General features: G+C 37.6%; 3 protein-coding genes across 4 annotated transcripts in view; 2 read left to right on the forward strand and 1 right to left on the reverse strand.

The window, feature by feature from the left end:
- The window catches only part of NMBR (neuromedin B receptor), an 8,212-nt gene extending 8,195 nt beyond the window's left edge, over nucleotides 1–17 (reverse strand). The window contains exon 1 of the mRNA XM_019966996.2: nucleotides 1–17. This exon is cut by the window's left edge and continues 405 nt beyond it. Coding sequence (XP_019822555.2) covers nucleotides 1–17 — 17 coding nt within the window.
- Nucleotides 18–29,527: 29,510 nt separating this feature from the next.
- GJE1 (gap junction protein epsilon 1) lies at nucleotides 29,528–31,340 on the forward strand. Its single transcript, XM_019967014.2, has 3 exons — nucleotides 29,528–29,566; nucleotides 30,217–30,399; nucleotides 30,945–31,340. Exons 1-3 carry the CDS (start codon nucleotides 29,528–29,530, stop codon nucleotides 31,338–31,340), a joined length of 618 nt encoding a protein of 205 aa, XP_019822573.1.
- A 12,765-nt stretch (nucleotides 31,341–44,105) lies between these two features.
- VTA1 (vesicle trafficking 1) lies at nucleotides 44,106–114,603 on the forward strand. 2 transcript variants are annotated; one of them, XM_019967513.2, is made up of 8 exons: nucleotides 44,106–44,276; nucleotides 64,149–64,243; nucleotides 67,201–67,328; nucleotides 67,999–68,074; nucleotides 93,936–94,044; nucleotides 98,898–99,071; nucleotides 106,791–106,871; nucleotides 113,286–114,603. In XM_019967513.2, the coding sequence occupies exons 1-8, from the start codon at nucleotides 44,165–44,167 to the stop codon at nucleotides 113,429–113,431; spliced, it is 921 nt and encodes a 306-aa protein (XP_019823072.2). In that variant the 5' UTR covers nucleotides 44,106–44,164; the 3' UTR covers nucleotides 113,432–114,603. The 2 variants fall into 2 exon arrangements, with proteins under 2 accessions (XP_019823072.2, XP_019823070.2); XM_019967511.2 differs by having other exon boundaries at nucleotides 44,108–44,276; nucleotides 98,895–99,071.
- The last annotated feature ends 29,576 nt before the right edge of the window (nucleotides 114,604–144,179 follow it).

Below are 144,179 nucleotides of genomic sequence, written 5' to 3' on the forward strand. Positions count from 1 at the left end.
AGAGACTCGGGTGGCATGGTCTCTTTTCCAGGAGAGTTCGTTGAAGTTTCCGTGGGGCCAGGTGCCCAGAAGAGTGCAACTCACTCTTAGGCTGAATGGATTTCCCTCCCGCCAGGACAAGCTTCCCGCCCGCGAGTATCGGGTCACACCGCCTGGTCCCCAGGAAGACCCGGCGGGTGAGAAGTGTCCACAGGCTCCAGCCCTTCACTTTTAGAAGGGGCGTGTTGGCTCCTGCTGGCTCCGAATTTAAAAAAGAAAAAAAAAAAAAGCAAAACAGTTGAGTCTTTGTTCCAGTCCTCAATGGATTGTCCTCGCTTCTAGCTAGCGGAGAATAACCCTTTTGTGAATAAAGAGTTATCGCTCTGGAATTAATTGAAGTACCTGTCAGACTTTTCGCGGGGAAGGCAGGAAGTCATCCTGCCGCTGTCCAGCCGCTGAAACACTAGGAACTAGCAGAGGGGCGGTTGGCACTTTGCGGGTCCCACAGCTTTGCTCTTGTTCCTGCAGTTCCTGCAGTGTTGTATGGGATTGGAGGGGCTCCGAGTCCTTTCTCTCGAGGGACCTCCCTCTATAGATGCATCCTTACCCGCCTCCAAGCAGAAAGCCCCCAGGCAGAAGTTTATGAACCTCTGAAGATTTGGGGGCTGAGCTGGTGAGTCCCTGATCCTCTCACACTGAATTTAGGAAAGAAAAAGAGTGACAAAGGAGGAAGTAAATGAATGGTAGTCCTCACTACTTTTCTTCCTTGATCCACTTTTCTCACTCCAAGGACAGAAACTCTTTCCTATAGTCAGCATACTGTTTTTTTAACTTACATTTCATTGAAATAAGATGACACCACCCTTATGGCAGAAAGTGAAGAGGAACTAAAAAGCCTCTTGATGAAAGTGAAAGAGGAGAGTGAAAAAGTTGGCTTAAAGCTCAACATTCAGAAAATGAAGATCATGGCATCTGTCCCATCACTTCATGGGAAATAGATGGGGAAACAGTGGAAACAGTGTCAGACTTTATTTTGGGGGAGGGGGGCTCCAAAATCACTGCAGATGGTAATTGCAGCCATGAAATTAAAAGACGCTTACTCCTTGGAAGGAAATTTATGACCAACCTAGATACCATATGAAAAAGCAGAAATATTACTTTGCCAACAAAGGTCCGTCTAGTCAAGGCTATGGTTTTTCCAGAGGTCATGTATGGGTGTGAGAGTTGGACTGTGAAGAAAGCTGAGCACCGAAGAATTGATGCTTTTGAACTGTGTGTTGGACAAGACTCTTGAGAGTCCCTTGGACTGCAAGGAGATCCAACCAGTCCATTCTAAAGGAGATCAGTCCTGGGTGTTCATTGGAAGGACTGATGCTAAAGCTGAAACTCCAGTACTTTGGCCACCTCATGTGAAGTTGACTCATTGGAAAAGACTCTGATGCTGGGAGGGATTGGGGGCAGGAGGAGAAGAGGACGACAGAGGATGAGATGGCTGGATGGCATCATTGACTTGATGGAAGTGAGTTTGAGTGAACTCCAGGAACTGGTGATGGACAGGGAGGCCTGGCATGCTGCAGTTCATGGGGTCACAAAGAGTCAGACATGACTGAGAGACTGAACTGAACTGAAGGTACACAATTCTTAAATGTACCGATCAGATATACACCATTCAGAACCTACAATCTAACCACTATCCCCCAATGTAATCACTGTTGTTCTGCCTTTTATCATCTGAAACAAGTTTACCTACTTTTGAGCATCATATAAGTGGAATTATAAAGTGTCTAACCATGTGTTAAACACTTCTTTGGGCTTCCCTTGTAGCTCAGCTGGTCAAGAACCTGCCTGCAATGCAGGAGATCCCAGTTTGATTCCTAGGTCGGGAAGATCCCCTGGAGAAGTGATAGGCTACCCCCTCCAGTATTCTTGGGCTTCCCTAGTGGCTCAGATAGTAAAGAATCTGCTTGTAATGCAGGAGGCCTGGGTTCGATCCCTGGGGAGGGAAGATCCCCTAGAGGGCATGGCAACCCACTCCAGTATTCTTGCCTGGAGAATTCCATGGAGAGAGGACACTGGCAGGCTCCTCTGCGATCATAGAGAGTCCACGGGGTCCCAGGGTAAGACACAACTGAGTGACCTTCTCCTACTTACTCTGAGCCAGCTTATTTTACTCAACATTATATCTGTGAGGTCCACCCGTGCTTTTGTGTACAGCAGTTTTCATTGCTGTATAGTATTCTAGTATAAATATACCATTGTCTGAATATCCCTTCTAATGTTGCTTGACGTTTGGATTCTTTCTAGCTTTAACTAACTTGAATAATGTTTCTGAAAATATTATTGTGCCTGTTTTCTGGTGTCTTCTTGGATTTCATTACTTAAAACAGTCTGTTATTGAAGTTAGCTAAATAGAATGTTTATATAATACATTTGAATATGTGTTAATGAACTTTATATATCATAGATAGCAAAGAAATTAATATTACATGTAAGTCGAAAATGTCTCTAGGAATTTTATCTTGTTATTTAAGTTTTTACTTAGCATCCAATCTCATTATGCAAGATAAATAAACTAAAACCAATCGTCTAAACTCTGAAATCTCTCCGCCTTTCAAATTGCAACTATCCATCTTAGCCTATTTTATATGAAAATATATTGTAGTTTAAATTGCTCTATGCATAGTTTTATTCTCTTCTGATTGTATTTGAATTCCAGATGTGGATTTGCTAGGTCACAGTGATTAAGAGTGTTCAACTTGAGCAGAAATTAACAATTTTTCAAAGTGAATTCCAAGGTTTTCTTCTTTTGCATGTCTATGACTGAGCAATTTCACCCCTGTGTATATACTCAATATATATCTGATACTGATACAGTGTTTTAAATAGAATGTCACAAAGAACAAAATAACTTCCCAAATTCACACCATTTGAGTCTAACGTAAACCTTTCAGAAGTGGCACAGTTCTGAAGTTAACTAAGTAACACTTTTCACATTAGGAAATAGACATTTGGCCAGTTCTTGATTAAAGGAGAAAATTGTATAATAACAAGAAAATTGGTCAAGGACTGCCTATAATGATCTAATGTGATGAAATGTGCCAAGCCATTTGTAAAATTTAAGTAATTTTTTTCAGATATTGCTGACCAAGAATAGCATTTAATTATCATAATTTAATTAGACAAGGTAAACATTTGCATTATAATCAATTTTATATTTTTCTAACTCAGTTACAAGTCCTAATTATACTCTTCTTGGATTTCATTACTTAAAACAGTCTGTTATTGAAGTTAGCTAAATAGAATGTTTATATAATACATTTGAATATGTGTTAATGAACTTTATACATCATAGATAGCAAAGCAATTAATATTACATGTAAGTCGAAAATGTCTCTAGGAATTTTATCTTGTTATTTAAGTTTTTACTTAGCATCCAATCTCATTATGCAAAATAAATAAACTAAAACCAATCGTCTAAACTCTGAAATCTCTCCGCCTTTCAAATTGCAACTATCCATCTTAGCCTATTTTATATGAAAATATATTGTAGTTTAAATTGCTCTATGCATAGTTTTATTCTCTTCTGATTGTATTTGGACAATATTAATGATTTAGACAAGAAAAATGTCTAGTCTAAAACTGGATTAAAAAATAGCCAATTGCCTAGAATTGCAGAAATAAGGCATCTGAATTATTGATCTTTTCCAGTCAAGTGAATCCTTATGCATTTACTCAAAGGCTTGGGTTGTGGAAGTAAAGAGGATAATAAATGTGTAAATAATGATGACTGTCCTAATATTTTATTAAAATATGTTACAAATCTATTACATTATGTATGAATTATTTTAATACATCACAAGTTACATATAGGTACATGAGTGTTGTCTCGTTTGTATAGAGTCAATATCATCAGAGATAAATACTACTGAAAGGACAGACGTTTTTATTGAAATCATTAGGTTCTTCAGCATCATATCTAATTTAATGTGTATAAATTTTGAATCTTAATTTTACATATGAAACAATCAAAATTCACACAGACAAAATAACTTGCTTAATTTCATAAATCACTAGTAAAACTATATGAAGTTTCTTTCAAAACTATTTTGAAGTTTATTATATTTGACTTCAAAGTCTATTGTATTGCATTGTTCCCAGAGAATAAAATCGCCTGGAAAAAAATGTGATTTCTATATAATTGAAGGGTGTATTTTTAATACTGACATTTTCAATGTTTTTAAAATGTATATATCACATATTTCATTGCCTTAAATTGAACAAATACTGTTCAGAACTATATATAAACATTTCTTGCTGTTTCAAACTCATGCAAATAAGTTGGAAATCACAACCAAAAATAAGGACAAAAATCAGTCAACTGAAACTACGCCAATGATGGCACAGACAACATATAAGTAGATAAGAATATTTAAAATGTTAGTAAAACCTTATTTTGTGAGTTTGAGGAGGAAGAGGGGAACTAAATTGTAAGGAGAGACATGGAGAGTATAAAAATACATATATGGAATTTATGTAAAAGAAAAAGCAATATTTGTGATGGAAAGCTTTATAGGATGAATGGCTGATCAAATAATATAGTACAGAAAGAAAAAGACTGAAAACAATGAATAAAGTATCAGAGCACTCTGGAAAAATTTCAGTGACCTAATATATCTGTAATTAGGTCATCGAAGGACAGGAAACAAAGGAAAAGGTTTCTAAATAGTTGAAGAAATAACAGCCCCAAATTTTTCAAATTTAGAGAAAGTAGATCCCAGGTAGAAGAAACGTGAAGAAAATTCTACCAAGATTGAAAACTAGAAGTTTTCCCACTAAGGTCAGGAACAAGGAAAGGATGTCCTCCTTCATCACTTTTATTCAACATTGTACTACAAGTTCTAGGACTGCAATAGAAAAAAAGAAAAGCAAAGAAAATGAAAGGCATGCTGATTTGGAAGGAAGAAATAGAACAGTCCATGTTAGAGAATGGCATGATTTTCTATGTAGAAAATCCAAAAATTCAACAACAAAAAACAGCTCCTCGCACTATTAATAATAAGCAATTACAGCAAGGTTGCAGAATACAAGGTTAATATATGTCAATTTATTTTTTATATACCAGCAATAAACAAGTGGAATTTTAACTAAAAATTAGAATTTCATTTACACTAGCACCCCCAAAATAAAATACTTAGGTATGAATCTGACAAAATCTGTACCAGATCTAAGATTATTAAAGCAGATGAATCCATGAGGAATGCAAAAGGGCCCAAATACTGGAGACCACATCACCTGTAACTATGGTTGCCCATGGGAGACCCACTGCTGCTACTGCTGCTACTGCTAAGTCACTTCAGTCGTGTCCGACTCTGTGCGACCCCAGAGACAGCAGCCCACCAGGCTCCCCCGTCCCTGGGATTCTCCAAGCAAGAATATTGGAGTGGGTTGCCATTTCCTTTTCCAGTGCATGAAAGTGAAAAAGTGAAAGTGAAGTCGCTCAGTCGTGTCCGACCGACTCTTAGCGACTCCATGGACTGCAGCGCACCGGGCTCCTCCATCCATGGGATTTTCCAGGCAAGAGTACTGGAGTGGGTTGCCATTGCCTTCTCCAGGGAGACCCATAGGCACACACAAATAAAAGTATATTTGGGGGTGATCACTACCACATGAGTTTGTCTTGTCTACATTTCTGTGTAAATGTGTTTCCTAATTTCACTCAGGCAGTTAGCATACAATGGATACGACATATATGGGAGATAAAACAAAACTGGACTACCCTGTCAAAGACACCATTACAGGAAATGAGACTAGGCATAGAGAAATCAGCACAAACAGAATTCACCTTTAATGCAAAGAGATGTTCAAAGGATAAAAGCTTCTTGCAAAAATATTCAGCCCCATGATATCTTATTTTAGGGAGAAGGCAAATGATAGCAAGCTTCTCAGTCTGGTAAAGAAGTTTTAACTAAATCTCTTCCAAAGGGAAGAACTGTTAAGAAAATGTGAGTGAACAAAATAGTGGGAAGGAGCTTGTGCTCCAAATCAAACAGGGATTTTAGATATATTATTACAAATAGAAGTTGAAGTAGCCCAGGATGGGAGGACTATGTCTGGAATGACATCACAGACATTCACCCTGTGAAACCCCTGTAATTGGTGAAAATTATAAACAAACATAAATAATCACCTAATGTCTCCAGAAATTTTTCAAGACACATACAGCAATTAAAAAAATATCATTCAATATTATCTACTAAATCAGTGAAAACATCCAAACTCTGACATTTGAGACTCAATCTTCTTTTCCTATCCCCACACTAAGCTCAGAATGACATTGCCCCTCTCCAAGTGGGAGCAGCCAAGAACACAGGGCTCCCTCTCGCCCCAGAAGAGGAACAGATCATTAAGTGCCACGAAGAACCATGGTAACGTGACAATCACACACAAAAAAAGACAATTCTTCAGAAACTAGATTTAAAGTCATAGACTATTATGATCTAACTGATAAAGAACTTAAGACAGCCACCATGAACAAACTCAATAAGCTATAAGAAAACTCAGATGTTCAGTAAGCTCAGGAATAAAGTTAATGAATATGAGGAATATTTTATTAAAGAGATTAAAATTCTAAAAGCAAATCAAACAGAAATTCCAGAGTTGAAGAACTCAATAAATGAGATGAAACATTAGAATGCACTGGAAAGAGAGACCATATGGTAGAGAATATTCACGAGTTCGAAGAAAGAAATCTAGAAATGATACAAGTAGAAGATTTAGAATTAAGATGTTAAAAAATGAAGAAATTCTGTGACAACTATCTGACTTCATTAGGAAGGGCAACGTTAAAACAATGGCTACCCTAGAAGGAGAAAAGAGGAGAGAGCAGAGAGCTTATATAAAGAAATAATAGCAGAGAACTTCCTAAACCTGGGGAAGAAACTGGAGATACAAGTCCATGAAACTAAGAGAACATCTAATTGCCTAAAATCAGAAATGTCTTCTTCAAGACACATTATATTAAAGCTCTCAAAAGTTAATGACAAAGAAATAATTTTAAAAGTGGTCAGGGAAAAAAAGAATATGAGGAACCTCCATTAGACTATCAGCAGAATTTTTTCAGCAGAATCTCTACAGGTCAGGAGAGACTTTGGAATGATACACTCAAAGTATTCAAAGTATTAGAAGAGAAAAAAAAAAAAAAAAAAAACTCTCAGCCAAGAATACACAGCAAAGTTATACTTCAGATATGAAGGAGAAATAAAGGTGTTCCCAAAGGAGCAAAAGCTGAGAGAGTTCATCGATGCTATTAATAGATCTGCCTTACAGGAAATAATGAAGGTAGCTCTTCTATCTGAAATGGAAAGGGAAAAAACTACACAAAACTTTGAGTAAGATGAGAGAGACAAACAGTAATAATCTGTATCAGAATAGGTTGTTTAAAACCTAATTGTAGTAAAAGGTTAAAGGGAAAAAAAGCAGTAAAAGTAACTATAATTACTTCAGTTTGCTAACAAACTCACAACATAAAAAGGGATAATTTAAGACCACAAAAATGGGGAAGAGGAAAAGGATGGAACCCACATAAGAAGATGAAGATAAGGTATTATTGGCAGAAAAGGGACTATATTATCTACAAGACACTTTACACAAAATTCATGGTAACCACAAAACACAAATCTAGAGCAGAGACACAAAACATAAAAACAGGAAACAGAAAACCACCAGATTAAAACGGCAGGCCAAAAAAGGAAGGAAAAAGAGACAAAAGAAATACATTACAATCACATAAAAAGATAAAATGGCAGTACTAAACCAAATTTATCATCCTTATATAATGTTATAAATCAACCTTACCTCAATTTTTTAAAAGTTGTTCTTCAAAGAGATAAAACTGAAAAACCTTTAGTTAGATTGACCAAGAAAAAAGAAAAAAATTACCAAAATCAGGTATGAAAAAGGGTCATCACTTTGGTACTTTGCAGAACACAATCAAGAAAGTAGTGAGATGATACACACAATGGAATTTATAAACCACGTGTTTAAAAAGGGACTTGTACCTTGAAAATATAAAGAGCCCTTATAATTCAATCATAAAAGGATAAATAGCTCAATTTAGAAATGCGCAAAGGATCTGAAGAGATGTTTCTCTAAAGAAGATATATAATTGACTGATCAGCACATGAAAGGATGCTCAACATCATTAATCATCAGCGAAATGCACATCAAAACCACAATGAAAAACTCACTAGGATCACTATGATTAAAAAATAAAGACATCAGGAAACTCTGGTGGTCTAGTGGCTAGGTCTCTGTGCTCCCACTGCTGAGGGTCCAGGTTCAACCACTGGTCTGGGAATTAATATCCCACAAGCTGAGTGATGCAGCAAAGAATAAAATGAAATTTAAAAACTAAAGACAAAATCAAGTGTTGACAAAGATGTGGAGAAATTCAAATCCTTAGAGAAATGAAAAATGGTGCATTCACTGTGGAAAACAGTCTGACTATTCCTCAAAAGATTACACAAATTACCATATTACCCAGCATTCTACTCCTAAGTATATGTACAAGAGAATTAAAAACACATACCTATACACAAATTACGGGCTTCCCTGGTGGTTCAGATGGTAAAGAATCAGCCTGCAATGCAGGAGACCCAGGTTCAGTCCCTTGAATGGGAAGATCCCCTGGAGAAGGAAATGGCAATCCACTCCAGTATTCTTGTCTGGAGAATTCTATGGACAGAGGATCCTGGCAAGCTTAATCCTTGGGATTGTAAACAGTCGAACACGACTGAGCAACTAACACACAATACACAAATTATCATAGCTTTATTCATAATAACCAAAAAGTAGCAACAACTCAAATGTCTATCAAGCAATGAATAAATAAAATGCAATCTATCCATACAATAATATTCCTATATTGCGTTAAGGAATCAAGTACTGACACCTGCCACAATGCCCATGAAGACTGAAAACACTATGCTAGTTAAAGAAGCTAACCATAAAAGACCAGATAATGTATGATTCCATTTATATAAAATGGATTATATGAAATTTATATGAAATGTTCAGAAAGGGCAAATCTATAGAGGTGAAAAGCTGCCTAGGACTGGAAAGCTGGGGGGAAATGGGAATAGGAAAAAATGCTAATGGGTATTGGTTTTGCTTCCCTGGTGGCTCAGAGGTTAAAGCATCTGCCTGCAATGCGGGAGACCTGGGTTTGATCCATGGGTGGGGAAGATCCCCTGGAGAAGGAAATGGCAACCCACTCCAGTATTCTTGCCTGGAGAATCCCATGGATGGAGGAGCTTGGTGGGCTACAGTCCACAGGTTCGCAAAGAGTCGGACACGACTGAGTGATTTCACTTTCACTTTCATGTTTGTGTGCACTCAGCCATTCAGTCATGTCCAACTCTGCGACCCCATGGACTTGTACCCTGAACTTACTATGTATGTTCTTTGATTTATATCAATATACACAACAAAATCTACTACCTAGGAAGAGGTTATTTCTGTTGGAAAGGAGAAATAAATACAACTGTTACAATTTCTGATTTGTTGATTAAAAACAAAAATATTAGTCATTTTCTTAATGAGAAAAAGTTTGTTTGGTGTTAAAATAATGTGATTTCTGTGAGTTTTCCAGCTAATAATGTTACTTGTAAAAAAAATTAGCTAGATTGCCATTTAGTCAAAGTGGTCCATATAGTCCAAGCTACGGTTTTTCCGATAGTCATGTATGGATGTGAGAGTTGGACTATAAAGAAAGCTGAGCGCCAAAGAATTGATGCTTTTAAAACTGTGGTGTTGGAGAAGACTCTTGAGAGTTCCTTGGACTGCAAGATCAAACCAGTCAATCCTAAAGGAAATCAACCCTGAATGTTCATTGGAAGGACAGATGCTGAAGCTGAAGCTTCAATACTTTGGCCACCTGATGTGAAGAGCTGACTCACTGGAAAAGACCCTGATGCTGGGAAAGATTGAAGGCAGGAGGAGAAGGGGATGACAGGGGATTTGATAGTTGGATGGCATGACCAACTCGATGGACATGAGTTTGAGTTAGTGGACAAAGAAGCCTGGCATGCTACAGTCCATAGGGTTGCAAAGACTTGGACATGACTGAGAGACTGAACTTAACTGAGACTGCCATTTATGTAGCAGTGTCTTCACCTTATTCAGAAGAAACTTCAGTGAAATAGTTTTATCCACCTGCTGGTTTCAAGTGGGATTCACAAAAATTTCATTTTATGCCAATTAAGACATAGAATTGGAATGAGATTGGATATGAAGGGAAAAAATGAAGACTGAAAAACTTGGGGTACCAGAAAATGTCAGGAACCTTGTAATCTGTGTAGAAATATGACTTCAAAGAAAATGCATTAGTATGTTCTTAGTAAACTCTACTGAAAGATAAACCTCAATGTCTCTTGGTGGGATATCTGTGAAATAATTTGCTCAGAAATCACCAAGGCACTACCTAACACACAAGGAATTTGTGAAAAATTATTATCTTGACAGAGCAAGTAAATATTTCAATTCCTGGTAATTAAATAGTATTTCTTATTCTACAAAGATAATTGAATTACTATAGTACATTAGGTTTTCATTCTAAATGTTTGGTAGAACCACAAAAGAAAACAAAATAATCCCAAATTGGAATTCTTGACCTGAATGTGAAACTGACAAATAATCTGCCAGATATCTCTCAAAAATAAGTAGGATTATAATTTCTTAGGAGTTAGTAGTTCCCAAGCATTTCACCTGAATTCATATTTTGTGCTTAAAGGAATAACCACAGTGTGATTTGATGTTTTCACCTCTTATGGCATATAAATGGGAAGTAGTTTATACAGGCAAACTACTTGGCTTAGTTTTCAGTAGAAGAAGGTGCTTACTTTTTTTCAAATGTCATGAAGTAAACAAAAAAATATTATCTTCAAATTCAACATCAAGTGGGGATTGAATAAATCTCTAAAATCATTTGATGTGGCATCAGTTCAGTTCAGTTCAGTTGCTCATTCGTGTCCGACTCTTTGCAACCCCATGAATCGCAGCACGCCAGGCCTCCCTGTCCATCACCAACTCCCGGAGTTCACTCAGACTCATGTCCATCGAGTCAGTGATGCCATCCAACCATCTCATACTCTGTCGTCCTCTTCGCCTCCTGCCCCCCAATCCCTCCCAGCATCAGAGTCTTTTCCAATGAGTCAACTCTTCGCATGAGGTGGCCAAAGTACTGGAGTTTCAGCTTTAGCATCATTCCTTCCAAAGAAATCCCAGGGCTGATCTCCTTCAGAATGGACTGGTTGGATCTCCTTGCAGTCCAAGGGACTCTCAAGAGTCTTCTCCAACACCACAGTTCAAAAGCATCAATTCTTCGGTGCTCAGCCTTCACAGTCCAACTCTCACATCCATACATGACCACAGGAAAAACCATAGCCTTGACTAGACGGACCTTTGTTGGCAAAGTGATGTCTCTGCTTTTGAATATGCTATCTAGGTTGGACATAACTTTCCTTCCAAGGAGTAAGTGTCTTTTAATTTCATGGCTGCAGTCACCATCTGCAGTGATTTTGGAGCCCCAAAAAATAAAGTCTGACACTGTTTCCACTGTTTCCCCATCTATTTGCCATGAAGTGATGGGACTGGATGCCATGATCTTCGTTTTCTGAATGTTGAGCTTTAAGCCAACTTTTTCACTCTCCACTTTTACTTTCATCAAGAGGCTGCACTCCTCAAATAAGACTCAGGACTGCTAGCATGTCTTTATCCCCTAAATACTCATCACTAACCTACACTATCCCTTGTGGCTCAGCTGGTAAGGAATCTGCCCGCAATGCAGGAGACCTGGGCTGGATCCCTGGGTTGGGAAGATCCCCTGGAGAAGGGAAAGGTGACCCACTCCAGTATTCTGGCCTGTAGAATTCCATGGACTGTATAGCCCATGGTGTCGCAAAGAGTCGGATACGACTGAGTGACTTTGGGAGCGTCCCTGTAGCTCAGACGGTAAAGAATCTGCCTGCAATGCAGGAGACCCAGGTTCAATCGCTGGGTGGGGAAGATCCCCTGGAGAAGGGAACCCACTCCAGCTTTCTTGCCTGGAGAATCCCATGGACAGAGGAGCCAGGCGGGCCACAGTCCATGTGGTCACAAACAGTTAGACACCACTGAGCAACTAACACTACAGAAAAAACAAAACAAAACACTATAACCTACAATGTATCTCAACTGGCAATTCAGTCAGTTCAGTTCAACCCAGTTACTCAGTTACGTCTGACTCTTTGCGACCCCATGGACTGCAGCACACCAGCCTTCCCTTTCCATTACCAACTCCTGAAGCTTGCTCAAACTCATGTCCATCCAGCCGGTGATGCCATCCAACTATCTCATGTCATCCCCTTTTCCTACTGTCTTCAATCTTTCCCAGCATCAGGGTCTTTCCCAGTGAGTCAGTTCTTCGCATCAGGTGGCCAAAGTATTGGAGTTTCACATTCAGCGTCAGTCCTTCCAATGAATATTCAGGACTGATTAGGATGGACTGGTTTGAGTTGACAATTCAATATTTTATGTCTCATTAGCGCCACCTACTGAGTTCTGGTCACATTTCAGAAATCTCAGTTACAAGCAAATGTAAATGAAACCAAAGTAACAAAAGGATAATAGAAGGATCAAATCTCCAGCATTTTCTTTTTATTAACGCTATTAGAATAGAGGTGAGGTAACCAGAGCAGTGGATGTCAAGTTAAAAAAGAATTAGCTTTAAATTTCATTTATATAACTGTGATACTTGATTAAGATATTTGACAAAAGCAAATATATATAAGCCATGCCTGTCATTAGGCTTATAGTAAAAATTATATAAAATAATGCATGTGAAAAATCCTCCCAAACCACAAGACAGTAAAATTTTTTTTTAATTATATACAATTTAACCCATAATGGAATGCCATTTTCAGTTTAACTTTTTTCAAAAAATTTCAAAATGCCACAATTAAGCATATGATCTAAGCTAGTCTACTACTTTAAATTAATTAATCAAAACATTTAGGAAAGCTTAAATATTTCATTTTACTGGAAAGATATTTCTATACTTGACATTTAAATCCCTGTCTTGGTATTTTTCCCATTCCTAAAAATAAAGGGCCTAAAGTCGCATTTTATTTTTCAGTTCTGAAAATGCTTTGAATCATATACACTGAACATGGCGTATAGAGACTCAACTGACAAAAATGAGGGGTAATTCAAACTTCTGACTTCACTGAAATTACTGAAATGAAGAACTTAATGTGGTTAAGTATCAAGTTTATAGTATTCATTGTTAGTAAGTTTTATACAAAACAGAATGATTCTGTTTAGAAAAAGTTCTCCTCACAAACTTTAACTCTTTCACCACCTTCCTATAGAGCTTGTCTGAAGTAATAAAATAACAATAAATAATTAAAAAATAATAATAAAATTAAAATTAAATAACTCCATAGATCTGATTAAGTACATTTATCACACTTATTTTTTTCTACCATATACAGAATGCAGGTACAACACCAGGACTGAGGAATCAAACAGTGACTGTGGATGAGTCACTGTGGATGTTTTCTCATCCACAGTCACAAATCATATAATAAGCAGCTAACTAAATTTGGAAGCCTCTAAATATCTGTAAACATTTCAATATTTGCCACTTTTTCCTGCACTTTCAGTTTTGTCTGAATGCTTCCTTTTCACATAGAGTCTTTGATGTTTGGAAAATATAAACATAGCCAAAATATTGAAGTCACTCATACTCTCCAAAGGCAAACATGAATGTTTAGCAGAAATCTTCCTGTGGCCCAATTCCTTCCTATATTCACATTTTCCTGGCTGTAAATCTCTGGTGATGCCCCTGAGGTTTCTCAGCATGAAGAGCCCAATTATAAAATAGGAAAAGCTCCACTCAAAGCCAGTGCATGCAGTTACAGAGTGCTCTGGAGAGGTTAAAAGAGGGATATGAATTCGGTCCACTGACTATAACCTGCAGCGATACTGCCAGAGAAGACAAGAATTTGAATGAGAGTAGGTTGGAAAATAAATTACCTTGTCGCCTTCCATCTCCTTGGGTCAAGGCTAAGGGTCTTTTCTTTGGTGTTATGTAGAGATATCATCTCCATCATTATTTTTTTCTCACACAACTAGTCTGTGGTCAGTAATCTGCTATTTTTTTGCACAAATTGTCTTTTAGAGAAGGGAAAGTGTTCTCATTCACTGAATGGGAATGATTAATCATGCTAACAAATGTCTTTCTCAAAATCCATCATAACTTTAAATCAAGGTGAGGGTATTAATAGGACTTTGTATTTATTTTCTCTTTCTAGGTGTGTACATCAATGTGTATCTAGCTAATGTCAACAGCAGAAGAAAATAATATCATGCTTCAAAAAATGCAGTCTTCTTAATATTTAGTTAAGAGGTACTGACCTGATAAGGACCATCAGTAAACATTTCAGTCAAAAAAAAAAAAAGCACTTGCATCTACAAATACTTTTAATTTCCATAGCAGAAACTTTAATTCAAGGTGAAATAGACTAGTCCTGAGACTAAGGATGGTGGCATAAAATATAACTATCATAAAGGTCAATACTTACTGATTAGGGTTTCTATGCCAAATATCCAGCTAGACAATTTACATTCATTATCTCATGTCATATTCTTACCGATGCTATGAACATATTATTATGACTGTTTCACAAGGAAGAAAACTAAATATAGAGCGGTAAACTAATATATATATATATATATATATCTCCCAGGTCATTCAGCTAGACAGTGACAGAAAAGAGAACTGAAATCTAGCGCATCTCCATTCACTAGGAAAAATGTGTCCTGGCAAGGAGCTACATAGGCTAGGATTAAGAGGCACTCTTTTCTAACTCACTTAGAATCAGAGTCGGCTCACCGGGCTCTGTGCCTGTGGGGCTGTCTACCCAAATTCAGTGTGTTCTTCCCATTCATACAAAGATGTCAAGTGATCTACCTGACATCCTGTGTGTTGCCAAATGTTCTAAAAATTCAGGGAGAGAAGTCTGCTGTTAGCTCAGTTGACCAGAAATGGGATCATAACACATATATTTAAATTTAGCCTGAAGAAAGTACAGAATTTGAACTAGGAGTATGAAAAGGAAAAGGGCAAACTAAGACATTTTTGGAAAATGCAAAGGATCCAGATGTAGAAAAAAATAAGGCATGTGCGAGGTACAGGAGACAGTCTGAGTAACAAAAGCACAGATTTTTTTCAGAACGATGGGAGATCAGACTGGAAAAAAAAACAACTTGTGGAATTCTCAAAATGTTAAAGTAAGATGTGGGATCTGTGGTCATAAAAATCTGGGGAACAGTAGAGGATTTAGGAGAGACACAGCAAAGACATAGAAAGATGATTGTTCTAGCATGGGGTATGGAGCGGCGGCTATGTGGCGCTGGAGCGACTGTGAGGAGATACCCCACATCCAAAGGCAAAGAAGAAGCCCCAGCAAGACAATAGGAAGGGAGAAATCACATGTAGAATCAAACCCCATACCCACCAGAGACGCTCAGAGGGCTCAAACAAACCTTGTGCACACCAGGACCCAGAGACCCCACAGAGACTTAGACAGAACTGTGTTTGGGTTCTCCTGAGGAGGTACAGGTCAGCAGCGGACTGCTATGAGGGCAGGGGCTCTGGACACAGTAGACCTGGGAATGGCACAAGCCTTCTTGGAGGAGGTTACCATTAACCCACCATAGAGCCACCAGAGCTTACACAAGACTGGGGAAAAAGACTCTGGGAGGGCTCAAAGAGAACCGTGTGCACACCAAGACCCAGAAGAAAGGAGCAATGACCCCACAAGACACTGACCCAGACTTGCCCATGAGTGTCCCAGAGGAGTGTCCGTGAGGAGTCTCTGGCAGAGGCGTGGGTCAGCGGTGGCCTGCTGCAGGGTTGGGGGCACTAAGTGTAGCAGTGCATGCAAGGGACCTTTTGAAGGAGGTCACCATTATCTTCATTGCCTCCACCATAGTTTGGCTTCAGGTCAAATAACAGGGAAGGAACAAAGCCCCAACCTTCAACAGATAGTTGGATTAAAGATTTACTGATCATGGCCCTGCCCATCAGAACAAGACCCAGTTTCCCCCTCAGTCAGTCTCCCCCATCAGGAAGCTTCCATAAGCCTCTTATCCTTCTTCATCAGAGGGCAGACAGAATGAAAACCACAATCACAGAAAACTAACCAATCTGATCACATGAACCACAGCCTTGTCTAACTCAATGAGACTATGAGCCATGCCATGTAGGGACACCCAAGATGGATGGGTCATGATGAAGAGTTTTAACAAAACGTGGTCCACTGGAGAAGGGAATGGCAAACCACTTCAGTATTCTTGCCTTGAGAACCTATGAACAGTATGAAAAGGCAAAAAGATAGGACACTGAAAGATGAACTCCCCAGGTCAGTAGGTACCCAATATGCTACTGGAGATCAGTGGAGAATTACTCCACAAAGAATTAAGAGATGGAGCCAAAGCAAAAACAACACCCAGTTGTGGATGTGATGGATGATGGATGTAAAGTCTGACGCTGTAAAGAGTAATATTGCATAGGAACCTAGAATGTTGGGTCCATGAATCAAGGCAAATTGGAAGTGGTCAAACAGGAGATGGCAAGACTGAACATCGACATTTTAGGAATCAGCGAACTAAAATGGACTGGAATGGGTGAATTTAACTCAGATGACCATTGTATCTACTACTGCGGCCAAGAATCCCTTAAAAGAAATGGAGTAGCCATTATAGTCAACAAGAGTCCAAAATGCAGTACTTGGATGTAGTCTCAAAAACACCACAATGATCTCTGTTCATTTCCAAGGCAAACCATTCAATATCATGGTAATCCAAGTCTATGCCCTGACCAATAATGCTGAAGAAGCTGAAGTTGAATGGTTCTATGAAGACCTACAAGACCTTCTAGAACTAATACCCAAAAAAAGACATCCTTTTCATTATAGGGGACTGGAATGCAAAAGTAGGAAGTCAAGAAATACCTGGAGTAACAGGCAAATTTGGCCTTGGAGTACAGAATGAAGCAGGGCAAAGGCTAACAGAGTTTTGCCAAGAGAACGCACTGCTAATAGCAAACACCCTCTTCCAACAACACAAGAGAAGACTCCACACATGGACATCACCAGATGGTCAACACCAAAATCAGATTGATTATATCTTTGCAGCCAAAGATGGAGAAGCTCTATACAGACAGCAAAAACATGACCAGGAGATGACTGTGGCTCAGATCATGAATTCCTTATTGCCAAATTCAGACTTAGATTGAAGAAAGTGGGGAAAATCACTAGACCATTCAGGTATGACCTAAATCAAATCCCTTATGACTATACAGTGGAAGTGACAAATAGATTCAAGGGAATAGATCTGATAGGCAGAGTGCCTGAAGAACTATGGATGGAGGTTCATGACATTCTGCAAGAGGCAGTGATCAAGACCATCTCCAAGAAAAAGAAATGCAAAAAGGCAAAATGGTTGCCTGAGGAGCCCTTACAAACAGCTATGAAATAAAGAGAAGCAAAAGGCAAAGGAGAAAAGGAAAGATAAACCTATTTGAATGCAGAGTTCCAACGAATAGCAAGGGGAGATAAGAAAGGCTTCCTCAGTGATCAGTGCAAAGAAATAGAGGAAAACAATAGAATGGGAAAGACTAGAGATCGCTTCAAGAAAATTAGAGATACCAAGGGAACATTTCATGCAAAGATGGGCTCAATAAAGGACAGAAATGGTAGGGACCTAATAGAAGCAAAAGATATTAAGAAGAGGTGGCAAGAATACACAGAAGAACTATACAAAAAAGATCTTCATGACCCAGATAATCATGATGGTGTGATCACTAACCTAGAGCCAGACATCCTGGAATGTGAAGTCAAGTGGGCCTTAGGAAGCATTACTACAAACAAAGCTAGTGAAGGTGACTGAATTCCAGTTGAATTATTTCAAATCCTAAATCCTGGATGATGCTGTGAAAGTGCTGCACTCAATATGCCAGCAAATTTGGAAAACTCAGCAGTGGCCACAGGACTGGAAAAGGTCAGTTTTCATTCCAATCCCAAAGAAAGGCAATGCCAAAGAATGCTCAAACTACCATACAATTGCACTCATCTCACATGCTAGTAAAGTAATGCTCAAAATTCTCCAAGCCAGGCTTCAACAGTATATGAACGGTGAACTTCCAGATGTTCAAGTTGGATTTAGAAAAGGCAGGGGAATCAGAGAACAAATTGCCAACATCTGTTGGATCAATGAAAAAGCAAGAGAGTTCCAGAAAAACATCTACTTCTTTATTGACTACGCCAAAGCCTTTGACTGTGTGGATCACAACAAACTGTGGAAAATTCTTAAAGAAATGGGAATACCAGACCACCTTACCTGCCTCCTGAGAAATCTGTATGCAGGTCAGGGAGAAGGTGATGGCACCCCTCTCCAGTACTCTTGCCTGAAAAATCCCATGGACGGAGGGGCCTGGTGGGCTGCAGTCCATGGGGTCGGTAGGAGTCGGACATGACTAAGCAACTTCACTTTATTTTTTCACTTTCATGCATTGGAGAAGGAAATGGCAACCCACTCCAGTGTTCTTGCCTGGAGAATCCCGGGGACGGGGGAGCCTGGTCGGCTGCCGTCTGTGGGGTCGCACAGAGTCAGACACGACTGAAGCAACTTAGCAGCAGCAGCAGGAAGCAACAGTTAGAACTGGTTATGCAAAAACAGACTGGGTCCAAATCGGGAAAGGAATACCTTAAGGCTATATATTGTTACCATGCTTATTTAACTTATATGCAGAGTACATCATGAGAAATGCTGGGCTGGATGAAGCACAAGCTGGAATCAAGATTGCCTACAGAAATATCAATAATCTCAGATATGCAGATGACACCACCCTTATGACAGAATGCGAAGAAGAACTAAAGAGCCTCTTAATGAAAGTGAAAGAGGAGAGTGAAAAAGTTGGCTTAAAACTCAACATCCAAAAAACTAAGATCATGGCATCTGGTTCCATCACTTCATGGCGAATAGATAGGGAAACTGTGGAACCAGTGACAGACTTTATTTTGGGGGGCTCCCAAATCACTGCAGGTGGTGACTGCAGCCATGAAATTCAAAGACGCTTGTTCCTTGGAAGAAAATTTATGACCAACCTAGACAGCATGTTAAAAAGCAGAGATATTACTTTGCCAACAAAGGTCTGTCTAGTCAAGGCTATGGTTTTTCCAGTAGTCATGTATTGATGTGAGAGTTGGACTATAAAGAAAGCTGAGGGCCAAAGAATTGATGCTTTTGAACCTGTGGTGTTGGAGAAGACTCTTGAGAGCCCCTTCAACTGCAAGGAGGTCCAACCAGTCCATCCTAAGGGAAATCAGTCCTGAATATTCATTGGAAGGACTGATGTTGATGCTGAAACTCCAATACTTTGGCCACCTGATGCGAAGAACTGACTCATAAGAAAAAACCCTGATGCAGGGAAAGATTGAAGGTGGGAGGAGAAAGGGATGAGAGGATGAGATGGTTGGATGGCATCACCAACTCAATGGACATGAGTTTGAGTAAACTCCAAGAGTTGGTGATGGACAGGGATGCCTGGCATGCTGCAGTCCATGGGGTCACAAAGAGTCAGACATGACTGAGTGACTGAACTGAACTGAATATGGCAACAAGAAGACAATTGATAAACTATTAATATCAGAACTGAACTACAGTAGAAGCAGAGAGGAGGGATAATCCGTCAGGATTATGGCAACACTGATCTTTCCTAACTATGAATGGTTGTTTTAAAAAGTTCCTAGATGTAATATTTGTCCATGTGGGCAAGTTAAAACACCAAGATCTTTTGGAATTGGACATAGGGATAATGGTCAAGAAAGATTGTACAATTATTAAGATCTCAAATAGTGATTTAATAGAAATACTAAAATCAAATAAAGAACTCCAACACCCATTGCTCTGAGTATTCTTTAACTCACAAAAACTTACACCAACCCAAACACATACTCCCACACCTACACAAAAAGATATCTTCAGCCTATAATTACTACAGGAAGTTGTGCATAGAATAGTTGGCTCAAAGGGAGAGTGTAGCATTATTAAAGTTCTGCTTGAACACAGATAAAGGTCTCCAAGTGGATCTATTTTTAGAAACTTTTATGAAGGACTTGTGCTCAAACCGTGCTTCCACTGTCTTGAAATCTGAGCAGCTTGCTCTTGTTTTGAGTTGCGACATACCCAGAATCGGGGGACAGTCTCTATCATATCTGTGATATCACTCAATTCCAATTGCCCCACCAACTCTGAGGTCTTGCTTTTTCACAGATCTCCTTGTGTCACTTGACAATAGATAAGCAATTTGCAGCCAGGTAGTACCTTAGGCATTCTTCTATTTTCTTATCCATCAAATGTCTATTCATAACTGTTACATATTTTTAACTGATCTATTGACATAAAGTCATCTTTTAGATTATCATTATTATAAATTTTATCCAGTTAACCAAAGAACCCCATAATTATCCTTGTTATTAACATAATTGCTTCTAACAAATTCACTTCTGATATCATCATTAGAAACATGCCATCTCACCCAAAGTAAGTCCTATATACATTTTAGAGATAAAAAGTGTTATTAGGAAGTTGCAGCACACAAACTCACCTTAAATTGTTTTATCTCAGTAACATAAATGCTGGGACTGGTTTCCATTTGCTGCCATGTACAAGTATGCTTGTGATGATAAGGACAGTAAAGGTCACTACACATTCAAAAACCTTTCACTACATCTTGAAAAGTATGTACCCTGAACATATAAAAGTGGAAGAATCATTCCTTCTAAAACTATCTGTGTGATGGTTTTAGTTCATCTGACTCATAAAACTTGAGTAATTATAGTCAGTAGCACATTTATATAATCATCTCACATATGGTTTCATATTTTACCAGCTCCAGTACATTTGCATCCTGAGATATATATTAACATTTTAAAGATAAATTAACATATCCTAATACTTAATAAGTAGTAATTCATAGAAAAATGGACATTAAAATTTGTTTCTAAAGGGGAGCAAAAGTGGTTTATATATCAGGTGTTCATAACAGGGAAAGGCATTAATCAGCTTTCAAAAGCTAAATTTGTCTCAAGCTCATTATTATTCAAAGCAATGAATTTTCCCTGGTAACATGTCACAAAGGGAATAAAGAAAGGAAGTTCTAATGATAGCCCAGCAATTTAGCACAGGGTTTTAATTCAGTAATCTGGAGTTTATGCACATAAGACTGATTACATGCATAAAAGTTTGATTCTACAAGCACTTCATAAATTAAAGGAAAGCCATGTATTTCAATAATACAAAATATGTTTCAATATATACTGGAATTAAGAGGCATTTGGAATATACTGCTTCACCAAACATAAAACAATTGTTAATTTTCTTCACACTAAAGCATGCAACAAAATCATTTACAATTTCTCATTATGTCCAACATTGGAAAATTACAAAGAATTGATCACTTGTAGAACCCATATTGGTGAACATTGGGGTGCAGTACGGATGCTGCTGCTGCTGCTAAGTTGCTTCAGTCGTGTTCAACTCTGTGCGACCCCATAGATGGCAGCCCACTAGGCTCCTCTGTCCCTGGGATTCCCCAGGCAAGAACACTGGAGTGGGTTGCCATTTTTAAGCATTAACAAAGGAATATTAAGATTGGGCTCCCGAATTTGACTTTGTAGCAAATAATTTCACAAAAATCATTGATTGTCAGATGCTTACATGCATGCTCAGTCACTTCAGTCATCTCCAACTCTTTGCTACAGTATGGATTGTAGCCCACCAGGCTCCTCTGTTCATGGGATTCTCCAGGCAAGAATACTGGAGTGGGTTGCATGCCCTCCTGCAGGGGAATCTTCCCGACCCAGGGATCAAACTCGCCTCCGCCTTCATCTCCTGCATTGCAGGCGGATTCTTTACCCGCTGAGCCACCTGGAAAGCCTGTCAGATGCTTAATTCCCTGCAAATACTTGGTACTCAGTTGACTTCTTAATTTTAAATATAAAGTTAGAACCACTGTGCTACAAAGATTGCAAAATTGACATTATACTTATTCAAGGGTCATATGATCTTAACTCTTTGGAACATTGTCAGCCAAGAAACAGTGTGAAGGGGCTTTATGCTCAGATAGAAATGGAATAAAGAGGATTAGGTGTTCTTTTCTGCTTTCTGCTTAACAACAACTAGAAAATTGGATCAAAAAAGGTAGCCATCACTGTAAAACAGGAGACAGCCAATGGAAAACAAGCAGCACAAGACCAATCACAGAGAGAGAAGTGAACCATGGGAGACTCGATTGTTAGAACTCATTACCTACAGGCAGTTTTCAGGCCACTGGTCAGGAAGTGAAAACCCTAACAGAGCCTAGTGGCTTCAGTGAATTGAGGAACCAGAGTCAGTGTTTGAGGAGGCAAAGATGACTAGAATTTGGAGAGCAGAGTACTATCAAGGCAGGAGCTAAATAGAGAGAACTTCGGAGATCTGCAGGGGGCTCCCCTTCAGGCTTTGACCAAGTTGTTGTTCAGTCGCTCAGTTGTGTCCAACTCTTTGTGACCCCATGGACTGCAGCACACCAGGCTTCCCTGTCCTTTATCATCTCCTGGAGTTTGTTCAAACTCATGTCCATTGAGTCAATGATGCCATCCAACCATCTCATCCTCTGTCATCCCCTTCTCCTCCTGTCTTCAATCTTTCCCAACAACAAGTTCTTTTCCAATGAGTTGGCTCTTCACATCAGGTGGCCAAAGTTGGAGCTTCAGGTTTAGCATCTGTCCTTCCAATGAATATTCAAGATTGATTTCCTTTAGGATTGACTGGTTGATGTCTTTGCTGTCCAAGGGACTCTCAAGAGTCTTCTCCAGCACCACAATTCAAAGGCATCAATTCTTTGGCACTCAGCCTCTTTTATTGTCCAGCTCTCACATCAGCACATGACTACTGGAAAAATCATAGCTTTGACTATACAGACGTTTACCTGCTTATACATAAGAATAAACTTCCCATGGCCAGAGAAAAGAATCACCCATTAAGATTTAAAGTACAAACCAGGCTGAAAGTACCTTGTGTCTCCATAGCCAGACCCAAATTAAACTTCCTGAGCAGGGTTGTCTCCACAAAGATTGGCAATTTTTTTCTTAAAGGCCTGGATAGTAAATATTTTAGGCTTATGGTCCATATAATGTTTGTTGTAAACATTAAATTCTCACAAAAGCAACCACAGACAGTACATAAGTGAATGAGCATGACTATGCTGCAATAAAACCTTATTTTACAAAAGGAGTAGCTGATCCATGGACAATAAATAGTTCACTGACCACTGTCCTAGAGATAAAAAATATCGGAAATGAAAAATGCTCTTAACAGGCTTAACTTCAGATGAGATTCTGTACAAGATCAGTGTTAACATAGTGACTATTCATGATGAAACACAATGAGAAAAAGGATTTATAGAGAGTCAGGTATGTCTGGCAACATATCAAGCATAAAGCATAATAATATCAAACATCAGATCAGATTAGTCGCTCAGTCGTGTCCGACTCTTTGCGACCCCATGAATCGCAGCATGCCAGGCCTCCCTGTACATCACCAACTCTTGGAGTTCACTAAGACTCATGTCCATCGAGTCAGTGATGCCATCCAGCCATCTCATCCTCTGTCGTCCCCTTCTCCTCTTGCCCCCAATCCCTCCCAGCATCAGAGTCTTTTCCAACGAGTCAACTCTTCGCATGAGGTGGCCAAAGTACTGGAGTTTCAGCTTTAGCATCAGTCCTTCCAAAGAAATCCCAGGGCTGATCTTCTTCAGAATGGACTGGTTGGATCTCTTTGCAGTCCAAGGGACTCTCAAGAGTCTTCTCCAACACCACAGTTCAAAAGCATCAATTCTTCGGTGCTCAGCCTTCTTCACAGTCCAACTCTCACATCCATACATGACCACAGGAAAAAACCATAGCCTTGACTAGACGAACTTTTGTTGGCAAATTAATGTCTCTGCTTTTGAATATGCTATCTAGGTTGGTCATAACTTTCCTTCCAAGGAGTAAGCATCTTTTAATTTCATGGCTGCAGTCACCATCTGCAGTCACCATCTGATTTTGGAGCCCAGAATAATAAAGTCTGACACTGTTTCCCCATCTATTTGCCATGAAGTGATGGGACCGGATGCCATGATCTTCATTTTCTGAATGTTGAGCTATAAGCCAACTTTTTCACTCTCCACTTTCAGTTTCAAGAGGCTTTTTAGTTCCTCTTCACTTTCTGCCATAAGGGTGGTGTCATCTGTGTATCTGAGGTTACTGATATTTCTCCCGGCAATCTTGATTCCAGCTTGTGCTTCTTCCAGTCCAGTGTTTCTCATGATGTACTCTGCATATAAGTTAAATAAACAGGGTGACAATATACAGCCTTGACATCCTCCCAGTCTGTTGTTCCATGTCCAGTTCTAACTGTTGCTTCCTGACCTGCATTCAAATTTCTCAAGAGGCAGATCAGGTGGTCTGGTATTCCCATCTCTTTCAGAATTTTCCACAGTTTATTGTGATCCACACAGTCAAAGGCTTTGGCATAGTCAATAAAGCAGAAATAGATGGTTTTCTGGAACTCTCTTGCTTTTTCCATGATCCAGCGGATGTTGGCAATTTGATCTCTGGTTCCTCTGCCTTTTCTAAAACCAGCTTGAACATCAGGAAGTTCACAGTTCACATATTGCTGAAGCCTGGCTTGGAGAATTTTGAGCATTACTTTACTAGCGTGTGAGATGAGTGCAATTGTGTGGTAGTTTGAACATTCTTTGGCATTGCCTTTCTTTGGGATTGGAATGAAAACTGACCTTTTCCAGTACTGTCGCCACTGCTGAGTTTGGCCTTGGAATTTGGCCTTGGAATACGGAATGAAGCGGGGCAAAGACTAATAGAGTTTTGCCAAGAAAATGCACTGGTCATAACAAACACCCTCTTCCAACAACACAAGAGAAGACTCTATACATGGACATCACCAGATGGTCAACACTGAAATCAGACTGATTACATTCTTTGCAGCCAAAGATGGAGAAGCTCTATACAGTCAGCAAAAACAAGACCAGGAGCTGACTGTGGCTCAGACCATGAACTCCTTATTGCCAAATTTAGACTTAAATTGAAGAAAGTAGGGAAAACCACTAGACCATTCAGGTATGACCTAAATATCAAACATATCACACATAAATTAATATGTATTTATTCTTAGTCCCAGAACAAGAGGTGAAGGAGAAGGCAAAAATACTTGAAGAAATAATAGCTTAATTTTTTCCAAATGTGTTGAAAACAAATCCATAGACCCAAAGCATTCAACAAATTTCAAGGAAATGAGGAAACCAAGGTTTAGACTTGTTAGGTGAAACTCAGCATTAACACGGAATGTTTAAACAACCAGTAATGGAAGAAAAAGATAGGAACTCAGATCTTCCGGATTTACAGGCTGTGTTCTCCTACAGAGCTTGGTTATATGGATGGAGTAGCTGAAGAAGAAATAAGAGATATGTATTGTATAACTAGAAACCATGCAGTTTAGGAATATTCAAAATATAAACTTGTTGATAAACAAGGAGAGCAATACCTTCGATTTAACCATTAGGTCAAGCAATTACTGGCATCACACAAATTATTGACAGTAAATCTCAGAACTAGTTCAATAACTCCAAGCATGGTTATAAAACTTAGAATCAAAAAGCCATACATAGAAATTATTTTCAAATCATAGAATTCACTCTTTTCATTTTGTTGAAATGGGAACACACCCCAGAAAGTTAAATAACTTGCCTAAAATCACACCATTGGTTATAGACCCTTTCTTTAAGCTATCCCCAACATCATTCCAGAAAATATGAATTATTCATACAGAAAGACAAACCCAATTTTGGCAGGTCAGAGATTTCAGTGAGATGTGAATTGGTTAAGGATTGTGATTTATGAATTGAGGCATCTATCCAGATTGCCTTCTCTCAGCTGTCCTTCTGTGAAGCACACTGTTGCGAGCACCTAAATTGACCTCTATTTCATCCCATTCAACAGTCATTCCATAGCTCCTGTGGAGGAGGGTAAATTACTGTAACAGTTCAAAACTTATATAGAGATCATTTCTCTTTGTTTGCCAGATATAAAATAAGCCAAGATAGATTGTGACTCTACTCTGAAGAAGTTAACAACGTAAGTCATGCCTCATTTTAAGCAAGTTCTCTGCAGTATGCAGTATAAGGCTTCCTAGGTGGCACTAGTGGTAAAGAACCCGAAACATGGGCTCAGTCCCACGATAGGGAAGATCCCCTGGAGGAGGGCATGGCAATCCACTCCAGTATTTTTTCCAGGCGGGCTGCAACACACAGGGTCACACAGAGTCGGACACGATGCACACATGCTGCAGTATACATGTCTGCATACATATGTACAAATATACATGCAACACAAGCACACACGCTCTTATGTAAGCCCCATGAAGGCAGGGGTCACATCGTTCTCACACATTCCCTGTACCTTACCTTACACAGCAGTTGATACTGTAGGTGTTCAATATTTACTGAATGAATGAAAAAAAAAAGGGTAAATAAGCACAAACAAAAAAGCATACCTCTGGAGCAATACATATAATTTGATTTTTAAGTACTGATTTGGAACAGATTATTTAATAATAATAATAACATCAATGGATCAATTTCCATGTGTAAGTTACCATGAATAGTGCTTTTCAGCACTTTTATTTTAGCCAGTGTTGTCTTGAGTTCTGCACAAATTAGAGGTTTATCCCCTTTCTGGGTTAGATCACAAAGGTCTTAAATGTTTTTAGTCTCAGAAATTTTTAGGACACCGAGAATATCTGTCAAAAGATTGTACATGACTTCTGGGGCTTAGATTAGTACTGGAACATAGCAGTGATTAATTAATGCCAGAAGTTTCTGTGTATGTGTGTGTAATAGCAACAGAAGTAATGGTAGTAGCAGTGCTAAATCTGGGCTTGCCTTCTATCCAAAGTTGAAAGCTTTAAGCAAGTTTGAGCAAGCAAGTTGATGTGGTTGCCTCAAATTTTAGGCTATTTACTCAGGAAATCCATTGAGGTGTCCTAATCATGTTTAAATTCTTTGAGGCTGGGAGAACAGCGAGAGTTTTAATAATTAAATTTACTCAAAGCCCACTGGGGTTCAGTCCCACTAATCCTTGGTGAGCGTAAGTCCATATCTCGGCGTCTGAGTAATAGACTCTGATGGAAAAGACATTCCTCCCACATAGATTAAATGGACATGAAGAGAGAGAGAGAGACACTGAAGATAGACATAACATGGCATTTGTATATATTTGGGCTTCTCAGGTGGGTCAGGTGGTAAAGAATCTGCCTGCAATGCAGGAGACTCAGGTTTGATCCCCAAGTCGGGAACATCCCCTGGAGAAGGGAATGGCAACCCACTCCAGTATTCTTGCCTGGGAAATCCCATGGACAGAAGAGCCTGGTGGGCCATAATTCATGGAGTCACAAAAGAGTCAGACACGACTTAGCAACTAAACAGTAACAAACAATAGCTATCATAACCTGCTTTACAATTTCTTAAATTTCCCAGAAGTCAGTTCTTTCTCAAACTTTTTATTTTGTATTGAGGTATCAGTTCAGTTCAGTTCAGTTCAGTCACTCAGTCGTGTCCGACTCTTTGCAACCCTATGAATCGCAGCACGCCAGGCCTCCATGTCCATCACCAACTCCCAGAGTTTACTCAAACTCATGTCCATCGAGTCAGTGATGCCATCCAGCCATCTCATCCTCTGTCGTCCCCTTCTCCTCCTGCCCCCAATCCCTCCCAGCATCAGGGTATTTTCCAATGAGTCAACTCTTCGCATAAGGTGGCCAAAGTATTGGAGTTTCAGCTTCAGCATCAGTCCTTCCAATGAACACTAAGGACTGGTCTCCTTTAGGATGGACTGGTTGGATCTCCTTGCAGTCCAAGGGACTCTCAAGAGTCTACTCCAACATCACAGTTCAAAAGCATCAATTCTTCGGCACTCAGCTTTTTTCATAGTCCAACTCTCACATCCATGCATGACCACTGGAAAATGTATTGAGGTATAGCTGATTATTAAAAGATGCTTACTCCTTGGAAGGAAAGTTATGACCAATCTAGACAGCATATTAAAAAGCAGACACATTACTTTGTCAACAAAGGTCTGTCTAGTCAAGGCTATGGTTTTTCCAGGAGTCATGTATGGATGTGAGAGTTGGACTCTAAAGAAAGCTGAGCACACAAGAATTGATGCTTTTGGACTGTGGAGTTGGAGAAGACTCTTGAGAGTCCCTTGAACTGCAAGGAGATCCAACCAGTCCATCCGAAAGGAGATCAGTCTTGGGTGTTCACTGGAAGGACTGATGTTGAAACTGAAACACCAATATTTTGGCTACCTGATGTGAAGAACTGACTCATTTGAAAAGACCCTGATGCTGGGAAAGATTGAGGGCAGGAGGAGAAGGGGACGACAGATGATGAGATGGTTGGATGACATCACAGACTCAATGGGCATGAGTTTGGGTAAACTCTGGTAGTTGGTGATAGACAGGGAGGCCTGGTGTGCTGCGGTTCATAGGATCACAAAGTGTCGGACATGACTGAGCAACTAAACTGAGCTGAACTGATAGCTGATTAACAATGTTGTGGCAGTTTCGGGTGAACAGTGAAGGAACTCAGCCATATATCCATATATATATATATATCCATATATATCCATATATCCATTCTTCCCCAAACCCCTCTCCCAACCAGGCTGCCACATACCATTGAATAGAGTTCCATGTACTATACAGTGGGTCCTTGTTGGTTATCCATCATTTTGAATACAGCAGTGTGTATATGACCTTTCCTAACTCCCTAACTATCCCTCCCAGAAGTCAGTTTTATTCCGTAGAAATGAACAAGAAAATGTGGAACTAGACAAGAAAGGATGAATACATGGGAAGTTTCCCACGTACTTATCTTTTCAGACTCACCTAACAGGAAGCCCCCCACCCCCCAAAAAGAGATCACTCAATATTTCAGAGAAAGCTCTAGGCTGGAATCCACTGATTTACACACAGGCAATTCTTAGGTAACTGAGAGGCAGTGAGTGTCAGAGCCCTTACTGGGCTGGCCTCCTGCTTTGCTGGCATGCCTGGGTGACCGGCTGGCTGTGCTGACAGTGTAGGTCAGGGGATTATTAGGTTGACTACATGCCCCAGGCTCTTTGTTTTTGTTTTGTTTTGGGAGGGAGAGAGGAAAGTTGACTGGGGCCCCAGAGATCTATGAAAAAAAAAAAGAAAAGGAGGAGGGGAGAGAAATGTGCAGTGATAAGTGCTTTCTGTTGTAAAAGTCATGACAGAAAATAAGAGTTTGATTCTGGCAGAAGCAAACTGGCAATGTGGGTCAAGGAATAACCCTCAGAGATGCCAGGATAACATCTCCTGAGACATGTCTCTAAATTACATCAAAAACTTCTATGAAGGATGTGTGAGTATTATACAAACAGTGACGATTGTATGAGTCCTCTCTGTGTATTTTAACCTGATTCTCATGAGTGCTGATGAATAGGGTTCTCTACGTGCATGGAGAGATCAACCATTTACTTCAAAATATTCTGAATCTAAATAACTGTAACTAGAATAATTCAGGAAGTACTTCTAGCTGTTGGTGCTTTAAAGCAGCTTGCTCTGTCAATCTGATAGTTGAAGAAGTAGGAAAGAAGATGTAATGACAACCAAATAAACACTTTGGTTAAGAAAGTGCATATACTAATGAGTCTAATGTTGAATTTGTTACCCAACTATTTTAATAGGTACTAGATATACTAAGATTATCTTGATTGTATTGCAAAAGGGATATTGATTGAATTCAAAGCTTTCTACAAATTTCCAAAATTATTTATTTCATTAGCAACAAGGTCCCATTTGACTGTTGCACTTCATATTTTCAGAGTGAAAAGCATTAAGAAATCTCATAACACATGATTTAAACTGGACTCGATAATCCTTAAGGTTCTTTCTTCAAAATTTCATAAATCTTAAATTTTTTTAAAAATGTGATGATGAAAACATCCTTTAAAATGTCCTCCTTTAATTTTTGTTTTCAAAAGATTCTTTTTTCTCCTAAAACTGTAACAGATGAAGCCTCCTACCGTGATTGGCCAATTTCACACCCTTTTCTTTGGATCGGTTCGAATGTTCTTCCTCGGGGTCTTAGGCTTTGCAGTCTACGGGAACGAGGCTCTGCACTTCAGTTGTGATCCGGACAAGAGAGAAGTAAACCTCTTCTGTTATAATCAGTTCAGACCAATCACTCCACAAGTAAGTTTTCCTGTGTGTACAAATATAAACCTTACTCTACACCAGATAAAACTGTTTCCTTTTAAAATGTAAAATAATATGTAGACTATGCTAATGAGTATTATTTCTGGAATAATGTTTTTAAAAATTAATCATATATTTCAGGTAAATTAATTTAAGTAGATCAAGAGTTTCTTCCAAGTCCAGCATTCTATTATCTACTGATGTTAGAATTATACTCCAGGCTTGTAATTAGAAAATGCAGATAGGGTAGCTACTAAAATAAAGTATATCATCATTGTTAGTAATTGATAAGTGATGATAGTAAAATACAACTACTTTTTCACAATTATGAAGACATCTAAAGTTTTAAACTTTAAACATCTTGAAAATTAAATGAGATATGTCCGGCATTGCTACTTTCATTATATTATTTTTATTCCTCATAAGACTTACAAAACTTAGAATTTTTAAGTTAGCCTCTTTTGAGGGTCAGTACATTTTGATAGTGTATATTTTCATGACATGCTGATGGATTTTACTAAGATATTTCTGACACACTTTAGGTGTTCTGGGCATTACAACTAGTGATTGTCCTGGTTCCTGGAGCTATTTTCCATCTATATGCTGCATGTAAAAGCATCAATCAAGAATGCATTCTTCAAAAACCCATCTACACTGTGATCTACATCCTCTCTGTTTTGTTAAGAATTAGCCTAGAAGTGGTAGCATTTTGGCTTCAGATTCACCTTTTTGGTTTCCAAGTAAAACCTCTCTACCTGTGTGATGCTGTGTCTCTCGGGAAAAAATTGACTATCATAAAATGCATGGTTCCAGAACACTTTGAGAAGACCATTTTCCTCATTGCAATGTATACATTTACTGCCATTACAATAGTATTATGTGTGGCTGAGATTTTTGAGATCATATGTAGAAGATTATGCTTTCTAATTAGTCAGTGACCGAAAGGATGATTAACTGATGTCATGCCACTATTAGTTACCAGCCGTTTTTACTTACTTTTATCAGTGAGCACCTCAACTCCAAACATAAACATCTGTTTTTTAAACTGACTTCACTGTGTCTGAAATTTATGTCTAGTATAAAATATAAGACTAAGTTCTAAGGCAGGGATTCTTGAACAAACCTTTCGTTCCATTTTAATTTTTTTCACACATTAAGAAATATACATGGAACTAATGATAACTCATTTTTTAAATAGTACTTTTACAGAGCCTTTTCATACACAACAACTTAATCAATCACAGTATTTTGGCCAGAGAAACTTTTATCAGCTCCTTTACCCCGGTGGAAAATTAGGCTCACGGAAGTTAATGTATGTATCCAAAGTCACATAACCAGACCAGGATTCAGCTTTCTTAACTAGAAAGTCATTTCCCTCTCCACTTAAGTAAGCAGCATACATTTTGAGGATGTAATTATTGTTGCACTCATGTAAAATATAACTTAATGAAGTACAACAGTTGTCAGTTAATTATTAAAAGAGTCATTTTATAATTTGATCACTAACTTGAAGAAATGGAGCATTTACATTTTTAATATTATACTCATACTGTTTTCTTGAAATTTTTAATATTAAAGTATATGGTAATATGGCCACTAAATAAATAAAAAATGCTATGGGAAATAATATGCATGGTCTCTTCGCTTCTTGTTAGATGAAAAAAAATCCCTCTGTGCTCATAGATATTCTATAACTGTAGTTTCTATATACAAGATTAATGAGGTAGAAAATTATATTTATATTGTTAGACTTGCTAAATCACTATGAAATGATTTCTAAGGTATGTTCATATTAATTCAGTGCATTTTGTTTTAACTGCCTGTTTTACCAATAATCATGTCCATATAATATCATTTAAAAACTTTATGTATGACTGCCTTATACTAGCAGTTTATTAAGGAAATAAGTATATTCAGTAAAAAACTGAGGTTTTCAATTTTTTTCTTAAGCATTATTCAACCCATAGTTGATATCATGAATTTTTACATTTAAGGATTTTTAAATCATTGAGGCTTTCTCCACATGATAGCTCAAGAGAAATTCAACGAATAGCTGCTTAGTATCTATTATTAAACACGTACCACATTAAAAGTTCAAATACAAAGATAAACAAGACTTAGCACCTTTATAAGACCAAGAATCCATCTGCTAATGCAGGAGACGAAAGATCCGAAGATTCCCTGGAGAAGGAAATGACAATCTACTCCAGTATTCTTGCCTAGAAAACCCCGTGGGTAGAGGAGCCTGGTGGGCTACAGTCCATGGGCTCACCAAGAGCCAGATACGACTGACTGACTAACACGCGCACACACACACACACACACACACACACACACACACACACAGATAATTGGTGCTTTAGTCGCTCAGTCATGTCCAATTCTTTGAAACCCCACAGACTGTAGCCTAACAGGCCCCTCTGTCCATGGGATTCTCCAGGCAAGAATACTGGAATGGCTTGCCATTCCCTTCTCCAAAGGATCTTCCTGACCTAGGGATTGAACCCTGATCTCTTGCATTACAGGCAGATTCTTTACCATTTGAGCTACAGAGAAGTTCTTACATAAATAATTCTTAAATTCTATTCTAGTGCACAGTGAAATGACTTGATCCTTGGTGCTTCCTTTTAAGCTCTGTGAGATGGGGGCAGGTTAACCCTCACCAAAGGCTCAATTTTGCCCCATTACTAAGCCAGAACCTTTCTGAGTACCCTATGAGCTACCCCTTTGATGCTTTGAAAATATTATTTTTCCACTGTTCTCAAATTCTTAAATTCCCTTCTCAGGCTGGTTGACTCACTGTCTTAGTCCAATTGGACTACTATTACAGAATATCTCAGCTGGATAGGTTATAAACAAAGGAAATTTATTTCTCATAGTTCTGGAAGATGGAAGTCTCAGATCAGGATGCAGGCATGTTCAGGTTCTGATGAGAATCTTCCTCTGCATTATAGTCTTGTCATCACAGCCTCACATTGCGGAAAGACAGAGGGCTCCCTAGGGTTCCTTTTACAAGCACACTAACCCCATTCATGAGGGTTCCATTCCCAAGACCTACTTACTTGACAAAGGTCCCACCTGCTAAAATCATCACACTGGAGGTTAGGATTTCCAAAATATGAATTTTGGGGGGAACACAAACATCTGGCCCATTGCACTCACAGTTGCCACAGAAATTACTGTAGCTACGTGAAGCAGGTCTTTGCTGTGCCCAAGGAAAGAAGGGAGAGGGGTAAAAAGACATTCTTCTTGATGGCTTCTTACAAATTTTCTAAGGGAAGATCATTTTTTAAAAAATAGAATTCCCTTAAATATCATTGCCCATTCAAAGATGAACACTTTGATTTATTCTTATTCTGACTCATCCTAGGACATTTTCAAAGTAATGCCTCTTTTAAAGAGAATTTCTACCCTAGCTGTTGGGAAAAGTAACTATTCTCACTTCTGTGTGACTCTTGGATATTGTTCCTTTTAATCCTTTCAGGTAGTTCTTTTCCTGCAAAGATGTTACATTGATCAGGCCTCAGTCAAAGACCCTTTACAGATCTCTGGGCTCCCATGCTTTGCAGCTTCTCCCCCTGAGGCACTCTGTCCTGTCAGTCTAGCCTCCTCAGCCCTGGACTCTCTCTCCCCAACTGACAAGAAGGAAAGATAGCATTTCTAAGCCACTAGAGAAGGCAATGGCACCCCACTCCAGTACTCTTGCCTGGAAAACCCTGTGGACGGAGGAGCCTGGTAGGCTGCAGTCCATGGGGTTGCACAAAGTCAGGCATGACTGAGTGACTTCGCTTTCACTTTTCACTTTCATGCATTGAAGAAGGAAATGGCAACCCACTCCAGTGTTCTTGCCTGGAGAATCCCAGGGACGGAGGAGCCTGGTGGGCTGCCGTCTATGGGGTTGCACAGAGTCGGACACAACTGAAGCGACTTAGCAGCAGCAGCAGCAGAGGAACTCTGGTCACCTCTGCTTCATTTAAGTGAATAGTACATATGTGTAAAGACGCAGATTCTGTGTGAGTTTGTTTGGAAAGTCTTTTTAATTCCTTAATGATCTATATTATTCTATGATTTCATTTTCTTAGTAAGTATATCAGGATTGTTAGCACACAGCTATATATACCTGGATAATAAATGTTACAAAAAATATAGCATTTATAACATATAAATATCAGATATTTAATTATATAAAATATAAAAACTGATTTTTCTAACTAAACTGCAAATGTATCAAAAATGAATAAGAATGTCAAAGCTAAACAACTAACTAGCCACTTGAAAATATATTTAAAGATATATTTAAAGTTATTGCATAAAAAGTTCTTGGGTCAAATAAGATAATTTAAATTGAAGTTTTTCAGTCTGTTTATAAATGAAAAATGGTCAGGATACTACATATTAAATCCTATTAGATGTTGCCAAAATTGTAGTGCCTGGCAAATTGACAGCAGAAAATACACTTCACATTTAAAAAAGAAACAATAAATGTAATTCAAGCAGCAAATATAAGAACTTCAAAATAAAACTAAGGAAAACAATAACAATTTAATAAGGATAAAGACAGAAAGTAACAAATTATAAAGTGAACAATATACGATCAGTTCAGTTCAGTTCAGTCGCTCAGTCGTGTCCGACTCTTTGCGACCCCATGAATCGCAGCACGCCAGGCCTCCCTGTCCATCACCAACTCCCGGAGTTTAGATAGATCCAAAATTCGTCTTGAAAATAACAATTAGAAAAATGTAGCATATCAAATCATGTGTGAAAGTATATCCTTGTAAGGTTTTATGATATATATGGAGTTATACATTGTCACCTGAAATACACTGATAATTTAAAGATGTATACTATAAAATACAAGACAACTAGGAAAATAAAAACAACAAAATTTTGGCTACTAAGCCAAAAAAGGAAATCAAAACATTCAGTGAATCCAAAAGATGGCCAAAAAGACAAAAAGGAACAAAAACAGAAGGGACAAACTGAAAACAATAACAAGGTAGTAGAATTAGACCTAAAAATATCAAGTTACAATAAATATAAAAGTCTAAGCATTCCAAAGCAAAACAGGGATTGCTGACTACATTTTAAAAAATATGAACAGATCAAATTATTAACAAGAAGCTCACTTTAAATATTTAAAGATTTAATATTTTTAAAATATTTTAATGAATATTAAATAGATAATAAAAAGTAGAAAAAGATATATCATGCAAACAGTAAGGATCAGAAAGCTGAATTAGCTGCATTAATAAATGAGAAAACGCAAGCAGATTTCAGGATAAGGAATAGTGACAAGGATAAAATAGACATTTCATAATGATTAAAGTATAATTTCATTAGGAAGCATAACAGTTATAAATGTGTATGCCACCAATTAAAAAGTGCCAAAATATAAGAAGCAAAGCCTGCTAGAGCTGAAAAGAGAAACAAATTCAATTATAATTAAATATTTCAACACCAGTAATCAACTGACAAAGTAGAATATCAGGAAGGAAATAGGACACACCAATGAATAACTGGAACTAATTCATATTTAGAGAGCACTCTGCCAAACAAAGCGCAGAGTATATCTATTTTTTCAAGTGCATGGGTACCATTCTTCAAGAGAGTACATTTTCTGAGTCATGATAGAGTCTCAAGGATTGAAATCACAATGGAATTGAACTAGAAATAAATATAAATAAGATATCTGAAATATGCTCAAATATTTTAGAAATGAGCAATACATTTTTATGAACCCATTGATCAAAGAAAAAATTACATGGAAAATTTTAAACATAATTTATTAAAATTTGTAGAAAGTAATTAAAACAGTTATTGGCAGTATATAAAAAGCTCTAAATATTATGTTAGGAAAAAAGAAAGTTCTAAAATGATTTTAGATTACACCTCAAGAAATTATTTTAAAAAACAGTTTAAATACTAATTAAATAGTAGGTAAATAAAAATAAGAGCACAAAACATTGAAATAGAAGACTGAAAGATAATAGAAAAATCAATGAAATGAAAAGATAGTCTTTGAAGAGACTAGAAAATTGATCAATTTCTAGTTAGCCAAACTGAGATACATTAGAGAAAGATATTCCTTCAGAATAAAAGAGAAAATGAAAATTACTCCTATCATAAATGAAAAAAAAAGCAAAAGGGACATCAAAACAGAACATTTAAATGATTATAAGGAAACGCCATGAACAATGTTGCACCAATGAGTTTGATGCTTATGTGAAATGGAAAAATTCCTTGAAAGACACATATTACTAAAAGCTGACTCAACAGTAACTAGAAAATATGAATATCTCTATACATATTAAAGAAATTAAATTTAAAAGTCAAGAGCTTTCTCAGAAATAAAATATCAGGCCCAGATAAAGCTATCTCAGAAAGAAAATATCAGGCCCAGATATCTTCAGTGGTGAATTCCATCAAATGTTTAAGGGAAAAAAAAATACAATCTCTTTTAGGAAGGACTATTTGCCATGTCATTAAATGAAGCCAGTATAACCTTGATATCAAAAATGCTTAGCAAAAACAGTCTAGCATATGTAATCCAGCAATATACATAAAAGATTAGACATCATGTTCAAATGGGATTTATCCCAGGAATGAAAGGTTGCTTTAACATTTGAAAACCACTTAATGCAATTCAACTAGATTAATGGAATAAAGGAAAAAACTCACCTAGTCATCTTAGATGCAGATAAAAGCACTGGATTACATAAACATTTATTAACATAATGAAATAAACAAAAACCCATATCTCTCACTGTAAGAGAATTAGCTAAGCTTGATAAAAAGCATCTAAAAATACCTACAGGAAATATCCCACTTAATAATAGTGGAAGAATAAATAATTTCCCCTTTAGTCAGGTAAAAAGATAAGGCTGTGTACTTTTACCACTTCCGTTTAGCACTGAACTAAAGCCAATAAGACTAAACAAAACAAAAAATACATACTTAAATATATACTTATTCATTAATGCAGTAAGACAAAAAATAGAAGATATACAGATTAGAAAAGAAGAAATATGGTCACAGACATAATCATGAAATAGAAAATTCTAAAGGACATACTGAAAGTTACTAGAATTTGTAATTAAGTTATCAAGGTTAAAATTTCTGTAGAGTAATAAAAATGAAATTGTAATTTTAAAATGTCATTTAACATTCATAAACATGAAACAGATAAGAGAGAAATTTTACAACAGATGTGCTAAAGCTGTACAATGAAAACTAAAAAATGTTGAAAGAAATTAAAACTGTTTTAAATAAGTGAGTTTTTGGTTTGGAAGCCTTAATCTTTTAAAACTCAGTCACTCGAAACTGATATGTTGATCCAACACAATTTCAGTTAAAATCCCAGCAAGCTTCTGTAGAAATTAAGAAGCTGCTTTTAACATTTACACGGAATACAAAAGACCTAGAATAGCCAACATAATTTTGAAAAAGTAAAATAAAAGTAGACAACTTACACTACGAGCTCTCAAGACTTGCTATACAATATGAATGAATGTGCATGAAAAATAGAGACAAACTCACAGGTATGGGGGCTTCACTGGAGGCTCACTGATGAAGAACCCACCTGCCAATGCAGGAGATGTGGCTTCAGTTCCTTGGTCAGGAAGATCCCCTGTAGGAGGAAATGTCAACTCACTCCAGTATTCTTGCCTGGAGTATTCCATGGACAGGGGAGACTGGTGGGTTACAGTCCCCGGAGTCACAAAGAGTCAGACACGATTTAGTAACTAAACGGCAACAACACGACTTCCTACAAAGGTACAATAATCAAAAGAGTGTAGGGCTGGCATGCAGATAGGCACAGTGATTACAGGAGTAATAGATCAAAAATAGTTTAACACATATATAGTTATGTATTTTTTAATTCTCCAATATAACTTAATGGTGCTAGGACAACCAGATATCCATGCTGAAAACATAAATAGCCTTTTTTTAAAAACCTTTATCCTTGTCTCAGCCATGGATGTGTAGATGGAACTGGCCAACTCACTGGTCTTCTCTTTTAATCTTCTGCTAGTAACTGTAAGGGGGGGGGGGAATCTATTTTAGGAGATGATAAACAATAAGAATGTGAGTCTCATGTATTGGAAGCCAAATTTCTACCATAGTGTACCCAAAAGAAACAGCTATAAGTATATACCATCCTTATTACTTTGGCTGAGCCCTGTCATTTCCCATAAAAGTATGTGTGGCCACAATCAGAACAGAAAGTTTTGCTGTGAGATGACCACACTGGAGTCCAGGAAATGGTGCAAAGCATTTAACTTTTTCCGTCAAAACACCCACAGGTCCAGTCTCTCTCCCTTTTCTTCTTCCTGTGGTTGCTCCTACCCCATATCTCTGCACTTCTCTAACTTGCCAAAATTCTACCCCAACCTGGAAGGGGATATCAGATCCTTCAGCAATTGATTAGAGTTGGATGGAGAAGAGTTTAGGTCTTTCTTCATAGTAAAATATCAGTAAATTCTTAATAGAAAATCATCAACCACAAAATTCAACCTCGTGTTTTTAATATTTATTTCACAGAATAATTTCCACGTGCTGTTATGTTAACAATGTCTGTTCAGTTCAGTTCAGTCACTCAGTTGTGTCCGACTCTTTGTGAACCCATGGACTGCAGCACGCCAGGCTTCCCTGTCCATCACCAACTCCCAGAACTTGCTCAAACTCATGTCCATCGAGTCAGTGATGCCATCCAACCATCTCATCCTCTGTCGTTCCCTTCTCCTCCTGCCCTCAATCTTTCCCAGCATCAGAGACTTTTCCAATGAGTCCATTCTTCGCACCAGGTGGCCAAAGTATTGGAGCTTCAGCTTCAACATCAGTCCTTCCAATGAATATTCAGGACTGATCTCCTTTAGGATGGACTGGTTGGATCTCCTTGCAGTTGAAGGGACTCTCAAGAGTCTCCTCTTGAGAAGAAGCATCAATTCTTCAGCGTTCAGCTTTCTTTATAGTCCAACTCTCACATCCATACATGACTACTGGAAAAACTACAGCTTTGACTGCTGCTGCTAAGTCGCTTCAGTCGTGTCCGACTCTGTGTGACCCCATAGACGGCAGCCCACCAGGCTCCCCCGTCCCTGGGATTCTCCAGGCAAGAACACCGGAGTGGGTTGCCATTTCCTTCTCCAATGTGTGAAAGTGAAGTCGCTCAGTCGTGTCCGACTCAGTGACCCCATGGACTGCAGCCCACCAGGCTCCTCTGTCCGTGGGATTTTCCAGGCAAGAGTACTGGACCTAAGTTCTCCAAAATATCAATTATCTTCTGGTGAAGGGAGTACAGTGCTTAGAAAGAAGACAGCATGTGTTGGCAGGTGGAGCAAAATCCCAAAACACTGATATTTAGGCTCCAACCCAGAACAATTATATCTGAAAGTCTGGGGGTGTGGGGGTAAGAAGGACACCTAGATATGAGCTTTTTAAGAACTTCTACAGTGAACTTTAAGGAAAATCACAGATGAGATTCAAGAAGTAATAGAAAAAGAGTACCTCCAAATTTGTAAGGACAGAGAGACCATTCTGCTTTGCTTCATTAATTCCTCTATGAATCTAGCAACTTCTGACTGGATAGTGTAAATAGAGGAGAAAGAAACTGTACTATCGTTGCATGATTGGCTGCTTTAACAAAATACCACAGACTGGGCAATTTATAAGCAACAGAAATCTATTTCCTACAGTTCTGAAAGTTGGATGGTCAAGTGCCAGCAAAATCAAGTTCTGGAAGGAGCCTTCTTTCAGGTTGTGGACTGCTGATTTCTTGTTGTATCTGCAAATAGTGGAAGAGCAAGCTAGTTCTCTAGGGTCTCTATTATAAGGGTATTAATCTCATTCACGAGGGCTCTGCCCACATGAGCTAATCATATGCCAAGGGCCCATCTCCTGAAATCACCTCAAGCATTACCTTTAAACATATGAATTTGAAAAGTGAAAGTGAAAATCACTGAGTTGTGCCTGACTATTTGCAACCCCATGGACTATATAGTCCATGGAATTCTCTAGGCCAGAATACTGGAGTGGGTAGCCTTTCTCTTCTCCGGGGGATCTTCCCAACCCAGGGATAGAACCCAGGTCTCTGGCATTGCAGGCGGATTCTTCACCAGCTGAACCACCAGGGAAGCCCAAGAACACCGGAGTGGGTAGCCTAGCCCTTCTCCAGGGGATCTTCCTGACCCAGGAATTGAACCAGGGTCTCCTGCATTGCAGGCAGATTCTTTACCAATTGAGCTATCAGGGAAGCCCATGAATTTGGGGGAGACACAAATATTCAGTACATAGTACATACATTCTTAAGAGGTAATAAATATGTTGCTCAAATTGGGGAGAACACAGAACTCAGTTCTTTGAAAAACAGGCAGCCCCCTGAGTAAGGTGATGTACTCTGCAAATAGCAGTGGAAAAAAGATAGATGTGCACTGGAGGTAATACAAGGACATTGAGCAGGTTCTGCTGAGGTTTGGGTGAGGGTAGGGGGGAGTGTTGATTACAAAATAGTAGGCAGAGGGAAATTTCAGAGTTTGAGATCTTGTTTCTTCAAGTGATGTGATTTCAATGAAAACAAGCTTTAAGATGAACTCTCAAAACTGGGAACTGAGATAAAATGAAGATGAAGGTTACTGGAGGAAGTAAATAAAGTGTCACATCCTGACAGTATGTGAGGAGAAAAAAGAAAAAGGATTAATGTCACTGATGACAGAAGGAAAAGTTGATGACTACCTACAATGGTATATACAATCGACATCACCAGATGCTCGACACTGAAATCAGACTGATTATATTCTTTGCAGCCAAAGATGGAGAACCTCTATACAGTCAGCAAAAATAAGACCAGGAGCTGACTGTGGCTTAGATCATGAATTCCTTATTGCCAAATTCAGACTGAAATTGAAGACAGTGGAGAAACCCACCAGACCATTCAGGTACAACCTAAATCAAATCCCTTATGATTATAGAGTGGAAGTGAGAAATAGATTTAAGGGACTAGATCTGATAGACAGAATGCCTGATGAACTATGGATAGAGGTTCATGACATTGTACAGGAGACAAGAATCAAGACCATCCCAAGAAAAAGAAATGCAAAAAAGCAAAATGGCTGTCTGAGGAGGCCTTACAAATAGCTGTGAAAAGAAGAGAAGTGAAAAGCAAAGAAGAAAAGGAAAGATATTCCCATTTGAATGCAGAGTTCCAAAGAATAGCAAGGAGAGATAAGAAAGCCTTCCTCAGGGATCAATGCAAAGAAATAGAGGAAAACAATAGAATGGGAAAGACTAGAGATCTCTTCAAGAAAATTAGAGATACCAAGGGAACATTTCATGCAGATGGGCTCAATAAAGGACAGAAATAGTAAGGACCTAACAGAAGCAGAAGATATTAAGAAGAGGTGGCAAGAATATACAGAAGAACTGTACAAAAAAGATCTTCACGACCCAGATAATCACGATGGTGTAGTCACTCACCTAGAGCCAGACATCCTGGAATGTGAAGTCAAGTGGGCCTGAGGAAGCATCACTATGAACAAAGCTAGTGGAGGTGATGGAATTCCAGTGGAGCTATTTCAAATCCTGAAAGATGATGCTGTGAAAGTGCTGCACTCACTATGCCAGCAAATTTGGAAAACTCAGTAGTGGCCACAGGACTGGAAAAGGTCAGTTTTCATTCCAATCCCAAAGAAAGGCAATGCCAAAGAATGCTCAAACTACCACACAATTGCACTCATCTCACACGCTAGTAAAGTAATGCTTAAAATTCTCCAAGCCAGGCTTCAGCAATACGTGAACCATGAACTTCCAAATGTTCAAGCTGGTTTTATAAGGGGCAGAGGAACAAGAGATCAAATTGCCAACATCTGCTGGATCATGGAAAAAGCAAGAGAGTTCCAGAAAAACATCTATTTCTGCTTTATTGACTATGCCAAAGCCTTTGACTGTGTGGATCACAAGAAACTGTGGAAAATTCTGAAAGAGATGGGCATACCAGACCACCTGACCTGCCTCTTGAGAAACCTGTATGCAGGTCAGGAAGCAACAGTTAGAACTGGATATGGAATAACAGACTGGTTCCAAATAGGAAAAGGAGTACGTCAAGGCTGTATATTGTCACCCTACTTATTTAACTTATATCCAGAGTACATCATGAGAAACGTTGGGCTGGAGGAAGCACAAGCTGGAATCAAGATTGCTGGAAGAAATATCAATAACCTCAGATATGCAGATGACACCACTCTTATGGTAGAAAGTGAAAGTGAAAGAGGAGAGTGAAAAAGTTGGCTTAAAGCTCAGTATTCAGAAAACTAAGATCATGGCATCTGGTCCCATCACTCCATGGCAAATAGATGGAGAAACAATGGAAACAGTGGCTGACTTTATTTTTGGGAGCTCCAAAATCACTGCAGATGGCTATGGCAGCCATGGAATTAAAGATGCTTACTCCCTGGAAGGAAAGCTATGACCAACCTAGACAGCATATTAAAAAGCAAAGACATTACTTTGCCAACAAAGGTCTATCTAGTCAAGGCTATGTTTTTTCCAGTGGTCATGTATGGATGTGAGAATTGGACTATAAAGAAAGCTGAGCACCGAAGAATTGATGTTTTTGAACTGTGGTTTTGGAGAAGACTCTTGAGAGTCCCTTGGACTGCAAGGAGATCCAACCAGTTCATCCTAAAGGAGATCAGTCCTGGGTGTTCATTGGAAGGACTGAAGTTGAAGCTGAAACTCCAGTACTTTGGCCACCTGATGCGAAGAGCTGACTCATTTGGAAGGACCCTGATCCTGGGAAAGATTGAGGGCAGGAGGAGAAGGGGAAGACAGGGGATAAGATGGTTGGATGGCATCACTGACTGGATGGACATGGGTTTGGGTAAACTCTGGTAGTTGGTGATGGACAGGGAGGCCTGGCGTGCTGCAGTTCATAGGGCCGCAAAGAGTCGGACACGACTGAGCAACTGAACTGAATTGAACTGAAATATGATATAAGTCGGCAGCATTGAGCAAGAACTATTACATGAATGCCTTATTTGTGCATTTACAAGATAGTAACTATCAAAGAACTTTGCAAATTGTTCATTACTCTCCAGAAACAAGCTATCTACAAATGTTTAATTCACTAGTGTATACACCCAGCTTAGAACAAAGGCCAAATATCTTTAAGTTTAATGGGTCACTATTCATGTTGAAAAAGCATCTGGTTATTTTATCCAATGTGTCCATATAGAAGCGTAATTTAAAATTTTAAACACATCTCTCCTCTTATGCAAGAATTAAATTCAAAGTTTCTAAAGTCAGAGAGGCTTCTCTGGACGCTATTAATATAATGTGAGGAACTGGAAACGATAATTCCTGAAGGATGCCAAAGGCAATTCATCTCTTTACCTTTTCTCCCAATTAATAAACATCATTTTATTCCTGTTTTTCCCTTTCTACCAGTCCTTAAGCCACAAAAGCGGGGGTCGATGGCGAAACAAAGAGAAGTAAAACAAAATCTCTGGTCCCTCCTGCCAGCAGCCAGCAGAGAGCGCTGGTTCCATAGGCAGCTGGATGGCCGAAGCGCTTAGCTCCTCTCGGCTCTAACCGCTACGTACCAGGCAAACTGAGGTTGTCCCTGCTGCCAACCCGTAGTTGCCTCGCTGTCGCTGAGCAACGGGGAAATGGGTGGGATTTGCCGTGCGCGTTCGTGCGGGCACCCTCCCAGGCGGAAGCGGAAGTGTCGGCGGCCGGCGAGTAGGAAGTGGTGATTCCTGAAGAGGAGATGGCTGCTCTTGCTACACTCCCCCCGCTGCCCCCACAGTTTAAGAGCATACAGCATCATCTGAGGACGGCTCAGGAGCATGACAAGCGAGACCCTGTGGTGGCATATTACTGTGAGTCCTTCCGAGTCTCCGCGGTCCTCCTTGGCCTCCCCTCCCCACCCCCGCCCCCTGGTTCTTAAGGCCGTCCCCGCCTCCCTAGCTTTAGACCTGAGCTTTGACCTCTGACCTGTCCCCGGGGTCCCGCCCTCCTTAGGGATCCCCAAGTTCCCTGCCCGCTCCAGGCCTCAGAAAGGCAAAACCTCGAAAGTACTTTAGCGTCCACCAACTAAATATTTTTAAACGGAATACATGGGCTCATGGACTCTGAAACAGTGTTCTAAAGTTTTCTCCCTGTGTGTACACACAGGAGCTTTCTGTCTCCACTAGGAAATCGTGAAATTAACCTGGGTAGTTAAGTAACTGAGTTGGGGCTGAAAGGAAGATAAGTGTTCCAAAGACAGTAGTGATGTGGGCAAAAGGAAGATTGACTAATTGAAAACATTGTAATGAGTGTGGGTTACTTATGACAACTTGCAGGCCCATTCATAAATAAAGAGTGGCTGCTACAGAACAAACACTTGTATTTACCGATTTGTCCTTCTGCATTTAAACTGCTGTCTTCTACCAGTGAGAACTTGTAGCCTTGATTTTGAGCAATAAATGAGGTTGAGACATTTGGTGACACACTCTCACTTGGGTTGTGATACAGTTGATGAAAAACACAGATCAGACTTGATCACACTTTTTCCTTTGTGCTAAAGACAGTAGTTCCATTATAGGTTATTTTATATTCCACATTCTAACTTTGCTGCAAATAAAACAAGTGACCAAGCAACCATAGTACGCTGAAAAGGATTTTTAACTTTGAGAAGCTCAGTGTAAGGTGTCCTCTTTCATAGACAGTATAAGGTTAGCCGAAATACGGTCCACTGCTATCCCGGCCATAAACCAGGAGTACCCCATTTTCACTCCTCAAATGTGCAAGGCCCTTTCAAACCTCCACATTCTTCCCTTTCTTGGAAATCTACCCTTTTTTCCACTTGGCGAACTCCTTAATTCAGATTCTAACTCAGTGTCACCTCTTCTGTGGGCAGTAAGATGATTACTCTCAAGGCTTTACCTCCTCAGTTTGTTCGGATCATAACAACATTTTTGCGTTATACTTGTTTTTCAGGTTCCTCAAGCAGGGACCATTAGTCATTCATTCAGCTTGTATTTATTGAGATTTTACCTGTATGAGTATTACCAGGCACAGTGCCTACAGCATTCATGAAGCTTACATATTGGGGGGTGGGGGAGGGGTTGGATTAAACAGTAAAATGAGTAAATTTATATAGAATATTATAAGATTGTGAAGAAAATTAAAGCTGGGAAAGAACAGGGAGTACCAGGAGTAGGGTGGTAGGAAGTGAGGGAGGGATTTCATTTTCAGAGTGGTCAGGGAAAGCTTCGCTGAGTTCACATCTGAACAAACTTAACAGGAGTGAAAAGCAAGCTTTGCATCACCTGGGCGAGAGTGCTCTCCATAGAGGGGATAGCAAGTGCAAAAGTCCTGAGGTAGGGGCTTGCTTAAAAGAGGATTAAAGTGACTATTGTAACTAGAGTGAATAGAGCAAGCAGAAAAGCAATGTGATTAAAGTCAGAGAGATTATTTCTTGTAACAATTAAGTGGGAACCCTTGATTCTGTCTAGAAGCAGTCCCTCCATGGGCGCTGTATTCTACACGTTTGTTACTCTCCTGGGACCCTTTATTTCCTGTGTCACTATCTTCCCTTTTTTGCTGTTTCTTCCTAAACTTGCCCCGGTTCCCTTTATTTAAAAAATAAAAGGAGCTCTCACTGTGACATTCCCCTGGAGTTGCAGTCCTGTCGGCCCAGCCTCAAAGCTAGGCTTGAAATAGTTGTCTGTAGTTGTCTTTAGATCCTTACCTCATAGATCTTTTTCAGCCCATTGCAGTCTGGTTTTCAATCCCATTATTTCACTGAAACTGCTCTCAGCAGGGTCAAGAACCATGATTTTTATTGCTAAAACCAGGTGTCACTTAAAAAATATTTTTGTTATGAAGCACTGGAGAAGGAAATGGCAACCCACTCCAGTACTTTTGCCTGGAAAATTCCATGGACAAAGGAGCCTGGTAGACTACAGTCCAGGGGGTCACAAAGAGTCGGACACGACTGAGCCACTTCTCTTTCTTTCTTATGTGCGTGTTAAAGAACATATATAATGTGTACATACAGTTCAAGGAATAGTAAAATGAATGCTAATATATCTACCATGCTTGCTGTGATTAGACTTTCAAATTTTTGCTGATCTGGTGAGTGTGAAATGATGTCTCACTGGAGTGAAATTTGCAATTCACTGAGTCTTAATAAGGTTGAGCATCTTTTCATATGTTAATTAACCATTTGTGATTTCCTATTGAAATACCTACTTATTACTTTTGACCATTTTCTATTTCATTGTTTTAATCTAGCTACTGATCTTTTGGTATTGCAAATGTCTTTTCAAAGTTTATTTGAGAAGTTTGATTTTTGATTTTTCATTCTATTTATGAAATCCTTTGATGTGCAAAAGTTCTTAATTTTAAAATATGACCAATTGAGTAATCTCTAATGATTTATGTTCCGATTTTCTAGGTCTTGATTTCTTTTTGTGTACCTTATTTGAGATTTTGGCTTCCTGAGTTTGTAGATGGGTGTCTTTCATCAAATCTAGAAAATTCTCTACTTTCAATTATTGTTTCTCTGCTATCTCTGTTCTTTCCTTCAATTTTAATTAGACGTGTTGCATTTTCCTCCTTTAGCTTCTTTATCTCTTAATGCTTTGATAGTTTGTGTCCATTTTCTTTCTATGCTGCATTCTGTGTATTTCTCTAGGTCAGTGTTCCCCTTCATATATTGTATAACCCATCTGTTACATTTCTATTAACATTTTCATTTTTTATTTCTAGATGTTCTCTTACTTTGTTTTTAAATCAGCCTCACCATTTCTGATAATCTTTTAACTGTTTCAGAAGCACTCATTTCTTTAAGTGCTTTAAAAATATTTGCATTTATATTTGCTGTCTGATAATTACTGTATAGGTTATATTTTAGATCTGATTCTGCTGTGTAACAAAAAATGGCTTATGACAGTTTTTTTCTTGTAACTTAGGCACTAGAACTACTAAACCAGTACTCTTCAATCTTCAATATGCAAATAATTCTACAGGAATCATTTTCACATTTCGCAACTTCTGTGTTTCTTTCCTGACAAAGTTCCTTTGGTCAGGGTGGCAAAGTAGTATGCTTCCCTTCATTTATTTATTTATTTTTTACTATATCTTGTTCTCAATTGCCCTTTTCCTACTTTAAAGAATAAAAGCAGGCTCTCCTGCATCATTAGTATTTTTATGGTGAATTGTTCTGGAGGAGAAAGTGGAAAATCCTCCAGGGTGTCCAGAAAAAAAGGACAGTTCTAACAAATTACTGCTGTTAGTGAAACCTCCATTTATTAAGCTATTAGATAGAGCTTCCTGTCTTTATGTGTCTTATTTGGAAGAAAATCAGTTAGAGCACAGAATAAGCCTTTATCTAAAAATGCTGGGCATGGGAAACAAAGGATGTGAAAGGAACATTCTAACGTACAGCTTTTTATAAGGGGAGTCACCTGGAGTCATCTCCTTTCAGGAATAATTGGTCAAGAATGAATCTCAGAAGAAGGAGGAATTTTTCTTAGCTATTAGCAGCCATTGTTCAATCATTTTGGATTTTATACAGAGGAGTGCAAAGGCGCAGTTTGCAACCAAGGTCAAGTGCAAGATGGTATGGAGCATGTTGTCCTTGTTCTTGGGGAACATGGTAAGGCCATGTTCAAAACTGGCCTGTGTTGAAATTTCAAAATGGTAAGAGTTTTCATTATATGATCTTAGCGTTTCGTTCTCTGTTCCTTATTAAAGTGTCATTCCTGAGGACAGTTTAGTTCAGTTCAGTCGCTCGGTCGTGTCCAACTCTTTGCGACCCCATGAACCGCAGCACGCCAGGCCTCCCTGTCCATCACCAACTCCTGGAGTCCACCCAAACCCATGTCCATCGAGTTGGTGATGCCATCCAACCATCTCATCCTCTGTCATCCCCTTCTCCTGCCCTCGATCTTTCCCAGCATCAGGGTCTTTTCCAGTGAGTCAGCTCTTTGCGTCAGGTGGCCAAAGTATTGGAGTTTCAGCTTCAACATCAGTCCTTCCAGTGAACACCCAGGACTGATCTCCTTTAGGATGGACTGAGGTAAAAGCAAAAGGGAAATGCTGAAGTGGGAGTAACTTATTTCATTCAGGTGACAAGCTCATATCAAGGTCTGTAGGTTATCAAAATTTTAGTCTTAGAATCCAGAAATGAGAAAGAGTGTGTGGGAACATGTGTTAATGTTTATTTGAATTAGAGAAGTCATATTTTTCTGAAAAAAGTAAGCCTCCAATGGCTGATTGGTTTGACTTGAGCAGTTTTGCCATTTATGTAGAATGGTGAACATTCTCCTCAAATGAGGTAAATTTTCAGCTCTGAAGTGTTTTGCTTTTTTCAGAAATACATTTAAAACAAGTGATAAGATTAAAATATTATGACTTTTTTTTCCTACCAGAGGATGTTGAAACAAACACTATTTCAGTTTTCCGAATCCTGTCTCATTCTTAGAATAAAAAGAAGCCTTTGAAAGCAAATGATGAGTCTTTATAAGGTCTTTTCTGTATACTTCAGAGGAATTGAGAAAATGAATACTCTGATGAAGGGGTGACACATTCTTTTCTAGTCTTAAAACAAATTTTGAGGCAAACCTAATTAAAATGTCAGCTAAGAAAGATTATTAAAAATGTTATTTGATGATAAGTCATGATGTGGTTTTTAGCCTATAACCCAGAAGGAATTTAAAGAATTTGGTAGTTTTGCTGTGACAAAGCTTCCATTCTCATCTGCTGCTTTATGTGAATGAATTTTCTCCCTTGTTAAATTCATAAAAGTGAAAGCAGGAATAGAACCAATACTCTGGTTCGTTATGAGGATAAATCATGTTCATTCATAGATAGGCGGTTTACCTCATGCACTTCCAAGGAAAGTTTACTTTTTATACTTAGCGATTATTAAGATAAATAAAATTCATATTGTTTTAAATGTTACGTCGTTATACATAACAATTGCAAAAACTCAATTCCAGAAGAAACATTTTAACACATAGCACCTTCTCTCAGGAAATTTAATAAAAATTTAAATTTAAATTTTTATATACTTTTGTTGCAGAGCAGTGTGATAGGATAATCAAGTAACACCTTTGAGCTTGCAGATACATTTTTATAATAAAATCCTGTAAAGTACATAGAAATATGGGTTAAAAGAAAATAAGACAGTGTATTCTGACTCTTGAAAAAAATAATTTTTTTATCTGAAAAGATTGTAATAGATACCAAATTGCTATGGTGTTTACAGTTGAAAGAGTGATAAAATTTTTAGATGTCAGTACTTGACATCTATAGTACAGAAATTGCATTTTTTACCTGTTTAAACTTCAGATAAAAAGTAGTAAATGTCAACCTAAAAATGTGTGAAGGGATACATTTCTGTAACCTTAGAGCAAACAAAAATTTTCTAAATTCCTAGAGCAAGGAAGAATTTTTTGTGAGAAGAAAAACTAAAGGTTATTTTGCTAAAGTACTCACTGATTTATAAAAGTTCGGTATTATCTTATATTTCCTCTCTGTATGTTGCGCTCTGCCTGGAATCCCCTATGACTTCCTCTTAATCAAATTTAACTCCTATTGACTCAGTACTTTTTACTTTTTTTCCTTTTGAACTGTGTGTAGCTGGAGTAAGCTATGCATTGGAGGCATTATTCAGACACATTGATAGACACTTAAATGTCTGTCAGTCTTAAATGAATAATCGGGGTTTTCCATCCTCTGGATCACTTTTCAGTATGCATTGTGTTTTGATTTTCAGATATTTGGTTGGTGTTTTTGTTTTCTAATATTTTGTTGATCTCTTAAGTTAGTGGTTTTTTGTGTCATTTTTTGGTCATGCCTCTTGGCTTATGGGATCTTAGTTCTCCAACCAGGAATTTAACCCAGGCCCTCGGCAGTGAGAGCTTGGAGTCTTAACCACTGGACTACCAGGAAATTCCCGACTCAGTATTTTTTGCAGATTGGTTTTCCTGAGCTCATATGATGTCTAGAAATGGTATCAAGTATATCCCTCCTCTTGATCCTCTTGATCCTCTTTACCTTTCAGTCTCCTGGATTCTCTTGAAAGACAGGGATTGATACCTTGTTTTCTCTCACCACCTGACACATAATTGGCATTCATAAATATTTAACGAATGCCATTGTTGTAAATGTTACAAATATTCCAGCCTTACTAGAATATTCACTTTGAGAGCAAGAAATATGTCTTAAATTGATGATCATTGAATCTCTTAACTCCTAATACAGTACCAAAGCCATGGTGGATAATTGGAAATTATGTAGTTTACATGTAATATGTGTTGATTGAATAAATATAGGGTAATTCATAGTTTTTTCACATGCTCTTACTGCAGTAAGGAAACATAATGAAAAGAATCTTGAAGCACAGTATTTCATAGCTTGTGGCTACTAGACTGTCATAGAGATGTCATAGGATGTGCCCTCTGTGCTTCCTCATTTCCAGTATTTTGTGATTTCCAGAAATGATTTAGATCTGGCCTTAATGGGAATACTCTAGTGTGTTATCATTTTTTGTTACCTTAGTATTCCTATATTTCTAAGTTGTTTGATCTTTTATTTTCTTTTTAAGTCAGGAATAAGTGTTGAAATATCATATATCAAATTACTTTTTGACTATATGCTTAGAGTTTACTTCTTCGACCTTTTTAATTAGTAGTAACAAATTATTGAATTTACTCTTACTTGGAACATCTCACTCCTGGAAAAAATTCTGTTAGATTTTTTTTTTCATTAAATTATTTTGAAATAATTATAGATCCACAGTTAGAAGAAATAATACAAAGAGATCTGTGTGACTTTTACTCATTGTGCCCAGTGGTAATATCTTGCAAAGTCATAGTACAGTATCACAGCCAGAATATTGATATTGACACAATCTACCCATCTCTTTTAGACTTACGTAGTTTTCCATGAATTCATTTGTGTATATATCTGTATTTAGCTCTAAATAGTTCTCTCAAGTGGAGGTTCATGTATCCAACACCACAGTGAAGATAGAAGTTGTCTAAGAAGAATCCTTAATGTTAATCCTGTTGCAGCCAGAAGTTTATGCTTTGGGGATGTTCTTTTGTATACTTGTCAATTTCTCACATTTAAAAAATTTAACTTGAGCTAATGTTGATGCGTCAAAGTTTTCTAGAATATCTTTCATATCTGTCAGATTTTCAGATTTATTAGTTAAGAAATTACAAACTTAACCTTCCCTTCCTTTCTTCATACCTGTCACAGTCAGCCCAGTCATCAAATGTTTAAATTTTTACTTACCTTCTTAGTTTCTTTGACATCATACCCTCATCTTACATCTAAGCTATTGAGATAGCTTCCTACCTTCTACTTCAAGCTAAGTGAAAGTTGCTCAGTCGTGTGCAACTCTTTGTGATCCCATGGACTATATAGCCTGCCAGGCTCCTCTGTCCATGGGGATTCTGCAGGCAAGAATACTGGAATGGGTAGCTGTTCTCTTCTCCAGGGGATCTTCCCAACCTAGGGATCAAACCCAGGTCTCATGCATTGCAGGCAGATTCTTTATCGTCTGAGCCACCAGGGAAGCCCCTACTTCAAGCAGGTAGTACCTGTTGCTACCTGAAAGTTCTACTTTAAATGCTCAGTGAAAATAAAATTTTATTCACAGAATAAAAGAAGGATAAAGTTAACTAAACATTTAGAAACCTGTGCTGCACAAGCAGTACAATTAATTTATAAAAGCATTGCATTAGGACAAGAATGTTTCCAATAGATGAAAGACAGAGGGCCAGTGTCCTTAATAGGGAAAACACTCATACAAATCCATTTTAAAAAATGAAAACTATGATCCACATAAATGGACAGAAATGTGTATGTACTACTAAAATAGAGCATACTAATTTTTAACGTTTAGCTGAATTAGTAGCAAGTGTAAATTAAGACGGCATACCATTTTTTGACTAAAGTTATAACTCATACAAAATGAGTATGTGATGAAATTCTCCTTGACATGGCTGTGTGAATTTTTAGAAAGCATTTTATCGGAGTATATAGAATTGTAAAAGTATCTGATGTACAGTAATTCCAGTTTTGAAAAGCTTCTGCCTAGGAAATAATCACTAATATATGAAGAACTTTAGGATTATCTGAACAATTATATACGTTTGTGGCAAGCTCAAAAACAGCCTAAACATATATCATGGTGGAAATGGTTAAGTTTTGGTATATCCATTGCACAGAAAATGATGTAATCATTTAGAAATTAGAAAGCATCTTTTGTAACATGGGGAAAGATTGATATAAAAATGCAGGATATAAAATTATATATATACTATTATTTGAACTTTTCACTGCAAATGGTGACTGCAGCCATGAAATTAAAAGATGCTTGCTCCTTGGAAGAAAAGCTATGAAAACCTAGACAGCATATTAAAAAGCAGAGACCTTACTTTGCCAACAAAAGTCCATCTAGTCAAGGCTATGGTTTTTCCAGTAGTCATGTATGGATGTGAGAGTTGGACCGTAAAGAAAGCTGAGTGCTGAAGAATTGATGCTTTTGAACTGTGGTGTTGGAGAAGACTCTTGAGAGTCCCATGGACTGCAAGGAGATCCAGCCAGTCCATTCTAAAGATCAGTTGGGTGTTCTTTGGAAGCACTGATGCTAAAGCTGAAACTCCAATACTGTGGCCACCTGATGTGAAGAGCTGACTCATTGGAAAAGACCCTGATGCTGGGAAAGATTGAAGGCATACATAATAAACTTAGAGGAAAAAATTGCATCTTTAGGTTTCTGGATAGTTTTCTTTTGTCTTTTTAAAAATTTTCCTATAAGTGGGCATGTTTCATACCATCATTACTAAACAACAAAAGCTTTACTAAAAGCAAAAATATTTTTTAAACACCAATAGTAGCTCCATCTGACTATCAGAAAAAATAAGTGCCTTTAGTGATAACTCATGATTTGAACATGGCATCATCTTCTGTAATTTTAATCAAGCTGAATTTCACTCCATTTCTAGAACCTGACTGACCTTCTGTTGTCTCCAGACCTTCCAACATTGTTCTCCAGCCCTTGACACCTCTTCCCCTCCTTACCAAATCCACTCCATTTTTACCCTTAAGATTCTAGCTTAAATGTCACTTTCTCTGGGAGGCTTTGTCTTAAACTCCCTGGTTTTAAGATGCATCATCTCTCGGTCCTCATTGTGCCTTGTATGGCTTTATCTTCATTGCTTTTCATATGCCTGCTGTCCCTTCTAGAGTGTAAACTTAAGGAGACTGTACCCTGCTAGGGCCTCTTGATTCATTCACTGTACCAGGTAGTGCTCGGCCACTAAAGATACTTACACAATAAGGAATAGATACTCCAAAAATGATGAATTGATCTGACTTTTGAGGCAGCCATGGTCCCCATAGCTACACCTTATAGTTGTCATGGAATAAAGAGGCCAGATAACTAACATTCATGGAGCTTTTGGCATTCGTAACGGTCCTTTTCTTCTGGGTATCTGATTTGAACCTTATAGTCATCCTGGTCCTTCTGTTACTAAGTGATGGAACCGGAACCTGAATGACAGATGCTAGATGAGAAGTGGGTACATGAAAAATTGTTGAGAGTAGGTAGTAATTAGAATAGCAGTTACAGAGTGAAGGTAAAGGGACTTGTTAAATCAGTGGGAAAACAAAGGGAACCAGTGCAGTAATCTGGAAGATCCCTGATAAGTGGAGAGTGGAAATGAGGACAGGCTTGATGTTACTGACATCAATTTCTGAGCTTTGTATGTCTCTCTTTTTTTTTTTTTTGCCTTAATGAAGCCAGAAAATATTTGAGTTCCTACTAAACATAGGCACCATATGATAAATATTTTGATTCTGTGACATTTGATGTTGTGGATAAAGCAAAAACTAGAAAGATTCCTTCCCTTTAAACTGTGTGTTGATATTTAGTATCAATATCAACTATCAACACATAAAGTTCATATTAAATATCAACATACAAAGTTTCAGATTTGGTTTTTAAAAGTTTCCTCTAGGGGGTGGTATTGTACAATTAATAGACATTCAGTGACCATGTATAAATGTTCTTTGAGAGTCATTTCTTTATATGACCATAGGAAAATCAGATGTGGTTGTTCAGGAAGTTGAAAATACATATGGTATATTTCATATACAAGATGTCATAGGACACCAGTGTAAATGTTTAAAGGCTAAATAATAATGAATTTTTATTGATGGTGATAAGCTACTTGGATATTAGGATTAATAATCAGTTGCCTGTTATTTGCTGTTAATCACATAAATTGATTTTAATGACTAATAAATTTGACTAAGCCAATTAAAGATAAGCAGTTTTTTTGTGCTGGTTTCTGAATCTGTAGCAACTAATTTGAGCTCATAGTCCTTTTGTCTAAGTATGTATCATTTCTTTTTTGTAAGCTGACTCCAGATACTTTACTGTAGCATGACAGGTTAATAATAAAAACCTCGGAAAGTTGGACTGCTGACTTATCCATTAACATTCCATTTCTTTTTTTATTTTGCAAACATATTTGCAGACATGAATTTTATATTGTAGAATAGTCATTTTAATAATTACTCCTGTTTTGAGTAAATCGTTTTGGTTTTAGACTCTTTAAGCTAACACACACATACACACACACACTAGCAGTACAGTAACTTGTCACAGGCTGTGTGTGTGTGCTCAGTTGCTTCGGTCGTGCCCGACTCTGTGACCCCATGGACTGTAGCCCTCCAGGCGCCTCTGTCCATGGAATTCTGTCAGCAAGATACTGGAGTGGGTTCCCATGCTCTCCTTCAGGGGATCTTCCTGACCCAGGGCTCGAACACGTTGGAGGCGAATTCTTTACCAACTGAGCCATCAGGGAACCCCTGTCACAGTCAGCTACTATATAAAATCGCATTTCACATATTAGTTTAGAACTTACTTTTCCCTTCTCTTGTCCTTTGGCTGTAGTTATCATATATTTCAATTATAAACCTGTAAACCCTAGAATGTAGTTATTTTTTAATTGTCCTTCTTAAAAAGAAATTTATAAAATGAGGAAATAAAATTTTTAGTATATTCCCGCATAATTACCATTTTCAGCATTCTTCATGCCTTTGTAGTTGGTTTTAAATATGGTGTCATTTTTTTGCCTGTTGAAAAGTTTATCATTTCCTTAATAGGATTGTCACCAATTCTATCAGCTTCTATGGTGTGAAACAAGCTTTTATTTTCATCCTTATTGAAAGATAATTTTGCTGGGCAAAGAATTCATCAATCATTTTTGCCACTCCTCCCCACCTTTAAGGGGGTGGACTCCAGTTACATATATGTTAGAGCATTTGATGGTTCCCCATACCTCACTGAAACTCTGGTTTTGTGTTTGTTTTCCTTTTCAGTCTTTTTACTCCCTGCTTTATTTTAGGTAGTTTCTACTGCTGTGTTCTGAAGTTCATTAGTTTTTTTCTTTTATGATATCTAAACTACTATTAATCCTGTCCAGTAAACTTTTCATTTTTATATTTCATTTCTGGATGGCCCTTTTGTGTTCCTTTGTGTATGTTCTATCTCCTCATTTTATTCATGGTTTCCATAAAATACTTCAAAATGATTTCCCAGTATTTTAATGTCATCATCTGCTATTTCCATTATTTTGTCATTGTTTTATTTTTTTATGTTCACATTCTTCCTCTGTTGCCATCATTAGTGATTTTTGATTGATTGAGGGACAAAGTGAATTTTAAGTTCTTGAATGTCTGTTCTTTGAAGGGATTAAATGCAACCAGCAATTAATTGCTGTTCAGTTTAATTCTTTGGTGCCTTGTTTTGTTTTTAGCTTTGGGGGGCAGTTCTAAAGTACTCCTTGCTTTAGGGACAGGTTAACCCTGTTTTATTTGGGGGCTGTCTACAGAATATCCTGGGTAAACCTCTGGGGCTCTCTGCTCCTTTTGGTTGGAACTTGAATGCATCCCAGCCCTGTGTGTGCCTTGGGAATAGTCCAGCTCACAGCTTCTGTTCGCTCTTTGGCCTGCGGCGTTTTCTCCTTCACATACACATGGCAGTGTTCACCTGAGCCTCAGGATAAACTCCTGTCTTTTCTGTGTAGCTCCAAACTCTTCAGAGCTCTGCCCCTCCATTTACAGCTGCCTCAGTCTCCCTGAACTCCAGTCCGTTTTCTCAACTCAGAGCACTGTGTTCTGTTTAGGATTCCCTTCCTACTCCTTAGACTGGGATGTACCTCCAGGCAGAATGCTAGGCTGATATTGGTGTCATCTCATATGTTTCCTTTCTTCAGATGTCCTAATCTTACCATGTCTGTTTCCATTGTCCAAAAAACTCTTTTATATATTTTGTCTAGTTTTCTTTGATTGTTCACAGTAGGATGGCAAATATTACTCCTTATGGCCAGAGTTAGACTCTGTGTTGTTATTTTAGTAATCAGATCATCACTATTATTTACTAAGTACCAGCACAGTCTTTTAGTAGGAATTCAGAAGGAGCTAACTTTTCTTAAAGCTATTATATTATGACAGAAGCTCTAAAAATACTTAATGAAGGAATGAGTGAAGTATATACCCTTTATTAGGATATATTCATTCATACTTTGTTTTTATTTTAATTTTGTCCCTTCACAAAGACAATACTAACCATAGAGCAGGTATTTATAATATACTTATGAGTAGAATAATATATTTGGTTCTATTTACTGGAATAAAATTTGGCTTTATTCCTACTTGAGTGCTATATTTATTTAACCGACTAGTACATCACTCTTAACAATTGCTTTTATGTGCCTTTTGTGTCTATATATCATGCATTTCATATTTTTAGATTTCTCATGTATAAATGAGGATGTCATAGAATGTTAATGTTTAGATTTAATGAAACTTTGAAGTATACATGCCTTGAGGATTAGTAAATATTTGTCTCCTAAATGCTTCACATTAAAGTTAGGTTGGAAAGTATTTAATCCTTTTGCAAATATGCCTCATTACTCATCTTTTAAAAATATTTATTCATAAAAATAAACACATTTCCTTGATGAAATAAATATATTTCCCTATAGGTGATTCTAGCTACATATTTATTCTGTTTTACTAGGTAATTTTCCATGTTGGACATCAATTTTTCTTCATACTGCTGCTTCTACAATGAATTACTTGTCCTGAACAGAGTTTTATATAAAAGTAGTCCTTTTTCCCATCTGTATGACTAAAAGATCTTTTGGTGTATAAATTTTCATAAGTAGATTTAACATTTTTTCACTGTATTAATATTAGAAAATGTGTCTTGTTGTACAACTACAAATTGTAAACCATGTAAGATACTCAGAAATATAGAAGCTAGGCAAATTTGTACTTAAATCTTTTCAATTTTGAGAAGATTCTTTCCAGTCCTTCAATTAAAGGTGTTACTTTGTAATAATGTCCTTGTAGTTGCAAAGACTGAATATGCATATAAGCCAAGAAGAAAATGCGTGTAAGTGAAACCATTAAACTGTGTTGTCATTGCACTGTATTTCAAGTGTCAGCCACTTGTATTAAGGTTAGCTTTTAGACGGTAAGAAGCTTATATTATATTTGTGTTGTGAAGAAAATTGATGATGGTTGTGGTGGTAGTGAATTGGGAATAAATCTGATTCTCACTTCAAAGGAGATACCGATAATCTCGATTTTTATTATGAGCAATGGTGGAAGTAGTTAAAAGTAACAAATCAGAAACAAAATTGAACTTTTTACATAGGAATAAATAACATTCTCTTGATAACAAGAAAATACTGATTAGTTTTCTGTGTGTTTGCTTAATGGACTTTTACCGTTGCTGGATAGCCATTTATTTCCACGGTTGCTCTATTAAATAGCTCACTATGCTCCATAGATGGTAGAGTTCATATACTGTCCACTTGGTAATAAAATAAGGAGAAAGACCTCCCAGGGAAATGAAGCTCACTCCTCTATTTCCTCACATTGTGTTACTATGTTGACTAATAGTATATATAGACAGTAAATAATTAACTGATGTCTATTTAATTTTCTGTGTGTATGTTTGGGTGAGGGTTTGCTTGAAATATGCTTGAAATGGTCATTTGAGAGGTTGAGAAAATAAGGAAATCAGTCTTTACACAATTAATATAAAATGTCTTCAGAGAATGCCAAAATAGGAAAGAAGATGAGACACAAAACAGAGAGCTTAAAGATTAGTTTCAAACCAGATGTTTCACACAGGACATAAAATGTTGGCATGTCATAAAAATATGTATGTTTAAAAAACTGTAGCTTGCTCAGTTTGTAGTGATGGAAAGTATATTTTACTTGCTCAAATAAATAATACTGGAATATTCAATATGAAAAAGTATTAAGCTAATTTGAGGTTGATAATTCTAATATTTATAGTGATGCTGATCTGTCTGTGGTCTGTGTTGCTGGTATGTAGATGCAGGGAGAGAGGATTGTTGGGCTTATGTATGAGTGTACGTTTGCCAAAGGAATGTAATAAAAAGATTCAGGGTTTAGAGATAGGGCAGTAAAGTCCTAGAAAAATCTGTCATAAAATCAAAGCTAGTTACAGAAGGAAGTTAAAGGAGAAAAGACTGATTGTAATGAAGAAGTAGGGAGACACCAATGAACTGGAAGCCTGTTGTAACAAACAGAGTTTAAAGTTGGAAGAAAAGCAGTTATGTTTAGAGTGAGTACATGGTATACTGATATTAGCAGTACAGCAGTTTGAAATGGTAATTTAGTTATGAGGTTACTGGCATATAAGGGAGAGTCCGTACAGTTATGGAAATCAGTATTGATAAGAACTGAGAGCACAGCACTGTATATGCATTAGAAATAGATTTGCTTTCTTATTGCAGAAAATTCAGAATTACAATGCATAAGTAAAGTAAGGATTTATTTCCTCATTTAAAAAAAAGTCTGATATTGGCAGTACCCAGTACCAATTCCATGAAATCATCAGGGACCCAGGCTTTTTCTGACTTCAAATCTATAAACCAGCACATGATTACCAAAGTCGCCTTGTGGTCCAAGCTACCTACTAGAGTTTCAGTCGTCCCATTTCTGTTCTAGGCAGGAGGGAGGAGAAAGGGGAATGAGTCATTTCCTTTCCCCTGCCATCATTCCCGTTTTACAGTCCTTCCAGAAGTCAGTCTCAACCACTTCTGGTTATATGATATTTGTCTTAGGTAACAGCATGGCCATATTTTGCTTTGAGGAATAGTGGAAAATGTACTGTTTTGGCTAGCTATATTACAACTCCCTAGTAATATAGGAGTCTTGTTAGTAAAGAAGACAGGGAGAAAGGATGCAAATAGGCTGCTAGCTGTCTCTGTCACAAGGCAGCAAAATTTTAAGATGGTGGAAAGATAAGGAAAGACCCTGAGATACATGAGCAATTACAAGCATAACAGTCCAGTGGAAGAGAATGGGTGAGCACTAGACCAGTGTATTTAGAAAGCCTTGAGAGAATACTGTAATAGTGGGATGCAAAAAGAAAACCAGTCATACTTGCCAACTCTTCTCTTAAATACTAGAAGGAATGTAAGAGAATTAAAACTCATTACTTGAGAGAACTGCAAAGAAAATGATTTCTTAAGTGACATTTAGGTTTTAATTAAGACAAAGAGGAAGAAGGAATCTGAGGAGAGGTAAGACAGTTTGCTGATTCTTCAGAATTGTTTCAACTGTTTTTTCAACAATAGTTCCAGGGAGTATGGTAGAAGGAATAGGGCTGTGTGGAGAAACATGGACTTGGTTGGGGCAAAAAGTATAGTTTACAGTTGAGAGGAGTAAGGATGCAATGAGCAGTGATGCTCAACCTTTTGCTTATCTACCCTCAAGTTTAAAATAATTAAACATGAATCTCCAATATTATGTAACTTTATAAATAATTTTTCTGTATTGATGTACTATACATACATACATACATACATACATACATATATGTGTGTGTGTGTGTGTGTGTGTATATATATATATATATATATAATAAAAATACTACATGTGCCTGACTCTGCAGCCCCATGAACTGCGGCCTGCCAGGCTCCTCTGTTGATGGGATTTTCCAAGCAAAGATACTGGAGTGGTTTGCCATTTCCTTCTCCAGGGGATCTTCCTGACCCAGGGATCAAACCCTGGACTCCTACACTGCAGGCAGATTCTTTACCTGCTGAGCTACCAGGGAAGCATATAAAAGAAAAGTACAAAGGATGAGATAAACATATCAATAAAAGGCTAATATTTTCTTCCCACACTCCAGCCATTCCCTGGACTCTTATGGGTCTCAAAGTCTGCAGCCTCAGTAGCTTAGGGTGAGAACTGTTAGGGGAAATAGAAGCAGCCTGGCACAGAATTTACCCCTACACTCAGCTAAAAGCCTTCCCCTTAAAAATAAGAGCAAGAACACTTAAAAGTCTTCAGAAAATTTTGGTAATACATTAAGACATAATAAGATTAAATTTCAAGGAAGAAAAAGCATATTATCAGTTATAGGTATTATCATGTGAGGAGATGACATTTGATCTGTAATCTCAGTAAAATCAAATAGCCAAGATATATAAAAAGTAAAAACATACTAAAGACGAATCATCAGACAAATCATTAGAGAAGGAAAGAATTTTTTACCACTTGCATTTGGGACAGATACCAGACTGAGGTAGATGCTAGTTATTAAATAGTTAGATTTGAAAAAGCAGAGGAAAAACTGGAAAAATTATGTAACTGAATTTCCAGTTTCTTGGAGATAAAGAGCTTTCCAAGCTTAGAGTTGATAGAAAAATCACTTTGGGTACATAAATATTTTAAGTTTCTGTATTTTAAAACAACATTCAAAAATTGAAAGATGGCATAATACTTGCATCCAAAATGTTTATTTTCCACAGAGCTCATGTGATGTACTTTTAATAAAAGAAATACAGCAAAAATGCTAGAAGAAAAGACCTGACAGCTCACTAAGAGGATGTGTTGGGGAGTTCTGTCACAGTTATAACAAAAGAAGAGCTGACTAAAACAGATATGAAGCTTGAACAACTCAAGAGATGACTGGTTTAAAAAGGGGAGGGTGATCAGCCATGCTTTTAAAAGGCATGGCATGGGGAGAGGTGATTCAAACCTAGTTCTCAAACGACCTGGGTATGTTATTAAATATGCCTGGTTAAAAGAAAGAGAAAAAGAAAATTTTGTCACATTGTGATCAAAGCAATGAATATAATAAGTGGGTTTCTATTTTTGCTTCCAGATTAGATTTTTTGTGTGTCATTAATACCCAGTGCTGGGTATTGTACAGTAAAAATGAAAGTATCATGCTTTTTACATTGTGAGTCAGTGTAAACCAGGACAGGTCTTTAAGAAACTCCATTTTTGCTTCTCATTGATAACTGGATGAATCAAAACCCTAAATTTGGTACAGAAATAAATACATTAATAAATTAAACTTCAAGCTCTGTGAGAGAACCCTAAAAGCCTAAGCCTTTAAAAGTAGTTCCTTCAGACACAGATATTGAATTTAAACACACTCAGAATACATGATTGTATTATTTGTATATTAACACATCTTTAAAGAAGGTGTGAATTGGAAATCATGAGAGTAACTAACAGCTTGCCATGTTCTAAAGCTGTAGCAAATAAAGCCACGATAGATAGTAGACTAACAAGTAACAAAGCAAGATAGACAGTATACAGAGTTGGGGCCTTTTGTCCCATGAAAATTTAATATATGATAATGAATGACAAAAGTGGCATTTAAAGCCATCAGGCAGAATGAGCTGTTCTTTCATTCATGTATTTTATCTATTCAGAAAATGTTTGTCGAAGGCCAAGGACTGTTGCAGATGCCGGGGATCCATCAGCAAACCAAGTAGACTACAATTGCCATTATCATGGAGTTTAAGTTGGAGTTGGAGAATCTTCGAAGAAATAGGTTGAATGATTCCCTGCTGAGGAGAAAAGACTAGAGCAGGAAAGGCGATAGTGTTCACAAGATTCCACTTGGGGGTGTGGGGGACAGGATAGCCCTCTTTCCTACTGTATAAGGAACTGCCGCAAGGCAGTTTGTTAAAAAGAAAGCGACCAAACAGAAAATTTGATGAAATTTTTGTTTTGATAGTTATTCTGCATTCATAAAAGAGGATATAGAGGTCTTCAGTACACCTCTAAGACCTTGAGTAGTGAAAATGCAAAATCAAAAGTGAGATAACACAGTCCTGAGACTGATAGGACGTTTAATACCAGTTTTTAATTTAATGTCAGTTTTTTGCGAGTTTGGGAGAAATGGCTGCTTGCATGTGTTGTTGTAGCTGTAACTGCATAGTGGTGATTTGTTTTGAAGGACAGTTGAAGAGTAGCTGTTCAAGTGAGAAAGGTACACATACTGCAAGCCAGCAGTTCTCCTTGATGTCTCCCAACGGGAACTCACGAATGTGCACTCAAGAAGGTCTGGTAGTGCAGCATGGCTTATAATGATGAAAATCTGAGAACTACCCCGTTGTGCTTTAGTTCAAATGTCGTGTCCATACTGTGGAGCCCTGTAGGGCTACGCAAATCTTCAGAGCATAGTGTTGAAACTGAGAGGAAAATTACAGGCAATATGTATACATACTGGTGGTAATAATTGCCACCGAACTTCACCGCTCTCATCACTGAGAACGCTGTTTAGGGTTGTGGTTTCAGAGAAGTTTTTAGCTTCACCCTTATCTGTAATATTTTTATTATTTTTTTTCAAGAGATGGTATTATTGTAGCCACACATTCCAGGAAACAAACTCCCTCAGAAGGACAATGCAGATAATGGAGTTCAGTTTATTACACCGATGGGCCCAAGGCAGAGTCTCCTCTTAGCCAAGGACCCCAACCAGTTTTTGTGAAAACCTTATATACCCTAAGTGTACGTGGTCAAACCCACCTCCCCGAAGTCTCTGAAATTAGTCTGAAGAAAGGAAAAGAAAGATGCAATCAAAGTTAACCCGTGATTCGTATGCCTTAAACCCATGATTCATATGCCTTAAGCCTAGGTAGTTAACAGTGGACAATTATCAATAGACCTGTGGTTATACCCCAATAAGCATAATAGAATTTATGATTCTATTTGGTTACACAGATAATTAGGGTATTCTTTTAGGCGACAGAGACTCTAGGTACGAGCCCTGGGGCTCTTCCATCCGGGGGTCTGGTTTTCCAGTTGATATGTCATTTCCATAGATACTGGGCATATAGCTCAAAGTCCACAGTCTGGCCCAAGATGGAGTCCTGCTTTTGAGATGGAGCCTGTTCTGTCTGTTTCCTCCTTCAATATGTTTATTTTTACGTGTATACATAAAAATGACCAAAACAATTCTCCCCATTAACCTCAGCTCAAGTGGCATTTCCCCTCTCCCAACGCATATTGTGTATTTTATCAGTTATCACGTATCTGGCCCTTGGCAAGTGCTCCTATACACAAGGTTGTTTTTCTGAATGCCCCCATTTATCCACTAAATTTAAATTGCAGGTTCTTTTGACAGCCTCAGACTGATCCTTTTATTTTAAATATAATGTAAAAAGAGAAGGCCTTCCTTCATAGAAATGTGTTATCATCATCATGAATCTTGTATTCTTTGGATAGTGTTTTTGTGTTTGTTATATTTGTGAATAAGATCCATAGTAAATTAAAGTTTTATTTCTAAATTCACTTAAATTTTAAATTATTTATTAGAGACAAAACATATTTTAAACATTCAGTCCTGGGAATTATTCATATCATTGTATTTTTCTTTATAGGTCGATTGTATGCGATGCAAACTGGAATGAAAATTGATAGTAAAACTCCTGAATGTCGTAAATTTCTGTCAAGGCTAATGGATCAGTTAGAAGCTGTAAGTTGAACACTGAACATTTTTCTGATTAATGTTTATAATGCCATTTTATTTGTGTGTGTGTGTTATTGTAGCTCTAACTGTTGGTAGCAATCAGCAGCGTCATTATAGCTGAGGAAAAAGTAGACAATTTTTTTTACATTTACATTATAGTGCTTAGGGAGTTGAAGGAAAAGTTGGTTTCAGTATCTTTCCCTATACATTATTTCTTGTTCCAGGTTATTGTAGACCTTTGAATCATTCTTTCATAAGTAATGAATCATTTCTAACCTTCCTTCATGCACTCACAAGGATGACTGATTAGAAATTCTTAAATAGCTCTTATAATAATAAAATGGGGGACCTCCCTGGCAGTCAGGTGGTTAAGACTCTGCTCTTCTACTGCATGAGGGGTGGGTTTGATCCTGGTGAGGGAACTGAGATCCCACATGCCACTGATACTGCTCCTGCTGCTGCTGAGTCGCATCAGTCGTGTCTGACTCTGCGACCCCAGAGACGGCAGCCCACCAGGCTCCACCGTCCTTGGGATTCTCCAGGAAAGAACACTGGAGTGGGTTGCCATTTCCTTCTCCAATGCATGAAAGTGAAAAGTGAAAGTGAAGTTGCTCAGTCGTGTCTGACTCTTCGCGACCCCATGGACTGCAGCCTACCAGGCTTCTCTGTCCATGGGATTTTCCAGGCAAGAGTACTGGAGTAGGGTGCCATTGCCTTCTCCGCCCACATGCCACAAGGCACAGCAAAAAAAAAGAAAAGAAGTGGGCTATTTATTTAGTGAAAAAGACAACAAGGCAAGTTTCCTATCGTCTCTTCCTCCCACTCTTAGTCCTGTGACAGGATACTCTTATGGTCCAAGCATTCTCCTCTGCCAGCAGAAATGTGGTAGGTGAACTATGATGTAACATCACAGATTGTGTAGAGGCACCAATCCAGGGAAAACTGAATGCATTTGATTGGGTATCAATATATCAGGAAGGCAATGCTATAGTAATTTCACTTAGCATTAAGGGCTCCACCCTGTGCCTCCCAGTCTCTTTTTTAACAGTGTCAAGGTCTACTCATTGCTTCATCTCCTCCCTGGGTTGGGAAGATCCCCTGGAGGAGGGCATGGCAACCTACTCCAGTATTCTTGCCTGGAGAGTCCCTTGGACAGGGGAGCCTGGTAGGCCACAATCCATGGGGTCACAGAGTCAGACACGACTGAGTGACTAACAAGAGAATTAGAAACCTAAATATTTATTTGACCAGTTGCATTATTTTGTTTAGAGAAACAAAACTTAAACATTAAAAATCAAAACACTTAAACCAGTCAGTCCAGAATCTTTCAGATCAAAGTCTTAGTTGTATGAAGCAGCCATGGATAAGAGTGTTCTTTCTACCCTGGTATGGGTGTCTGACCTTCTGAGGCTGTCATCTTCTGCTATTATCTACCCAAGGTAGGCCTGGTGGCATCACTGATGACCACTCAGCTGCCCTTGGAACCTGTCTGGCCTTCTGCTTCTAACACTGCTTCTGTGAATGCAGGAAAAGTTTGAGTACTCTTGGGAGTGAGGTTAGGAGGTGGACGAAAGAATGTGTCTGACAGGTAGCAGTACTTTGTAAAATACCATCTCTTACAGACATTAATATAGAATAAACCTCTATTAATTTTACAGCTTAACAATAATAGGTGAAATAACAACAGCTTATGGATAAGACAAAACTTAAATGGTTCTTTATAATACACAAAATGTAAAATCACATTTATAAAGGGACTTACCAGGAATTTTTTATTATCTACATTAAATAACAAGGAAGTTTATTCCATGGTGAGAACGTACCTGCTTGTATTATTATAATGTTTATAGTTGGTACACTTCAGGTATATTATGTTATTGCTGCCAGACATTTTATGTTGAGGATGAGATTAAATGGCATACTCCCACTAAATTTTTCTAGAAATAAATTGCCTCTCCAATTAAATTATTTCACAATGTGGATACAGTAAACTAGTGTTACATGTGGGACTTTTTTTTCCCTGTTTTTGTTGGGAGTAAGGATGCCCAGATGTCCTTAAATTCCAATATTCAGTCTCTTCCGGGCCTTAATTATGAGAATATTTACTTTGATGATTTTATGAAAAATTCTGTGGCTTTTTCTAAATTTAATTCTTTATAATGTTCTTTACAATAGTGTGATATTCAGATCTAATATTCTAGAAGGTCATTTTATTCCAATATGACAGTCTCAGTAAAATATAGGAATTAAATTTGTTGTTTTTAAATTACTTTTTCTGTGTGTAGGGAAGGGATGTACTGACTGGAAATTTACATGGGTGTAAATTGTGTTGATTTGAGGTGTATATTTGACTAAATTTAACAGTGTGCTCTGAGAGATACTTTTTAGGATATAATGATCCTTCTCATTGTATTTTTCTATATTTGATAGGAGATATTGAAATAGGAGTAAATTAAAAATTTAAATTATATGGCTAGGAAAGAATTTTTTAACTCCATTTTTCTTGTACATTTGAAATATTTGTCTGATGCTTTACATAGATAGTTGGGCATGTTATCTTTTTTTTTGCTCTTTTTTATTTTGATATTTTGGCTTCCCAGGTGGCTCAATGGTAAAGAATTCACCTGCCAATGCAGGAGACACAGGAGATGCGGGTTTGATCCCTCGGTCAGGAAGATTCCCCTGGAGGAGGAAGTAGCAACCCACTCTAGTATTCTTGCCTGGAGAATCCCATGGATAGAGGAGCCTGGTGGGCTGTAGTCCATAAGATGGCAAAGAGGCCAACACACCTGAGCATGCTCACACAAGTTTTGATATTTAGAACTAAATTATACTTTCAGGTTATCATGAGTATCTTTCTTCAACTTTTTATAAACATTGGATTTGATTATTAGGATTTCTTGTACTTGGTATATGCTTCTCTGAGTCCAGAATCATAAGTTCTATATCTCATTTCATTTTAGCTTAAGAAACAGTTGGGTGATAATGAAGCTATTACTCAAGAAATAGTTGGTTCTGCACATTTGGAGAATTACGCTTTGAAAATGTTTTTGTATGCAGATAATGAAGATCGTGCTGGGAGATTTCACAAGTAAGTATAGAAAGATCAAATAAAAATGACAAGTTTTATTACTGTATAACCAGACTTTATCCAGTTTTTTTCTTAATAAGTTCCAGGATTCCTGATTAATGATTTAGGTGTTTGTTTTGGGTTTTTTTTTTTTGAATCTTAGAATAAGTCTGGGTTACAAGAGTGATCCTGGCTTTTTAGATAACATGGCTGAAAGATAAGTACCCAGAGCAAATTCATTTTCTCAGTAAATACACTCTAACTAGCCATTCTTTAGCAGTTAATAAAATCTGTGTTACTATTAACCAAAACATCCTGGTTCAGTGATACTGATTTTAAAAATTTCCAATCCCACCGACTCAAATGATTTGTCATTATAGTAAAACTTAAATACAAAGAAATACACGTAGCATAATATCGATTCAGATAGTATTGCCACTACATTTTCTAAAATGAAAAGCGTATTGTAAAAACCTTATTGTACCATATGCACCTGTAATATGTGTTGTCACTTCCTGCTAATACAGATTACAGAAGGAGCTCCATTGTGTTCCTAAAATCTGATTTTATTGAAAACATGAACTTCAGAGTGCTTTTTAAAACATTGGAAGTTTTTTTCTTGTAGCTACAAGACTAATTATGCATCTTACATTTTTCATTTAAATTAGATGAACTCTCTTTTCTCTTCCAGAAACATGATCAAGTCCTTCTATACTGCAAGTCTTTTAATAGATGTCATAACAGTGTTTGGAGAACTCACTGATGAAGTGAGTGTATATTCTTTATTGCCTTATTAGCTAGAGATCAGTATTGGTTGCTTTTTATTAGTTTTGTCATTGCATTGTTTATTTAGAGCACTTGTCCATCAGAAATGTAGTAAAAGCAAAACGTGTAATTTTAAATTGTCTACTAGCTACATTTTAAAAAGTTAAAAACAAAAGGTGAAATTATTTTTTAACAATAAATGTTGTTTTTTTGTAGTAGGTTCTTTAAATCCAGCATGTATTTAACACTTAGTGAGTGCATGGCTACTAAATTGGTCTCTGAACCCCAGGTTCATTGTTTTATTTTATTGAGTTTTTAAATATTACTGATCCTTGATGCTGTTAAATTTATTTATTGTTATTTGGTAAACATTACTGGAGGCAGAAATTTTTTAGGACTGTTTTTTTTTCCCTATTTTGTTTCTTGCCAGAAATACTATTGTTAGAGATTTGTTTCTATTGTAAAATGCATATACAACTTGATATTTTACGAGGTACTTCCTATCCGTTTTATCAGTTTGTTTCTCAGAACCACTTTGAGATAAGTTGAGCACATATTCATTTTATGTATGAGCAAATGGAGGCTAAGTGATGAACTTATTGCCATTAGTTCAGTGTTGTTTTCACTGTAGTGGGCTTTACCATTCACATGGAAAAATTGTTTTCTGAGAGGAGAGAGATTAATTTAGAAAGAGAAAGAAGAAAAGGGAGTTATAAACGAGACTGATAGAGGAATGTCTTATTAGTGATTTGAAATCTCTGGAGAGATTGCTTTTTATGAAAAATGATTTTTTTTTCAAAATGGTTAGCTGTTCAGAGTAAAGTTCCAAACAAACGAATCTATGAGACAGTTTACATTTTCATAAAACAGTATATCAAAACTGTGCAAAATATTCTTTGTTTATATGTAAAATGAAGTGAAGCTCCAGGGTTGATGATCATAAGCTAAGTTTTTGAGTTGGCAGAAATGTGCAGTACAGTTCAAAACTGCTAAATGAGGGACACCTTGTACTGAGTGTGACTGTCCCTTATATTTCAAAGCATCCCTGACCCTTGCCCACGGAGCATTCCTCCATCAGTCAGATGACTGGAAACCACCAGCAGATATTTCCAAACACCCTCTAGGATATGGGGCAATGCCCACTGAGGGCCACTTCTGTCAGATTTTCTTGAAATAGAGAAGTACTGAATATAATAGAAAACTGAAACTTGGAGTGTGAAAACCAGAGATGCTTCTCACTTACTTATATTTTATAGGTTCTATAAATCCACTGCTTGGCTCCATTTCTGCTCCCGTCTCCTGTCACTATTTATCTAGATTTTTTCCTGTTTTACTAGTATGCATTGTTGTTGTTGTTTAGTTGCCCAGTCATGTCCGACTCTTTTGTGACCCCATGGACTGTAGACCACCAGGCTCCTCTGTCCATGGGATTTTTTTGGAGAGTACCAGGTGGGTGAAGGAGAAAAAGAGACCTGATTAGAAAAGTAAGTCATAAGCCAGATTAGACAGATGATAAAAAGACTGGCATCTTTAGTAAGGGGACCTTTTTGAATAAAGAGCTATACTTTGAGCAAAAGAACTAGTTAATGATTACTGTGGAACTTCATACAAAGTGGGCTGTCTTTGACCTGAGGAATAATAATATGTTTAAACTTAGATTTAAAATTTGAAGTGCAGGTATACCAACCAAAAATAAATTGCCACAAGACTCTTGGAATCAAAAGACAAGAAATATGCAAAAGAGAGGTGAAAATTTGAGTCAGGAGAGTAGACAAACTCTCAGGTTAAGAAGATAGTTTTGAAAGAGAATATGGTTAGATAAACATCCTGATAAACACCTGCATGTAAAAGGCTAGAGAAAGAAGTGAATAAAGAAATACAATTAGAGAAGAGGATGGAAATGTCAGATGTCAGAAGAGAACGTCATAATGAGGCAAAGTAGCAGATTGGTTTGCCATATCCTTCTGAGTGTCTCTTCCTTCTGAGAGGCGTCTCCTACTTCTTACTTGGAGGAGCTGCTTTTACCCACATATCTCAGAAGCACACACCCAGTTCCATGAAGTTATAACTGCCAACAATGGGGAACCCAGACAATAAAAGTGACAGATACAGGAAAAAGAACAAAATGTTCACAAATCTTAAGTGAGTAATTGAGATTTTGTTTTGTTTTTGCTTTAATTAACAGACATATAAATGTCTCTATTTAGCATGTAATTCATCTGTATTTCAAAAGAAAAAAGAATCTAAGTTTACATTTAGGTACTAGAGCCAGACATCCTGGAATGTGAGGTCAAGTGGGCCTTAGAAAGCTCACTACAAACAAAGCTAGTGAAGGTGATGGAATTACAGTTGAGCTCTTTCAAATCCTAAGAGATGATGCTGTGAAAGTGCTGCACTCAATATGCCAGCAAATTTGGAAAACTCAGCAGTGGCCACAGGACTGGAAAAGGTCAGTTTTCATTCCAATCCCAAAGAAAGGCAGTGCCAGAGAATGCTCAAACTACCGCACAATTGCACTCATTTCATATGCTAGCAAGGTAATGCTCAAAATTCTCCATGCCAGGCTTCAAAAATATATGAACCGTGAACTTCCAGATGTTCAGGCTGGATTTAGAAAAGGCAGAGGATGAGAGATCAAATTGCCATCATCCATTGGATCATCGAAAAAGCAAGGGAGTTCCAGAAAAACATCTACTACTGCTTTATTGACTATGCCAAAGCCTTTGACTGTGTGGATCACAACAAACTGTGGAAAATTTTTCAAGAGAAGGGAATACCAGACCACTTTACCTGCCTCTTGAGAAATCTGTATGACGGTCAAGAACCAACATTTAGAACCAGACATGGAACAGCGAACTGGTTCCAAATCAGGAAAAGAGTATGTCAAGGCTGTATATTGTTACTCTGCTTATTTAACTTATATGCAGATTACATCATGAGAAACGCCGGGCTGGATGAAGCAAAAGCTGGAATCAAGATTGCTGGGAGAGATATCAATAACCTCAGATACACAGATGACACGACCCTAATGGCAGAAAGTGAAGAAAAACTAAAGCGCCTCTTGATGAAAGTGAAAGAGGAGAGTGGAAAAGTTGGCTTAAAGCTCAACATTCAAAAAACTAAGATCATGGCATCCAGTCCTATCACTTCATGGCAAATAGATGGGGAAACAATGGAAACAGTAACATTTTTTTTGGAGGGGGCTCTAAAATCACTGCAAATGGTGACTGCAGCCATGAAATTAAAAGACACTTGCTCCTTGGAAGAAAAGTTATGACCAACCTAGACAGCATATTAAAAAGCAGAGACATTACTTTGCCAACAAAGGTCCGTCTAGTCAAAGCTATGGTTCTTCCCGTAGTAATGTATGGGTGTGAGAGTTGAACTCTAAAGAAAGCTGAGCACCGAAGAACTGATGCTTTGAACTGTGATTTTGGAGAAGACTCTTGAGAGTCCCTTGGACAGCAAGGAGATCTAACCTGCCCATCCTAAAGGAAATCAGTCCTGAATATTCTTTGGAAGGGCTGATACTGAAGCTGAAACTCCAATACTTTGGCCACCTGATGTGAAGAACTGACTTACTTGAAAAGACCCTGATGCTGGGAATGATTGAAGGCAAGAGGAGAAGGGGACAAAAGAGGATAAGATGGTTGGATCACATCACCGACTCAATAGACATGAATTTGAACAAGCTCTAGGAGTTGGTGATGGACAGGGAAGCATGGTGTACTGCAGTCCATGGGGTTGCAAAGAGTCGGACACGACTGAGCGACTGAACTGAAGAACCCTTAACAAGGAACAGCTTCCTTAGTTATTTGAACATAGTAGCTAAAGCTGGAGAAGGCAGTGGCAACCCACTCCAGTACTCCTTCCTGGAAAATCCCATGGGTGGAGGAGCTTGGTAGGCTGCAGTCCAGGGGGTCGCGAAGAGTCGGACACAACTGAGCGACTTCACTTGCACTTTCCACTTTCATGCATTGGAGAAGGAAATGGCGACCCACTCCAGTGTTCTTACCTGGAAAATCCCAGAAACGGGGGAGCCTGGTGGGCTGCCGTCTCTGGGGTCGCACAGAGTCGGACACGACTGAAGCAACTTAGCAGCAGCAGCAGTAGCGGCTAAAGACAGGACTATGTAATAGGACAAACGATAGGACTTCAAGAGGAGTTGGGGAAGATTTGTTTAGATACTGAGGATACTAAAGAATGAATGTAGTATAAGCATGAAAGGGACATTTTCCCAAAGTTTTTATGCTATTTTCTTTCCCTATCTCATCACATAACCTACTACATACTTCCTTTGCCTTGCATATACACTAAAGTAGGAAATCAACATCTGTTTTGGTGGTTAAAGGATCAAAAAATCAGGAGGGGTCTGAAATAGTATGGAGAAAATTAGGCTTATAGGGACGGCATGGAAAGGACGTTCCTGAAGTTATTTTATTGGGCTTAGATTTATTCTTTGTGTCTTCATGTAAATCCTGCATTTTAATTAGAAAAGGAATTGTACACACAATTAATGTGTACGTATAAGTAGGTACTTTTCACTGCCTTACATATGTTTGTTACAGCATGCAAAATTTGTATATCCAGTGAAAGTTGTATATATCAAAATTATAATTTCTTTGGCATACAGTACTGACATTTCTCATATCCATTATTAAACGATCTTATCCTTAACATGACTAGTGAGTGGGTTTTTGACCATGATTGAAGATTGACAAGGAAAGTAAAATACTGGCAAGATTGTCCATGCATCAGTAACATAATCCCCCAGCCAACCAGTTTGATCACCCTAGTTTCAAATTCTGTTTTCTCTTACTTTTAGTGTTGTTTTGTTCCATCATTTTCCATTTCTAGAAATGGCATCTCCATCATTATCACTGAGGTAATAGCTTTTTCAAAACAATGATTTAAAGTGTTACAATTGTAAACAGTGCTCCACTTTAGCAGCTGCTGCCAAAACAGATAAATTAGATGGTCACCGGCGTTAACTTTCAGTTGTAGGTTCTCGTTGTTGAAGAAATCTAAGGCTTGTATTTATTAATTTATGTTTTAAGCACTTGATGCCCAAATCAAGATGCAAACTATTGGAACATTGCTTATTTCAGAATAGCTATTAATCCCATGAGATGTTTTAACTTACAACAGTTATAACTGTTACTTATAACAGTTGTAACTCATTCCCTTCTTTCAACTTTCACTTCAGTTCATTCTGTACTTTAAAAACACTAGCAGAGACAAAGACAGGAAACAGAAAGGTGGGAAAAGAATGAGTTTAAGGATTTCAGGTAGGCAGATTTTTTTTTAATATATACTCCTGTGGGTAGCTTTCAGGACTTGCTATATCTTATTTGTTCATTTATAAAGGAAATGTAATGGTTATTAACTGCATAGTATCTCACAGTTTTTTGATAAAACTTAAACTCTTCAAAAAGATTGTTCCTCTTGCTTCTCAAAGAATGCTAGTTGAGAAACATTAAAGCCTACAATAACAAAAAATAGGGAAGGGAAAGTCATGATTATCTTATATTTTTATTTGTATATTTTAAAATAATCTTTTAATTTTGTCATCTTTATAATCAAGATAATGATTTAATTAGCATTAAATTTTTAATGCTGTCTTTAATCATTTTAATTATATTTTCTAAAGTTTAAAAAATAGTATTTTTTTTTGCTATCAGCTCTGAAAAATTTTAAAAGAACAGAAAGGTAGTTGTCAGAGCCAGGCCTTACTGAACTCCAAACCAAGAGGTCATTTTACCTCTCTGGAATTGGTTTTTCCTCTGTAAATAAAATGGGAAGCATGGTTGAGCAGATCTCTGAGGTCCTTTGCAGCTATCTAGATCTATGATTATACATGCCAAGCATGCAAGAAGAGATGGGAGAGGGCAAATAAAAAACAAAGATGAGAAAGGAAACAAAAAAGGAAAGGAGAGAAGCAAATATAGTTTTTGATTAAAAGCTCCAAAAGGAGAGATGAGAAATTACCCATATAAGTTGTATAAATGATAATGAAAAGTAGAGCCACCAGAAATGATGACAGCAAAAAACTAATCTCTAGTAATAAAAAAGGAGAAGAAACATGATATGGCATTGTGGGGGTTATCAGTGTAGGAGGTAACAGGGTGAACATCTAGGGCCATCTGTATGGCATTTATACATAAAGATGTGAAGTCTTCTAATTAAATTTATTTAACATTTCAGCCTTTTTTTAAAGGTCAGTCATTCACAAGCTATGTTACTACAGATAACCTAATGAATTTTCCTATTTTAGGCTCTTTTTCCATGCTCTCCTCCATCATTGTTTTAGTGAAGAACCTAACAGAGACTTTTCCTTTCCTGGTATTGCAAGTCCAGGCTCCTTCTTGGTACTTCTTACCAGTCCCTTTTTACATTTGTCAGACCTATCTGCTTACCGCCATCTCCACTTTCACCGTTGTAAACTGTTTTTTTTTTTTTTAGCTGCTTTGTCTGGGTCTTGCCTTCTCTACAAGTCTTAGCTACGTTATTCTAGCCCTTATGTGCATTTTTCCATTCTCTCAGATTTTCCATGATTGGGATTAACTATATGATTGTGAAACTATAAATGCATTAACTTAAGGTTTATATATTGTATTTTAGAATAATTATACTGCACATCCTCAAAGGAAGAACTTTGTCTCATTCTACTATTACATCATATTTGGCAGTAACTATAAATTTGGACATTGGTTAAAATCTCAGAGTGAAAACAGTAGCTATTCAGTAGCTGTTTAGCTATAGCTATTTCAAAAGTTGCTATAGTTTCATTTTTCTATCTATAAAAGAAGATAAGGTTCAGACTTGCTTACACAGAACTTCTTTTATAATTCTTATAAAATGCAATAGATATAATCTTTCTTGGTCTATTTTCTGACTTTTTTTCCTTTTAATTTCATGTCAGTATTCATAGTTGCCCCAAATTTTTAAAGTCTACATTTTCTTTAGTCTTTAGCTTTAAAAAAAAAATACTTTATCTGTTGCTATTCTGTTTCTAAGCTCTCCTATCTGTTTGGTAGACCCTGGTTCAATTACACGGTCAGGAAGATCCGCTGGAGAAGAAATAGGCAACCCACTCCAGTATTGTTGGGCTTCCCTGTGGCTCAGCTGGTAAAGAATCCACTTAGAATATGGGAGACCTGGGTTCAATCCCTGGGTTGGGAAGATCCCCTGGAGAAGGGAAAGGCTTCCCACTCCAGTATTCTGGCCTGGAGAATTCCACGGACTGTATAGTCCATGGTGTCCCGAAGAGTCAGACATGACTGAGCAACTTTCATTTAACTCTTTTAACTGTGCTTTATATAATTCCATCTCAGAATTTGATTAAATTTATAGTCATGTAAACTTTTACCATTCCTATAGCTGTCTTGGAATCAGTGACCCAGTTTTAGGTATAGAGTCACCAGAGTATATGTTAAATTTTTTACTTTTCTGTTGTGAAGCAAGCAATGTTCAAACCATAAATAGGTTATATTCCTACTTGAACATCTTGTGTTAACTACTTATGGCCGCGTTGATAGACTTCCTTTTATTGTATTTTAGGTTTATTTCACTTCTAGCATGTTTGAGGAGCAGATACCATTTTACCTTTATCTGTTGAATTTCTGCTAATTTGAGGGAATCAAATGGTATGTTTTCCTGCCCTCATGGGGGTAGTGTTCCAACTTGGAAAGAGAAGCAGAATAACTGATTGTGATGCTATACGGTGTGGTAAGGGCAAAATACAGTAAAGGGATATACTCCTGCCGTTTGTCTGGCACTGTACTTAGACACTTTTTTCACTTTCACAACCCTGAATTACAGTGAGAAAACAGACTCAGAAAATATAAGTTCCTTATGCCCAGATGCTATGCCCCAGTGCAGTATTCACAAACTCTCTGTGATAAAGGTCCAGCCTCTTTTTTTTTTTCCTTTTAATAGCCATTGTGTTGCAGACTGATTGTTTTGTAAAATACAAGTTATGATTATCTAGAAAAATAACACTTTAAAGAGACATATAAAATACAAGCCAGATTTGTTTTGTCTGCTAAATGCTCTCAATTTCTGTACTATCTTGTCACAAAACTGGTAAACAGTTTGCGAGCCAGCTCTGGTTCTCGGACCATATTTTGATTGGCGCTAACCTACATTCCTCTATTGGAGCTCCTAGAGAATCCTGTTTATATTTCAATCTGGAACTCTCCCTACTTAAAAAACAGAGCTGCAACATAACTAGGATGATCATGTACATGAATAGCTGGCTTCAAAGGAGATGATCTGTTTAAGGTATTCATTTGCAGTGGAAAGTTTGGAATTATTGCTAGCCTGGAAAACCATGGTAGATTAGAAGAAATGCATCTCCTTACAAAAATCATGAGTTTTTCTTTTTTTGTTTTTATTGGCTGTGTTGGGTCTTCATTGCTGCATGCAGGCTTTCTCTACTTGGGGAGGGAGGTAGGGTTACTCTTCATTGCCATGCTGGGCTTCTCATGGCACAGCCTTGTCTTGTTGCATAGCATGGGCTCTAGGCACTTGGGCTCAGTAGTTGTGGTACATGGGCTTAGTTGACCTGTGGCATATAGATCTTCATATGACAGATCTTTGTGGCATATGACAGACTTCATTTTTTTGAGCTCCAAAATCACTGCAGATGGTGACTGCAGCCATGAAATTAAAAGACACTTACTCCTTGGAAGAAAAGTTATGACCAACCTAGAGAGCATATTAAAAAGCAGAGACATTACTTTGCCAACAAAGGTCCGTCTAGTCAAAGCTATGGTTCTTCCAGTAGTCATGTATGGATCTGAGAGTTGGACTCTAAAGAAAGCTGAGCGCTGAAGAACTGATGCTTTTGAACTGTGGTGTTGGAGAAGACTCTTGAGAGTCCCTTCAACTGCAAGGAGATCCAACCAGTCCATCCTAAAGGAGATCAGTCCTGAGTGTTCATTAGAAGGACTGATGCTGAAGCTGAAGCTCCAATACTTTGGCTACCTAATGCAAAGAACTGACTCATTTGAAAAAACCCTGATGCTGGGAAAGATTGAAGGCAAGAGGAGAAGGGGACAACAGAGGATGAGATGGTTGGATTGCATAACCGACTCAGTGGACATGAGTTTGAGTAAACTCCTGGAGTTGGTGATGGACAAAGAGGCCTGGCGCGCGGCAGTCCATGGAGTCACAAAGAGTTTGACATGACTGAGCAACTGAACTGACACTGAACTAACATGGATCTTCCCAGGCCAAGGATCAAACCTGTGTCCCCTGCATTGACAGGCAGATTCTTAATCACTGGACCACCAGAGAAGTCCCCAAGTCATGTGTTTTGTACATATATCATACCTTAAGTTTTCATGCTCTCACTATATACTGAAAGTCTCATTCTTAGTAATTATAATAATAAATAGATCTATGAGGGTAGTATTGTCTCTCTTGCTAGATTAGAAATTTCTCTTTTATTCACCTCTGGATAATAATTGCCAAGAACAGTGGCTTGTATCTGCTCTTCAGTTAACTGTAAGTGAATGGAGTAGTTTTGCATGCAGTGTTAGTATAATGTGGTTAAGAGTACTGCAGGCATTGACCTCAAAATTCCATATGCCACTTTGTAACTGTGTGACTTTGGGTAATTTATTAGAGTTATGTAAACTTGTTCCCACGTCTGTAAAATGAGGAAAAGTATAAAGCCTGCTTCATGAAGGTGTCCTGGATTTTAAATGAGAAAATTCATGTAAAGCCTTTAACAAAGTACCTAGCATATAGTAAATGCTCAACAAACATTAGTTTTTGCTTTTCTTAGTTGGTGGATGATCTTCTAGTGTCCTGTGTTTAGAAAGGATATCCTTATCTACTCAATCTTACATATTAAGGTATATTTATTCAGAAATAAGCATTATGTATTATTACTTTATATTTGGATGTCCAGCATATATGGTTGGAGTTCCAAAACAGACTAGAAAGAAAGTGTTGAAAAAATAATGGCCATACACTTTCTAAACTGGGAGAAAAAATACTTGTGGATCCAAGAAGCTCAGTGAATCTCTACTAAAATAAACACAAAGAAACCATACCCAAGAGCATCATGGTCCAACCTGTAAAGATCACTGATGGAAGAAAGAAATCTTGAAGGAGCAGTCTTGGGAAATAACGCATTACACGCAAGGTAACAGTGCTTTGAAAGATGGTTGATTTCTCTTTTTCTTTTAAACATTCTGCCAAGAAGATAATGAAATTGGCATATTTAAAGTACTAAATATACTTTGGCCACCTGATGCAAACAGCTAACTTATTGGAAAAGACCTTGATGCTGGGAAAGATTGAAGGCAGGAGGAGAAGGGGACAACAAAGGATGAGATGGTTGGATGGCATCACCAACTCGATGGACATGAGTTTGGGTAAGCTCCGGGGGTTGGTGATGGACAGGGAAGCCTGGCGTGCTGCAGAGAGGGGTTGCAAAGAGTCAGACGTGACTGAGTGAACTGAACTGAAAGTACTGAAAAAAAAAAAAAATGAGCAAAAAACCCTGACAACTCAGAATTCTATGTAGAGCAAAGCAAATAATGAAGGTAATACTCCAAATAGGAAAAGGAGTACGTCAAGGCTGTATATTGTCACCCTGCTTATTTAACTCCTATGCAGAGTACATCTTGAGAAACGCTGGGCTGGGTGAAGCACAAGCCGGAATCTAGATTGCCAGGAGAAATATCAATAACCTCAGATATGTAGATGATACCACCCTTATGGTAGAAAGTGAAAAGGAACTAAAAAGCCTCTTGATGAAAGTGAAAGTGGAGAGTGAAAAAGTTGGCTTAAAGCTCAACATTCAGAAAACGAAGATCATGGCATCTGTTCCCATGACTTCATGGGAAATAGATGGGGAAACAGTGGAAACAGTGTCAGACTTTATTTTTATGGGCTCCAAAATCACTGCAGATGGTGATTGCAGCCATGAAATTAAAAGACGCTTACTCCTTGGAAGGAAAGTTATGACCAACCCAGATAGCATATTCAAAAGCAGAGACGTTACTTTGCCAACAAAGGTCCATCTAGTCAAGGCTATGGTTTTTCCAGTGGTCATGTATGGATGTGAGAGTTGGACTGTGAAGAAAGCTGAGCGCCGAAGAATTGATGCTTTTGAACTGTGGTGTTGGGGAAGACTCTTGAGAGTCCCTTCAGCTGCAAGGAGATCCAACCAGTCCATCCTAAAGGGGATCAGTCCTGGGTGTTCAATGAAAGGACTGATGCTGAAGCTGACACTCCAGTACTTTGGCCACCTCATGCAAAGAGTTAATTCATTGGAAAAGACCCTGATGCTAGGAAGGATTGGTTGCAGGAGGAGAAGGGGATGACAGAGGATGAGATGGCTAGATGGCATCACCGACTCGATGGATGTGAGTCTGGGTGAACTCCGGGAGTTGGTGATGGACAGGGAGGCCTGGCGTGCTGCGGTTCATGGGTGGCAGAGTCAGACACGACTGAGCGACTGAACTGAACTGAATACCTTCAAATAATGAAGGTAAAATAAAAGGCATTTTTAAATCAATTAATTCATGACTAGAAGTTCTGCAATAAAGAACTAAAGAACAGCAGAAAGGAAGCTTTTCAGGATGAAAGAAAATGATTCTAGATGACAACTTGAATTTATAGGAAGGAATAAAGTATAATGATATAGTGTATAATATTGATACATAAAACTATATATTTTTTCTTCATTTCTTTAAATAAATATATGCCTGTTTAAGTAAAAATCATTGTAACTATACATATATATATTTGGTAAACCCAAAAGAGAGCAGAGAAAGGGAATAGGGAGAAACAGGAATAGATAGGACTAATATAAAACAAATGGCAAATTTTAAGCCTACATACAGCTGTATGAGTACATACTATAAATGTAAATGAAATAACACTCCAAATTAAAAGTAGAGATTTATAAAAGAGCAAGCCTTAACTTTATACTATTTATAAGAGACATCCTTATTTTGAAAATGAAATGATGAAAAAATAATCAATGTAAATATACTAAGTTAGAAAGATTGGAAGTGGTCATATTAGATAAGGTAAATTTTAAGGTGTTTTACTAGAGGTAAAATGGGCCATTTTGTTCATCAGTTGTTACAGTTCATTAAGAAGATACCAGTTATAAATGTCTGTGTATCTCGTAAGACTTTAAAACTTTATGAAAAAAAAGTGATAGAAATAAAGAAAAAATATAAAAAATCCTAATTATAGTTGGAGATTTTAACATGCTCCTCTCAGTCATTGGTGGATAAATAGTTTAAAAACAGATTAACTAAAATGAATAAAGACTGGCCACATCTCAAATATTGACTAGAATGTGCAAACAAGAGCTTTCATATATTGCTTGGTGAAAATGTTAGATGTAATAACCACTTTGGGAAAAGATTTGGCTGATTTTTATAAAGTTAAACATCCACCTACCTTTTATCCAGCCATTCCTCAGTGTTTATCCAAGAGAAATGAAAACATATCCAGAAAAGACTTGTTCAAGAGTGCTCATAGGAACTTTATTCATAATAGCCTAAAGCTGGAAACAACCCAAATGTCCACCAACAGAGGAACTGATAAATAAATTGTGCTTCTATTAAGGTATGAAAAGGTGCTACTGACGTACCCTAAAACATGCTTCAATTTTGTAGACGTTATGCTGAGCAAAAAAAAAAAAACAGAAGAATACAAACTGTATGATTCGCTTCATATAAAGTATTACAATATTTAACTTTATTCTAGTGAAGAAAATTAGTATTTTGGTGTGTGTTGTATTTTGATAAGAATACATTATACACTTATGAATCTTTTTGTCAAAACTCAGCCAACTATATACACTTAAGATTTGTACATAGCAAGGTATATCAATTTTACCACACCAAAAAAATGCTGAATATTGAACTATTATTAGTAGGTTTGGTTTTTCTTGATAGTATTTGGTTGGCAGTTCTAAAACTGCATACTCTGTATTCAAGAATTGTGCAATTGAGTAAATATATTGAGGGAGCCGGGTTTCTAACTTCTGGGAAAGGAAGGTACATTAGGGGATGGGAGAAGACTAGATTGTGTTATAGTGTTGGATTCGAATTGGCGATGTCCATATTAACCCATGCTTTTAAATATATTATACAAATAAGGCAAACTAGAATATGTATTTAAATAGTTATATATATATAAATATGTGTATAGACAATAACTGTGTTTATGTACATGCAGTGTATATACATAGATTTGTGTATACATGCGCATAAAACATAATATCCATATCTCTGTACTGAAAGGACCTAGAAGCAATGATGCATCAATAACAGTGAGCACGTGTAGTGCCTGAGTTTGGATTCTAAATACCCTTCAGGGCTCACAGAACTGAATCTTGGGCTGGGTCAGGGAAAGTCCTAGATGAAGCTGGGCCTTCTTATTCTGCCAGAAAATAAAGAAGTGGTTCACATAATCACAAGCACATATCAGAAAGATCCAGAAGCCAACTTGAAAGTGTTCCTACTGTCTGTATCAGGGACAATTTGACTACCAAAATATGGTCTTAATAGGTAACCCATTGAAAAGTAAGAATTCATGGCTCCCTACTGAAGCATACAATGAAATAAATAAATAATGAAAGGATAGAGAAAGCTTCTTACAGTAAAGTTATGACTAATAAGTAGAGAAGTAGAGAAATAACAATAAAGTTAGAAATCATTCATGGGGTTTAAAACTAGTAGGTAGAAAATTTGGTGAAGAACAAGATGTTTATGTTAGTATCTAAATATCTCCCCCTCAAATTATTTATTAAGTTTAAAAGGAAAAATATTAAGCTAGTAATGGAGAAAGCTGTCTGATACCACCTTAACCAAGTCGTCAAACCTAATACAGCCAGTAACGGGACCAACTAATACTGTGTGCCTCCTAATGAGTTGAAATAAGAAAGACAAACATCTCACAACCTGAACCTAATCATAAGGAAACGTCAGACAAATCCAAACTGAAATGTCAGTGTCCAGAAACACTAATAACAAAGGCTGTCTGGATCAAAGGCTGAAAAGACCTGACAACTAAATCAGGTTTGCTTTTTAAGTTATTAAAAATAGACCCAAGGGAGGAACTACCAAGGACATCACTGGGCCATTTATAAAATTAATTGGGACTGTGTATCAGATAGTACTCTTGTGTAAGTGTTAAATTTCCTGATTTTAATAACCATTGTCTATGAGATTGTCCTTCATCTTGGAAAATGCTTAATGAAAGGGTAAGAGGGCAGAGTGACTTAAATTAGTACTGATAAAAATGCAGTTAACATTTTGCATACTAAGAAGTCAGGCATATGTAAGTAGATTGATAAAATGTAAACAATTGGGTGATCTGAGTGAAAGATTCTGTACTAGTCTTAAAAACTTTTCTCCCAGCTTAATGAAATTATATAAAATAAATTACTTCTGAAAACATATATATCTGTATATATAGAGAGAGAGAGGTTTTTTTTTCCCCAAAAAAAGATATTAGCTTCTTTTCTTGCCCTGGTGGACTAGGTTTTATATGATTAATGCTCATACCTTCTTTGGATGAAAGTAGAAAGTGAAAGTCATGTCAGATTATTTGCGACCCCATGGACTGTACAGTCCTTGGAAGTCTCCAGGGCAGAAAGAATACTGGTGTGGGTAGCCTTTCCCTTCCCCAAGGGATCTTCCCAACCCAGGGATCCAACCCAGGTCTCCCTCATTGTGGGCAGATTCCTCTGTCCCTGGGGATTCTCCAGGCAAGAATACTGGACTAGGTTGCCATGCCCTCCTCCAGGCTGTCTTCCCAACCCAGGGATCGAACCCAGATCTCCCTCATTGCGGGCAGATTCTTTATCAGCTGAGCTACCAGGGAAGCCCAAGAATACTGGAGTGAGCGGTATATCCCTTCTCCAGGGGACATTCTTGACCCAGGAATCGAACCAGGATCTCCTGTATTGCAGGCGGATTCTGTACTAGCAGAGCTACCAGGAAAGCCGACTTTGGATATCTTTTGGCTAATTGGAGTATACATTCCAAATATTGTAAAAAATAGAGTAAATTTAAATGTGCATTTTAGTTAAGATTTTTTGCTACAGTTTTACTCTCATTTTTGTTGTTTTTTTTTTGTAAAATTCTAGTTGCTTTGAAAAATAAAAAGGCGTAAAATTTTGAATAAATCTACATGAAATGTGTAATTTGTGATTATAAACTTCAATATTTGAATCATTGTGATAGTAAATTTGTTGAATATGTACTTTTAAAGTGATTCTCATTGTGCTATGTCCAATGTTAATAGGAGTTATATATAGCCCTAATTTTTTGTGTATAATATACTTGGAAGATCATGGCATCCAGTCCCATCACTTCATGGCAAATAGATGGAGAAACTGGAAAACAGTGGCTGACTTTATTTTTTGGGGCTCCAAAATCATTGCAGATGGTGACTGTAGCCATGAAATTAAGAGACGCTTACTCCTTAGAAGGAAAGTTATGACCAACCTAGAGACCATATTAAAGAGCAGAGACATTACTTTGGCAACAAAGGTCTGTCTAGTCAAGGCTATGGTTTTTTCAGTAGTCGTGTATGAATGTGAGAGTTGGACTATAAAGTAAGCTGAACGCTGAAGAATTGAGGCTTTTGAACTATGGTGTTGGAGAAGACTCTTCAACTGCAGAGATCCAACCAGTCCATCCTAAAGGAGATCAGTCCTGAGTATTCATTGTAAGGACTGATGTTGAAGCTGAAACTCTAATACTTTGGCCACCTCACGCAAAGAGCTGACTCATTTGAAAAAACTCTGATGCAGGGAAAGATTGAAGGCAGGAGGCGAAGGGGATGACAGAGGATGAGATGGTTGGATGGCATCACCAACTCAATGGACATGAGTTTGGGTAAACTCTGGGAGCTGGTTATGGACAGGGAGGCCTGGCATGCTGCGGTCCGTGGGGTTGCAAAGAGTCAGACATGACTGAGCGACTGAACTGACTGATACTTGGGAGAATTGTGGGCCTAAGGGTACAGATGTATTATCTGTGATGTTGTCACCAAGTTAGAGATTTTTACTTTCTTTCATGTCGCTAACTACTTCGAAATGTTATGAAAACTGTGACCAATCTTCCATCCATACGTGTATTGCTTTTTTGCATATAACTTAGGGAGTTTCAAGGATACCCTTAACCCTATCCCCTGACTTTTCCTTGGAAGCCCAAGTCAACCTGTGCACTCAAGTTTAATGTTCACATGTATTCATTAGCAAAATGCCATTCTAGGACAACCAGCTTCAGAATCATTTGCGGTACTTGATTTTAAAAAAACATGGATTCCAGAATCTGCTCTCCATTCATTCATTCACCAAATATTTGTTAATCTCTACTATATTCTAGACACCATTCTAGGCACTAGTAATACAGCAGTGGATTAAATCCCTGACATCATAGGAATCACATTTCTCTGGTAAGGATAGACATTAAACAAATAAATGTTTAGTGTGTCAGATAAACATCATGGGAAGTCTCTCATGGTGGGGATAGGAAGTTCAGTTTAAATAAGGTATTTGGGAAAGGTCTCACTAAGAAGACAACATGGAAACGAAGCTCTGAAGAAGATAATGAAATGAATCATACAGATGTTCCAGGAAGAGACAAAAAGTGCCAAGATTTGTGAACAGCAGAGTTACCCATTAAAGTTCAAGACATAACAAGAAAGACAATGTAGCTGAATCGAGAGTGAGAGGAATGGAGGGAGGTGAGGAGGTGGGCAGGGAGTTCAAACATAATTGATTGAATTTGACTGCTGTGTTTAAAGTATTATTACATTATAATGGACAGGGTGAAAATAGGGAGACCTATCAGTATATTATTAATGAAGTGAGGGCAGTGGTGGCTCAGACCAGAATTTGCGATAGAAAACATTATGAGTAGTGGTTAGACTCGAGATATATTTTGAATGTAGAGCTGACAGAATTTAAAAGATTCATTGGTAGAATATGAGAAATCAGGGGCTTAAAAATAACTTCAGAGTTTTGGGCCTGAACAACAAAAACAACAAGGCGTTTACTGACTTGTGGAGGAACAAATTTGGTAGAGGAAGATCTAAAATCAGTTTTGAACTTTGGGTGTTTTGAGCTATCAAATATACAAGTGAAGTGCTGAGCTGAATTATACATCCTGGCGTTCAAAAGAGAGGTCTGAGCAGAGGATATGAATTTGAGAGTTGTCACATCGTATTTAAAGCCGTTAGACAGGAAGAGATAGTCAAGGTCAAAGTTTTGAAAATTTGTCCAAGAACTGAATGCTGTGGCACTCCCCACCTGGAGATGAGAAAGAATCAAATCCATATGAAGGACTGAAAAGGAACACCTAGCAAGGCACAGAGCACCGAAAGACCTTAAGAACCAGGAAACCAATGTAAAGGAATTGCAAAGAGGTCAAAGTACTCCACTTTCCATGCTGGTGGGAACAAGTAAGATGAGATTTAAGCTTTGAATTTAGCAAGAGAGGAGTAATCCTCAACCTTGACAAAAGCAATTCCAGTGCATACTGGAGATAAAACTTGCATAGGATGGGTTCAAGAGGAACAATTGTAGACAGATAATATAAAGCATTTTCTTTCAAAGTGGCTTTTTGGTTTCCTGGTGGAGAATGATTTATATCAGATTTTCTATAGTTTAGACCAGGAGTTTATTTTTTATTATACCCTAATATGATTTTTGTGTGCACCAGATTTGAGAACCCCCCTTATAACATATGATTGGTGTTTGCTACCAATCATTCTTCAGTATAGCAAGTGCAAGTGATTTAAAAATAAATGAAAATTCTTGTTTAACCACTGCTGACTCCAGTGGCCAAAATTTACAGATATCAGCGACTCATCAGCCTAATCACAAAACAGGAACTTAAAGGCCAGGGACAAAAGTTTAAAAAAAAAGAAAAGAAATTTTTTTTTTTTTTTGGTAATTACTATTTCCCTGAAAGGATGTCTGTAGTCAGCCAAAAGAGTTAAAAGATTTCAAAAATATTAACATCTTGAAATTCTCCTTTTCAAATACTGTTTTATATTTAGCATCATTTATTTTAAAACAATTGAAAAGTGAATTAGCTTTGCATTACAACTGCCAAAATCTGCTCAAACTGTAAGCACCAGTTTCTAGAGGCATCTTGGAAATAGTGGGGATTAAAAATTAAACTATTGTATTGATTTATCTGCTTTGGAGGAGTTTTTTTTACTGTATTTATTAAAATGAACCCATTTCTGGTTAATATTTTTTAAATCTCACATACTAATGAAGGAACCCAAGATGGTTTAAATATCTCTATACTATTCATACTATGAAATTAGGAATGAAGGAACCTTCTAAAATCATTACAATACTACTTGCTTAACTAAGTCTTTAGACAATTTTAAATTATTTCAAGCCAAAGAAAATATGTCTCATTTTAAAAAGATTCCAAAAGAAAGTAATTTAATTCTCCTAAGCAATTTATTCATTTACTTTCAAAGTGATTCTATTTACCAAAATATGTCCCGTATAAACACACATTAAGTATCTAACCTTTGACTATTTAAAAGCCCATTTTTCTGTATTTTATATATTCCTGTCTAAATTGCAAATTGCATTTTGCTAATTGTAGCTAACCAGAGCACCTTGAAATGGGATAGCTGAGTTGACTGCTAGTGTGGCCTTGGGTAAGTCATTTTACTTTTGTAATGCCACTTTCTCATTTCTATGATGATGGAATTATAGATTCCTAAGAGAAAAACATGAAGAAAATATTATGGACTTTAGATAATTCAGGTATCACATTTAATGATGGGAGTTATTGCCTGATTTTCACATTGGACTCCAAAGCACATGGCTAACAGTTCATCTCATTATTGCTAGCACTTAGCATGGTAAGTGACTTGAGTAAATGCCAGATACCTGTGGACTTCCTGGGAATCAGGGTGTCATGGGAATATGAGCCTCAGAGAGGAGGAGACTTTTGACATCTTAAGAGGAAACCTCTCTCATGAGAGGAAGAATAGCATGAGAAAAGACTGAAAATGAGACAGAATCCCAATTGGAGTGAGGGTAAGGGTAGGAAATGAGACTTAAGCCATGTCCATAAAGTGGAAGGCTTTGAATGCTGGGTTAATCTGTATTTTACAATGATTCAGGCTTTAATGTCTCAGAGCCTTAGTGTGAGTAAAACGTAACCTGCTTAAATTTCATGGTTATGGTAAGGACTAGTTAAAGGGACAACATGTGAAAGTGCTTTATAACCTACAGTTAGTTCAGTAGCTCAGTCGTGTCAGACTCTTTGCGACCCCATGGACTGTAGCACTCCAGGCTCCCCTGTCTATCACCAACTCCCGGAGCTTTTTCAAACTCAGGTCCATTGAGTCGGTGATGCCATCCAACCATCTCATCCTCTGTCATCCCCTTCTCCTCCTGCCTTCAATCTTTCCCAGCATCAGGGTCTTTTCATATGAGTCAACTCTTCATATCAGATGGCCAAAGTACTGGAGTTTCACCTTGAACATCAGTCCTTCCAATGAATAATTAGAACTAATTTCCTTGAGGATTGACTGCTTGGATCTTCTTCCAATCCAAGGGACTCTCAAGAGTTTTCTCCAACACCGCACTTCAAAAGCATCAGTTCTTCGACACTCAGCTTTCTTTATAGTCCAACTCTCACATCCATACATGACTACTGGAAAAACCATAGCCTTGACTAGATGAACCTTTGTTGGCAAAGTTATGTCTCTGCTTTTTAATATGCTGTCTAGGTTGGTCATAGCTTTTCTTTCCAGGAGCAAGCATCTTTTAATTTCATGGCTGCAATCACCATCTGCAGTGATTTTGGAGCCCCCCAAAATAAAGTCTGTCACTGATTCCATTGTTTCCCCATCTAATTGCCATGAAGTGATGGGACCAGATGCCATGATCTTAGTTTTTTGAATGTTGAGTTTTAAGCCAGCTTTTTCACTGTCCTCTTTCACTTTCATCAAGAGGCTCTTTAGTTCTTCTTTGATTTCTGCCATAAGGGTGGCATTGTCTACATATCTGAGGTCATTGGTACTTCTCCCTGCAGTCTTGATTCCAGCTTGTGCTTCATCCAGCCCAGCATTTTGCATGATGTATTGTGCATAGAAGTTAAATAAGCAGGGTGACAATATACAGCCTTGATGTATTCCTTTCCCAATTTGGAACCGATCCGTTGTTCCATGTCTAGTTCTAACTGTTGCTTCTTGACCTGCATACAGATTTCTCAGGAGGCAGGTAAGGTGGTCTGATATCCCTTCTCTTGAATTTTCCACAGTTTGTTGTGATCCACACAAAGGCTTTGGCGTAGTCAATAAAGCAGAAGTAGATGTTTTTCTGGTATTCTCTTGCTTTTTCTGTCATCCAACGGATGTTCGCAGTTTGATCTCTGGTTCCTCTGCCTTTTCTAAATCCAGCTTGAATATCTGGAAGTTCACAGTTCACATACTGTTGAAGCCTAGCTTGGAAAATTTTGAGCATTACTCTGCTAGTGCGTGAAATGAGTGCAATTGTGTGGTGGTTTGAACATTCTTTGGCATTGCCTTTCTTTGGGATTGGAATGAAAGCTGATCTTTTCCAGTCCCATGGCCACTGCTGAGTTTTCCAAATTTGCTGGCATATTGAGTGCAGCACTTTCACAGCATCATCTTTTAGGATTTGAAATAGCTCAGCTGGAATTCCATCACCTCCACTAGCTTTGTTCATAGTGATGCTTCCTCAGGCACAGTTCACTTCGCATTCCAGGATGGCTAGCTGTAGGTGAGTGATCATACCATCATGATTATCTGGGTTGTGAAGATCTTTTTTGTACAGTTCTGTGTATTCTTGCCACATCTTCTTAATACCTTCTGCTTCTGTTAGGTCCCTACCATTTCTGTCCTTTGTTGTGCCTGTCTTTGCCTGAAATGTTCCCTTGGTATCTCTAATTTTCTTGAAGACATCTCTAGTCTTTCCCATTCTGTTGTTTTCCTCTATTTCTTTGCATTGATCACTGAGGAAACCTTTCTTATTTCTCCTTGTGATTCTTTGGAACTCTGCATTCGAATAGATATATCTTTTCTTTTCTCCTTTTCTTTTAGCTTCTCTTCTTTTCTCAGCTATTTGTAAGACCTCCTCAGACAACCATTTTGCCTTTTTGCATTTCTTTTTCTTGGGGATGGTCTTGATCACTCCCTCCTTTACAGTGTCATGAACCTCCATCCATAGTTCTTCAGGCACTCTGTCTGTCAGATCTGATTGCTTGAATCTCTTTGTCACTTCCACTGTATAATTGTAAGGGATTTGATTTAGGTCATACCTGAATGGTCTAGTGGATTTCCCTACTTATAACCTATAGACTAAACATTTTTGTCCAAGATTTTAATCCTATCTTGAATTTAGCTTACTTACTCCAGTAGTCTCTAATATATATCTTATACCCATGGCAAAATTTATTTCTTTTCCCTCATTCCCTGTCCACCTTGTATGTTTCTGCCTTTCTGACTTTGCTTATACTTCTCCATAGAATAGTCTTATTGCTTTCTACCATTTTTTCACATCATATCCGTCCTGCAAGACCAAACTGAAGTACTTTTTGCTTTACCATTTATCCTTTATTCCTGTTTTTTTCTTCATTCGGGGAACTCTTTGCTTTACTTACTCCAAGAAAATCTGTAGTACTCCCTCACTACTCTATTTTGTATAGTAATTCTCATTTATATTTTAATTCTATATCCATAACAAGATGATTAGTTCCCTAAAAACAGAAATAATATATTAACTTATTTGCTGAAGTATAGGTTAATAGTAAAAGTTTTAAAATAATGTTATTTTACAGATACTTAATTCAAGAAAACATGCAAACCTAGAGATTTTTAAGTGTGGGACGAATTCACTCTTTGCAGAGCTTCAGTCCCTATTGTTCAGGATTTTGAAACAGTGAAACTAATGAGGAAACTCCATGTTTTATTTAGCAGACATTGCTTATTCTGAAAGAATGGGAGTGGAGGGGGGGAAAAGTTGAACCAGATGATAATGCTATTTCTATATGTCAAAAATAGTCAAACACTGAATATTTCATAACATTCTACCTAAGTATATAGTAAATTTAACTGAACATCCTAAACTTAGTAGTCACTGCTGCTGCTGCGGACGAGTCGCTTCAGTCGTGTCCGACTCTGTGTGACCCCATAGATGGCAGCCCACCAGGCTCCCCTGTCCCTGGGATTCTCCAGGCAAGAACACTGGAGTGGGTTGCCATTTCCTTCTCCAGTGCATGAAAGTGAAAAGAGAAAGTGAAATTGCTCAGTCATGTCAGACCCTCAGCAACCCCATGGACTGCAGCCTACCAGGCTCCTCCATCCATGGGATTTTCCAGGCAAGAGTACTGGAGTGGGGTGCCATTGCCTTCTCCTTTGCCACCACAAATAATAAATCTGTATATTAAACAGAATAACTGCCATCCTAATCATTTAAGCTATCATATATCTGAGATGCATGTATTTGTTGGGCAGCTACTGTATGCTAGTCACCAAACTAAGTGCTTAATGTGTCATTAACAACAGACAGACATAGATCCTACCTTTGAAGAGCTTATATTTTAGAATATGCCTGTTGTGGTCTAGGGGGCTTCATAAACATACATATAAAATGCAACTAAATTGTGGTAAATAATGTTTTCTAAAATACGAGAAAATTTTGGGGAAATCAGGAGAAGATTTCAGAGGAAATGATGTTCATTCTGATATATGAAGAATGAGCTTAAGAGTTAGCTAGATGAGAAAAGGGGAAAAGGCAGAGGGAATACAGTGGGACCCATGTGTTTAGGAACAGAAAAAAAGCTGCCAGGGTAGCTTGTTTGTGGCAAGTGAATAGATAAGAACATTAGAGGAAATTGAACAGTCAGGAACCAAGTAAAGTAGGATCTGTAGCTAGAGTTAAAGTTTGTTTTGTATTTTAAGTACACTGGAAGCCATTAAAAAAACTGACATGAATCGATTTATATCTTGAAAGATCATTCTACTCTGAAGACTGAATGATAGAGGTGTACTGGGGATAAGGCAAGAATACAAGAAAGGAGGCAGATTAAGGGGCTGTTACAGAGAAAATGGGGAGATAAGACCAGTTCTAGATAGTTATCAGAAGCATAATCAACTGGGGTCCTGATAAATTAGATGAGGGAGTCAGTAGAGAGACACAGGGTAAGCGAAAGGTGCAAAACTTAATTCCCAAAGACTTCTGACCTGGGAGAATGAAATTCTGTGGAGGAAGGAGTTGGGGGGTGGGTCAAGAGAACAGTTGGGGACAAGTTACTTTGAGTTGTACATGAGACATCCAGGTGTAGTCTCTGGATATTTGTCAGAAGCAAATTCTAGCTAGATATATAAATTTAGGAATAAAGATGAAGGTAGTATTTAAAACCATGAGAATGAGTATGGAGAGGTAAGAAAATAAGCTGTAAGACATGAGTCCTGAGGCCTGCAGGAATCTGGCAGGAAGTACAATGGATGAAGACAGCCCACGGTGAGATAATAAATGACAACTGATAAGGGTATGTGAACTAGAGAGGGAGGTGAGGGAGCGGGGTGGTAGTATAGAGAGAACAGACAAATCTGAACATTAGTGCATCATCTGCAAGGGGTTGCCTCTACTGACTCATACAGTTTTAAATATGAAGTATATTTTCCACATAATTCAATACTAGAAAAGGCACAGAAAATCCAAATTCTTAACTTCTTGTTTGGTACTTTACTAGGATAATTAGTAGCAAATGAACTCTACTAGGATTATTAGTACCAAATAAATATGGCCCTAATGTTATTAGAGCTTCCATTTTTTAAACAAGAAGTTAAGAATTTGGATTTTCTGTGCCTTTTCTAGTATTGAATTATGTGGAAAATATAATTCATATTTAAAATTGTATGAGTCAGCATTGATTTAGCCCACCAAATTACAGTCTCTGCTTGGACAGGGTACTTAGGGTTATTTGGAGATCAGATAAAGGATTAGCAGCCAGAAAGATGTTAGGGAAAACAGAATATAGTGTCATAAAACCAGAAATAGAATGTTTCACAAAGTTTGGATGGTCTCATGTTTAATATGCTGCTGACAAGTTTGGTAAAATGATGCCTGAAAGTGTTGGTTGGATTTACTAGCGTGTGGAATAGGCTTTTGGTGACGTTAGCAAGAGCAATTCCTCAGTCGAACTGACTACTTAAAATTAAGTAAGGTAGAGACTGCCATGCGTGGGCACAGAACAGGAAAGATCCCCTGGAGTGAATTGAATGATAAAAAACTGAAGACTTTAAATATGGATGCTTCTGAAAAGCTTCTTTGTGAAGTGGAGCAAAATATAATTGTACCTGGAAGAAAATTAGAATCAAAGTATGGAACTTTTTAAGGAATTGAATATATGAGATAATTATTAAGAGAAGAAAAATTAAATATGCAAGTTCAGTCATTTGGAGGGTTACTTTTTTTTAGGTTTTTATATACTACTTACCTAGGGCTTCCCAAGTGGCACAGTGGTAAAGAATTTGCCTGCCAATGCAGGAGATGCCAGACAGGTTTGATCCCTGGCCAGGAAGATCCCCTGTAGCAGGAAATAGCAACCCACTTCAGTATTCCTGCCGGGAAATCCCATGGGCAGAGGGGCCTGGCGGACTACAGTCCATGGGGTCACAAAGAGTCTCTTCTGACTGAGCGACCGAGTACACAGACACCAATACTGCTAGTTGATGGTGTGGTGTAGTGTTAGTCACTCAGTCATGTTCGACTCTTTGCGACCCCACGGACTGTAGCCCGCCAGGCTCTTCTGTCCACGGAATCGTCCAGGCAAGAATACTGGAGTGGGTTGCCATTCCCTCTCCAGGGGATCTTTCCGACCCAGGGATCGAACCTGGGTCTCCTGCATCACAGGCAGATTCTTTACCGTTTTAGCTACAGAGACGCACTTATCTATAGCAATATGTAAAGAATCTCACATTACAGAATACTCAACTGAGTATCTGGACCGTATGCAGTACTTGTAGTTATTAATGACTTAATGGATCTTTACAACAGGCTAATTACAATTGTTTTCAACATGACAAAGTCATGTGCCTTCTCCAGCTTTCCTGTACATACAAATCACCAGAGGGGGGGAAGGGTCTCTTGATAGAGTATTTTGGTTCAGTGGGTCTCAGTTGGACTTGAAGAGTGCATTTCTAACAGGCTCCCAGGTGATAGCAATACCACTGATCCATGACTATAGAAAAAATATTAAGAAACAAGAGGTAACTAGCAGGTTTTTCACTGATTTCCAGTTCTCTTTCCAGCGACCCTGTGATGTATTATTTCCCCCTTTTTAGAACTGAGGTAAAAGATGTTTAGAGCTGTTAAATAACACAAGTTAAAAGGTAAAGTTTGCCTAGCTGTCAGTCAGTTGTTCATGTGTTTGCTTTGGCCACTATAGCATCTTAGTTTTTGTAGATTTGTACAGATAATTTTTCCCTCTTTAGTAAAAATTGTTGTTTTCTCTTATATTTAATTTTAAATTCCATTTGACCTCTCTCTCCTACGCATTAAGAGTTGCAAGTTCGTTGGAGGGACACTCCCATAGTTCCATTGTAGTCCTTTTCTGAAACATGAAACCTTAAAAGAGAACTAGTTATGTGTCTTGAGGAAGATGGCTTTTCACAAAGTTTGTCATGCCCTAGGCAGTTGGTAGAATCCAGTGATGAGGTGGGGAGATTGCCAGAATATTCCAGAGCTGTACCATGCAAAAATAGGTTTTATCTGGAAGTATGATATCGGTCATCATAATGTATAGTTTTATTTGACTTCTTTACTGCAGCCTAACATTGACATAAAAATATTTCTTTTAGAATGTGAAACACAGAAAGTATGCAAGGTGGAAGGCAACATATATTCATAATTGTTTAAAGAATGGAGAGACTCCTCAAGCAGGGCCTGTTGGGATTGAAGAAGATAATGGTATGTATTTATATAAGTGAAATGATTTAGTGGAATCATAACTGTTCAATATATTATTATTCAGAATTTTTGGAAACCATTTTATTTCCTTCATCAGGTCCAAAATCAGGTGTGAAATTATAAACTTAGGGACAAGTGAAAAATTAAGGCAAAACTGCTCAATATCTGTTTGTGTCAACAACAGAATGGCTTGGTTTTCTCCTGCATCTGATCAGATTTCACTGCTACATGGGACAGGTGGTCCTTTCGTAATCTATAAAATGTTTCCAATCCATAGAGAAAACTGAAAACTTATTTTTTAATAAGGTGAGTTTTGGAGGGGGAAGGGGGGGTAGGTAATACTTACACAAAATTTGTAATAGAGTATGTAAAAAATATTGAGTGAATTTCTCATTTCCACCATAGTCTTTATTATCCCAGATTCTACTGAAACCAAAAGAAGTAAATATTTTTTTAGTATTTTGTATATCTTTATGGAAATTATTTTTTAATAAATTACTAGTAAATAGGAATATATATCCTCACTTTGTTAACACAGTTGGTAATATACACACTGTTCTATTGATGCATCTGGGTGGTTGGCTTATTTATGCATTCACTTAAGAGGTCTATTTAGAATTTTATAATACCATTCAGTTAAAAAAAGCAGCACCATAGTTGTACATGTAGCTACTACGTGTAAACTCTTGCAACTCTTCTAGAATGCAAGCTTTCATATAGCATTTCAAGTGAATTTTTTGCTATTTCTGAAGAACACTTGTTTAATCTTTAGATAGCCTTTTATATATAGCACACCCTCAGAAATCTTTGACACTTGATGTTATTCTTGTTTGCAAAAGAGGAAACTGAGGTTTCAAGTTTTAGCTGTCCAGATTTCATAGACCCACAGAGAAGGGAACCAGAAATGGAGTTCTTACTCTTAAGTCCTATGCTCTTTTTACTAACACTACAGCGTGTATACTGTAATACTAAGTTGTTATTAAGTGTTTAAAGTTGACTGTTCTACAGCATGATTAAGTTTTGGGCTTATTTACATCACAACAGTGAAATTGGATTTTTTAAAGTTTATTGCCACAACTTTATTTCTCACTTTTTCATTTAATATTTTGGAATGTTTTGCATACTTTTCTCCCTGCTTTAATGCTGTCCATAGTCAGAATGTTTTATGTCAGTACTGCTTTGTACAGAACAACTAGTCATTTCCAGTTGTCCAAAAGAAAAGATCTGAGATCCTTAGCCTAACAGGCAAGACTCACCATGATATGGCACCGACCTACCTTACCGTCTTTATTTCCTCCTCCTGTCTCCTGTTGGCTTAGCCTGCTAGGGCTGCCGCAGCAAAGTACCATAGACTGAACGGCTTAAACAAAGGGTATTTATTTTCTCACAGTTATGGAGTCTGGAAAATCCAAGATCAAGGGCCAGCAGTTTGGTTTCTGGTGAGATGTTAATGTGATTACTCCTTGAAGAAGTTCAAGGGCAATTAGATATTCTACCCAAGATTTCAAAAGAAAGGTCTAGGCTAAAAGTGATATTTTGGAGTTGTCAGTTTAAAAGGAAGAAGGGAACCTAAATTAAATATTGGATAACCCAGGGAGAATGGATTGCTTAAGAATTAAAAGCAAAGATGGAACCAGCCTTTCTTCACCTTTACTAATCCTATTAGATTAGAAACTGAAGCAGAGGCACTTCTGTTATTTTAAGTAAGGTACATACACATACGTGTAGTAAATGTAAAAAGACATGTAATATTCATAATTTCAGACATTTGATTTATGTCTCAATTCTTAAATACACATTGAAAATGAAAATATCTTTAAAAAAAGAAAATGAAAAAATCTTTGTTGTTTTAAACATATCATTATACTCTTCAGTAGTATTTCAGAGGTGTCATTCTAGACACATTGAAATACCTAATGATCAATTTGTTTTTCATGTACTCTGAGGATCAATGACTTCTCTCATCTTAAAAATTTTATTTTCTCTTGAAAGTAGGAAGTGTTACATTTTGATCATTATCATGGTCTCTTTTGTTCTGAAATGGTTATTTTAGGTCCTCTATAATATTGTAGATTATTAAGTACATACTATATAATTTTTGTTTTAATTTCCCAAAATTAGCTTAAACTGAGTTTGTAGTTTTTATTCATTATTTTCATTCCATTTTATAGAGCTTCTGGGTAGTACAAAATTGTTAGCTATAGAATACTAATAATCCTTTAAAATATAAAAGAGAATATTTTCACTATATACTTTTCAACCTATTAAATAATTTAAAATGTGGCCTGGTGTCATAATTAGGTGTTAATGTCGTAACATCTAACAGTGTCTGCTTAGAAATGGCTTATGGGTCTAAAAGAGGATGTCATGAAATCTGAATACGTATTCAAAACCTTTTCTTTAAAACTGATTTTTCTTTTTCTCAATGTAGCATTGTATTCCTTGTATTATTAAATTTTACAAGATATTCTAGGTATAAAAGATACTATGTTTAATAAAAGTCTAATTTTCTGTTGTTCTATAAGTCTAGTAAAGCTAGTAAAAAATAATAGATACTAGGAACTCCCCTCATGGTCCAGTAGAAGCTTCCACTGAGCTTCCAATGCAGGGGACATGTGTTCAGTCCCCGGTTGGGAAACTAAAATTGTATATGCTGTGCAGTGCAGCCAAAAAATAAATACTGTACCTTTGTTAGTTTAGAGGAAAAGAAAAAAAAATATTCTTATTTTTGAACAGTACTGTATTACCATATTGTCTAAAAGTACAGAAGGAAGTCATACAATTGATACAAAAAAGCATTCTAGGAAAAATTTAGGCTTAGCTGAAGGGGAATCTGTTAACATTCAAACCCTTGAGTTTCCACATCCACTTGCTTTCAGTATCTGCAAAATGGTATTCTTTTTAAATGGTCAACATTAACCTATACTTCAGCAATAAAAACTAATGAAGGTAATTTTGAGGTTTTCTTCTTTTTTTTTTTTTTTCATTATGACTACATTTTTCTCCATGGCCTTGAACTTATTTATAGTATTTGCTTTAGAGTTATTTTCCACTAATTTCAATATCTGGGTCACATCAGGGTCTTTTCCTGTGTCTCTTTTTCACCTGCATCTGGTCACATTTTCATCCTCTCCCCTCCCCCTGTATCTCTGATTTTTGTTATTGATAACCTTTGTAGCTCCTCTGCATTCAATTATCTTCCTTTGCAAAGTCTTGATTCTTGTTCTAGCAGACAATTAACTTGCCTAAACTGCCCCTCTTTTGTTTCAGCTTTAAGGCTGTTGCTTTCTTCAGGGCTCCTTAGACCCTTCCCTGAGTCTGCCTGCATAATTTAAGGGCCATATAGGTATTTAGTTGAGGTTCATACAAGCATTTCAAGGCTCACTTCTCTGCAACTCCTTTTTTTGCATAGACTTTTGGGTGCCCTCAGGTGAAAAGTGACATGAAAGCAAACCTTCCCTGGTGAGATTTCTTCTGTCAGGGCTCATCTTCATTCTAATTTCTACCAACTTTTTTTTTTTTTTTTGGTAACATTTTATTTTGTATTGGGGTGGAGCTCATTAACAATGTTGTGATAATTTCATGTGAACAAGGAAGAGTCTCAGCCATGTATGTACATGTGTCCCTTCTCCGCCATACTCCCCTCGCATCTTGGCTGCCACGTAACATTGAGCAGAGTTCCATGTGCTACACAGTAGGTCCTTGTTAGTTATCCATTTTAAATATAGCAGAGTGTGCATGTCTGTCCAAACTCTCTAAGTGTCCTTTGTTCACTCTCCAGTGTCTTTATGTTTGTTTGTTTTTTTCCTTCCCAGGATGTTTGTGTTAGAGTTCTCTAATATGGGAACAAATTATGTTAATATATATAACATCTACAAGTTCACTTAGTAAAATTCCCAAAAGTGGCTAACTCTTTATTACTCCTTTCTACATAGACAGCTCAATGTGAAATTTCATTCCTTTGTTTTTGTTGATTAATTTGTTGAATGACAAACACACAGGTAATCATTTAATAGCTAGTAAACAATAAATCTTGAGTAAAAGGCAGCTGTCAGAAAATAGAGCTCTTAGGGAAAGCATAAATGTGGTATGTTTTGCTGAAAAGTCCTTTTTTTCCCATAAATTTTAAGAATGAGTTTAAAGAATTTACTTTTAAGAAAAATATAATATATGCATAGATCTTACAGAGTTGGAAAGTATTAATTTAAAGAAATGTTATTCATATTGCCAGGGACAACTAAGTATTGTAAGAAAAGGAAAAAGTTAAAACAATTATTTTAAGAGAAGCTGCATATCAACTGTATTAAATAGAATTGCACTTGAAGGTCTGTCATGTTCATATATCAGAAGAATATTTGGCATTCTTATTTCAAAATACAGATTTCCTCAACTTACAATGGGGTAATATCCTGATAAACCCATCATAAATTTGAAATAACTATGATTTGAAATGCATTTTATAACGTACCTTACTGAACATCATCGCTTAGCCCAGCCCACCTTAACCTACAGCTGGGCAGAATCATCTAGCACAAAGTCTATTTTGTAATACAGTGTTGAGTATCTCATGTAATTTATTGACTAGTATACTGAAAGTGAAAAAGAGAATGGTTGTGAGTGTATCAGTTATTTACTTTTGTGATCTCGTGGCTGACTGGGAGCTGTGGCTCCCACTGCCCAGCATCAAAGAGAATACTATACCACTTACCGCTGCCTGGGAAAAGATAAAAATTTAAAGTATAGTTTCTACCAAAACCATATCACTTTTACACTACCGTTTTAAAAAAAAGACAAAACCATAAATCAAGAACTGTCTGGACCTCGTTTAACATTTCATGTATATCATATAGTAGATGTTGAGGAAAATGAAGATGCTGGAGCCACCTCTCTGCCCACTCAGCCACTTCAGCCGTCATCTTCCACATATGACCCAAGCAACATGCCATCGAGCGGCTATACTGGAATCCAGATTCCCCCCGGTGCCCACGCTCCAGCTAATACCCCAGCAGAAGTGCCTCACAGCACAGGTAGGAAGTTGAAACTTAACAGGTTTGAACTCTTCCTTTCATAAATAACAACTGCTCCTCTTATCTTATTTTTGCCTCATAATGATGGTCCTAAAGCACAAAGTGGTCTTTAAATTCCACTTGAACCCACAAAAAGAATCCTTTTCACTGAAGTGTTTTTAATTTATGTATTTTTTAAATTGAAAGATATTTGCTTTACAATATTGTGTTCATTGAAATTTTAATACTAGTTGTATTTTAATTTTTTTTTAAATGACAGAATATTTATGTGTAATTGATTACTATTTACTATATATTTTATTAATAAGTATAGTGTCTATGTCTATAGTGTCTGTATGTCTATAGTGTCCCTGGTGGCTCAGTGGTAAAAAATCTGCCCGCCAAGCTGGAGACCCAGGTTCCATTCCTGGCTTGGGATATCCCGTGGAGAAATGGCAACCCACTCCAGTATAGGAAATCCCATGGACAGAGGAGCCTGGTGAGCTAAGTCCATGGGGTTGCAAAAGAGTCAGATACAACTTGTACCACCACCACCGGGCCTCATAGTGTCTGTACTTTTCGTGTGTGTTTCCCTTTTCTTTTTCTTCCCCTCCCTTTCTTTCCTTTTCACTGCTGTTCAAGAATAGCACTGAAGTGAGTGGGTCTTATTTATAGGAGTGTCAGTCAGACTCCTACTATGATCACAAGATCCATTTTTCTCTTGACTCATTTCCCTAAGACCCTGCCTCTACCCTCAATATGGGTATTATTGGTGAAGGAGCCGGCTTTGAGGCACAGAATCTCAGTAGCACAGACAAGTGAAAGGAGGGGTTTCAGGTTTGTTTGTTTAATATTACAAACATGTCTAAAAATAAACCACCAAAGTGATATCTACTCTTTGGATAAATTAGTACTGCTGCTGCTAAGTCGCTTCAGTCGTGTCCGACTCTGTGCGACCCCATAGACGGCGGCCCACCAGACTCCCCCGTCCCTGGGATTCTCCAGGCAAGAACACTGGAGTGGGTTGCCATTTCCTTCTCCAATGCATGAAAGGGAAAAGTGAAAGTGAAGTCACTCAGTCGTGTGCAACTCTTCGCGACCCCATGGTCTGAAGCCTACCAGGCTCCTCCATCCATGGGATTTTCCAGGCAAGAGTACTGGAGTGGGGTGCCATTGCCTTCTCCAAAATTAGTACTATATACCTTGTTTTCATAGAAAAAAATAATCTGACAAAACTAGTTTCCAAGAATAAGTCAGTGTCAGTAGATAAATTGTTTAAAGTTGCAGACAGCTACTCCTTTGTTTTCTTGTATTGTTGACAGAGAATCACCTGTACTTCCAAATAGAAGGGCGTTTAAAACCGTAATTTAAATAAAGCTTAACTTTAATAAAATTTTTTTCCAAAAATTGTTTTTAAACTTTTACTTTTATCTCAGTCTATGAGTAATCTATGGTAGTAAAATATATATTTCAAAATGTTTAATAGAATAAAAGTTGCCTTTGAGCCTTGCTTTCTACTATTTCTGTTATTCACCGTTACTTCATTGACTTCCAGATTTTCAGCTTCTGTTTACCCAAACCGTTTAGGTTATTTTGCATGAGTTGAACAACATTTAAGTTTTCTATTTTGACCACTGTAGGTGTGTGATTAGTCTCTTCCCTCCTATTTTTCTCTTCCCTTCTATTTTAAAACTTTCAACTTCATATCATCTATAAATACCACAAACATTTTTGTCTTAAGCATATTGATGAACATGGTTGTTTTAATGCTGATCTCTTTTGTATCATCATTCTCTAAATTTTACCCTGCCTGACTTTTCATTGCGTTATGGTCTATGTAATGGCATTAATAGACCAATTTGCATTAGTTTTGTAAGTAAAATTTCATGGAACATTGTTTTAAATATTTTATTATCTCTCAGGAATGTTCAGTATTTCCGTTGTAGAATGAACTAAGCAAAACCAGCTACATACTTAGATGTATTTGCCTTCGATAAATACTGCTCGAATATACTAGTAAGTTTAAACACTGACCTAGAGCCTCCAACAGTCATCCTCACAGAAGGACAAAGTGAAAATAAAATGCACTTGGGAATCACATAGTATTTGTTACTAGTTTCTACTCCTTGTTAGACCACAAACTCTGCTGTTACCATCTTTTCTCTCTCTAGGTTTTTCCTCTTTCAAAATGAAATTAATCATACTTCTTATAGTTGTTTCAATTATTAAAGAGGAAAAAGTAACATAAAATCAGTGTTCAGCAAATTAGCTTCCTTTTTTTATAACCTTCCTTCCTATTTGTGTGCCAAAGAAAGGATATTTAATAGCAAGTTAATGAACACTTAAAATTATTTTGTGAATCAGGACAAGTGTCAGAGTTGTGGATAAGGCATTGACCTTACAAAAAGATTGACTAAGGGTATTGTTGCTCAGTGTGTCTTAGGGCAGAGTTATGGTAGAGGCATATATGCATATATTTACATTGTGTGCTCCGCTGCTAAGTCTTGTCCGACTCTTTGCGACCCCATGGACTGTCACCCACCAGGCTCAGACTTTGTCCATGGGGTTTCCTAGGCAAGAATACTGGAGTGGGTTGCCATTTTTACATATTTACAGGATGTCTATAATCAAACATATGAGATGGAAAGTATACTTCTAGTAGGAGGGTTGTAACAGGTTGAACCATATGACAATGGTTCATAGGACAGAACAGACACAAACTTTGTGTCTGTTTTTGTACAACGGAGGTGATAGAACATGAATTTCATATATTCAAACTAACAGACTCCTGCTTAGAATATCCAGACATAAAGATAGATATCAAGAAGTAGTCTTCTATTTATTTTAGGAAGTTTTCTGGCATAAATAGTTCATTTCGATCCATTTAAATGTGGCATTAGCCTTATTTTTTTTTCCCCACTTATGTTCTTTAGCATGAGGCATAAAATTGAAAATCTTAGAATTGCTTTAAGGCATCAGGTATATGTTCTTACAGACTTAAATAGTTATTGTGGCTATTTCATAAACTTACGCTAACAGAACTATAACAGAACTATATTAGATAGTGGTATCCCTAATTTTCAAACTAAAGAAAAGCCATTATCCTGAAAAAATATACATACTAGCATAGCTAATAAGTGACAGTCCTAGAATTGGAACCCAAGTCTTTCGGATTTCATGTTTTTGTCACCTCCCTTCTATTTCCCTTCCTCTGAAAAACTAAAGTTCTATCAGATTAAAACCTACATTTCTCATAATATTTTTCTCCTTAAGATTGGCTTAGATATGGAAATAACCTGTTTGCTGGCAAATTTTTCTATTACATTTAAAACAGTTTTAAAAAATTAGTTCATGGTTACCCAATAGAAAATGAAATAACATTGTCAGTTTATAAATATAGCAGATGTTTCCCTTCTTACTCACTTCAAGAATGATTTACTTTCTCTCATATAAAGGTCCAGGATGTACTTTTATCAAAGGGAAATCCTTAAGATAGCTGCAAAGAATAGTATGTACTAATATACAGTGTTTAGTTCTTCCACAGAAAAGCAAAGAGGGTGCAAGGAGGGCGGGTTTAGTGATTAAACAGCCAAGTGTTTGGCTCTTTGTGCTTTTACCGCTGTGTTCTATCAGATAGAGGTCATACAGCCTACCGTTTTTTCCTTCTCTTGAAATACGCTTTCTACAGTCTGTAAATATCGAGGAAGAACATCTCAGTAGTAAGTCTAAATAGATGAAAAATTAATTTAGAATTAATGCAAACCTTATAATTATAAAGGCAGCTCACCTCATATCTAGATCAAAAACCTAGCTCTTTTATTGTTGTTCTTTTAAGTGACAGAAGGACTGCATTTGAGCTCTGCTGTCCAGCCTTCACAGTGTTTTGTATTCTGGCCTGACTGTTTCTGTCAGCACTATTTTCCATGATTATTCTGAAGTTTACTCAACCCACTGTTCCTACATTTGCTTACAGTGTTCCTCGTAGTTACCATGTCTTTCTCTTTCACTGCCTCTTCAAATGTTAATGCCATTCAGAGTTTTGTTTAATTATACTTCTTGCATCATCTTCTCGAGTTTTCTTACCAACACTCATTTCTCTTTTTCTAGAATTCCTACACCATGCAGTCAGGAGAACAATTTAGTACTTAATTAGAAGTCATAAAGTATTTAATTTTTAAGTGTATATAAACTCATCAAATAGGCTGTGTAAAAACCATCTGCTAAAAAAAATTAGCCAGAAGTTACTTGTTAACATTTCCTTTTTGTCAGTGATAGAAATTTCCAACACACTTCTGCCTTCCCTAGGATTGTTTTTATGGTGACATCACTCCAACATATTGTAGTATAACAGGCTACAACCAGTTTGCAAAATAACAAGTGAAACCTTTACAAATTGAGGTAAGAAGGAAAAATAAGTAGCTTAGGGCATTAAAAAAAAATAAATTAACATAAACTAAAAACCATTCTTACTAATTTAACTGGTGTTTATACACTTAGTTGAGCCTCTGCTAGGCCCCCACAGGAACATGTCATGGTAACTGCCAAGAACATAGGCCTTGGTCCCTATACATGGAGACAGATGAGAAGCTGTGTTTTCTCACTGCTGCGTAAGACTTGTTGAGCAGCCTATACTGTCAGTTCAAGCTTTGGTTGAATGACTCTGATCAGAGTTCTTAATAAATGCAGACTATTTGTGGGGTTTTCTTTTTTTCGTATCACTCAAATAAAATTTTATTATAATACATAATGGTCTTCCCAGGTGACGCTAGTGGTATAAAACCCACATGCCAATGCAGGAGACATAAGAGACGCAGGTTCGATCCCAGCGTCCAGAAGATCCCCTGGAGGAGGAAATGGCAACCAACTCCAGTGTTCTTATCTGGAGAATCCCACGGACAGACAAGCCTGGCAGTCTACAGTCCATGGAGTCACAAAGAGTCGGATATGACTGAAGCAGCTTAACACACACACACACATAATACATAATAGATTATCTCTGTAAATTCTCTTTTGTTCTTGTTAAGTAATATTGCCTACTTAATAATCTGGAGATGTGCAAGGAAGCATTTAAAAATTAATGCAGGATGCTGACCAAGGAAACTTTGCCTTCTCCATAGAGAAAGAGGTTTGTTAGGAGGATTAATATGCTCAGAAACACAAATTACTTAGTAAGAAGTGACATTGATATCCAGATTATATGTGAAGAGTTGTCAACTTACTCTTTTTTTCTTAAAATCTGTGTGAAAAATATATGTAGTCACCTACCTTTGTTTTTATGCTCAGCTGCTTCAACTGCCTGGACTTCACTAGGTAGTTTCTAAAGAGCCCTGTCGAATCTTGCATTCTAAGTTTAAAAAAAAAATTATTTTGTGTAATTATTTGCCTTCGAAAGTTCAAGTCTAATGGGAGAATTATGTCATAAGTTTATAACTTAATAAATTTTGTTAGGCCTTCCCAGGTGGCACAGTGGTAAGAATCACCCTGTCAGTGCAGGAGACCCAGGAGACATGGGTTTGATCCCTGGGTCAGGAAGATCCCATGGAGGAGGAAGTGGCAACCCACTCCAGTATTCTTGCCTGGAAAATTCCATGGACAGAGGAGCCTGGTGGGCTAGAGTCCCTGGGGCTGAAAAGAGTTGGACAGGACTGAGCTACTATGCACACACACATATACATATTTTGTTAGCATTTTTTAAATCAAGCAAAACATAGTTGTTGAATTGGTCAATTTAAATTTGTATGTCTCTTGACTTTGCAGTTATATAATTTTTCCTATAAATAAATTCATACATATATATGTATACACTGTATAAGATTATTTGCTGGTATTAGCTATAGCAGAAGATTGGAAACAACCTAAATGTCCTCAGTGATGGATAGCATTATAAAATGTGTGTTCATGTATGTAATAGAACACCATTATATATACCCATTAAAAAGAACAAGGCAGATTTATATATTTTAATCTGGAATTATTGCTAAGGCATATTACGTGAAAAATGCACAGAACAGTACAGTATGCAGACATATTACCATTAGCAAAATCTTAATATATTAACAACACATATGCTGAAGTATGCCTTCTCCACAGAGTGAGGAGTTTGACCAGAGATTTTGATTTAGGCAAGAACACAGATTTCTTAGCAAAGTACATTTCTTTATTATTACATACATACACTGATCTGAAAACATGCATATTTTTGTGTGACTAGAAGGGTGCCCTAGAAACTAGTGATAGCCCTCAAGTGGACTAGAATGAGAGGTAAGCGTTTCACTTTTTTCCACCCTTTTTTCGGGGTTTATTTGTTTGTTTTTTGGCTACTTAAAATTTGTACTTTTCATCCATACCCCTTTGGAAATTTTTGTTCCGTTTTTAATTTAAAAGCAGGATTGGTATGACTTAATAAAAATAGCACCAAGGCTGTGAAAGTGAAACTAGTTTGCCAAAACAAAATTGAATGATATAAAATAGTATATATTTAAACTGTTTTTCCTTTGGGTGGGAAATAATCAGATCAGATCAGTCGCTCAGTCGTGTTTGCGTGGGAAATAATAAGGTCCTTCAAAGTCAAGAAGTCCTTCAAGTAAAATTCGTACCTGCAGAATATATTTGAGAACTTAAGTCAAACCATAGCTCTAGACTCTCATTGCCCCTAAAAACTCCCCAGTTGGTTTTCGCTCTCTCTCCCGCTCTTTCTTGTTGTCCTCGTGTCTTACCTACTTCATGCTACTGCTGTTTAGTCACTAAGTTACAGTCTGACTGTTTGCAACCCCGTGGATTATAGCAAGCCAGGCTCCTCCGTCCATGGAATTTCCCAGGCAAGAATACTGGAGTGGGTTGTCATTTCCTTCTCCCGGGGATCTTCCCAACCCAGGGATCGAACTCTCATCTGCTGCTTGGCAGTCAGAGTCTTTACTACTGAGCCACCTGGGAAGCCCCTACTACACATTGCCTATTCAGATTGAACCTCTTGGCCTGGGGCAGAAGAGTCCTGCTTTTCCTTTGAGTCTGTTGATTGAGAGTAATCAGCTTTTCTTCTTCATTTGCTTTCTTGTTGATTGAATCATCTTGTTAATTGAAACTCCGGAAGTTTCAACAGTTTATGTTAATTTTTTAGATGATTAATAGTCTTTAGTATATTACTTAGCATTAATCAAGAATGCTAGTTATCCACTGAATATGATAGTCATGACAAGTTCTAATAGGAAGTCATAACTAATTGCTTCTTCGGTGTGTAAAATACTGTCTTAAAAACATATAAACTGGAAAATTGGAATATATAATTTTTAAATTTCATTGACAGAGATGAAATGGGACTCATTCCATAAGTTAAACTAAATCATAATTATATCCTATCTTGTCCTCAAAATTATTCAACTATTTAAGAAATTAAAAGGTAGGAATAGAATCTGTTACTTCTACAGATATATGGTAAGCTTTATTGAGAAGCACCTTTAAGAAGTAGATGTGATAGAAAATGCAAAATATATAATAAGAATATATATTGCCTCATAACACATCTATGTAAATGCTCAAAATATATTTTTCTGCATATTTCCTATACCAGCCTCCAACATCAAATAAGATGTATATCAAATTACAGTTCATTGAGATTTCAGGAAAGTAATTAAGTGAAGTAATGAGATTCTTCCATGATCCTCTGAGTGCTTTCCTAGTATATAATTAAGAGGATTGAGGGTGTAACACTTCTGTACTCATTTGTGGTTTTCTGATTTGCAGGTGTAACAAGTAACACTATCCAGCCTACTCCACAGACTATTCCGGCCATTGATCCTGCACTCTTCAGTACAGTTTCCCAGGGTAAGTCAGCTATTTTATGAGGTATAGTGTATCTCCTATTTCCGGTCATTGTTTTGTGCTTTTATCTTGGGATGACTATATTTGAATGTCTGGGTAATTTGAAATACACTTCTTTAAATGTCTTTATTCACCAAATTCTCCAATAAACCAAGATTATTTCTTAGATCAAAAATATTTAAATCCAGAGGCATTCCCCACCGCCTTTTTTTTTTTAAACAATTCCTTTTTTTATGTACTGCTGGATATAGTGGTATAAACATGTAACCAAAGCTATCGTGGAAGCTTCTGTTAGTTTAGTTCAAGATTACCTCGTGATTTGATTATAATCTTCTTTACCTGCACTGAGTTAGTAGATTATCTAAGAAGAGAGAAACTAACTATAGTTGAAGATAGAAGTCTCTGAGGATTGTTATTTTGACTGATTGGTTCATAGGCTAAGTGATGAGTTTATTAATTCCAATCTTTCTAGCTTTTCTGGAAAGAAACAAAACAACTCGGGTGTTCTCTTTGTTTAATTTAGTCTTTTTCAGAATTTTCTTCATATGTCTGATGAGATTAGTCCTTTTATATGTAAGATGAAGACCTTGATTGGTTACTTTCAGTAGCTGTCATTGAATTTCCCCTGATGTTATGTCTGCAGGTCTGTTTTCCCACTTGATTTTTCTGTTCTCGCTTGTGAAAACAGGCTATTCAGCTTCCTCCTGCATCTCAGCCATGGATGAAAAGATTTTTTTCTTGGAGGGGAATGGCAAGGGGTGTACCGCACATACCTGGTCAGTCCTCGCTCCATCTAGGAGGTCAATTCCATGATTTTAGAGAGACATTCTCTATGTTTTTAACCTAGAGTGTCATGTGAGAGATGGGAATGCAGTAGGGCTAAGGATGCGCACGTATGCAGAGGCTGATAGAGTGAGGAAGGTGAGACTGATGGAGTAAAGACCCCTAACCCCACTCCTCATATAGCTAGACCATCTCTGAAGTTTCTCTGGGTAAGCTCCACATAAAGGCCTCCTATAAACATATTTTGAGTTGGAATGTTTTTCCACTCTTATTTAACAGCATGTGTGTTAGCCACTCAGTTGTGTGTGACTGTTTGCAACTCCATGGACTGTAGCCCACCAGTCCCCTCTGTCCATGGAATTCTCCAGGCGAGGGTACTGAAATGGGTTGTCATTCCCTTCTCCAGGACATCTTCCTGACGTAAGGATCAAACCCAAGTCTTCTGCATTACAGGCAGATTCTTTACTGTCTGAACCATCAGGGAAGGCCATCTAACGGCATACCTCCTTTAATTTCTAGTTTTCTAGAAATTTCTTTAAATCTCGTCAGTTACCTGTTCCAGTTTTTACACTCTTTGACTTCACTGCTTTTCCTTCCATTTTAGGATTTATTTCCTTTTGTTTTACCTTATCATTTTAATATGGTTTCAGAAGAAAAAATTACATATGCTAAGTCTGCCATCTTACCCAACCAAACTGTCAGGTATGAATGCAGAATAAATATTGTTAAATATGTAAGGATTCTGAAGTTTCACCTACCACATACCATTTCTAAAGAAGTTACCAGAGGACATACTCCATCAAGAGAAGAGTGATAACCAAGAAAAGAAATATGAGATAGAAGAAATGGTGGAATTAATCTTACGTCACCTAACAGGAAAAATTCCATTCACAGCTTTTCCATAGGCTTGAAAAGCAGTTGCTCTAAAATTAGAAAACCAAATCCCCCCCTCTTTTAAGAAAACTGAAGTGGATTCCATGCAACATATACAATAAAAAGCTATAGAATGTGAAAGAAATGGATAAGAAGCCATAGAATTTGTCTGCCAAGAAGAACGAAAATATCCAAGAAAACATTTTAAATTGTACAAGAAATTTCAAGTAAGAAGCAAACTGAAATATGCCATGATTTTGAACAATAATAGAATTATGAAATATAAGAAAAGGGATTTTGTTTGACTTGGACACAAAGAACATTCTCCTTGAAATGGCATAGGCTTATCACAAACAGTATTTTATTCAAGACAGAATATGAATCAACACTGACAAGTTGAAGGTAAAGAGAGGTATTTCAAGAGGTTGAAAGGTGGAATAAAAGAAGGCTCTGTTTAGGGGGAGTGTCCAAAAGTAAAATGTTGAAATTTTTTCTAGAGTTGATGAAATGAGAAGACAGAAGTAAGCAACTAAGCAATTTGAAAAAAAAATAATAAATTTAGGAGGAGACAGGGTAAGAAAGAAGGAAAGAGTGTAAGTGGCTAAATCCTTTACCTTTTATAGCAGAGAGGAGGCCTTACAAATAGCTGAGAAAAGAAGAGAGGCAAAAGGCAAAGGAGAAAAGGAAAGATACACATCTGAATCCAGAGTTCCAAAGAATAACAAGGAGAGATAAGAAAACCTTCCTAAGTGATCAATGAAAAGAAAACAAAAGAATGGGAAAGACTAGAGATCTCTTCAAGAAAAAGTAAAGATACCAGGGGAACATTTCATGCAAAGATGGGCACAATAAAGGACAGAAACGATGTGGCCCTAACAGAAGCAGAAGATAGTAAGACGTGGCAAGAATACATGAAAGAACTACGCAAAAAAAGATCTTCATGACCAAGATAACCACAGTGGTATCATCACTCACTAGAACTAGACATCCTGGAATGTGAAGTCAAGTGGGCCTGAGCAAGCATCACTATGAACAAAGCTAGTGGAGATGATGGAATTCCAGCTGAGCTATTTCAAATCCTAAAGGATGATGCTGTGAAAGTGCTGCACTCAATATGCCAGCAAATTTGGAAAATTCAGCAGTGGCCACAGGACTGGAAAAGGTCAGTTTTCATTCCAATCCCAAAGAAAGGCAATGCCAAAGAATGCTCAAACTGCCACACAGTTGCACTCATGTCACACGCTAGCAAGGTAATGCTCTAAATTCTCCAAGCTAGGTTTCAACAGTTCATGAACCAAGAACTTCCAGATGTTCAAGCTGGATTTAGAAAAGGCAGAGGAACCAGAAATCAAATTGCCAACATCCACTAGATCATAGAAGAAGCAAGAGAATTCCAGAAAAACATCTACTTCTGCTTCATTGACTACCAAAGCCTTTGACTGTTTGGATCACAACAAACTGGAAAATTCTTTAAGAGATGGGAATAGCAGACCACCTTTCCTGCCTCCTGAGAAGTCTGTATGCAGATCAAGAAGCAATAGGAAAAACTGGACACAGAACAACAAACTGGTTCCAAATTGGGAAAGGAATACATCAAGGCTGTATGTTGTCACTCTGTTTATATAACTTATATGCAGAGTATATCATAGGATGTGCCAGGGTGGATGAAGCTCAGGCTGGAATCAAGATTGCCTACAGAAATATCAATAACCTCAGATATGCAGATGACCTCAACCTTATGGCAGAATGCAAAGAGGAACTAAAGAGCCTCTTGATGAAAGTGAAAGAGGAGAGTGAAAAAACTGGCTCAGTACTCAACATTCAAAAAACTAAGATCATGACATCTGGTCCCATCACTTCATTGCAATAGATAGGGAAACAATGGAAGCAGTGAGAGACTTTATTTTCTTAGGCTCCAAAAAATCACTGCAGATGGTGACTGCAGCCATGAAATTAAAAGACACTTGCCCCTTGGAAGAAAAGCTGTGACCAACCTAGACAGCTTATTAAAAAGTAGAGACATTACTTTGCCAACAAAGGTCCAAAGAATTGGTGCTTTTGAACTATGGTTTTGGAGAAGACTTGAGAGTCCCTTGGACTGCAAGGAGATCAAACCAGTCAATCCTAAAGGAAGTCAGTCCTGAATATTCATTGGAAGGACTGATGCTGAAGTTCCAATACTTTGGCCACCTAATGCAAAGAACTGACTCATTGGAAAAGACCCTGATGCTGGGCAAGATAGAAGGCTGGAGGAGAAAGGAAGGACAGAGGATGAGATGGTTGGATGGCATCACCGACTCAGTGGACATGAGTTTGAGTCAACTCCAGGAGTTGGTGATGTACAAGGAAGCCTGGTGTGCTGCAGTCCATGTGCTTACAAAGAGTCAAACACGACTGAGTGACTGAACTGAAGTGAAAAACTTATAAATCAAGAAACAATGGTATAAGATTATCATTTGGAGTTAGGGAAATAACCTAGAGAAAACAAAATCATTATTTGGTTTAAAGAGAAATCCCTGTATCCCCAATTGATAAAACTATGCCTTTCCAAGGTTGACTTATCTGATCTTGACAGAGGACTGTTGTTCACTCATTAAGTCATGTTTGACTGTTTTCAGCCCCGTGGACTGCAGCACGCCAGGTTTCCCGGTCCTTCACTGTCTCCCAGCGTTTGCTCAAAATCATGTCTATTCATCAGTGATGATATCTAACCATCTCTTCCTCTGCCAACCCCTTCTCCTTTGCCTTCAATCTTTCCCAGCATCAAGGTCCTTTCCAGTGAGTCAGCTCTTCTCATCCAGTGGCCAAAGGATTGGAGCATCACCTATAGCGTCAGTCCTTCCAGTGAATATTCAGAGTTGATTTCCTTTAGAATTGATTGGTTTGATCTCCTTGCAGTCCAAGGGACACTCAAGAGTCTTCTCCAGCACCACAGTTTGAAAGCATCAATTCTTCAGCACTCAACCTTTATGGACCAACTCTCACATCCATACATAACTACTGGAAAAACCATAGTTTTGACTATATGGACCTTTGTTCACAAACTGATGGCTCTGCTTTTTTTTTTTGGTCTGCTTTTTTAATACACTGTCTAGGTTGATCATAGCTTTCCTTCCAAGGAGCAAGCATTTTTTAGTTTTATGGCTGCAGTCCCTATCCACAGTGATTTTGAGGTACAGATGCAAGAGTTAGATTATAAAAGAGGCTAATCTCCAAAGAATTAACACTTTCCAATTGTTGTGCTGGAGAAGACTCCTGAGAGTCCACTGGACTGCAAGGAGATCTAACCAGTCAGTCCTAAAGGAAATCAATCCTGAATATTCATTGGAAGGACTGAAGCTGAAGCTCCAGTATTTTGGTCACCTGATGCGAAGAGCTGACTCATTGAAAAAGACCCTAATGCTGGGAAAGATTGAGGGCAGGAAGAGAAGCAGGTGACAGAGATGAGATGGACGGCATCATTGACTCAATGGACATGAGTTTGAGCAAACTCCCGAAGGTATTGAAGGACAGGAAGCCTGGCATGTTGCAGTTCATGGAGTTGCAAAGAGTCAGACACGACTTAGCGACTGAGCAACAACAACAATCTGTGATTCACAACAGTGAGGATCAACTATGATTGTAATCTTTAATACTCAACAAGTATTTGGAGGCTTTGTATATGTAGCACACTGGTCTAATTACTGTATGTAGATATATAAGTACATTATTTTAAAATCTTAAATTTAATGTTTAATTCTATGTGAACTTAATATTTTTTTAAGTGGGAAATAAAGTAAATATGGCTTTTTTATAGTCATTCATTGAAGTTATTCAACACTTACAAGTGCCTGAAAACTGGGTTAGAAACTTTAGGATACATTACTTTAGCATTCTTTTTTGAAAATTTTAGAAAATATTAATTTGGATAAGAATTTAGTATCAGAGTACCTAGAATTGCTACATACTTTGAAGTAGGACTTCAAATGCCAAAGTTTTCATTTTATGCTTTATTTTCTGGCAAAATTAAAAGCAACTAAAAGAAAAGCAATTATATTTATATATGTTCATTTAGAAAGGGAATCAAAATATATTATCTTTTCTTTATTCTGTACCCCCAACCTTCTGATCAGTTCTTAAGAGTCCTCATAAAAATTTCTAAATAGAATGCTATTTATTTCCAAAGATAAGACACAAAGTCAGTTTTTAATTTCACTTTTAGAAATATATATTCAAATCTAAATCTTAGATTAAATATTTTCAGTATGATTTTTTTTTCACCCAAATTGTTTGGCTGGGTCTATCCATGTTAAACATATGTGTAGATAGAAAGCCTGATGAGAATCAGTTTTAAACAAAGAACTAATAAGGATTGTTGAAGTTTGATTGTGTAGTTTAATGGTATGTTTTAGTTAATCCTTAACCCTTTACATGCTTTAAAAAATTTAGATAATGTATGTAATATTTGCATAAAGTTTGTTGCTTAATTTTTTATTCATATGTATATTCTAGTTCAAATGAGGTTTGAATGTCTTAGACTGTGTGTATTGTTCCAGAAAAAGAGAGTCTCAGCAATTCTGACGTAAATACCAAAGCTGCTTTCCTTGTTTTTAAAAGCATAAAGAAAATTTATTCAGATACAACTAAGGGTTGGGGAAAGACCTTCATATTTTTATATAAACTTAAACATTTTCTGTAATCTTGAGTATAAGCATTTACCTAACCTAAATAACACTTTTTATATTCTTTACAAATATTTTCATTACTCTGTTTTTCTCTTAGGAGATATCCGACTAACACCAGAGGACTTTGCTAGGGCTCAGAAATACTGCAAGTATGCTGGCAGTGCTTTGCAGTATGAAGATGTCAGCACTGCAGTGCAGAATCTGCAGAAGGCCCTCAAGTTACTGACTACAGGCAGAGAATGAAGCCTTTGTACAACATCCATGCATTTTTGGCTTAAAGAACTAACAGTCCACTACTCTATCTTCAGCCTATCAGGAGCACAGTTTTAAGGAAGACTTCAGTTCCATTGACTTTAACAATGAAATCTGTGTCTGTGTATCAGATTCCTATTGAAGTATTCATCAGCAGCCTCAACCAGTTTTCATTGTCCATTTAGTGGATCCAATAGTCTCTGAGTGTATAGCTCTCTAATGTGAGCAAGGTCCTATAAATGCCCACTGAACCCTGCTTGTTCAAAACATGAAAACACTTCTATAAAATGTATTGGGAATTAGCTTTGTATCTTAATCTAAATAAATGAAGGAATCTTATAATCTATAATTTGAACAAACCGACCATAATCACTTTGCTATAAAATTCTGAACTTAACTTTTAATAAAGACTGCCAGAATATTCTAGATTAGAGATCATGTTTCTGTTTTCCTCAGGATTAATTAAACATATGGATGTTCTAAACTGTTAGATGAATCTGAAAGAGATTATATTCAAATTTCAATTTATACTCAAATGGAGCTATGCTAAAAAGTAAAATGTTCATGAAAGGAAAAAATAATGAAGTAAAGAGGTAGCATCAGTTCTAGATGTAAGAATAATGTTGGTTGCTTAACTGTTTTCCCTTACCCATTGACATTTAAGGTGAATTGGTATTTGCTTCCTAGGCAGTTTGACTGCATGTATTAGAGAATGAAAACAAGATGTTTGTAGTAATGCCTGGAAACTTGGTGCTTTTGAGTTAAGGTTCTCTGCTGCTATGGAATGGATTCCATAGAGTGTATAGCTATAAATGATGCAGGTTATAAGAACATGATTCTCAATTGTTGAGTTTATAAGTTTTTTGTGGGGAATTATGAACTTACTGTGTCACCTACATTTGTGCTGTGTAAAAAATAAATACAAGGTTTCTTTTAACTAGTTTGGCTTATTGCAGAGCCAGGTATCATTTTTGCATGCTGAAATTGTCACTTTTTTAAAGTCAGACCATTTTTAAAATGAGAGAAATTTGGCAGATTTACCTGAAATTTATCTGATATATTTCATTCATTACACTAATATTTGGAATCTTTTAACATAGGGGTCAGCAAACTGTGGTCTGTGGGCTGGCCACTTGTATAAATAAAGTTTTATTGAAACTGAATTATATCTATTTATGTTTTGTGCTTGGTTTCTTTCCATGACTGCAGAATTATACGTCCTGCCAGTCTAAAATACATACTACTTGCTCCTTTATGGAAACGTTTGCTGACCCCTGTTCTAACAGTCTATTTGGAAGAAAATGAATCATTAACTCATAATGTCTTTCTGTTTTTCTTTGCATAAGTATAGTGCTATTGTATAGAGTTTGATAGAATGAATATGCTGAATATACAGTTTTAAATTATTATAAAAGCAACAAGCCCCCAAAAACAAGCCTCCTGAAAACTATTTTCATATCTTTCACAGCTAAATTCTTATAACATTTGTAGAGTTCAACATTTGCATCTGCAATTCCAGGGTTCTGATATAGATCTTTGGAACTTTATTGAAATAGAAAAATAACTTGGATGATCTTTTATGTTGTAAAAGGTAAATGTAAAATATGGCTCAGCAAATTTTAGTTCCGATCCTAACATGTCTGGCCACTGGGAAGAAAACTGTCACCTCCCATTTCACACACTCCCTGTTGCTCCCAGTTGGGAGAGCACATGGAGAGGAGAAGATGTATGAAAACCACAGAGAAGTGGGCTTTGTCATAGCAACTCCTGTCTGTAAAATGGAGGTGATACCACTAGCCACCTTAGAGTTCAATATGAAAAGTGAAATACTACACATGAAATACTCAGCAAATAGTAGCATTCCATAAATGTTTATTGTTACTAACATTAATGTTGCAATGATAATGTAAATTAATCATTAATTTCCTGAATATCAGGAAATTCCAGTTGTCTCTGCAGCCCATTACTTTAAAATCCTTTCTTGCAGGAAGAGATTGATCTATAAAGGTTTTTTAACTTTGTGATTCTGCATATAAAACCTGACAGGAGAAAGAAATTTTCTGACTTATCACTAGGGTTAAGTAGTTTTCATTTGGTCAATCAGCATGTATTTATTGAGCAGCTACTATGTGCCTGGTATTCTTTGCGTGAGGAAACAGCAGAAAACAAGAAAAAAAAAAAAAATCCCTGCCTCAAAGTTGTATTCTAATAGGGAAGAAATAGATACACTTAATAAAAAAAAAATACCATATATTCTATTCAACCAGTCGCATTTGAAAGAAGCACTTTAGGTAATCTGGTGGCTCCTCAAGTTTGAGTAGTCTACCCCTACTCCCATCAGAAAGATTGAGTCTAGGAGGAAGATTCCCCTAAAGTGTGGTCACTGGGCCCCATCAGCATCACAATAGGAATTTGAAAGTGGTAGAATCACATTTTAGGAACTTCCATATTAGTCAGTGATAAACCCTCTAGAGAACACCAGAGTATGGAATGGGAAATGCTTGGGTGTGTGTGTGGGCCTGTGCACAATTGAATAAGATAGGCTAGGCCTCACTGAGGTGACCATTGAGTGAAAAAGGGAAGGAAGAGCATTCGTGGCACAGAGAGGTCACAAGAGGTAAGAGGAGAAAAGTGAGGATGGCTGGTGGAGGAGTGAGAAACTCAGGATCACACAGGATTTTTGTGAAAGACTTGGCTTTTCCTCTGAGCAAGATACGGAGCCAAAGGATTTGGACAGAAGAGTAGCCTGTTAAGACTTTTAAAAAGGATCATATTGCCAGCTGTGTTGAGACAAAGACCATAATGTGGACAAGGGTGGAAGCTGCAAGATGAGTTAAAAGTATTGTGGGACTTCCTGGAGATCCACTACTCAAGAATCTGCCTACTAATGCAGGAGACACGGGTTCAATCCCTGATCTGGAAAGATTCCTCATGCCACAGGCAGCTAAGGCAGTACACCAGCTACTGAGCCCATGCTCTAGAGCCTATGCTCCACAACAGCAACAGCCACCACAGTGAGAAGCCCATGCAGCACAACCAAGAGTAGCCCCGACTCACCACAACTAAGACCCAGCACAGCCATAGATAAATGAGTATTGTAATAATTAAGGGGAGATGTCACAATGGCTTAGATCAAGGATAGAAGTGGAGGTTATAGGATGTAATAGGTTTCTGGCTATTTTTTTTAAAGGTGAGCCACAGTATTTCTGGTAAATCAAATCTGACACATAGGCATAGGGAGTGAAGGTTGATCGCAAGATTTTAACTTAAGTGCTTGGAAGGAGTGAGTAGTCGTTAATAGCAGTGGGGAAAGTGGCCGAATTCTGCTGACATTTAAGGCTGAAGTGCAGTGTTCCCGAGTTCTTGTGACCATCCCAAGTAAAACTATTTGATAACATTGTTTTGTCAATACAGACAGAGGAGGAAGGAAAAATAAGATAAGTTCTGTCTACATTGATTGTCACAGACATCTCACCAAATCACTGCTGAACTGGAGCTAGAAGCCAAGAACAGTTCCCAAGCCTATGGTCAAGGAAATTTGCAGGCTTCAAGATTACACCAAGCAAAAGACCCTGGTTGCAGATCTAGTGTTCATATAATTTATTTATATATGATTTCTAGAAATCTGATGTTACTGTGTGTTGGTTCAGAAAAGGTTATATACTATTCTTTCTAAAGAAATGTAAATCCTAATAGCAGTGTTAACATCTGCAACTCTGAAAGAACAGTAACGGTGTTGAACGACTCGGGGTTGAACAGTTATCTGCAGAGCTTTCTCCCTACCCCGTTCCCATGTTTTTTAACTTGACTCATTTTATATTCCAAAGCAATTGGATCAGATATCTAGTTTGGATTGTACATAAACCTCCAGCAGTAGAGGAGTTTTTTCTTAGATCACAAAATTTTAAGGCATCCTTCATAAGGAGGGTAAGCATACCTGGTTGGTTGTAATCTTTGATGTCTGTGTGGGATTCTGAGACTAACAGCTCATTTAATGGAGTATTCTTATGGAGGACTAATTTCAACCGAGTGACACTTTAATAATAGTGAATATAATAACTAGCATTTGAGTATTTACTAAATGCCAGGCACTGATTTGAGTATTTTACATGTATTTATTTAATTTTGCCAGTGATCCTGAGAGGTGAGTCCCTGCTTTACAGGTAAGAAAACAACCACAGGATAATAAATTTGCCTCCCAGGTGGCACTAGTGGTAAAGAACCCACCTGCCAATGCAGGAGACGTAAGAGTCACAGGTTCAGTCCCTGAGTCGGGAAGATACCCTGGAGTAGGAAATAGCAACCCGCTCCAAAGTTCTTGCCAGGAAAATTCCATAGATGGGAGCCTGGCGGTCTACAGTCTAGGGGGCTGCAAAGAGTTGGACATAGCTAAGCTCACACACACACACACAGCTAGTATGGAAATTTTCTAAGCTCAGACTGCCTATTCAGACAATAATATTATCACCCATGGAGGTACAGGATCAGTTAAATTATTATGAGAAAAGCGAGATGTTATCAAGTTCACTGGACAATTCCTTTTATTAGTGGGAAGCATAGCAACTAGACTTTTCTATTATTGGACGTATTGGACAATATGTTCCAATTATTAGTAACTGTGGTTGAGCCCGTGGCTTGAAAGCAAATGGACTTTGAGTCCAGGGAGAAAACAGGCAGATTTGATGACTGGTCCTATGAATTTATATGTCATCCTGGAGAGAGTCCCACATCACTTAGGGAGTCCTGGGTTTCCCAGACATGCCAGTTTTTCTTAATTTTAAACAAAATATTTTTCCTCACTATGTAGCCATCACTTTTACAGATTTCAAATATATGGACTTCAAAATAAAATTAATGTTTAATTATCAGTTGGTTCTTCAAATTAAATTTCTGTCTGAAAGTCTGAGACAGGAACACCTATCCCTTACTTTAGGTAATCCCTTAAAGTTGGGAGGAAAGACTCGATTGCATAACAATAATCCATGAATACAACTTTCTAGAGAACTATCTTCATATTGATGCTGAAGGCTCAGCCTCTCTGCAGTGGAGCTGAACTGAATCTCAGAGACAGAACTTTGGGTGAAGTAGAAAAGGATAGCTTTATTGCTTTATTGCCAGGTGAAGGGGGAAAGCAAGTTCTTGCCTTGATAATTTATGTGTCTCAACCGGGGAGCATTTGATGAGGAATTTTACAACAATGGTTCAAAGATGGGGTTGCTGACAAGATAGGTTGTGTGCAGGGCTGGGATGATCAGTCTCCTAATCTCGATGTGCCATCTTGCCTCAGGTGGTTTCTTGTGTACTCCTCATTTTATTAGCAACTGTTCGAATCCACCCTTTGGAACTCACAGAAGGTCATGGAGTCTGGAGTCTTGAGTCTTGCCTACTAGAGTAGTAGCTGTAGAATAAAGAAATCCATCCCAGGACCTCCCCCTGCCCCCTCCAGGTTTCAATAGCTCAGCAATATTGAGAGATCTTATAAAAATGTTAGAATCATTCATTGTTCAAAAATATTAATACATATTGAGCATCTCCCATCAATTATAGTTTAATGTTATAATGCTATATTGGAGGTTATGTATGAGACTACACTCATTCTTCCTGAAGAAAGAAAAGTCCTCGGAAAAGAGATTGGCCTGCAGGTTTGCCAGATAGAGAAGCAGGAAGAACTTAGCAAAACTAAAACATGAGTGTCTGCATGGAGGAAAAAATGTTAGAAATTCAGGGAATTTGAGTAATTTAGTGTTGCCATGGCAGATGGCCTATCAACACCAAAAATAACAAATGTGAGATTGCGCATGTGGGAAGATGTTCAGTTCAGTTCAGTCGCTCAGTCGTGTCCAACTCTTTGCCCCATGGACTGCAGCACGCCAGGCTTCCCTGTCCATCACCAACTCCCAGAGCTTACTCAAACTCATGTCCAGAGTCAGTGATGCCATTCAACCATCTCATCCTCTGTCGTCCCCTTCTCCTCTTGCCTTCAATCTTTCCCAGCAGCAGGATCTTTTCTTGAGATGAGTCAGTTCTTTGGATCATCTCATCCTCTGTCATCCCCTTCTCCTCTTGCCTTCAATCTTTCCCAGCAGCAGGATCTTTTCTTGAGTGAGTCAGTTCTTCGGATCAGGTGGCCAAAGTATTGGAGTTTCAACTTCAACATCAGTCCTTCCAATGAAGGACTGATTTCCTTTAGGATAGACTGGTTCGATCTCCTTGCAGTCCAAGGGACTCTCAAGAGTCTTCTCCAACACCATAGTTCAAAGGCATCAATTCTTCAGTGCTCAGATGTCTTTACAGTCCAACTTTCACATCTATTCATGACTACTGGAAAAAACCATAGGTTTGCCTAGACGTTTGTTGGCAATGGACTGAACAGTCCTACCCTACCCCAACTAAAACTTCACAGGATGAAGCCCTGCCTCCTAATGTGACTATATTTGAAGATATGACCTTTGGGGAGGTAATTAAGGTTAAATGAAGCCCTGAGGGTGGGGCCCTAGGTCCACAGGGTTGGTGTTCTTAGAGAAAAGAGACACCAGAATTCTCTCCATGCAACCCCTGTGGCTCAGCTGATAAAGAATCTGCCTGCAATGTGGGAGACCTGCATTCAATCCCTGGATTGGGAAGATCCCCTGGAGAAGGGAAAGGCTATGCATTCCAGTATTATGGCCTGGAGAATTCCTTGGACTGTATAGTCCATAGGGTCACAAACAGTCAGACATAACTGAGCAACTTTCACTTTCACACACAGAGAAGCTATGTGAGGGCACAATGAAAAGGCAGCTATCTACAAGCCGGGGGGGCGGGCGGGGGGGAAGATTACTGGAATATTGCTGTTCCTCTGGGCAGGGAATTTTCTGCTGCCATTGCAAAGATTGCCAGTGAGCAAAAATCCGATGAAGAATATTAACAGGGACAATGAAAAAGTGCTCAATCAAGAGGACATAACATCTTCAAAATAATGAAGCAAAAACTAACATAATTTCAAGGAGAAATAGACAAATTCAAAATTATAATTGGAGATTTTAATTCCCATCTTGTTAATTGATGGAATAATAAGAAAATATGACCCTTAAAATTGGTCTATGACCCTAAATAAAATCAATATATCTTTTTTCTTTCTGCATTGGGTTCTGTTTGCTTTTCTTCTTTTGGAGTGACACTTACATAGGATGATATGAAAATGAATTTCTGACTCTTTTTCTCATAACTGGAAATTTTATTTCTACAAGTGTGAAGATTGCAAGCAATCCATCTGCCTTCTTTGATGCTGAATTTAAAGGGACATATGTGGTGTGTTACGTTATTTACAAATGGATATACATACATATATATATATATTATTTTTTTAATATTTTCTTGAGACACTGAAGACTGGCTTCCTTGGTTGCTTAGTGGTAAAGAATCTACCTGCCAGTGCTAGAGACTCAGGTTTGATCCCTGGGTCAAGAAGATCCCCTAGAGAAGGAAATGACAACCCACTCCAGTATTCTCTCCTGGGAAATTCCATGGACAAAGGAGCCGGGGAGGCTACAGTCCATGGGGTCGCAAAGAGTCATACGCAACTTAGTGATGAAACAACAACAATTTATGTAATATGTAGTTATATAAAATACATATATAATTACATATATTACATATGTATACAAAATTAATCTGAGAGTTTCTACTAAAGTGATTCAGAATACATTTTTTTCCAAATTATTTAGTTGACAGACTTGAAAATAGAAAGTCAAGGGATCTTTATAAACAGTGTTTCAAGACAATGTTAGAAAACAAATGAGATTGTTTATTGAATGACAGTAATCCTTTTGAAAATTATTTTTGGAATTATGTGGATCTAGAAAGCAAAGAAAATCATAATTTTACTATTAAAATTATCCTCATCTGCTAAGACTGGAGATGAGTTTTTGTTCCTACCCTAGAGAGTAGTTACTTCACCTCAAAATGGACTGAAAAAGAAAATCCAAACATTTCTGATGAATGATGTTTGAGCTGATGAACAGATATTGCAGGTTTCCAGACTACTTCTGTTCAACAAGCTCTTTTTCAGTTCAGTTCAGTCACTCAGTCATGTCCGACTCTTTGCAACCCCATGGACTACAGCGCACCAGGCTTCCCTGTCTATCAGCAACTCCCAGAGACTGCTCAAACTCAGGTCCATTGAGTTGGTGATGGCATCCAACCATCTCATCCTCTGTCATCCGCTTCTCCTCCTGCCTTCAATTTTTCCCATCATCAGGGTCTTTTCCAATGAGTCAGTTCTTCGCATCAGGTGGCCAAAGTATTGGAGCTTCTTCGGCTTTGCTTAAGAAGTTGCAAAGTACTGAGTTGTGCAATCAGAAGGCACAAAATTTCTTCAGAAGTCTCAGAATCCCAGAACCCTAGAAGCTCAAAATCTACTTAGTGATGCAGATGTGCCCAAATAAAGATAATTGGAAGCATAAAGTGCCAGAAAGAAAACATTCATGAATTGCTATTGAAGTTAATTTTTTTTCTCTAGACTAAGGGAGCTGGAGCTGACATTTCGTTGCATGATGACCTTATTCCAATAGAGAAAATAAGGTGAGTAATTAAGATAAAAGGGAAGCATCCCAGGGGAGAAATAATTGTAGGAAAGCACATGATAACTTTTTTCAATATAGCAAAATATTAATAGCCACATATAAGTCCTAAGGAGAAACTGCTTAACAGGGTAAATGTAGTCACTTGATCCCTGTGAGATAACAATTTCTTACAGATGGAAAAGTAATTACCAATAGAAATCTTCGTATTCTTTCTGAAGCTGAATATGTACCTACTTGTAAATCCCAGCATTGTAAACTCTAGCTCTCCTTATAATCCTCACACACCCTGCCCTAATCCAGACACTGTCTGTCTCTCAGACACTTAGAGATCAAAGTGAGAGAAAGGTTTGCCAAGTAGAGCAGAAAGGGCCAGACAGGGCTAGAAGAAGAATAAAGCGGACGAAGAAAATGGGAAACAGCTTAAGGAGTGGACTATTCTACCCAGAACTTTAAAAGGCAAAAGTAAGGGTGTAGCTCTTATAAGTCCCAGCAATTGACATGAAATGTTGCTAAAGTCCTGCTCAAAGGATCACTGGCCATTTTGTTGCCGTGGCTGTCTGTGTGACAAATGCTTAAGTCATTAGGACGCTACAGTTTTCTTAAGAAAATTGTTGAAAAGTTTACAAAAATGCTTTCATAAAAAAGTTTCCAAGGACCTCACCAACGAGCCCCTCTTTCATCTACATGTGAAAGAATTAACTAGACTGGGAAATAGTGTGTCAATCCAAATAAGTCTTTTGACAAGAAGGAACTAATGTTATTAGGCATGTGTTTGATACTGTTCACTTTCTTTTTAAAAAATATTTATTTTTGGCTGCTCTGAGTGTTTGTTGCTGCATGCAGGACTACTTTTTAAGTTCTCAAAATTCCTCTGAGGGGGAAAAAAAAGTGTATTACTTCTATTTCCAGAGATCCAGGGCTTCCCAGGTGGCTCACATGGTAAAGAATCTGCCTGCAATGCAGGAGACCCTGGTTTGATCCCTGGGTCAGAAAATCCCCTGGAGAAGGGAATGGTTTCCACTCCAGTGTTCTTGCCTGGAGAATTTCATGGACAGAGGGGAGATCAAACCAGTCAATCCTAAAGGAAATCAACCCTGAATATTCACTGGAAGGATGATGCTGAAGCTCCAATACTTTGGCCACTTGATGCAAAGAGCAGACTCATTGGAAAAAACCCTGATGCTGGGAAAGATTGGAGTCAGGAGGAGAAGGGAGCAACAGAGGATGAGATGGTTAGATAGCATCACCGACTCAATGAACATGAGTTTGAGCAAACTCTAGGAGATAGTAAAGGATAGGGAAGCCTGGCATGCTGCAGTCCATGGGTAAGTCCAACATGACTTAGTGACTGAACAGTTACAGCAGAGATCCAAGTTCATCAAGATGGTAAGAAACATACACAAGAAAGATAGCTAGAATCTCAAGGCAACGTATGATAAAATGTCAGATTAATGAGAGAGGGAAGGGTCTCTTGGATGAGGAAAAAAACACCTTGTTTACTGTTTAACCTCTAGGTGAAATTTACCATTCCCTATAATTATAAATATTAACAACAAAAAACAGTAGTATGAGCATTTTCAGTGACTCTGTTACCAATAAAAATTAGATATTTTCATACCTAATCACAGATATTGCAGTTGTTACTGATATACTGAAAAGTCATTTATATTCACCAGTATTTTAAATTTATGGACATTGTTAGACTTGCTCTAAATCTCATTATTAAATATATATTATTATAGCACAAGTTTGGCTTTTTAATATATTTAATATATTTATATTACTGATTTCCACACAATTATCTTATCCATAATCTTAATTAGGTAGAATAATTGTTTCCAAAGATACCCAAGCCCTAATCCCCAGAACTGGTGAACATGTAAGTTTAAGGACCTTGAGGTAAGGGGAAGATCCTGGGTTTTCTTCGTGGACTCAGTCTACTCACATGCATTCTTTAAAAGTGGAGAACGTTTCCCAGTTGTGATGAGAAAGGGTGATGTGAAAGAACTTGATTTGCCTTGCAGACTTTGAAGATGAGAAAGGAAGCCATGAGCCAAGGATGTGGGTGGCCTCTAGAAACTGGAAAAGACAAGGGAAACAGATTCTCCCCTAGATCCTCCACAAAGGGAACTCAGTCCTGTCAACAACTTAATTTTAGCCCAGTGACACTTCTATCAGACTCTGATCTTCAGACCTGTTGTATAATAAACGTATGCTTTTGTGCTGTGTAAGACACTAAGTTTGTGGTAAGTTGCTATGCCAACAATAGAAAACTAGTATATTGTTTATATTATTCATTTAAAATATTATTCTGAGAATTTCACTGAAAATGGGCATGTGCAAATATAGGTTAAAAGTCTTGCCAAGTAGTAGTGTCTGTTGCTATAGTTAAAAGGAAAATCTTAGTTAACGCTGACACCAGTCAATGTCTACAGGACCCCAAAGGTGAATCTGTGTTATATATGTTTTTTGATAATTGTTCAAATTTTCCAATAAAAATGTTTGTAGCAAAATCACAAGTCCAGATGTTCAAAGTTGGCTTTTTTCTTCATACTTTTCTTTCTCAGCAACTCCTATTTTTCCTGGATTCCACCATTTCCGTATCTGGATTCCATTCATATACCAAACTCATCCCTGAGAGCCAGGGGAAGAGTGATCTTAATCCATTTAATCGACATTGTTGCTTTACGAGCTTCCAAATAAACCCAGCAGCTACTAAAACATCATTCTAGGGAAATGTTGTAAAAAAAATATATAAACCCAATAAAGAGGATATATGCCAGCATGTGATATATGAGATGTGTTTCCCATTCCCAGAGGTGATCGGGTCTCTGGTAATTCCTTTGTTGGAATTCTTGGGGTCAGTTTCTAACCTTGGCATAAAGTGTTGATGCGAGAATGACTTTTAAAAGTTTCCATTTTTCCTACTGGTTAAGTGTAAATACCTTTTGAGATATCTTATTAATTAAAATTGATAATGATATTTGTTCTAGGGAAATGCCTGACACAATTTTACTACTGCATTCTTATTTGTTGTTTTGGAATTAAAAAAAAGAAAGAACAATCCTTTACAATTTCGAAAGAGATGCTTCCGTTATGGAAAACCACACCTTGAAAAAACCAATAAGCAGACCTTTGTCCACAGCAGCCTGGTTTGTCTGCTGTTGGCTAAGACTTACAAGGAAGGGAGGGACAGTGCCGGCTTGATATCTGTTCAGAAGCTAACATGCCACAAGCCGCGAGGCCACATAAATAAATATACAGAAAAAAAATCTTAAAACACACTTATCAACACAACCTCCACATGGCTCTTGTAACAGTTTTTTTAAATGTGTACGTTTGGGTATTTAAGAAAATCTTAAAAAATTAAAACTGCCAATGCAAACATTATAAAATTACAAATCATTAATCAATTTACTTTAAAAAATATGCATAAAATAATCTAATCACTATTTCCCAGGACTGCCTTCTAGGGGTAATGAAGGACAGACATGCTAGTATTGTTGAGATCAAGAAAATACGGTGTATAGTAAAGCAAGATATCTGTATCTTGGACAAAATGGAATGCGAAAACTATCATGCTGCCGGCTTTCCACTGCCCAAGGTCTAAGTTAAGCGATACATCTGCTTTCCATATTTTATGAACCCCAATACATTTTCAGGAATTCAAAACTAATATTTCTCGTTATTAGAGATGCACAGTCACTCTGCCTCAGGTACAGAAAATTGTATTGCTGCTGCTGCTAAGTCGCTTCAGTCGTGTCCGACTCTGTGCGACCCCATGGACAGCAGCCCACCAGGCTCCTCTGTCCACGGGATTCTCTAAGCAAGAATACTGGAGTGGGTTGCCATGTCCTTCTCCACAGAAAATTGTATTAAATGACATCTATTATCACATAAGAGATTTTCAGAATGCCTTGCAGGGATTGTTCTAAAATGTAGGAAAAGGAGAGTGATGATAAAATGCAGCTGAAAAATCAATAAACATTTAAGTGGTGCTTCTGAGAGTTTTTACTTACTTTTTCGCTGAAACAATTGTATACTCTCACACCTGAAAAATATCTCGCATCTTTAACAGCAACCATCAACTGAGACCAGCATTTTATTGCTATTTTCATAAAACTAAAAGATTCCTAAACGCTGTGCAGTGTCTGGTTGTTGTTGTTTAGTCACTGAATCATGTCCAGCTCTTTATGACCCTATGGACTGCAGCACACCAGACTCCTCTGTCTGGCACTATCTCCAGGAGTTTGCTCAGATTCATACCCATTGAGTCAGTGATGCTATCTTACCACTCATTCTCTGCTGCCCTCTTCTCCTTTTGCCTTCACTCTTTCCCAGCATCACGGTGTTTTTTAATGAGTTGGCCCTTTGCAGCAGGTGACCAAAGTAGTAAAGCTTCAACTTCAGGATCAATCTTTCCGATGAATATTCAGGGCTGATTTCCTTTAGGATTGATGGGTTTGATCTCCTTGCAGTCCAAGGGACTCTCAAGAGTCTTCTTCAGCCCACAATTTGAAAGCATCAATTCTCTGATGCTCTGCCTTCTTTATGGTCCAGCTCTCACATCCATACATGACTGCTGGAAAAAACATAGTTTTGACTAGATGGACCCTTGTTGGCAAAGTAATGTCTCGGCTTTTTAATATGCTGTCTAGGTTGTTCATAGCTTTTCTTCCAAGGAGCAAAGTGTCTTTATTTTATGGCTGCAGACACCATCTGCAGTGATTTTGAAGACCAAGAAAATAAAATCTGTCACTGCTTCCACTTTTTCTCCTTCTATATGCCATAAAGTGATGGGATCAGATGCCATGATCTTAGTGTTCTGATTGTTGAATTTTAAGCCAGCTTCTTCACTCTTTTTTTTCACCTTCATCTAGAGGCTCTTCAGTTCCTCTTCACTTTCTGCCGTTAGAGTGGTATCATCTGCATATCTGAGGTTGCTGCTATTTCTTGATTCCAGCTTGTGATTCATACATTTCACATGATGTATTCTAAACACTTAAGTTAAATAAACAGGGTAACAACATACAGCCTTATTCTACTCCTTTCCTAATTTTGAATCAATCAGTTGTTCCATGTAAGGTTCTAACTCTTGCTTTTTGACCTCCATATAGGTTTCTCAAGAGACAGGTAAGATGGTCTGGTATTCCCATCTCTTTAAGAATGTTCCACAGTTTATTGTGATCCACACAGTCACAAGTTTTCGAGCAGTCAATGAAGCAGAAATAGATGTTTTTCTAGAATTCCCTTGCTTTCTCTATGATCCAACCATACCATTGTGTGGTAAATCATGACAAAAGAAATAAAATACCTATTGGTGGTGCAAATGGTTTGCACTTCACAGTTCTGATTTTTAAATTAATTTTAATATAATAGAAAATAGTGTATGACCAAAACCAGACAAGGAAGCCATGAGAAAAAAAAAATTATAGGCAGAATCACTGATGAACATAGATGCAAAAATTCTCAATGAAATGTTAATGAGCTGAATTCAATTAAAAAGGTCATACACCTTGATCAAGTGGGGTTTATTCCAGGGATACATTTTGTTGTTTAAAGGGTATGATAAGCCCTTGGGTGAATTTTTTAAATGTTTCATTTCTTAATTTAAATACATTTTTATTTTGAAAAAACTTTAAAATGCAGAAGAATATATAAATAATAAAGATCATCAGTCATCGCATCATGCTGAGAAATTTCCAGGTAGCATCAGCATCCACCCTTCTCGGACCCAGAGGAGGAAGAAGGGTTTGATGTGTTCAGCTCTCAGGCTCCTGATGGCAGGCCAGACTGCAGTCCTCAAAGGGACGGCAGGAGGAGCACCCTGGGACATCAATCACAGCTTCAGTGGGGACTGTGTATTTGAAAAAGAAAAGCCCTATCACCAGGAAATTCTGGTAGCTCCCCTCACATGCCACCCATGTACCCTTTCGAGTGTCCTTGTATATGGAGAGATGTTAATTCCTGTTGAGTTTTAAGCTACATCTGAATAAAAACAAAGTGTCAAAATCTTCTAATTCTGCTTCTCAATGAGCAGAAAAACACAGCAATGATCTCTAGTGGAAGAGATACGCCTAGAATCCTCCTCCTCCCTATTCAATGTATTGCATTGACATCCAAAACTGTAGCATTTTAAGAAAAAGATGTTAAAATAGGAAGGAATATTTAAAGTGGGAGGTGTAATTAGTAAAAGACAGACACCTATGTGTTTGAAAGTAGAGTGTTAATACATGGATGCTTTTCAAATGTTCTTCTCCAGAAGTCAAAGGAAAATGAATGGGTACCTGCTAAGCATTCTGGAGTAGACCAGAAACACAGGACAAGGCTCTGAAATCATGAGGTGTAATTTATGATTCAATAAAATGTTACAATCTATGTCTTGTAGGCAGATTCTTTGCTGTCTGAGCCACCAAGGAAGCCCAAGAATACTGGATTGGGTAGCCCATCACTTCTCCAGGGGATCTTCCCAACCCAGGAATTGAACCAGGATCTCCTGCATTACAGGTAGATTCTTTACCATCTGAGCTACCAGGGAAGCCCAAATCTCAAGAAGAAACACAGGTTAACAGAGGTTGATTTGTGACCTTGTAGATCTGTTGAGGGAATTATCTCTAAGGAATAAATTAATGTAGGAGGAAAAGAACCTGTCATTTTGAACAGCATTCAGTTAGTTACAAAGATATTTTCACCCTTCAAGCCCTGTGAAGTTAAAGCGATATTGGAGAATTCCTATTTAAATAATTTTTGAGTGGTAAGTGCTTTGCAATATATATATATCATGTCAATTCTTTGTACACCTTAAACTTACACAATGTCATATGTCAACTATATCTCACTGTATCTGGGGAACAATCGTGAACACAAGTATGAAGGCTGGAAAGCATAGAGCAGCAAGTAAGCAGTAGATGGGCGTAGGGAGACACATGCTGGGGACATGAGTGATTAAAATCTTAGGGATGACCTTAATATTTAAGACTAAAAATTTGTATTTTATTTCATAAAGATTGGATATGTTTTTACTTTATGTATGTTCTCAGTTGCTCAGTCATGTCCAACTTTTTGTGGTCCGTGAACTAATTCTCCAGGCTCCTCTGTCCTTGGAATTCTCCAGGCAAGAATACTGGAATGGCTTGCCATTTCATACTCCAGGTGATCTTCCCAACCCAGGGATTGAACCCTCATCTCCTGCATTGGTATGCAGAGGTAAGTGTGCAAAATCTAAAAATCAACAAATAAAAATAAATGTTCAAAAGATAGCATAAACTGATGGATCTGCCTTTTTGAAAGAAACATGCTTTACATTTTTTTAATATCTGCTTTAGATTTTTTTTAATTTAATTTATTTTATTTTATTTTTTAACTTTACAATATTGTATTGGCTTTGCCATATATCAACATGAATCCACCACAGGTATACACGTGTTCCCCATCCTGAACCCTCCTTCCTCCTCCCTCCCTGTACCATCCCTCTGGGTTGTCCCAGTGCACCAGCCCCAAGCATCCAGTATCGTGCATCGATACTAGAGTCACCAGTCCAGATTCGATGCTTTAGATTTTCTAAGAGACATTTTTTAAAATACAAATTCTTATAGATGAAGTTTAAGTATTGTAACCTTAACCATTCTTTTTTTTTTAATAGAGTTGATTTATGATATTACATTAGTTTCAGGTGGTACAACATAGTGGTTCAATGTCTTTATAGATTATACTCTATTAAAAGTTATAAAATAATGGCTACATTTCCTTGTATAAATATATACTTATTGCTTAACTACTTTATATATCAGTTCAGTTCAGTTCAGTCGCTCAGTCGTGTCCGACTCTTTGCAACCCCATGAATCGAGCACGCCAGGCCTCCCTGTCCATCACCAACTCCCAGAGTTCACTCAAACTCAAGTCCATCGAGTCAGTGATGCCATCCAGCCATCTCATCCTCTATCGTCCCCTTCTCCTCTTGCCCCCAATCTCTCCCAGCATCAGAGTCTTTTCCAATGAGTCAGCTCTTCACATGAGGTGGCCAAAGTACTGGAGTTTCAGCTTTAGCATCATTCCTCCCAAAGAAATCCCAGGGCTGATCTCCTTCAGAATGGACTGGTTGGATCTCCTTGCAGTCCAAGGGACTCTCAAGAGTCTTCTCCAACACCACAGTTCAAAAGCATCACTTCTTCAGCGCTCAGCCTTCTTCACAGTCCAACTCTCACATCCATACATGACCACTGGAAAAACCATAGCCTTGACTAGATGGACCTTTGTTGGCAAAGTAATGTCTCTGCTTTTGAATATGCTATCTAGGTTGGTCATAACTTTCCTTCCAAGGAGTAAGCATCTTTTAATTTCATGGCTGCAGTCATCATCTGCAGTGATTTTGGAGCCCAAAAAAATAAAGTCTGACACTGTTTCCACTGTTTCCCCATCTATTTCCCATGAAGTCATGGGACCAGATGCCATGATCTTAGTTTTCTGAATGTTGAGCTTTAAGCCAACTTTTTCACTCTCCTCTTTCACTTCCATCAAGAGGCTTTTTAGTTCCTCTTCACTTTCTGCCATAAGGGTGGTGTCATCTACATATCTGAGGTTATTGATATTTCTCCCAGCAATCTTGATTTCAGCTTGTGTTTCTTCCAGTCCAGCGTTTCTCATGATGTACTCTGCATAAAAGTTAAATAAGCAGGGTGACAATAATACAGCCTTGACGTACTCCTTTTCCTATTTGGAACCAGTCTGTTTTCCCATGTCCAGTTCTAGCTGTTGCTTCCTGACCTGCATACAGATTTCTCAAGAGGCAGATAAGGTGGTATATAGTAGTTTGTTTATCTTAATCCTATACCCCTGTATTGCTGCCCCCCCCAAATCCCAAATACACACACACTGGTACCACTAATTTGTTCTCTATATCTGTGAGTCTGTTCCTCTCCCAATTCTATTAGCCAAATATATTACTGGATTTGTATATAGTATCTATTAAATGTTTTAAACATTTTAAACCTAGTTTTAGCTTTGAAGTAAGGTCCTTCTACTTATGTTTATTTATTAATAAATAAATCTTATTTATGCTTACCAAAAATAAAGGGAGAGAAAAATGTGTCAGGACCAGAGAAAAAGAGAGAAGGAAATACATAAATGACTTGAAAAAGCACAAGGATAAAATCTTAATGATGAGGCTCTGAGGCTCAGGGGAAACAAAATTGCTTAAGCTAAACGGCAACATATGAACTCATAAACATCCAGTAACCACATCCCTTGAAAATTAACCCAAATACAGGAATGTTGTTCAGTTGTTTCTGACTATTTGCAACTCCTTGGACTGTAGCATGCCAGGCTTCCCTGTCCTTCACCATCTCCTGGAACTTGCTCAGACTCATGTCCATTGAGTTGGTGATGCCATCTAATCATCTCATCCTCTATCATCCCCTTCTTCTCCTGCCTTCAATCTTTTCTAGCATCAGGGTGTTTTCCAATGAGTCAGTTATTCACATCAGGTAGCTAACGTATTGGAGTTTCAGCTTCAGCATCATTCCCTCCAATGAATAGTCAGGGTTGATTTCCTTTAGGATTGACAGGTTTGATCTCCTTGCAGTCCAAGGAACTCTCAAGTCTTCTCCACAGTTCAAAAGCATCAATTATTCAGTGCTCAGCTTTCTTTAGAGCCCAACTCTCACATCCATACATGACTACCGGAAAAACAATAGCTTTGACTATGCAAACCTTTGTCAGCAAAGTAATGTCTCTGCTTTTAATATGCTGTCTAGGTTGGTCATAGCTTTTCTTCCAAGGAGTAAGTGTCTTTTAATTTCATGGCTGCAGTGATTTTGGAGCCCAAGAAAATGAAGTCTGTCACTGTTTCCATTGTTTCCCCTTCTATATGCCATGAAGTGATGGAATCTGATGCCATGATCTTTGTTTTTTGAATGTTGAGTTTTAAGCCAGCATTTTCACTCTTCTCTTTCTCCTTCATCAAGAGGCTCTTCAGTTCCTCTTCGCTTCTGCCGTAATGGTGCTGTTATCTGCATATCTGAGGTTACTGATATTTCTCCCAGCAATCTTGATTCCAGCTTGTGCTTCATCCAGCCTGGCACTTCGAATGATATACTCTAGATAAAAGTAAAATAAGCAGGGTGACAATATACAACCTTGAGGTACTCCTTTCCAAATTTTGAACCTGTCCGTTATTCCATGTCTGGTTCTAACTGTTGCTTCTTGACCTGCATACAGGTCAAGGAGGCACATAAGGTGATCTGGTATTCCCATCTCTTTAAGAGTTTTCCCCAGTTTGTTGTGATCCACACAGTCAAAGGCTTTCAAGTAGTCAGTGAAGCGAAGTAGATGTTTTTCTGGAATTCTCTTGCTTTTTCTGTGATCCAATTGATGTTGGATCATTAAAAATTCAGTTTCTTATCTTCCTAATTATAAGACCTACAATTAGGCAGATAAGAAACTGAATCTGCTTTATCTTCAGAAGAAAAGACTCCAAGTGAACCCAACTGCATTGATAGTCGTATTGGTAAGATTTCATGATTCAGTTCCTCAAGTTCGCCAAGCTCTTAGCAGGAAGAAACTGTGTCTTATTAATTGTATTAGCTTTCATCACTAACATGTCAGTGACCTTTGATAAATCTATTAAACTGAAGTGAATACCCAAAGAGTTGGAAAATACAAATCCTGGCCATGGAGTTTGGTTGACCATCCCCCTCCTTCACAAGGAGTTTTGTATTATCTTCTCTTGGGTGATACCTGGCTTGTAGAAGTGGTTGAGTCAAGTCTTGCTTAATTTTACATTCTGACTGAGGATTATGTTTTCTCTTATTGGCCTTACAGTTTAAAGAGAATTTCTTTATTGTGACTATAATTAAACTCAAGGAACCAGGGGACTTCCCTGGTGGTTCAGTGGTTAAGAATCTACCTTCTAAGTCAGGAGAGGCAGGTTCTATCTCTGGTCAGGGAACTAAAATCCCACATGCCATGGGCAGGACCAAAAAATAAATCAAGGATCCAATTGTTTCCTTGTATCCAGATTCCCAGGAACTGCACAGAATGGGCTAGTACTTGAACTTCCCTTTGCCCCAGAGGATGATGTTCAAAGTATGATCCTTATTAACTCTATTCTCCTTCCATTAGATCCTTCCTAAAAGACCATGGGATGTTCTGCCAGCACTTTCAAATTGCTAGTAATAACTGAGGGAGAGGAGAAAGGTTAAGAATGCTAGGATCAGGGGATTAATAAAAAATAGAAACTTGAAATAATGTTCTGTATCCGTTACCCCGTATCCTTCTGGCTCTGATGTACTCTCTTCAGTGTACAGGAAAAATAGGACCTTAACTCTTGGTGGATAAGAATTCTTTGAACTTTTATGGTGCACTTGAACTACAACCATCAATAGTGAGATCACGGAAAAATGAGTAAGACATTTTTGCTCATTAGAGGTCTCCCAAATGATACATTCAAAATTTTACATCCCTTAAGTGATTGTAACTTTCCATTAATAATGAAGACAGTTTCCTTGTTTTAAAACTTCTAGGAAATGAGACCTTGAAATACATCCACCTTTAAAAGATCCATTCATTTTTTTATGATCTATTTTTCCTTTCCTTTTCTTCTCTCTTTCTTGTTACTGAGGTGTAAAGAGTGGGAGCAGAATCCTGTTCTTTATTTTGAGGCTGCTCCAGGAGGTTACATGTGGTTTGGTGAAGACTATGATAAGGATTCAATAAGTCTGAAGATGTGAAAAATATGAATATTATTATTATTGACATTTTTCTTATTACTTCTATGCTAACTTCCATTTCATCTTTAACTTTCCAATGCAGTCAGTGGTTTTATCCTACAGAAAAGAAGCCTTAATCTTTACTGATGTTTTATTTTTAAAGTTCAGATAAATAACGAAGTTGCCCCTTAACTTTAGAAATAAAATAGTAAAATAAAAGTGGAGGGAGGTTGCTCCTTGAAGAGTTATCTAACACATATTTGGGACATCTGTGTTGCAAGACAAGTTGATTACCTAAATCTTTCAAAAAACAAAATTTTCTTTCTTTTTCTGTCTTGTGATGAGAACTTTTAATATCTACTCTCTTCAGTTCAGTCGCTCAGTCGTGTCAGACTCTCTGCAACCCCATGAATCACAGCACGCCAGGCCTCCCTGTCCATCACCAGCTCCCGGAGTTCACTCAAACTCACGTCCACTGAGTCAGTGATGCCATCCAGCCATCTCATCCTCTGTCGTCCCCTTCTCCTCCTGCCCCCAATCCCTCCCAGCATCAGAGTCTTTTCCAGTGAGTCAACTCATGAGGTGGCCAAAGTACTGGAGTTTCAGCTTTAGCATCATTCCTCCCAAAGAAATCCCAGGGCTGATCTCCTTTAGAATGGACTGGTTGGATCTCCTTGTAGTCCAAGGGACTCTCAAGAGTCTTCTCCAACACCACAGTTCAAAAGCATCAATTCTTCGGCGCTTAGCAGCTTTCAAACATACAGTACAGTCGCCATGATGTACATTGCGTCCCCATAGCATATTTATTTTGTAACTGAAGTTTGTACTTTTTGACCACCTTCACTCATTTCCCCAATCCTCCACAACCTGCCTGTAGGCATAGTCTGTTCTTTGTACAGTTATCCTTCTGCATCTGTGGGAAATTGATTCTAGGATTGCCCCCAACAAATAGCAAACTCTGTGAATGCCCTAGTTCCTCGTATAAAATGGTATAGTATTTACAGCTAAGCTTATGCACATGTGTGCATGCGTGCTAAGTCTCTTTTGTCGTGTCTGACTCTGTAATGCTATGGACTGTAGCCTGCCAAGCTCCTCTGTCCATCCTCCTATATATTTTAAATCATTTCTATCTGACTTATAATACCTAATGCAATGTAAATGCCATGCACATATTTGTACATACAATGTAAATGCTGTGCAAGCAGTTGACAACACAGCAAATTTAAGTTTTGCTTTTTGAAGCACTCTGGAAATTTTTTCTGAATATTTTCAAGCTGTAGTTAGTTGAATCCAAAGGTGAGGAACCCAAATATATAGAGGGCAGATGGCATCTATGAGTTTGGGGTTTTTGTTTGGTTTGGGGATTTTTGTTTGTTTGTTTTTTTCACCTATATACAGATTCCGTATATAATTGAGATACATATTTATCTTTCTTAGTCTGACTCATTTTACTTAGCATAATGCCCTCAAGGTCTATCCATGTTGTCACAAATTTTCTTAGTTTGAAAAGCAGTTGCAAATTTCTATTATTATTGTAAAAAATTATTAAACAGAAACCTCAATTAAACAGAGTTGAGAGACCAGAAGGGCAAACTCTCACGCCCTGAGAATTCAGCAGACCCCAACAGGAAGAGGAAGGACTCCTTTTCTTTCCTGGCAACGATTCAGCCAATGAAAAGCCATGAACTCTTTATTTACTCTAGTCCTTCCAACTTCCTTTTCCTCGTTATAAAAGAGTTCTCCTTCCCTTGTCCATTGGGACTTGCACATGGCTTGCCAGGTTTGCATATCCTGAATTGCAAAACTCTGCACATCCAGAATAAGCTCCCCCCACCCTTTTTTTTTTTTTTTGCTGGAGAAATAACTGGTAGTACATTTGTCTCATGTCAACATTATTCAATCTGAAAATTTGCAAGAATTTTCTCAAAAGGGTTAAAGTGTGTGTGTGTTGTTGTTTTTTTTAAAGGCAATGAAAATCCACACCTTAAAAAATTTCTCATCTGCTCAGGTCTTAAAAGAGTCCCAGTTCAATTGCCTTTTCCCCAAGCAGTTGAGGTGCTTCAGAATTGCAATGGGAATAAGATTGAAATGAACTGAGAATGTTGATGGTAAAGGAGAACTTGCCAGTTTTACTTTTCTTCAAATTCCTGATGGATGAGGCCACAGCACAGATGATTGAAAGACAAAGGGGGTGAGGTTGGCCACTGTGTAGACTGGAAGACTTCTGCAGGGGAACAGAGGGAAAAAATCAGAAACCCAGCCAAATCTATGTTTTCTATACACTATTCCCCAGAAGGCTTACAAATATAAAACATGTGAAGAAAGTAATTAAGTAGCTATAAATTCCATCATAAAATTTTCCCAGTGGGACTAGGCAATAAGCCCATTAAAAATAAACCACAACAGGCATTCTCGATGATGGAAAACATTACAAATAACTCACAGGCTGGCAAGAAATTACAGCCAATAAGTGTGTTCTAAGAATAGAATTCTGGAGAAGGGAAACTACCTACAATAAATGATTTCCAAAGGAAATTCCAATTATTAGAAAAAGGCCAGCAAAAGAGGCAGAGATAGCCTGAGTTCTAGCATGCAGACCTCTATCTCCCTCCATTGGCTTTAGTTAAAAGGAAGATTTAAAGAATATTTTTTCATTATATGTAGTGCCTATGCTTTAATATAGTCAGAAGTTTTATGTGTTTTCCCCACAGTGTAAATGGATACCTCACTCTTTAAAGAAATAATGAGAATTGCAAGCAATTCTCGCTATGATTCTGTCTAGGGAGATTTGTATTTCTATGTCTTGAAGAACCATCTACAGAGTTCACAAATGAAGCTAGATGTGGCCATAAATTCTACTACTTTAAGGGTCAAACATATTGATTTGTAGCCAAACAAGATCTTGGCCTTCCCATCAATGGTTATCCTTGACACAGAGCCTGACATTAGCAAAGATAACATAAACTCCTAATCTAATATTCAGTTCATCATGTTAGTTGCTCAGTCATCTCTGACTCTTTGCAACACTATGGACTGTAGCCTGCGAGGCTCCTCTGTCCATGGGTTTCTCCAGACAAGAATTCTGGATTGGGTAGCCATTCCCTTCTCAGGGGAATCTTCCCAACCCAGGGATCAAACTCAAGTCGCTGGCAATGGAGGCAGATTCTTTGTCATCTGAACCATAGGGAAGCCCTTAATATAATAATTAAGTGACATCAATAACAAACTGGTTAATGATGTTGACAATTTAATGAGCATTTAAAATAAGTCACTAGATAGTTCAGTCAGTTCAGTTCAGTAGTATCCTACTGTTTGTGACCCCATGGACTGAAGCACACTGGACTTCCCCTGTCCATCACCAATTCCTGGAGCTTGCTCAAACTCAGTCTATCAAGTTAGTGATGCCATCCAACCATCTCATTCTCTGTTGAACACTTTAAAGATCAGAAATCCCACAGCTTGTATATAAAAAAGGAAACTTGATAAAGTTTCCCCAGACTTGATAAGAACCCTAAAAATGTACATGATATAATCATTTCAGTTTTGAAGCTGAAAGTTTTCTAAAATATCAACAACTATAATTATTGTCAATTTTACTCTCTCATAATCATGGAAGCTATGAATTTCTTATTATTCTCACTAAAAGAATAATATTATAACAATTGTTACATATACCAAAAAATATACAGTAAAAAAGTATTGGAGTCAAGCAAGACCTTGGCCTTCCATCAATGATTATCCTCGACACAGAGCCTGACATTAGCAAAGTTAACATAAACTAATAAAACTTTCAGTCCATTTACTTAGCATAATGCCCTCAAAATCTTTCCATATTGTCAAGAGTTAATTAACCGTGTATCAGTAGTTAATTAGTAAAATATTTTTCTGTATTTTCTGGTTTGTGCTGCCAGGTTTCAGAAACTGTAGTTATGATTTTTAAATAATAATAACTTAAAAACTAATGTATACTAATAAATATTTGTTTTAACATCTAATGCATTCTTCTCACTAAAGAGCGTTCCATGAATTGTATAACATTAGGCACCCACGAAACTTGGATTTGTTCCCATTTCCAGCCCATTGTTTTCAAAGCCATTCACCTTTGGATGAAAGCATTGCCTTTGTTATATGGATTTCAAGTTGTTTGATGTTGCTTTTTATGAATGTTTATTTGAAGAAACAGCAGCGTATACCGGACGGAGCTCTAACTGGGAGAGAGCAGAGCTGTGTGCCCACCTGGTCCTGCCTCTAGACAGGAGTGTCCAAACTCTCCTCCTCTCAATGCCTCTTTTTTTTTTAAGTTTTCTTTTTTAGCTGTGTTGGGTCTTCGATGCTGCACACAGGCTTTCTCTAGTTGTGACGAGTGAAGGCTACCCTCTTGTTGCTGTGCATGGGCTTCTCACTGCAGTGGCTTCTCTTCTTGAGGAGCTTATGAACTTCAGTTGCTGCAGATCCCAGTCTCTAGAGCACAAGCTCAGTAGCTGTGGGTGCTCAGGCTTTGTTACTCTATTGCATGTGGGATCTTCCTGGACCAAAAATTGAACCAGTGTTGCCTGCATTGCAAGTTGGACTATTAACTACAGGACCACCAGGGAAGCCCTCAAGTGATGCTTTATGCTAGTGATGGTGGTGGTTTAGTTGCTAAGTCATGTCTGACTCTTGTGACCCCATGAGCTGTAGCCAGCCAGGATCTTCTATCCATGGGATTCTCCCAGCAAGAATACTAGAGCAGGTTGCCATGCCCTCCTCCAGGGGATCTTCCCAACCCAGGGACTGAACCCACATCTCTTGCTTTGGCAGGAAGGTTCTTTACCACCTGAGAAGCCCTTATGCGAGTGGTACCTTCCACTAAGTGTCCACAATGATTTTTCTGTGGTTCTGGGATTCTCTGACAAGTGAATGAAAAATATTCTATCTCTCCACTTTATTCTTTTTTTTTTTTTTTTTTTCTCCTTTTTTGGCCATGCTACATGGGTTGTGGGATTTTAGTTCCCTGACTAGGTATTGAATCTGAAACCTTGGCATTGAAAGCAGAGTTCTAACCACTGGAGGGCCATGGATTTCTCTCCACTTTATTCTTAACTTGAGTTTAGCTAGTAGAAAAGGAATGGTTTATAAACAGTAGAAACCAAATACTATAATCAATGACTGCTTAGATAGATAAATAGATACATATATACATAGATACATTCTTGTTGTCTATTTTACTGCATCCTGATCTTTGCTTTTGCCTCAGCAATCTGCTTTTTTTTTCTTTACCTTACATAACGAATTGCTTAATTGATATACATCGATACAGATATGTATATAAAGCATTCATATAAAGCTGAAATGAGATGGAAAAATCTAGAAAAGTCAGGTGAGACACTGGTAAAGAATCCACCTGACAATGTAGAAGACGCAGGAGATGCAGGTTCGATCCCTGGGTCGGGAAGCTTACCTGGAGTAGGAAATGGCAACTCACTCCAGTATGCTTGCCTGGAAAATTCCATGAACAGAGGAACCTGGGGTGCTACACTCCATAGGGTCACAAAGAGTTGAACACGACTGACTGACTGACAGGCTGATGCGCAGTTTTAAATCCTAAGGCCAGAAGATTAAATCCTCCAGACCTGAGACTGGAGGCCTGGCAGGTGGCCACAGCAATGAGGGACAGTGAGGAGGGCAGCTGCAAGACCAGTAAGATCACACACCAGGCGATGTCAAGCAACAACCTAGGTCTGTGCTTCTCAACACCAGCTGATATGAGAATCACATAGAAAGCTTTGAAACCGATAGAGTCACTCCCTCCCCATATCATCATTTAAGTTTACCAGGTGAGAACCACTGGCCCATACTGTGCTTTCTGGGGCAGCCCGGAAGTTGGATGCTTATAAGCCCCCTTTTAAACAAAGACTAGCATCAGAACTGGATTTATTCAGTAAAAGAATCCAGTTAAATATAGATCTCCCCAAAGGAAAACTATTTTAAGCTGTCATTAGTCACCTACACGTTAGTGCAATCCTGTCCAATAAATGGAACTTTCTGTGATGACAGAAATGTTCTATATATAGTGTGCTGTTCTGCTGTGGACCAGTAGCTACATGTGGCTGTTGAGCCCTTGAAATGGGGCTAGAAAAGCTGAGCAACTGAATTTTTAATGTTATTTTAACTAATTTAAATAGCAACATGTGATCAATGGCTCCTCTATTGACAGGTCAGTACAGTACTAGTATGCATGACTGATGAATGAAAGGTTAGATGATAAAAGTAAGGAGTACCCGGGTAATGGAGGAGAGACAGCCCTGGAGATGTAAAGACAGGACAAAATGTGGTTAGGAATCACCGTGAAATCTCATTCTCTCCGGAGAATGAGAGGAGAGGTAGGAGTGAAGTATTAGCTGCTTAGTTGAGTCCAGCTCTTTGAGACCCCATGGACCGTAGCATGCCAGGCTCCTCTGTAGAAGAGAGGTCATGCCAAAATGCATCTTTGGAATGCCTGCCGTTCTTTGTGTCACTGTCAGATAACGTTGAAGAGGAATTTCTCAGGAGGTGACTCTGGATATCATCTGTCCTGCTTCTCATCTACAGCCTGATGTCCATACAATTAGATAAAGTTCATAGAAGTTCTTGTATCTCTTATTAGTAAGGCAGCAAAGAGCAGTGGAAAGAGTCCAACAGCTGGAGTCAGGAGACCTGGCTTTGCATCTTGGCTCTGTATCTAAAGCTAAAAAAATGTCATCTCCTATCTCTGAGTCACCGGTTTTTGTTTGTGTGTATGCGTGCTTGTTTTTTGTTCATTCATAAAGCACAAGTGGTAATTTACAAGGAAATACAATCTAGTTGGCATCATTTGATATACATGATAGAGTAAGATCAAGTAAACCACAATAAATACAAGCCTCCTAGACCTTAAAACAGCCATTAGAATATGGATTATTCCTGTGGATGTACAGGGATTTGTGGAGGACTTGAGGAATCCACACCTCCAGGCTGCAGAAAGAAGTACAAGAAGGCCATCTCTCCCCTTGGGTAACCCTGTGGGGGTTGGTGGAGGACTGCCCTTGGAGGAGTGTTGAAGGGAGGCACCTTCCCTTCTGTTAATCTTGAGAACTATTCTTTCCCCCCAGTTGTTAACTTATTCCAGAATGAGGGTGGCAGGGGTGGTGACCACATCAGTCTCTGAACAGTAATATTTTTTAAGTTAACAATATACATTGAAAATGAGTTCATCTAATTAAATATTCCTTAAATAACTAGTTAGCCATATTTAGGTCTTACATCAATCCTCAAGTCAGTCTTATATTTTTAATGATACATACTATGGGTCAACTGTTTCAAAAACAGACAAATAACTATCTTTCTGTTTTGTTCTGATAATGGTCCCAGAGAGTCTTGGCATACATTTTGACAGGAGAGTGAAAGAGTTTAAGGAAAAACAAAACCATAGAAAACAGAGGGAAAGGTGAAAGTAACAACAAGATGAATAGAAGTGACAATGCGACCATTTGTAACAGCAAAGAATGCATCTGGCTACCCTTCACAACACACACACAATAAAGCTGGTAACAAAACTTCTTGCACTGTGGCTTGACCTCTGGATGTTGCTGTTTTAGTGGCTAAGCCTTGTCCAACTCTTTTGAGACCCCATGGACTATAGCCCACAAGTGACCTCTGCTAGTATACTTCAGATATTGACAGGTAAATTTAATATAACTAAAAACAAAATATTTAGGATCAAGAAAACCAAAAATTCTCTACTAAAAGTTAATAAACCTCTGATAACAGTGATCAATGTGAAAGACTGGGGGACTAAATGTAATAGAGACTTTTTAAATAGTTTTTTTTTAATTAAAGAAATTACATGAATAACTTGATGTTTGGTAAATTTGAACATAGATGAAATGAACAATTTCTTGGAAAAATGCAACATTACTATTGAGAAGTTTAAATTTAAAGGTTAAAAAAAAATAAAAGAGTTCCTAAAAAACACCAGGCCACAGTATTTTACTTGGCAAATTATGTGTAATCTTCTAGCAACGTACTATATCTATTTGAAAAATATTGTTTTAGAGGATAAAAGTACAGCAAAATTCCCCAAGGAATTAAGAGTGGAATGGGAAATGGGTGGGAGAAGTGAAACATTCCAGAGTTCTCAGGGGGGTAGAATGTAGAGTTAAAGGAAAGGGATAATGAAAGTTTTCTAATATTCTTCTGATATTAAGATGGCAGAGAAACAGGGGGAAAACCAAGCATTGTGAAGGGTATACTGAAATTCACTGGGCACATGTTTGTGCTGTTCGTGACATCATATGGACAAAGGAAAGCTGACCATTGATAAAATGTAAAAACAGAAGAAATTCCACAACAAGATAGTGAACAATGGAATGAATAAAAATTTGATCAAACTGTAAAAATAAGCAAGAGTGAGATTAAGACTCTAAAGTAGGTAATACATTTAGAGTATGATGGAAGGAATAAATAGAAGTAAATGGAGTTGGAATGTCAGGTTATATTCTACAAGGTTTCCAAAAAGCTGGGAAACATAGGATAAACTTCTTGTTAAGCAGATTCTAATTTGAAAATTATCTTCAATATTCTTTAAGACAAAAACCCTTCAGACATGTTTTCAAGTGAGGTATCTCTAGATTTCAAGCATTGAGTTCAATATTGAATACTGCATAGACTGTCCAAAAAGTGTGGAAACACAAGAAAAGCTGTGTGCTTATTTTACTTTTTCCAGATTAACAGTTGAGACGCAGACTTCCCTGACAGTCCAGTGGCTAAGACTCCACGCTCGCAATCCAGGGGGCCTGAGTTTGATCTCTGGTCAGGAAACTAGATCCCACATGCCTCTACTAAGAGTTTGCATGCTGCAGCTGAAGATTCTGCCTGCCGCAACCAAGCAGCTAAATAAATAAATATTTTTAAAAATTGAGATGTAGAGGTGAAACATAAACTGAGAATAGATTTGTAGAAAAATCCAGAAAAGTCCATATAAAACATAAGGGTAGAGAAAATCTTAATCAATATTGAAAATTCCAAATTGTGTAACAATTTCAAAACTAAAAGTTTTTAGATGGCAAAAATGTTACAAATAAAGTCAGGAGGTAACAACAATAATGTGAAAGTATTTGTAATATAGATGCCATCTACCTCGATGCCCACTAACCCAGTGAAATGTAAGTACAAACATGTAGGGACATATATATGAAACTCTTTGTTGCAACCATGTTTAAGTGGCAAAAAAAAAGGCAAAATGTTAAGTCCCACTAATAGGTGAGTAGATGAAGAAATTATAGAACTCTTTTTCAGTGTTTATGAACACTTGCTCTTATTCATGAATCCTTGTTCATAAAATATTATTCAATTATTAAAAATTATTGCAGTATTAGTTTACTTAGAGATACACCCATAAGTAATGTGAATTACAAAAAATAAGATACATAAATATATTTACTGTGATATCATTTTTGTGAAATAATGATTTTTAAAAATCCTTCTACCTGTGTATTTATATTATGTACATAAATGAAAGAAAGGTCAGTTTCTCAGCTCCTCTTCTAGTCCTAGATTCCAGTGTAAATGGGAACTTGATGAATTATAGATCAGAAGGCCATTACAGTAGGCATTACAGATAAGTATGAAAAGAAGGAACATTTAATAAATGATTCTGGGACAATTCATTATGGAAGAAAAAGATACAATTAGATATGTAGTGCATGTTAATTATTAATAGAAATTCTGGAAATTTTTGAAGAAAAAATCTTTGAGTGAATGAAGGAAAATTGTTATGATATTGGGGAAAGATTTCTTTAAAGAATACAACAAAAAAGCACAATCCATAAAGGAAAAATATTAATAAAAATGGCTATTTTTAATCTAACACTTCTATACATCAAGAGATAATTAAGAGTGGAGAAAAGCAGGTCACAAACTGGGAGGGGATACTTGAAATTTTATATATCCATCAAATATAAGAAAATAATTAAATATTAATACAAAAAGACAACCCAAAAAACATATAAAAGATTTTTATTACCAAAGGCAATGCTGCTCTTCTAGTGTCTCTAAAAATAAACCACCAAATTTCATTAGATTAACACAAAAGTTCATTTTCCATTCATATAATTGTCCAAAGGAAGTATTCCTGGTTAACGGCCAGCTTTCTTCCACGTGGTCCTCAGGGACTCAGACTCCTTCTATCTTGAGTGCTCTCCATTTCCTAGGGCTTCCTAGGTCTCTGCAAACAGAAGAGAAAAAAGAGTAGAAAAGTCACACTCACTTCTTTGTATTTATTTGTGGCTGTGCAGGACCTTCGTTGCAGCGCATGGGCTTCTCATTGTGGTGGCGACTCTCATTGCAAAGCACAGGCTCTAGTTGTACAGGCTCCAGTAGTTGCAGCACGAGGGCTCAGTAGTTGTGGCTCCTGGGCTTAGTTGCTTTGAGGCATGTGGGATCTTCCTGGACCAGGGATCAAATCCATGTCCC

This window comes from Bos indicus, chromosome 9, assembly GCF_029378745.1.
Source record: "Bos indicus isolate NIAB-ARS_2022 breed Sahiwal x Tharparkar chromosome 9, NIAB-ARS_B.indTharparkar_mat_pri_1.0, whole genome shotgun sequence".
Classification (NCBI taxonomy): Eukaryota; Metazoa; Chordata; class Mammalia; order Artiodactyla; family Bovidae; genus Bos; species Bos indicus.

What these genes read in the sequence shown, in the direction of transcription:
- GJE1 (XM_019967014.2), top strand. Translation starts at nt 29,528, where the DNA reads ATGTCTCTAAATTACATCAAAAACTTCTATGAAGGATGT. An exon ending in AAAACTTCTATGAAGGATGT is followed by an intron (nt 29,567 to 30,216) that starts GTGAGTATTATA and finishes AAACTGTAACAG; the next exon opens with ATGAAGCCTCCTACCGTGAT. An exon ending in TCAGACCAATCACTCCACAA is followed by an intron (nt 30,400 to 30,944) that starts GTAAGTTTTCCT and finishes GACACACTTTAG; the next exon opens with GTGTTCTGGGCATTACAACT.
- VTA1 (XM_019967511.2), top strand. Translation starts at nt 44,165, where the DNA reads ATGGCTGCTCTTGCTACACTCCCCCCGCTGCCCCCACAGTTTAAGAGC. An exon ending in CCCTGTGGTGGCATATTACT is followed by an intron (nt 44,277 to 64,148) that starts GTGAGTCCTTCC and finishes TTTTCTTTATAG; the next exon opens with GTCGATTGTATGCGATGCAA. An exon ending in TGGGATTGAAGAAGATAATG is followed by an intron (nt 94,045 to 98,894) that starts GTATGTATTTAT and finishes TATATCATATAG; the next exon opens with TAGATGTTGAGGAAAATGAA.